The following is a 142,500-nucleotide window of genomic DNA, read 5'->3' as shown; positions in this document are numbered from 1 at the left end:
TATGACACATTTTTATAGAATTGATATCAAAGTATATTTTAGTTTACCATAAATGCTTGTCAGTAGAAGTAATTGCACTGTAAAAGTTGCTTGGATGTTTAAGTCATTTCAACTTAAATGACATTAAACTGATTTAAAAATTTGTTGAATCTTATATAACTCATAAAAAAGGTGAAGATAAATAATAAAAATATAATACTTTTTCAGTGTAAAGACGTGCTTAAGTCTAAAGTTCTAGAGTTCTAGAGTTCTAAAAGTTCAACTAATTGCATTTCATATAAATTTGAACTATAATACATTTTTATTTAAATATAATGAATACGCAATTAATTGTTCAAACGCATTACATTGAGTTTGCACTTATAAAAGTATATTTTTATAGTATATTATATATGTGATAAGAACTGTTTTTAAAATATATAACGCATACTTATTTTTCACAAGGGCACACATGCAATATCATTGCAGCAAAGAGCAATACATATCATTAAGAATTGTTTTGCAGTTGATTGGGCGCTTGACTCATACCTAATAATGTTACACTTTCATCAAACTTTTATTTCGGCCTGAGAAAATGAATTCTTCCCCGCGATGTTTTTATGAGATAATGTATACGTGACTCTTATTGACACAGTCATATTGAAACAGCCCTAACTCGTAACACGGTGGTCTCTTTCCACGCGGGGCAAGTGTTCGTATATGAAAGGGAAGGCAGAGCGAGTGTAGGGTCCTCTGATCATAATCAGGCTATATTGTGGAGGGTCGTCCTGGCAGTGATTAGATAATGAATCTCTCAGACACTTCAGGTCTGATTCAGTACAACCATCATTATGTGCAGTACGGCTGCTGTAGCCGGCACACAGACAAAAAGCTAAATTGTGATTGGTGCTGAACAAGAACCAATCACTGCCTGTGTTACAGGTCTTCTCAAGAGGTAATGAGTCACGAGTCTGACCACTCACGGCACTCGCAGGGGGTCACATGACCTGCCATGAAGTTAAAGCCTGCATGCTGTGTGAAACCCTGAACAGTAGACTCATCGTTACACACACACACACACACACACACACACACACACACACACACACACACACACACACACACACACACACGCTGAGGACATTCATTGACACAATGCAATCTCAAACAGTTTACCCTAACCTTACCCATCACAACTAAGTGCAAAACCCGAACCTATACCCTAACCCTACCCTTAACCTCATTATAACCTTATCCCTAAAACCAAGTCTTGACCCTCAAACAGGCCTTTAAATGGGTCTCAGAAAGTGAGGACCGGCCAAAATGTCCTCACTGTACTCTCTTTGTCCTCACTCCAATGGTCTAAAACTCAAACTGGTCCTCACAGAGATAGTTGTACAAGCACAAGTACACACACACAAGTTGTACACACACACACACACACACACACACACACACACACACACACACACGGCTATGTACAGTGCATGCTTACACATGCTAACTTTTACAGTCCACAAATATGTTTGCAAGCTGAAGACTGTCTATATTCATTAAGCAAGCACACTTTGCCATTCATAAATCATGATGCACAATCGTTGAGTGGGGGACATGAGTGGCTATGATCGGCATGTGTGTGTGTGTGTGTGTGTGTGTGTGTGAGGCCTGAAGGCATTTTAACTGACACCTCTCTGGAGCCGGCCGATGACAGCACAGCGTGCAAGACGTCATGACAATTATTCATTCCATATCTCACATGTCACTCTAAACATGTCAAACAAGTTTGAACATATTGATGATTCACTTACCTAAACAACGATTCAAAACTGATCTACTTTTTATATAATTATGACCCGATTCCCTCAATTTCACTGAAGTTCTGGTGAAACCTTCACTTGCAGGTCCATGACTCTAAAGGTAAAGTTGGTTCAACAAAATGATTATTGGTAACACTTTACAATAAGGTTTCATTTGTTAACATTATAGATTAGCTAACATGACCTAACAATGAATAATACTTCTATGTCAATCTCAACATTTACTAATACATTATTAAAGTAATCATTATTAACTAACATCAACAAAAGTTGCTGTAAGAGTGTGTTGCTCATTGTTATGCGTTAACAAATGAAACCTTACTGTAAAGTGTTTCCTCTTATTGTTCCACGATTACACCTGCAAAACTAAACAAGTTTCACTTCAGAATATTTAATGATTCTACAAAACAAAGCAAAACCTAAACTTTACTTCTTTAACAATTTCATGATTCAATAGGATATCAACAGTTTTATATGATTATATTATCAAACTAAACAAGAGCTTTCATTGGTTTTAGTTCTGTGATCCCACACAGGCAAAACACAACAAAAGCTTCGCTTTCAAAAATGCAGCATTATGCAGGCTAAAAACAAAACAAATCAAAATATTAATTGTCAAACGTTTTGTTATGTTATCAAACTAAACAAGAGCTTTCATTGGTTTCAGTTCTGTGATCCCATAAGCAAAACAAACTATGATTCTCGAGGTTATCAACTAAACAAATCAAAAAGAAAAGATATTAAGTGGCTTTAAGTACTATGTACTTACATTGAAAAATAAGTACAATGTACTTATTGTGTTCATGTTGTATTGTAAAACACTTCTGCTGCTATTGCGGTGTGATGCGGGTCAGGTTAGGGACAGGTGTGCTGGTGTGGGTAAGGTATAAGGGAAGGGTCAACAGTGTAATTACATACATTAATTACATGCAGGTATTTAAAAAATATAAGTACAATGTAAAAACATGTATGTACACAATAAGTCCATTGTATCAAATTATTAATTTCAATGTACATAGTACTTAAAGCCACTTAATATAAAGTGGGACTGAAAATATTATTTTTCAAAGAGTTTTATGATTCTATACTGCGTGTTATCAAAACAGGAGCTTTAATTGGTTTCAGTTCTGTGATCCCATACTGGCAAAACACAACAAAAGCTTCGCTTTCAAATAATGCATTATTATGTAGGTTAAAAACAAAACAAAATATACATTTTCTAAAGTTTTATTATTCGATATGCTATCAAACAAAACAAAAGCTTTAATTCATTGCAGGTCCATGATTGCATAGGCAAAAAAAAACCAAAAAACAAGGGCTTCACTTCTAATATTACATTATTCTATCGGTTATCAACAAAACAAAATATTTTTTTGATTGTTTTATGATTCTATATGTTAGGAAACAAATCAAAAGTTTGAATTTGTATCAGTTCCATGACAAAACAAAACAAAGTCTTCACTTATTATAATATCTATATCATTATATAACAGTAAACAGATCAGGACATTCACTTATGAACATATTAAAATATGAGTCAACGTTTTCAAATTATTTGCATGTATATTAACAAATATAGATAACGCATTACATGTAATAAAACAGTCGTGATGTTATTAATCGAAGGTTTTGTGGAGCTGCATGTTTTGTGAGTGGATCCTGACGCTGCGCTGCGGGACACATGTAACGTGTGCCGCCGTGTTCTGGCTGTCCTGCTGAAATGAAGTTATCTAATCTGCCTTCAGCGCTGCTAATGAGGCTGTTTTGGTGGCGGTGCTCTCTCCGAGGTACTCCACAGTATAAACAGTTCACTTACCCCGCACAGAAAGGGCTAATCAAGGGAATTATTGTTTTGCTGCTTCAATTTGCCGGCTCCAGTTCTGCGGTGATTGGGAAGAAAATGTGCTATTGTTCTCTGCGCTAATGCTTGAACTTTAAGAGAGAGAGAAAAAATGATACGAGTCGGTCCTGATGGACAGAAATATGTATATTAAAATGATATATATATATATATTTATTTTAAATTTTGTATTTGATATATAAAGCGTTTTTTACAGTATAGATGGTTTTAAAGCAGCTTAACAGGAAATTAACGCAACAAAGATTGGTTCGGCTGTACAGAAGATTGATGGATGATTTTTGTTGTAAAAAAAGTCATTAATTTAGTTTGTTTATATATATAGACGCTCTGGAGAACACAATGATGTCATCGTCCAGCTCAGTTCAGCTCATATAATGGTGATCAATAATATTGTTGAATATTACATATAAAATTTCTCAGTTTTCCATCATTCCAAGCAAGGATTTCATCAAAATGTGTTGAGAATACAGGATCTACTGAACGCAGAGCAATATATTGTACAATAATATACAGTTGTTTCTACAAAACTCAAGCTGAATGCATTTCATTATAAAAAGAAAAGTCCTGCATCTTGAGCACTCTTGCGTTTCCCTCATATTTACATGTCGCAGTGAGAGAAAGCGTGTGTGTTTGATGTGTGAAGAAACGCAGATAGCCGAGGACGAGCCGAGGGGAATCTCCACAATTAGTCCTTTAACAACAGGTTGGGTAAAGTTCTGCGCACTTATGAGGGCACGGCGCCACAGCCGGCAGAACAACCGTAAAGAAATGAGCTCTGGAGGAGGAGAAGAGGGAGAGAGAAGCTCAGAAGTCAAGTCTATCTGGCAATTACCATTTTACTGCGGTTCTTTAGTTGCTGTGTGTTTGGAGGGGCCATTAGCAGGTGTGCCTGCGCTGTCTGACCCAGAGGAACACAAGACATCTGTAGAGCACCAGCACACACACACACACACACACACACACACACACACACACACACACACACACACACACACACACACACACACACACACACACACACACACACACACACACACACACCCTCACACACACACACACACACACACACACACACACACACACACACACTCACTCACACACTCACACACTCACTCACACTCACACTCACACTCACTCACACACACACACACACACACACACACACTCACTCACTCACACACACACTCACACACACACACACACACACACACACACACACACACACACACACACACACACACACACACACACACACACAAACACACACACACACACACATCAACTAAACAGAAACTTAAAAAGTGTATATTTTTAAAAATGTGTTCAAGAACTAAGGAGCAGAATCGGTGCAGAAACAATAGTTTGTATGTTAAAGATACATGTGTTTTGTTTCACATATAATCTGTCATTTATGATAAATTCAGTGTATATTGAATGATTGTAGTTAGTGAAGAGGTCATTTCTCATGAGAGACGCTCAGTGCAACAGTTGTGTGTATTTTTTTAAGGTTATTGATGTCTAGGTAATATTTACAATAAGGTTTCATGATCAGTTGACATATATCCTGAACTAACATTGAAGAAAACATTTGTTACAGTCTTTATTAATCTTTCTTAATACAAATACAGTCGTTTGTTTGTTCATGTTAGTTCACAGAACTAATGTTCACAAATACAACTTTTGATTTTAATAGTGTAAATGTTGAGATTAATTTAGATTAATAAATGGTGTAGACGTATTGTTCGTTCTTTATTCGTGTTAACTAAAGTAGTTAATGAAAACGTATTGTAAAGTGTTACCGTTATTCATATCACATAATAGCTATTACAGCGATTTGCTTATTGTCATGTATACAAACGTATCTGTGATTTATGGTAAATTGTAATGCATTTATTATTTTAGATTTAAATTTATGTCCATTTTTAACAAGATGATGCACATTTGTTCCGTATAGTCCAGTGATATTACATTATTAGAGCTGTTTAATGTGATGCATGCAATATGCAAAATGCATATTTTATGATAAACTGCACAGCACAATATTTGCATGTTAAATATGTGTTTTGTTTCACATATAATCTGTCATTTATGTTAAATTCAGTGTATATTAAATGATTGTAGTTAGTGAAGCTGTCATTTGTCTTGACAGACGCTCAGTGCAACAGTTGTGTGTATATTTTTAAGGATATTGATGTCTAGGTAATATTTACAATAAGGTTTCATTAGTTGACATACAGTATATCATGAACTAACATTGAAGAAATCATTTGTTACAGTATTTGTTCATCTTTCTTAATAAAAATACAGTCGTTCATTGTTTATTCATGTTAGTTCACAAACACAACTTTTGATTTTAATAATGTATTAGTAAATGTTAACATTAATTTAGATTAATAAATGGTGTAGACTTATTCGTTCTTTATTCATGTCAACTAACTAATGTTAACTAATGAAACCGTATTGTAAAGTGTTACCGTTATTCATATCACATAATAGCTATTTACAGCTATTTGCTTATTGTCATGTAAATAATGCATTTATTATTTTAGATTTAAACTCCATTTTTAACAAGATGATGCACATTTGTTCCATATAGTCCAGTTATTTACATATTACATTATTAGAGATATATGTTTAATGTGATGCATGCAATATTTGGGATTTGTTGCACAAGCTGTATTTTATGATAAACTGCACGGCACATTATGTGCATGTTAAAGATAGGCCTACATGTGTTTTTTTTCACATATAATCTTTCATTTATGATAAATTCAGTGTATATTAAATGATAGTTTTTAGTGAAGATGTCATTTGTCATGACAGACGCTCAGTGCAACAGTTGTGTGTATTTTTATATATTGATGTCTTTATAGCTATTTACAGCTATTTGCTGTAATATCTGTGTACATATCTGTGATTTATGATGCATTTATTATTTTAGATTTAAACTCCATTTTTAACAAGAGGATGCACATTAGTTCAGTGTAGTCCAGTGATTTACATATTACATTAGAGCTATATGTTTAATGTGACGCATGCAATCTTTGTTGCACAAGTGTTTGATGATGAACTGGGTGTTTACTGCACAGCACATTATTCGGATAACGCTCGACGTCCATTATTAAGCACATGACACATCGAGGACAGATTGCGCCGCTATAACCGTGTCTTTTGTTGTCGATGGCTGCGAGATCATGTGATCGACATCATTCACTCAAATTACAGTCCTCGGCGCAGAACGCTTCCTGTGCGTGTCCTCACACGAGAGAAGGGAAGAGCACGTCTAGATCACTCGCATTCCTTGGCTCGCCGTGAAGACGTTCAACACGAACGGCATTCAAGATCGTAAAAGCTACTTTACGAGTCTGTCAGACGAAGACATTGGCCTCCGTCTGCAAAACAACTAAATAATCCGGTTACACACACACACACACACACACATGATGGACTCGCCTGTGGCCGTGAGCAAACCTGAGGCGACAAACTGCGACTTGAAAACACCTCATGTGTCGCGGGGTCGAAATGTTTTCTCTCCCTCACAAAGACACCTTTCCGAAATACTTCATTAACATAATATTACACCGGCCGAGAGCGCCGGGGAGATGAGACATTGAGAGGTTTCACTTGACAGGGAAGATAACCTTTCAAAGCGGCTCTGAGATTCATGCAGTCAAAGAATAGATATATCAGGACAGTCCCAGATTTCATTAGCTTTGAGAGACAATAATGGTTTTCATTCGTCTTTCACGGGAGCTCTCTGTCTGTCATTTCCCTTGGCCCGGCTTGATTGAAAGGAACCATCATATGCACATCCGTGTTGTCCCACACCATTCCGAGAGCAAACCGTTTTAGATCCTTAACTATAGCCGCCGCTGTGATTGCTCAGCCACCGGCAATTTCCTAACCAACCACCACCTGAACAATGATGTGTTCAGCCCTCTGCTCTCCAGGCTTTCTGAGGGGAATCATTTCACCGTTTGGAACGAGATCTCCATAGCAACTCCTCTTTGAGGGGTTTAGAATCACCATCCAGTAATTCTATGATCATCAAGCACAGCCATTCCCAACCGTTCTTTTCACAGCGGACATGGGAAGAGGGAGGGAAGGAGGGAAGAAGGGGGTGTTGGGAAAAGATTCGACAGTCTATTTCAGGCAATTCATCCAGCCAGCCTCCATTAGAATTCAAAATATTTCGACCTTCAATCACGGAGCGTGTTATGTGGAACTGCTGCGATCTCCAGTCAAGACGAGCCACCGTTTTAGTCTAATCACCCAGGACGAGGCAAGCCAGAGAGAGAGAGAGAGACTCCTCAATCCACGGCTAATCAAAACGCTCGTTTTAAACGCTGACAGTCTCTCAACACGGGCCGCAAAACACCAGCCGCCGTTGGATTGAAACCCCCTCCTCTCTCTCTCTCTCTCTCTCTCTCTCTCCGTCTGTAAATGGCGCTCAGAATACAGTAGATTTTCTCATTGACTGCAATCACATAATTCGTCGTGTTGACAGAGAGTGTAAATGTTGTAGTGTGTACTGTACATCGGGAGGATTTCTCCTTGATAAACGGTTGTTGCGAGACCTATCTGTCTAGTGCCTGGAGCCAAATGCGCCACTTGTGTGCACTTATGCGGAAAAACGCTACAAATGCTCTTGATGTTTCCTGATATGCTGTCGGAGAGAAAAAAGTGCCAAACTGTTCCTCTCAAAAATCTGATGATGAATAGCTTTTTGTGTCGTCTGCTTGTGCAAAACTGACAGTGCCATGATGCATTGAAATAATTTTGGTAACTTTTTGCAGGCAAATTTCAGAAATATTTATTAAGAAATGACACATTGAATTAAACGTACTTCAAAATATATATTTTTTACAGTATATAGTTGGTTTCATTGCGCTGTGATTGAAGGGGCTCCACTGTTGAAACACTTAAGACCAGGTTTTGAAGGTCTTGGCCTTGTCTCGGTCTCGACCGCATTTGTACTCGGTCTTGTCTTGGTCTCAAACTTAGAGGACTCAGGATTTTATCTCATGACCACAAGTGCGAGGATATCACTGAATTATTTGTTCGCATCATTAAATGAATGTGATTTGATTTAAAACTTAAAATGCAATCAATAACTTATTTCTAATGTGATTTCTTTTGCTACTGTGATGCCGGGTTCGAAATCAATGCAGGATTGTCTTAAAAATACCCCAAAACACCTACAAAATTGAAGTTATGATTGCAAAAACGTACTTGTATGAGATTTTGTTTTTTATATATCATAGGATATAATATCACAAGAGCAAGTGAGCTGTTTATGTGATATTGGTTTTATACAAATGTTCAATAAACAAGAAGTTAATATTAAATTCTATACATTTTAGACACAATTTTTTTTGTCACAAGTTTTTGCTATTTCGCCAACATGTTTTGTTACTTAACGAAACCGCTTTGAAGAGTTGAATAAATGATTCTGTGACTCACTCATTAAGTGTTTTGATTTCAGTTTCACATTTAAAAGTAGACCTATCATTTTATTTTTCCATCACATTTCTATATTCAAAATGTTATTAAAAAAACTGAACATTATTTATGCAAGTGTAACATTTCAGATGCAACTTCTGTGCCACCCCTGCAACACAAAGATGAATTTTATCGTGAGTTATTTTGATTTGACAGCTCTATAGTGTCTTTTTATTGATTAAATATAAGACATTTCTCAGACTGTCTAGATCTTTTTGATAAATTTGAGGATCTGGTCTTGACTCGGTCTCGCCCTCCCTTGGTCTTTGGTCTTGTCTTGGTCTCAACCCCACAAAGTCTTGGTCTTGTCTTGGTCTCAACACACGCTGATCTTGGTCTCTGGCCCTTAGATATGGCTCAGGATCTTCAGAAAAAAGGTAGGCTACAAAAGCTGTCACTGGGGCGGTACCCTTTCAAAAAGGTACACCTTTGTACCTAAAGAGTGCATATTATTACCTCAAAGGTACAAATTGGTATTGAAAGTATAGTACCTAAATGGTATTATAACCTTTTTAAAGGGTACCGTCCCAGTGACAGCTTTTGAACCATTTTTTTTTGTTGTTGTTGTTAAGTCTATGGGATTTTTGTTGGCTGTTTTATTGCCCACCAGACAAACATCAACAAGTCGCATGATTTGAAGTATCAACACATTCTCTATTTTTATGTTTTGCCAAATTGGCGGCAAATGTGCATGAATTCAATAGTTTTTTGGTTTTTTTTGTATTTCGTTTCACAAACACTGACTATTTTAAGTCAGCGTCGGATTTCTGTTTTCCTCGAACAGTTGCACATGTCTTGAATTGCTGAACAGTGTTTTAGATCCAAACTGACTGTTCAATCAGGCGGTCAGGAAGATGAGCGCTCAATGAAAGCCTGGATTACAGCGTGACAACACACGTTACATCACCACGTGTTACCATGCATTTGTTAACCTTCATTTCAAACCGCCCTCGGGAGATAAAAAACTACACGAATGACAGAGAAACAGAGTCTTCCCTCATCAGAGACGCCCACTGGTTATTGCATGTGGACAGATTGTTATCTTGCTCAGGATGGTGAACGTGATTTCAACAAGTGCAACATGTTCCTGGATCAATATCCGTGTTGATCCTGGAACAACAATCCAATCAACCAATCAGATTCGAGAGACAAGTTTACAGTTATGTTTAAGCTTACAATCAGGGTTAGGTGCTTCTCCATCAGTGTTATCCGCCTATCATTACCCTCTGATTTTAGGGATAAGTTATGGGTAGGGTTAGGTTAGTGTAGGGATAGGGTTAGGACTACATTTTCGGACAGGAATGATGTTCCAGGATCAACAAAATATGTGACCCTGGATCACAAAACCAGTCACATGTCACACGGGTATATTTGTGGCAATAGCCAACAATACATTGTTTGGGTAAAAATCATGAGGATATTAAGTGAAGATCATGTTCCATGAAGATATTTAGTAAATTTCCTACCGTAAATATATAAAACATGTATTTTTGTGAGTGAATGCAGCACAATCGTGAACATAATGCACAACTTTAAAGGGGTCATGACATGAGAAACCAAATTTGCCTTGATCTTTTGGTATATAAGAGGTCTTTGTACCATTAAAACGTCCTGCAAGTTTCATAGCTTAAGACGTCCTCCCCATTATAAACGAATCATTTATTTAATCAAGCTCTAAATACAGCTCGTTCTGGATCCATGGTAAGAAGTGACGTCACGGTACGAAGTGACGTACCAGCGTTTGCATAATGACCGCCTCCAGCAGAAGACAGTTACGCTTAAAGCGCAAGACAACTACGCTCACTTCGTATATCGTTGTCGCGCCCGCGCGCCGCGCGCCTCACAAGTGTTCAGTGGACGGACAGCGAGTGGGTCTGTGTACAGGGAGATTACGACGCCGCAGATGTGCTGTTCCTGGCTGTGGACAAACAACATCTTTGAATACGCTGCGAAAGATCCAGTCGTCAGGGAAAAATGGATGCACTTTATTTTTTGCGGACGTCTCAGTCACGGCAGTGTTAGTTTAAGCGTTTGTTCTGAAGGATGACTGTTTTGAGCTTTGCCAGAAAACTGTTGCTCAAAGATAAGTCCGTGCCGTCTATTCTGGGCTCAACAACGACGACGCAAACTGTAAGTAATGTATTTAAAACTTTAAACTACTTTTTAAATACGCTGAAAGATCCAGTCGTCAGGGAAAAATGGATGCACTTTATTTTTTGCGGACGTCCCAGTCACGGCAGTGTTAGTTTAAGCGTTTGTTATATACATTTAAGGATGACTGTTTTGAGGAAAAAAATCCCAATATGATGCTTGGCTTTGCCAGAAAACGGTTGCTCAAAGATAAGTCCGTGCCGACTATGGGCTCAACAACGACGACGCAAACTTACTTTTTACCATGGCTAATATAAACACATTTGTATAAGAGAATCTTGCAAATATGTCGCCTTTCTAGTAGGCCTACATGTGATAGAAAATTAAAAATGTTGCCTTTATCAATGCTGCATCTTCTAAGATGGCCTGTCTGTGCATGCATTTTTGTCCGTGGTACACCCTATCATTTCATTGGAATTAGTTAAATAATGTTAAACTGTTAGCAAATGAAGCTATTGGATAATTATGCAACAATCCGTTTTCAAGTGTCTCGGTTTATTTATTTTTTATTAATTCAAAATAGTTTCACTTTCCATGTGGACACGGGCTGATCCAGTCTTCGTTGTTGTGGTGATGGTTCATTTTCCTCTGATTCTGGCTCAAACATAATAAGGTTTTATCATTGCCAGAGCCATCGCTTCGCATGCATCACCCGCTATTAAACAGTTACGCCGAATCCGCAAACGTTCTGGCTGGGGGCGTTAATAATTGATGCATTGGCACTGACGTTAGCCAATCATAACAGTGGGCGTTAACACTGAACTCTTAAAGGGGAAACACCCCCAAAACAGACTGTTTGAATCAGAGGATGAGAAACAGGGTGGGAAAAGGTCATAAATCACTACATTTTAAAAGTTTTTGGTAAAAAAAACTATAGTAATACTATAATTGCACCTAAGGGAACATAATAATAAAATAAAAAAAACCATGTCATGACCCCTTTAAAGGAGATTTTCTCAATGTTTCGATTTTTTTGCACCCTCAGATTCCAGATTTTCTATAGTTGTATCTCGCCCAAATATTGTCATATCCTAACACACCATACATCAATGGAAAGCTTGTTTATTCAGCTTTCATGTGCTATATACATCTCAATTTTAAAAAATGACCCATGTGACTGGTTTTGTGGCCCAGGGTCACATGTCTTGGTAAAATCACGGTGACCTGCTATAAGGACAGATGTCTGATGTGATCGCTCGTACCACATCACAGAGCATCTCCCAGAGATATTTTGATGAAATATGAAATACGCTCAGCTTCCAGAGGTGCCAGATGCTGAAACTCAAGATTTTGAGGTAGCGTACCACTAAACTCAGGTCAGGGTGTGACTATAAGCCAGGAAGCAATTCAAGTGTTTCGAATCTAGCGCTTTGGCTTTCTCTTTCGTTGTTTGGCTCGATACCAGCTCTATGTAAACAAAATGGGATTTCTGCGACTCAACAGGCAAGTCTACATAACATTCATCTTCAGTAGTCTGGGTAATTTCCACAGAGCTGCATGTGATATGTAGTCGTGTGCAGGTGCGATTAGAAAAGGTGTTGGTTTAGAGAAGCCAAGCACAACAACGCCGGTCAGCCCATGTGAAAATGCGAGGCTCAGGGGAGCTTTGGGCCACTGACTGCGGGACTTGAGCAAGAATAACACAGCGGCACGGAAAGAGACTCATAATGTGTACCAGACTACGGCAAATGAGATGGGAAGATTTCTACACTCAGGGACAAACCGCAATTCTCCCGGCCGACTGGGAGAGGAACCGTGAAGCTCAAGCCGAACACGAGGCTTCAGTTTTCAGTGCTCAGATCCACAAGCTCCTCTCTAATAGTTTTTGGAAGCTCGCAGTGAAAATAAATCCACTGTTTACACAAGTCTTTTTGAAATCATTAGAGTACCAGAAAATATCTCTGCACATACTGCAGGGTATAAGGTTGAGCAACATTTCCTCGTACTTCAAAACGTCTCTGCGAGAGCCGGCAATTCCAGTCCAACCGCCGCCTGGCTCCAATCACTCGCTGATAAAACACTCTCTGTTTGGTTACAGCCAGCAGCGGTTAAACCCATGAAACAACCATGACTATCACAGCGAGACCCAGCGAATGACTGACACCCTCTTATGTCAGAAAAATGCTCTAAAAACACTTCAGATTTGTCCAGATGGTTCCTACATGATACACAGTAATATGGTTATGTTTTCGATGGTCTAATAAACCCCATTCTGATAAATTCTCATCAGATTCACATTACTGCGAGTTTCTGCGGTAGAGTTTCTGTGCGACTCCAAACAAACACAAGGCCGTGTGTCCACCAAAGCGTTTTTAGCCAGCTGAAAACAGCGAGCTATGTGCACTTGAGAGCGTTTTGGCAGCGCAGGTTTTTTTTCAGTTGAGACGCTTTGTTGCTATGATACAGAATATCCGTTGGCCAGTGTGGTATTAGGCCGTGTGTCCACCAAAGCGTTTTTTCACGCGGCTGGCGTGTGAAAACAATTTTCAATTGTTTTCAATGGGAGTGCCACATTTTTAAAACGCCATGAGCGTAACGAGGCGCTGAGCGTCTTTTTCACACTGAAGCGCTGAGCGTTCGCCGTTTTATACATGTCGCCGAGAGTTGAAGGATGTTCAACTTTGGGTAAAACGCAGCGCTCATCACTGTCACTTTTTACCCAACCGACCAATCACAGTGGAGGAGGGGCGGGACTAATACCACACCGACCAACGGATATTCTGTATCATAGCAACGAAGCGTCTCAACTGAAAAAAAACTGCGCTGCCAAAACGCTATCAAGCGCACACAGCTAGGCGTTTTCAGCTGGCTAAAAACGCTTTGGTGGACACACGGCCTTAGTGTGGTATTAGTCCCGCCCCTCGATGGCTTTGGTGGGCACACGGCCTTGGCGACCCGTGAAAAACTGCGAACGCTCAGCGCTTCAGTGTGAAAAAGACGCTTCGTTACGCTCATGGCGTTTTAAAAACACGGCGCTCCCATTATTTCTTTTTTTTAAAACACGCCAGCCGCGTGAAAAAACGCTTTGGTGGACACACACACACGGCCTAAGAAAGTGAACATGCTGTTGTTTCAGTGCCTGATTCACAAGTAAACAAGAAAAGTGTGCGGGATGCATCTGCACAGTGCAGTTCTTGCATGCCGGTTGTGAACGCTAGGTTGTGGAGGATTATTATGATCTGCCATATTTTACTGAGACTGTGCATGCAGCATCACCACACTTAAAAATGCTGGAAGTTGACTTCACCACACATCTGGATACGAGCCCAGCTATAACACTCCTCTCCATCGTTTCGTCCTCATTAAAAAAATGACTGATGCCATGATGGATCAACATGACCCACTCCTAAATACACTATAACAATAATATGATGACGCCTAGCAATTAGCGCTGACTTTTGTGAATAAGAAGCAACCTATCAGCATTATTTGCACAAAAAGGAGGCGTCTTTGTGCTTAAAAGAATAAGGATTACTCAATTTAACCCTCTGGTGCTGCTCGAGTGTCGGTCAAAAACTACTGTTTATTTTTTTATTTTTTTATAAAAGTACTATATTTTAGTTTTTTTTTGTTAATATTTTGTATTTTTAGGGGATTTCATGGTACTAAATTATATTTATGCAGTAGTTATAATCCATTTATTCACTTTTTGAGCATGGACCTGAAAATTAAATGCCCAACTTAAACTGTCATAAATGTTGAATCTCTTTTTAAAGACGACACTTGGCAGATTATTGCTGAAGTTGAAGAAGTAAACTTAAAGTTATACATTTTTACATTAATTGTTATGAAAAATGCACGAAAATATATATTTTAATTTATATGATATATACTTTCCAAAACGAAAATCAAATTCATAAATCTAAATTGTTTTTCAAATTAGAGCTTGATATTTAAAAAAATTAGCTTTCATTAAGATTTAGTTTGGGCGCAGTGGTTTCCACTAGATGAAATTCATTTTTGCAGGTGTTTTTAATCATGTCTGTAATTTGTGTGTGTTTGTGTGTGTTTTCACACGGCAAGTGCCACAAAATTTACCAAGCTCTGTACCATTCTGATAAAGAATGAAAAAAAAAAAAAAAACGTAAAATTTTTCGGTCAAAAATGCCTGAAGAGCATCAGAGGGTTAAGTATGCAAGATAAAATTGGTGGACTAGCTTATAGGGTTAAACTAGCACCTCGTTAAAATGGATTTGGGTGGTTATTGTATAAGATTTCTGCATTGAAATAACCTGCAAAAGTGTTTGAACTCAGTGTTGAATGAATCTCGCAAGACGTTTCACAAAACAATGGTAACCATCAATACACGACCTAGTAACACACACTGTAAAAAACCGTTAAAATCATTTTTTACAGTGAACTAAACTCATGATCACCAGTTTTCTAAAATCAATAGAGATGATTTTCTGGTTTTCTGTAAGGTGTGAATGTGTGTGTTCAACCTTCCATACGTGACAACCAACCCGTTCACACATTCTGGCAGATTTTTGTGTTTAAACAGCACAGTTTCATGTAGAACGCATTTGGCAAACGTTCATCTCGATGCAAGAAAAAGCGTGTTGCCACTACCATATAATCAGGAGATAAAAAGAAGAGCCCTGGATGTTGAAACATGTCCCTGCTGACACTGGATAAAACATTTCTATAATTACAAAACAAAGACAGAAATTGTTAATGGTTAAGTGGTGGAGGAACCATTTATACTCAGTGGAATCTGTTCAAGGAAAACAATGGCGAGTGAAAACAGTGAGCCATAAATTCATAAAAGAAAAGTGTCTGTTTTATGGGCTGGTTTTCCAGTTCTATTCATGAGCTTTGTTTATGACAGAGATTTTAAAAAAAGGAGCTGGATATGGTTAAACATAAAGGGAGCCGTAAAATACAGCAATATTACAATGAACTCCAGGAGCATTTATTCGTTTAAATATTCAACACAAGACGAAACAAACAGACTATAAGTGTAGATGCCTCACATTGTTTGGTGGCCATGTGTGAGTGGTGCTTGACGCCAACACCATATAAGGGCATAGTGGGCGGGGACATTACAAGGACATTGATATGCGGTTGCTAGGGTGTTCTGGGCGGTTGCTAGGCGGCTGTTTAGACGCCCAAGTCTCTGTCTCTAAATATGGCTTGATGACTAGGGTGTTTTATGGTCCACAGGCAAAAACTGTAATTAGTACTTAAGAAGTACACTTCCCACCTATACAAATCACACAAACTCCTAATCATAAGTATGAGAAATAAGAGATTAAAAGATGTTACTGTGCAGAGTTATGCAGTTATACATCACATAAGAAACTTGCTTCACTGAATTACACAAGTGGCCAGCAAACAAAACCAATATTAATGTCCAGTTCCCCTCCCGCTGGGCCCGTGTTAAACAAAACTACCGGTCACATCCACACATTAAACTGCTTCCTGTTTACCAACATTTCCACAAGTTCTTATCCGCCACCCAACAACTACACATATATTTGATTCGGCTTATTGCCTAAGTGGAAGATCAAACCGTGATTTGTGGTTTGCGAAGAGAAACCCTGTCATTAGACAATACAATACATGTGTGGAAAAACATATTAAACAAATTGATCAACCAAATTGTATCCCAATTAAATATTTCCCTGACAGCGTTTTTGAAAAAAAGTTGCCAGCCAGCACCAGCATTTTTGATCATTTTCACGAAAGTTTCATGATCCTCAGAATATTTTGTTATCTGAATATCTGAACATGCAATATTTTATAAGAAAGATAAGCCCCTCTGCTTTTAAAACAAAAACAAAACAGTTTTATTCTAGTTTCATGCACTCTTTTTTTTTTCATCAAAACTCAAATGTGGGTCAGTAATAAAATAAAAAAGCAACATTTTGAGCAAAAAGCTGAGAAAATCATGTTTTTTTCAAAGACTATGTCTGGGTCGGATATTGATGGATGATCAAAACCCAGATGGAGTAAATCGAGTCTAAGCGCCTGTAGCTGGGTCGACATTTCATTCAGTAACATTACGCAGTTTTGATTTATACGCTGTTTGATGATCACGTTATTTTACATATGCTTCTGATTACATATGCTATTGCTTGTTTCTGCTTCTTCTTCGCATGTGTTTTGATCAGGATATTCAGTACTCTTTCTGAAGATGTGTAATAGCGCCCCCTGCCGCATAACAGTGAAAACACGGAAAGCCAGAAACTGACATCAATGGCGGGGAAAGAGTTAAACTATGAGCCTTGCAACAGTAATCTGCAGTGGAGGAAATGTGGTGAGGAACAGTGATGAAAACATGGTTTGGTCATATGACCTGAAAACACTCCATCAGAAAAGCTCTTGTACACCACAAAAAATCAAACACAGTCCGTTTAATGTCACAGAGGCATCATAAATATCTCATCAGAGGAATCACAATCACAGGAAATAATGCTAGATGAACGTGACTGAGTTCTACCCATCATGCATCAATGTATCCACTTCAATGTATTCAACAAGGGCTACTAACTGCCAAATTACACTGTGGCTCCATGATATTTACTATTTATGATATTTATCACAAACTCAAACGAGCTAGGCGCTGTAAGGCTGTCCGGACCCCAAGCTTTCACAAAGCAGAGTAGCTTTTCCAGTAACACGCTTTTGATTAGCAATGTAGCACAACAAGACGCTACATCTTTTGCTAATATTGTTTTGCATGTGCAGCTTTTAAAGGTTCCAATCAAACACTTATTGTGAAGTTGATTCATTTTAGTGAATCAGTTTGTTCGGGAAAATAACACATGCACTGCATGTCTTCAAGATTATATATTTCTAATATAGATTTATATTTTAAAAAGATGCTACCCAACTAAAATAAACAGCTCTGATGTACTTACTCAGCTAATAAAAATATAGTTTTCTAATACTCCCATTAGGTTATGAAAACATTATTTTTGAATGTTTTCTGTACATTCAAAAAAACGTCCCATTTTTGTTTATTTGTTATGCGAACGTTAAAGGAACATTCCATTTTATAATTGTGCGGAATGTTACCTTTGAATGTTCTCTGAACATTCTGAAACAAGTAACGTTTAAAAGAATGTTGGACGGAGGTTCCATGATCAGTGAATAAATCATGTTTCTGTGCTAACATTTAAAGAAACATAATTAAAGACCTAATAACTTTGAATGAACATTCTATTAATGTTACTGGAAGAACATTTGCTCGTAACTTTGAGAGAAAGTTCTGAAAGCGTTCCCTGTTAACAAGGTAGATACTTTTTTTTTTTTTTTTTAGCAGGGCTTGTGATGTAGCTAACAACCTTTTGACAAGCTACAGTTTAAAGTAACTTCCTCAACACTAATTGGGGAATTTTACAGAGAATTTGGAGACACCACAGACCTGTCTTAACCTGGCAAAGTAAAGACACCTTCAGGATCACATGAGAAACTCAACAGAGAGAGAAGCCTTTCCTACACTGCAAGCCTCCCACTGCACGTGCACACGATGATACCGCTACTGCACATTTACATGCATTCAAATCAGGTTTCCTTTCAGACAGTGGTATTGTTATTTGAGTGCTTTCTTGTTGGGGTGTCAAAAGAAGAGTCGGTTAACCTCAAGAAGCAACATGCTTCACATACACACTCATTACAGCAAATAGACTCATGACTGCACATCTGCATTCCTCTCTGTTGGATATACGCGAGGAAAACATTACACACGACTCCGGAATAATAGTTTTCACTGCAGGCTGAGGCGAACACGAGACACACAACTGTGCATTGGCCATGTGAAATATATAAACCTCATACGCGACATGAGCCAGAGAGTTTCCAAAGGCAAGTCTCATCTCACAAGAGCTGTTGAGCATCTATCAGGAATAAAAAAAGGCCATGACACCTTCATTCCCGTGTCCAGCGGTAATGTCCAGCAAAGAGACCCACTAAACAATAAGGATAAATGCTCGGTATTGTAACCCTGTCCCCATTCGCCTCTCTCTCTCTCACGGCAAACGCCACATCCACTAATCTGAGCTCTTCTCCAGTAATGGGAAAGTCAATAGCTGCATACAATCAGTAAACAAATTCTGCTATTTTTAAAAAGAGCCTCCGTCTCCATTTTAGTGGCGGCAATTTAAATTATTCTACCGTGTAACACCTTAATTGTGTAAGACAAAGACGATGTCGAGAGCACAAAAGAAACATGAGAGGAGCGTAATTTCTGTGCTGCCACGCAGAGATGACATGTGATAAGCATTGAGCGTGGACCGCTCGGCGACGCCAGATGACAGTTTGTAGTTAGTCGCTATAATAAGGCAGAGACAAACAGTTTGTCTTTAAGCTCTTGTGAATGTCAGCCTCTTAATGAAGATAAAGAAATGCAGTTAAGAGCATATCAAAGGCTGAATTCTCCTCCTGGATTTCATTATTGGCAGTTAAACAACACGGTTTTCATGTTCAGCGTTTAAACATTGAGGGTTGCCTTTCAAAGATATTGATCTTTTTTTGGAGAGATGGTTTTAGTGTGGGAATCTTCTGGGAACGCTCGATGTATTACGCTGTTGTTAGTGACCAGCTCTCTGACTAGCATTCAGGATCCTATTAAACTCAAATTGAAGTTTGGTGGCTTTTAGTCCGTGTCTTTAACCACGTACATCTCCGCGATTCATCTGGAAAACATCTACAAACATCTGAGAAACATCTTTAGAATTTAGAATGCATGTAAAGAAAAGAGAAAAAAGAAGCAGTTTTACATGCATTCTAAATCATAAACGTCTTCAAGACATCTTCTAAACGTCTATATAACATCTGACAGGAAACGTCTTAGTATCTGTATCGCAGTTGAGCAAAAACGCTAAAAAATACATCTTTCAGGTGAAAACACGCACATCACATAGACGTCTCTGAGATATACCGTATTATCCGGACTAAAGTCGCACTGAACTCTAAATCGCATTTATTTAGAAATTTATTTCCCAAAATCCAAGACCATGAACAGACATTTAATCTGGAAAGGCAAGTTATTCAGCTGCACAACAGCACACAGAACAACAGCTGAAGGTGTCCGGTGTGTTAACGTAACACATTAACAGTTATTCAGCGACACAATAGCACACAGAACATATACCTGAGGCTGAATAGACTAAATTAACATTAGCCAGCGAGTCCAACAGCAAGTTACCGGTAAGCAAGTTCACCAAGCTCCCGATCTCATTCCTCATCACTACTCTTCATCCTCGGTGTCGCTTCTGAACAACTCCGCTAACTAGAGCGCCCTCTCGCGGCTGTAGACGGTAATGTTTTCTCTTGGTTCATCTCAGTCAGTATGAATTAATTTTGATATATAAGTCGCACCTGACTATAAGTCGCAGGAACAGTCAAACAATAAAAAAAAGTGTGACTTATAGTCCGGAAAATATGGTATGTGTGCTATCGACCATTTTTACTCTAAAAGCTGACAAAACTAGATTTTCCCAGAAATTTTAACTCGATCTCACGAGAAAACGCAACTATTGTATGAGGCGGCGATTTCGTATAAAATCGTACGATGTGAATCATACAAAATCGTAAGAGTATTAGAACTTCTGACTACATATAGTAAAAAAGTGTTACTGCTCAGCTGACATCAACAAAAGGTTTGGGGTCAAGAATTAAAAAAAAAAAAAAATGTATTCAGCAAGGATACATTAAGTTGATCAAAAGTGACAATAAAGGCATTTATAACGTTATGTCATTTGATAGTTCCTTTTACCTTCAATTACTTTTTGTTAGTAGCTTGTAACTGAAATACCTACTCAGAAGAAAGTTTGCTCTATGTGTTTTAAATCTGTGTCTGTCACGGTGCAAACATCTTTCTGACCAAACCTGCACTCTCTGAATCATGCCAGCCCTTGTGATTTCGTGTTAAGCAACATGTTAAGCCAGCATGTGTGTGCCGTTTCGTGGACGTATCTCTGCACACCGCTGCGATTGAGTAACTGGCTGTAAAACTTTAGGGAGTCATTGCATTGCTCATGGCTGCGGAGGTGAACGTGTGTGAGAAGAAACAGGTGCGGTCCCATCCCGACCTGGCCAGACAGACGCTAGCGCTCATGACTCAATGCCCAACATAAAACTAGTGCGTGACAAGAAGCCTTTACATACCACACACACCTCCTCGCAGAAAAAAAACATACATTATATACATCCAACACACCCCGACAGCAAAACCATCAGAGAAAACCAAGACAAGAATCTGGATCACAACATCAACCACTGCGGAGTCCGAAAAGAATAAATACAAATAAATTAAATTAAAATAAATTAAATTGGACATTTAAGGCATTTAAATGTACGAACGCCATTGCATTAAATACAAAATAGCAATAATAAATATAGTACTTAAAAGCATGCATATCAAGCAAAATATATATAAAAAATTATGTCAGGTTCCATATTATAAAAGATTTACTGTTCAAATAAAAAGTATTTGGACACTTTCTGGTTGACAAACATTAGTGGAACATGCCTGTAGTTATTATCATGAACTGTCTAAATAAGTCACTGTAAATATGATAATATATATATATATTATGTGTATAATAATAAATATATATCTGAAAGAAACCCAATGCTGGCACATAAAATCAATATAACAAAATAACTATTAGTTTAATCCTTTTTCTTTTCTTTTCACAATTAACCTAATCGTGTGTGTGTATAAATATACATACAATATGTGTACACACACACACACACACACACACACACACACACACACACACACACACACACACACACACACACACACACACACACACGCGCACACACACACACACACACACACACACACACACACACACACACACACACACACACACGCGCACACACACACACACACACACACAACTTTTATGTTAGATGCTATTAATCGCAATTAATCGATTTGACTGCACTAGTATGTGTGTGTATATATATATACACACAGTATATATATACTGTATATACATATGTATAAATATATATATTCATTCTTGCACCTTAATTGACTGTCTGGTGCAGAAAGAAAGCTTTCAGCAGACAGACAGACACACAGTGTGAGACAGACGAACCCCATACCTGGCAGGTGTGTGTGTGTGTGTGTGTGTGTGTGTGTGTGTGTGTGTGTGTGTGTGTGTGTGTGTGTGTGTGTGTGTGTGTGTGTGTGTGTGTGTGTGTGTGTTGCGAGGGCAAACGGCAGCGTCGGCGGTGCCTGAATTCAGTGTTTTTATCTGGCTCAGTGATGCGGAAGAGGAAGCCTTGAGATGCCGTGCGCGGTTGTGTCGAGCTGACTTCCTGAAAATAGACACACACACACACACACACACACACACACACACTGACATGACGGTCATGACTCGATCAGACCTGTCTAAACATTAAAGCGTGTTCTCACATCGTCTCATTTCCAAAGGAAAAATCATATATATTGGATGATCTGAATTTAAGAGATTCTCCGCTATTATTCCAACACAAAGCCTGATAACAAGGCCTTTAATCCCATAATAGATCTGTTGGGTTTGGGATTCAGGGCAGGGGTAAATAGTTTCTGCGGCCCCCTGTTGAGTGGGATGAAGAGTCCTTGGCTCTGGGACCAGTGCCTCATCTCACCTGCTGCTGGGAATGACAACGACTCAAGAACCAATAGGGCTGAAATTGCTTTAGATTGATGACATATAGGGATCGAGCGAGGTCTTTGACGGCCCAGAATAACGCACCCAATCTGACGGCAGAACATAATTCAAGGGCACTTGAAGAGTGACCTCTAAAGTACAGAAGGAGCCTCTGTAAACAGCTGGATACAACACTGGCAGAGCCGTCAGATCTGCTTAGACTTAGAGGATGAAATTATTTCTGATCATGTCAGTGCACACGCACACACACACACACACACACACACACACACACACACACACACACACACACACACACACACACACACACACACACACACACACACACACACACACACACACACACACACACACACACACACATTGTTTTCATGTCTTATGGGGACTTTCCATAGACATAATAATTTTTTATATGTACAATCTGTATGTTCTCTCTCCTTACACTAACTCGACCCCTAAAAATGCCTATCACACACAACTTTCTGCATTTTTACACTTTCACAAAACATCACTTAGTCTGATTTATAAGCTTTTCCTCATGGGGAATGTCCTCAAAAAATGTCCCACAAGGATTTCGGATATTGCCATCTTTGTGGGGACATTTTGTCCCTATAATGTAGAGTTTACCAGGACACACACACACACACACACACACACACACACACACACACACACACACACACACACACACACACACTACTTGATTTGACTCTTGATATATGTAGGCCTATGTTATGAGATAGATAGATAGATAGATAGATAGATTGATAGATCCATGTTTCACTGCCCTCTTCATGCATGGTATTTTATTTTATACTCTACTGGCTTTATAGTAGCCTATTAGCACCATGATAGTGCCATGTAGTTATGTTAATACCGTTTTTGTACAGCTACATTACATTAATATAATCAGCTTCTTTCTTTCTATTGGTGTGATTAGTCGCGCGCATCATGAGATCTCCGACGAGTCCAAACGCAATTGGACAGAGCCGTCAGTCACACGGTCACAGCAGAGACGAGCAGTGGTGGACCAGAGCTTCTTCACACACACACACCATCCCTCTGAGCCACAAATTACACACGAGAGCCTCGTCGTGTAGAGTTTGAGCCGTGGATCGAGGGATTTTTCACTAAGCACCTGTTGGCGCGAGTGTTTATCTGAGCTGGATCCTGCGCGCGCCACAGACATGACAGGGAATGAGTCTCGTGCAATGACACACACATTTGCGTCTGAGAAACACACGACCAAAACATGCTTAGAGGCTTAAACAAAAAACAATGCGTGTTTTATTTTCCAGTAAAACTGCTAATACATTTTTTTACACTTGAATAAACTAAAATAAATTAAAGTATAGTTCTTTTTAAGAATAAAACAATACATGCAATAATAATAGTATGAAATAATGATAATGTAATCGAATTTATAAATAGGCTGAAATAAAATCACGTGGAGAAAATTGCATGATAATTTTAGGCCTATTTTAAGACGATATGAAACGTTAACAAACCCCTATGAGAGAGAGAGAAAAGGCACATGACATACACATGCAAATTTAGAAGTAGTCATGCATTAATGTGCGCAGTGTCACTGTTGCTCTATTGTGACACGAGCATCGGGCACGCGGAGAATAGCTGATAACATTCACCGGCCACTTAAGCACAAACACGACATCCCTCGCCATGACCCGTCGCCACACAGATCCGCCACAGGGTCTCGTCTACACTAAATCATAATGTGCACGGATAAGATCGGCATGTTTGGATATTGAAATGGTCACAAAAGGCTGTAACCCTAATGATCTATTCCTCCTGTTTCTAAGATGAAATAACGCTGGATGATGCAGAGAGAGAGAGAGAGAGAGAGAGAGAGAGAGAGAGAGAGAGAGAGAGAGAGAGAGACCCCTAACATGCACCTGACACTGGACTTCAACTGAAGCTCTGCTATTTTTGACAATTTGACAAGTGTTTAATTCGCGACTTTTTTATTGGCTTAATTGCGCAGTTTCAGCAACTATATTCAAAGCTGTCATGTCGTGAAATTGGCGAATAGCGGGTTTACCTATAACTGAATGCTGCCACATTACGCGGCGACCTGCGCTTCCACGTCTGCGTAAAAACAATATCCAATAGCAATATAAAGACATTTATGTGTTATATGAATTAGCGAATTTATTAGGCTAGGCCATATGAATACATTTGAAAATAAAAAAATAAAATAAAAACACTATCTCATTCCCTTATTCCATCTGTCTTCATTGTTTCTAAATCTAACACACACAAAAAACTGAAATAATTGAGGAGAAACTGTTGTGCTTTATGGAAAGCACAAATAATTCTCTCCTCACTGCGCTTTGTTTTGCGCCACCAATCACACACAACCCCGTGCCCTTACGGGTTTATTAAAACATAACACAGTTATGCTTCTGTTGCGCGCGCCTTAGATGAAGACTTATTTCGTATATAACCACGGTGTGTCATTGAACATGCTTGAACCTGCCAACGGACAATACAAGCGTGTGTTTGACTGGCAAAATCCTGAAGAGAAACACAGGACATGGTGTTCTGCAGATAGCCTGTTTAATCTCACAACCGACCGGCGAGGTGCCTCGAGCACTGACACTATCTGCAAAAAGCAACTGAGATGTGAGTTAATATTTGTTTTGACTCTCTTTGAATTGTTCGAGGGGGGGAAAGCAGGCTGTTTGGGGTGATCAAGTGAAGGACCTGTAGTAGAGAGGGATTTAAAATGAGCCAGATTAGTTAATTATCCACAAATGCGCTTTTCCTCTTAAGGGTGGAGACAAATTAATCCCAGCGGCAACCGACAAAAATTCTCTCCTGTGAAAAGCCCTCTCTCTCTCTCTCCCTCTCTCTCTCTCTCTCTCTCTCTCTCTCTGTACCAATACAGGGGTTTGGAGCGGGCCAGACCCTTCTAATGAATAGGTCCGGATTAATCATTCATCTTGTGTTGTTTAACGCTTTGATGGATGCATATCGTCACTCAGGCTCAAGACAATAGATGCACGGCGTTTTGTTCTTACCAAATAAATCACTCACATTGTTTAAGGTACATTGATCAATCTAATGACTTGTAATAGGCTCATAATTACCACAGAAAAGTGCTTGCAAGGCACAAGCCGGACTGTGTTTTTTTATTCAAATAAGTCCGGTTAGTTATGGTGATCAGAATTAAAAATATAGCCTTATGATATCATGCATTATATAGGGTAGAGTGGGTTAACTTAGCTACATCTCATAATTTGTTCTTCTTCTTTTTTTTCTCTCTAAAAAATAAATGTGGGTTCAGCAAATAACAAAAAGCTATTTTAATTTTAAATATTGATGTTTATTTCCGTTCTCTCTTCATTATAAGAAGCGTCTTTATACTCTTGGCCTATTTAACAGCTGTCAGGGGTAATCAATCCTCAATTAATAGAAACTGCTCAAAGTGAATATATATTAATTGCGATAGTAATTATCTGTTTTCATCCGCGTCTCATTTTGCGCACATTTCGCCCGCACTGTTAAGAAATGTACATCAGTGTAAAGCTTCGACGCAGCAATTTTATTTCATTTTCAGCAGCAGTGCATACATACACACATCTAAAGCTGTAACCTAAACCTCTCTCTGCGCCTCAGGCCAATTTGTTTATGCTGAACAGACGTTTAATAGTGTTAATTGTTCCTCCGTCAATTTGCAGTGATTGCGGAAATCAAGCGATTTTCGAGACTCCACCACTTGGATTTGAATAAATTGTTTTATATTCCCCAGCTCTCTCCATAGGAGGGAATTTAAAGCGCAGCGCTTTGGAGTAAATTGCATCCAGCCTGACTGGCAGCGTTCAGCCGCTATAATGGAGCATTATTTGGTCATTTTGAATACAGTAATGCACAGCGTTTCGGCGGGGCCATTCTCAAGAAAATTGCTTTAACTTTTAAAAGGAGGCGATTCACTCCAAAGCAGGCCATTGTTACATTATGTCATTACCCTTAAATGTTTTAACAAGCAGCGCAACACACTGCTATAATGCATTGATCTTTATATATTAAAAAACGAATTTAGAGGGGGGGGGGGGGGGGATGCAAATTAGAATTATTAATTTTGATTATCTGGGGGAGCTTTTTGTATCCAAAATATATTATAGCCTATTTATGTTATATTAAAAGTTATAGGCTTTTTAGGCTGTCATTTGGCGCTCAAACTTTGCATTGAGCATTTCTATTTGAAGTAAATAAAAAAATAAAATTAAATGAGTCCACTTTTTAACGATTTTTGAGTCATGTGCTCGCTGAAGGTATTTAAATTAAGCGCGACGGTGAGCGCGCGCACACGCGCATTAACACCCCAAACTCTAACCTGCGCCCCCATATCCCCCCCCCCCCTCTCTCTCTCTCTCTCACACACACACACACACACACACACACACACACACAATAAAAGTCTAACACACCTGTTGTGAGATCAGTGGTGCCCCTCCGTCCTCTTCATCTAAGATGCATTCTTGCATTTCAGTGACTGGTTCTAATAAGAAAGTTTGAAATATTTTTAATATTTGGAATCACCAATAGTCTAAGTTTACAGCATAACCAACAATTGTAAAAAAAAAAAAAAAAAATTAAGTGAAATTAAAAATAAACTGACACTGACATTGCATAATATCCTACTTATTATGACTTCGCATCCACTCAAAACATGCAGCGTAATGTCACTGTATAATAACGCTAACCAGAAATATCGCCATCCCTTTAATCCGTACATCAAATCACAATGAAACGACCTACAAAATAAACACATCACTAAAATCACACATGGAAGCTGCGAACGGTTACGCGTGTGGATTTTAAGGATATCCGTTTGCACATCAACACACGAAACAGATATCATGCATAAAATCAAGATGAGACGCTTACCATCGGAGGATGCCTATTAAATACCAATATGAGCTGAGCGCTAAAGTCTGTGCAGATACTACGCCTTGATGGCCATAGTTATATATATATATACAAAATGATGAAAAATAGCTGATGGCTTATTGCTTGGCAGTGGGACCAGTACCCCAGTCATTGATTGACGTGCAGCTTTAGTATTTCTGTCATGGTCGCGTCGCTCATTGGTCGGACGCGAGTCGTCGCGCGCTAAGATTGGCTGGGTATCGCAGCCAGCTGTACTTCAAAGCACGCGCTCACTATACAACTCGAGTAGAGAGAGTAAAGCTTCAGCGCGCTGTCCCTCAGTCACACTGGAACACTCACTCATTGTTCTCTTCAACTAGCTGTCTAGGAAAGGCCCTGGATATGGCTACGTCTATACTTGGGGTAAGTAAACATTGACATGTATTTTAATTCGATGCATTTTTGCTGTTAGTTTCACCATTGGTGTTGACATTTCATTGTTGCTTGCTTGCCTTTAAAGTTTTGAACGACTTTTATTTACATTCTAAAAAAAATATAAGTATGCCTAAAAGAGAACCTTTTTACATTTCAAAACGTTTTTTTTTTTATTGTCTATTTTTTATTTACTAGTACTAGTGCTTTAAAGAAATCTGAAAATCAATGCGCTGATTTGAAGAGGCGAAAATGAAACAGTTGAAAACTCGAAAACCCTGTTCAGCGAAAGAATTCATTCAGGGGAATAATAATAACAGTGACATTTGTAAGAGTGCTTATTTTTTTAATAAAAAAAATATCAATACTGCAAAAATTTAAACGTGAGATTCTTTGTTAATGACCTTTTTAAAACATGTTTAAAACATGACAACTTATTTGATAACTTGTAGGAAATATGCACAAGGGCATCAGCGAATGTTCGTGTTTTGGTTGTATCTGGCAAATGGTTTAGACTTGTTTGCTTTTCAAAACACCCCAACTATGTTTTATAGTCTAGTAAAGAGCATCAACTTTTCATCCAAACAGGAAGAGCCGAGGTTTGGAACTACCCCTTTAGCGATGCTGGCTGCAACCTGCAACAAAATTGGCAACACCAGTCCCCTCACGACTCTCCCCGACTCCAGCGCGTTCTCCAAAGGCGGATTTCATCCCTGGAAAAGATCCTCGTCGAGCTGCAACTTGGGCTCCAGCCTGCCCGGATTCACCGTCGCCACAAGCCGAAGCAGCTCCGGACTAACGAGCAGCACCGGCACCGGCAACAGCGCTTTCTGCCTGGCCTCGACCTCGCCAACCTCCTCCGCCTTCTCCGCAGAATACAGCAGCTTGTTCTCCAACACGGCGAGCGTTTCCTCGCAGGACTCGGGACAGTCCGCCTTCATTTCCAAAGTTCACTCCTCAGCAGAGACTCTTTATCCGCGAGTCGGCATGGCGCACCCTTATGAATCGTGGTACAAGTCCGGGTTTCACTCCACCATCTCGGGTGAGGTGGCCAACGGCGCGTCCGCGTGGTGGGACGTGCACACAAACCCGGGCTCGTGGCTCGAGGTTCAAAATCCGGCCGGCACTTTGCAAAGTTCGCTGCACTCCGGAACCCCACAAGCTATTCACTCCCAACTAAGCGGCTACAATCCGGACTTCTCGAGCCTCACGCACTCCGCGTTCAGCTCCACTGGCATCAGCCCCACCGCGTCCCACCTCCTGTCGACCAGCCAACACCTGTTGACCCAGGAGGGGTTCAAAACTGTGATACCCACTTACACGGACGCGTCGGCCACTAACGCTATGATATCAGGCGCCAGCTCGGGGATAGGGACCTCGTCCCGGTCCTCACGGAGATACTCCGGACGGGCCACATGCGACTGCCCGAACTGCCAGGAGGCTGAGCGGCTCGGGCCTGCGGGCGCCAGCCTACGGAGGAAAGGACTTCATAGCTGTCACATCCCGGGCTGCGGGAAAGTCTACGGGAAAACCTCTCACCTCAAAGCGCATCTGAGGTGGCACACTGGCGAGAGGCCATTTGTGTGCAACTGGCTCTTTTGTGGGAAACGCTTCACCAGGTCCGACGAGCTCCAGAGGCACCTGCGCACTCACACGGGGGAGAAGCGGTTTGCGTGCCCGGTGTGCAACAAGCGCTTCATGAGGAGCGACCACTTGAGCAAACACATCAAAACACACACCGCTGGAGGCGGAGGCAAAAAGGGCAGCGACAGCGACACCGACACCAGCAACCTGGAGACCCCCAGGTCTGAGTCCCCAGAACTGATTTTAGACGGGGTAAACCCGCGGGTCACGGTCAAAGACCAGTCTCCGCACCACGAGTCCTGAGCGCGACTTACTGAACGCATTTTCCTCGAGAAAGGGAAACGGGTCTGGACTGGAGTATGCGACAAACTCTCCATTTCTTAGAAAAACGAGCGAGAAAGAGCAAATGAACACTGGCTGTTTCTGCCGCGCACAGACGAACGCTTCAGCTTGCAGGACGATCAAGTCTTCAAGGCTCAGTGTTTTAACGGTGGACATTTGTTGTGGAATCAGTGTTGGGCAAAAAGAGGGAACTAAAATAACCACGGCTGCCGGTTGAGCTATAAATGTGTACATATATCCACAAAAAATAACATGTTATTTTTTTTTTCCTGTAAATGTTATGATTGTTTTGTGGTGGATCCTGAAATTCAGGGAATTTTTCTTTCCTTTCGACGCACTTTGTGGATGTCAAGTATGTATGTTACACAGCTATTTAAAATTCATTTAACCTTTCCTTTACCTTGCTCAAAATATATAAATGTTTAATTGTATAAAGTCACGCTTATAAGGCTTTCATTTTGTAATTAAAGGGATTTAAAATCTAAATCTTGGGTTGTCTGATGCAAATGTTTTCATCAAAATTATTGTAATCCCAATGTGGCTTCGCTAGTCTAAATTGAAACCGTGCAGACTGCGCATAATTATTACGAATATATATTTACATTTTTCTGGGGAGGAAAATAAATATCGGTAGACCCGTTTTTTTTTTTTTTTTTTTTGTCCCATTGGGATAAATCAATAGTTAATTCCCCAGAAAGGCATTTTGTCCAAATGAATATCTTGTTAAATAGTATTAATTATGACTTGGAGCACATCGCAGCCCCATGTGTCTTGTATTGGCGATTAGGGATTCGTGTCTTATCAAATATCTAATTACTCTCCGAGACATCATTTGTTCAGCAGCTCTTTATCGCACATTTTCCGAGGGGATTCAGTGACAAAGGGCCTCTGAATATTTATTTGAATTGCTCAAATTAACTGCTTAAATTTGCATGTCAAACGGAAAATGTCCATCGAAGAGAGGGCTGAAGGCATAAAGCATCGTTTAGCTTTTATAAAACGCTACTCTTGATTTGGTGTTATGGGAACAGTTTTTTTTTCTTCCTTTCTTTTTTTCTTGCCTTTTCTGGGTGCCACTTTTGAATGGGGAAATTGGGAGAGGCCTTATGCAAATGCTGAATTTAAAATGCTCTCGCAGTCAAATGGTCCCTGGCTGTTATTTGAATATCAGTGGCCCTGTACTGAAAAGGTTCAAGGATGCTCTCTGACTTCTTTGTGTTTATCCAGTGCAGCGTCCGATCCCACAAAACCCGGCGGAATAATTACAGCTCGAGCCCTGCCTGGGAACTCGTTAGCTTTCTGTGCTACAAGGTAAATTGACCAGAAGGCAATAGACTAAAATTATTTTCATTTCCTTTTGTGCGCTGGTTGGTGGCCGCAGCCTATTCAGGAAAAAAAAAAAAAAAATACACAAACAGAAAATGGTCCATTATCATTTAACGACCTCGTGAAAACCTGATAACATTTTGCAAATAACGAATAAAAAAAAAAGCATAGTTTATAAATAATTAAACTGTAAAATGTAGTGGTCAAATAGGTTTAAAAATAGACACATACACCAAAACGCAATTTCCGTACAGGCAATGTTTTCTCCAAATAGTCTCGCAGGTGTGCCGAACACAATTCTCAGTCTTTTAAAAGTTAATGTAGGATGCAACGATTTTATTGCACACAATTCAAAATTTGTGTTACGGAAATGAGCGCTATTTGGGCGTGAAGGCATTCACGAGCACGCTTTACAATTATATGGTTCTATTAAGGTTTACAAACGGGAGCTTATACATGGACAAGATCTAAGTGCTTTTCAGTCCTTTGGAGGCGAATGATGCGCCTGGGGTTGCGGACAGTAGCGCTGTCACTCACGGCCTTTTGTTCGCGTTTTTCTGGAATGCCCTCTGACTGCGCGCGAGGCAAAAGTCAGCTTTGTTTGCGCGCGGTAATAAAAGAGTGATCAAAGAGGAGCGCCGCTCCGGCCGCAGCGCGGGAAACTCAGCCGTGACGATGTGATTTTCCCGCGCTGCCGGAGCGGTGCTACTCTTTCATCTCCCTTTTGGCCAGAAAATATCAAGCGCAGATCATGTTTACAGATTAAACGATTATCGTTATAAATAATTACATACCAATGCTAATGTTTTACTGTCATTCAGTGGGTTATTAATATGTTTTCTAGTGACACGCAGAAACTAAAGTAGTCAGTGTTTAAATTCTTAGCCTAACCAAAACAATTGGATTGCATTTGAATCGACTTTTTGTTACCTCATGACCAGCCTTGATGATGCCTTGGTTTTTTTATTTTATCTGATCGATTAATGTGATGTTGAGAGAAACACTTATATTTCAGGCATTTAAAAATCATGTTGGTCTTACGTGTATAAACCATGCGCCCTGACATATTCGTTGCCAGTTTTATCATATTACCAATATATTTTCAGTTTTTGAACACCATCACTTCTATGAGGAATAGTTGTATTCAGTTATATTTATATATCAGCTCGATTTCGCCAATTTGCCAGTTGTTGAACATTCATTTGTAGCTAAACAATAATTATAATAATAAAAGAGGTCATCCTGAATTTATAACAATCACAACTACCAAAATAGACCTCTAAAATTAGCGAAAAACTACAAATCCCATTTAACCAACTAATTTTAGTCTTCCATCAGACGGATGAGGTTGTAGAGTTGTAACTGGCATCAAGTTTTAAACCACATTTATACCTGTATTTCAGACATATTTATAAACTGACTTGAGGTAAGGATTAAGAAAGGAGCCACAAAAACCATAAATCATAGTTTAATGAACAGACTGCAAAATAAACCATTCAGGTTATTGTGTGTGGAACATATACTCTCTCAATGAGTCAAACACACATCACATTTGAGGAGGGCTAAATGCTTAAAGAAAGGAGAACATGTGTTGAACTGGGAGTGAGGCAAATGTATGGAAAACACTGAAAGAATGAGTTTAATTCCTGGTGTATAACAGGTTCAGTTTCTACATTCTCATGGCGCCCTCTCCTGGAGAAATCCCCAGAGCCGCCAGTCAACGGAAAGCCAACCACAGAAACTATTTATTACCCAAAACTTTTCAGATTCGGTCCTCATTTACTAACCCTCACGTCAGTCCAAACTCTCATGACTCAAACAGAAAAAGGAAATTAAAAATATATATAGATTTAAACATCTCATTTAACAAATCTATTACGTTCCCTTCCCTAAAGCTCCGGATACTCTCATGTGTCATTGGTTCTCAGCAGACCGACAGAACTTCCAGCAAAGGGGAATATTTACAAGAATGATGACTTGAATTTCACACAAAAGGTATCGCACACCTTTAAAACTAGATGTGTGTGTAGCACAAGAGCTATTATTCTGGGTCTGCTTTCTCCTTTTGGCGCGATTAAGCTTTAAAGCGTTTAAAAATGCTCAGAGTTTGGAATGACATGAGGGCGAGTCAATTGTGTAAGAAGTTTCCTTTGAACGAATCCTTTAATCTGAGAGAAGATCATTTCTTCCTCTCTGCATCCCTGCTATCACTTCTGCCGTGTTTTTCCGAGCCCCTCCCTCGTTCCCGACTGACGTTTCTCTCTCGTTCCCGCTTGCCCTTCTCGTGTTCTCCGCTCCGGTCTCTCTTCTCCCTGCTCGTGTGCCTGTCCCTCTCCTTACCTCTCTCTTTCTCATCTCTCCATCGCTGAGGACTCCTGCTTCTCTCTCTCCTCCTGTGTCTATCCTGTCCTCTCTCTGTGTCCTCCCTCCCTCTCTCACTGTGTTCTCTGTCAGAGCCGCCGCTGTCACTCCTCCTCTTGCTCTTCTTCTTCTTCTTCTTGTCCTTCTCGTCCTCGGAGTCGCTGCTGCTGTCGCTGCTGTCTGAGGAGCTGCTGGAGGAACTCTCACTCTTGGCCGGCTTCTTTTTCTGCTTCTTTTTGCTCTTCTTTTTCTCCTTTTTACTCTTCTTCTTCTTTTCTTTTTTCTTTTCAAGACGGTCAAGTTTTCTAACAGGAAGAAGGGGATGAGAGTTATAATTATTATTAAAAAATAAATAAATTAGTGCTTTTATTATACCCCCTTTTTTTTAATAGACATGAAAATGCACATTCCGAACTTAAATGGTTGTAATTCAGGAATGTTTTGGAATATAGATGTAAGATTGGTCTTGTTTTAAAGAAGACATTTGGCAGATTTTTGTAGAAGTGAAATTAATTAAGAAAGTTAAACAGAAAAAAGTTTTAGAAGTTTGAATTTATGAAAATGTATAATGTTAAAAATTTAATTATATATATATATATATATATATATATTCAAAACCTGGTGGATGCACCAAAAAAAAATCAAAGCCAAAAATCTGAACAAGTTGTGTTTCAAATGTTAGGTTGATATCTCAAAAAATAAGCTTTCAGTGAGATTGTGTTTGGGCGCAGTACCACACTTTTCCACTAGTTGACATTAATGCCCATATAAGGGCACCTCCATTTCCATATGTTGTTTGAGTGATCTGAACCATTATTTTTAAAATTTTCATACAATTTATGAAGTAGACATCCTATTCAGAAGTAGTGTTGGAAGTTTGGCAGATTTTGAAATTAATTCAACCTCTAAGAAACACAAAAGATCACGTATATGCATTATAGCTCGCTGCCACATCACTAATGCTGAATCTATTATTATTTTCTTTATATTTTCAGACCTTTTTTTCTAAAATAATTGAACAGATGCTATCTTTTGAACTCTTGGCATGAAAACAAACTGAGGTTTCTACCATTCTTTCATGATTTTTCATGTTCATCACGATTTCAAAATAAAGGTCTGAACACGCCTTAGGAGAATGAAAATATTCTTGTTGCAAATTGATAAATTACGACGACTCTGTAATTTATTTTGAAAATCAGTCACAAAATATGTAAATTAGAGATTGTAAGCTGTCAAATGATATATAGTTTGTAAAGATTAGTTTAGGTTTAGTATAGGATATTACTGTTTTAAATATGTAATGGCTGTGGGCAGATGCTAATATAAGGGGTTAAGCAAATAAATTGATCAAAAGTGGCAGAAAAGACAATTATAATGTTATAAAATATAAATATATACTGTTCTTTTGAACTTTTTTATTCGATGAAGAAGCCTGAAAATAGTATCACGGTTTTCATATAATCATATGATAATAATCATAAATGTTTCTTGAGCATCAAATTATCATATTATACTGATTTCTGAAGGATCATGTGACACTGAAGACTGGAGTAATGATGCTGAAAATTCAGCTTTGGTCACAGAAATAAATTACACTGTATACTCACATACAAAAAAAGAGTATATTTAAAATTGCAAAAATATATAATTTTTTCCTGTATTTTTTGATCGAATAGACAGCCTTGGTGAGCATAAGAGACGTCTTTCAAAAGCATTAAACAATCTTACCGACCCCTAACTTTCGACCGGTAGTATATAGTACAGTGTGTGTTTTACGTATATAGTATAGTGTGTGTTACGTAGTGTGTGTGTTACGTATATAGTATAGTGTGTGTTACGTAGTGTGTGTGTTACGTATATAGTATAGTGTGTGTGTTACATATGTGTATGTATATATATATAACACACAGTTTTTCATATTATTGTAACGGAAATGGCATAGGCTTATGATGTCACTACTCGCATAAACCGCTAGATAAAACTGAAATTAAACTAGTTTATAAAGTATTAAAAAGACAGATATTATCCTTATGTAGCACAAACAATTTAAATATTAATATTATAACTTTGTTATTTATAACAAATTATATGAATAGTAATTATGATCTATTAGATTATTATGAATATAGGCGGTTGAGTAATAAATAATCACACCTAAGCAGTTTCTGTTTCTGTTTGGTGGACAGAGATTTGAGGAACTCCACCTCAGGGTCGTCTTCTTCCTCGCTGGCCACAAAATCCTGAAGCACAACAACACACATTAGCAAACACAACACACACACACTCACTGACCATACATACACAAGAGGCCAATCAGAAAGGTACTTTTGTGCAGAACCACAGTGTGAAATCCAGCATCTCTACTCTCTTGTAATTGTGGTTGTTGTTCTCATCAGTTCTAGTCTAAGCCCTCAGCCGACGGGAATGGCTCGTGAGCCGCCGGTTCAATAATTGAACGTTTTTCTGCAATCACACGCTGTGCTCCAGACATGGATATCATGGGTCATATTTGGGCAGGGTCCGGGAGATTACCTGTGCTGGATCAGTCATGGTGGCGTCCCTCCCAAGGACACATTTCTTCAGCGCAAACCCACTGTTTCGCATCTCTGCCATTAACTCGGAGGGGTGCATCGACGGACCTGTTAGGACAAATCACTCTCTCAGAACAAATAATGTGTGATCATTCCCCCCCTCGGAGCCATGCTCACTGCGGGCTTTGTTAACACACAAAGACGCACCAAATCAACTCCCTTGTCTCCCAGCTGGGTGAGGCATGGTGAGGTATTATTCTGCAGAAGCAGAGGTTTCCTCCAATCAAAACAACAAATAACAACACGAGAGCAGGATCTATCTCGGCTCTGCAGAAACATGCACATTACTGTAGCGCTGCCAGCTCTCTGTGGCAAACCACAAGTAGCAAAACACACACACACACCTTTACCAACTCGACGTTTAGGGGTTACCGGCCCACAAAAGTGAACATTCGGAGATCATCATTTTCTCATGTTGTTCCAAAACTGTCTGTTCATACTACGGGCTTCAATGATTCACCTCAGCCAGTTGAAATGGCAGTTATTTATGTTATGATTATGAAGAAACATTCATTTGAAAAATGAAACAAAATGGTCACACTTTAGTTTAGGGTCCAATTCTCACTATTAACTTATTAGCATATTACTATTATATTGGCTGTTTATTAGTACTTATAAAGCACATGTTAAGTTTAGGTATTGAGTAGGATTAAAGTATCATGCAGAATAAGACATTAACATGTGCTTTATAAGTACCGTACTGATAAACAGCCAATATAATAGTAATATGCACGCTAATAAGTTAATAGTGAGAATTGGACCCTAAACTAAAGTGTTACCATTTTGTTTCATTTTTTGCAAACTGTTTCAAATCGATTCATAACACAATGTTGTTTCATTGTTTGTTAAGTTTAGGTATTGAGTAGGATTAAAGGATCATGCAGAATAAGACATTAATAACTACCTTACTAACTATTAATAAGCAGTAATTAGGAGTTTATTTGGTCAAAAGCTGTAGTTAATAGTTAACAGTGAGAGTTGGACCCTAAAGTGTGACCAAAAAGTCATACAGGTTTTGAATAACGAGGATATGTAAATGACAGCAGATTTTAATTTTGATTTCCCTTTAATGGTGATTTTAATCTGAAATCGGGTACAATATTTAGATTATTATACAAGTAGTTTGTGTATGACTTTTTCCATCATATTATTTATCCTTTAAAAGAAATGAGTTTGCTATCTGTGGAAGCTTGTTTCCACCACTGAAAAACAAAATAAGGTAATTTGTGACTTTTTATCTCACAATTTACCCTTTTTTTCCCTCACAATTGCGAGAAATAATTCAGAATTACGAGTTTAAAAAGTCACTCCGCGATTTCTGAGATGAAAAAATGTCTTACATTGGGACTTTATAACTCACAATTGTGAGAAATAAAGTCAGAATTGTGAGATCAAATGTCAAAATGACCTCTTTATCTTATTCTAGGGTGAAGACAAGCTCCCACAGCCATCACTATATGAGGCTGCGAAAGGTCTCCAGGTATTACAGAAACTCTTGGTGTATTATTGGACACTGTCGCCATCTACAGTTCTGAAAGTGTACACCATCTACAGGAAGAGAAAACCTCTGTGGTGAAAATCAGTGAAGTTTTTAATACATGTCTTTGTGGTGTTTTTAATATGCAGCATAGATATATCCTTCGCTGCCTCTGATATCCCACAATCCTGTGACCGTGACCATTAAGCTAAAAAATAAAGATGGCTTCTGAAAGTTGTGGTTTGGTTGGTGGTCAGTTTGTGTTTAAATGTACGTTTTTAACCAATGTTATCCACTTCTGACGGCATTTCTAATGTTTTTGGACGCAGCCACTGACCGGTTACACCTTGAACACCATGATTAGCGGTTTCAAATTCATAAGTCGACAGCATTGCTGAGTATTTTCTCCTTAAAACTGCAGTGTACCAAAGACAGTCTCAAAAACACGGTTTGAGGTCGCCGTCGTTTCCTACCGTCACAAACATGTGACCAATCCCGTCGACGTGTGAGGCGGGACTTTCTATCAATGATGTTCAAAGCTTCTGACTCTCAGGGGCCGTTTACACGACACCATTTTCAACTGAAAACCTTTTATGAATTTTCCTATTTACAGGAGTGTTTTAAGGACCTGAAAACGCGTTTTGAACAGGGGTTTCAGTGAACGTTTTTTAACAAGATTTGAATAGTTATCGTCTCTGTGAAAACTACAAAAATGCTAATTTGTCCAAATGGTGAGTTCATGCCCCGCCTCCACTCACTCATAAAGCCTCATCAAAAAGTCGATGTATCAAAATGGCAATGCGTTTTATGTATCGCTCTCTACAATGTCGGACACATAACTGTAATTAATATGATTAGCCTTTTGCTTGACTATGCTATCAAACAGCTAATAATGTGTTGCTAATGTTACACAAGCTATGTTCCCGTTCATCATCTCAGATTCAGACTAATACTAATGCTCGGCTAATAACAATCATCAGAAACACTTTAAACTCAGAACGTCAGTGGAGAAAGGCATTTAGTTAATCATAACATCATATATATATATATATATATATATATATTATATATAATAATAATATAATATTCACCCACTATATTGCTAAATGTACCTGATTTTTTCCTATCAACAGAAAGAGAACGTCAGAAACACCAGCGATTTCAAACCGTGTTTTTGAGACTGTCTTTGGTTCACTGCAGTTTTAAGCAGAAAATACTCAGCAATGCTGTCGACTTATGAATTTACACATGGCTTGTTTTAAAGCGTATTAAAAACACCACATAAGCCGCGTTTTCACCGAAATTACCCGGAACAATTTGTCCCAGGAACTTTTTTTTGCCCCAGACCGGTTGCTTTCTGTGTTTACACCGCGGCCTAAAGTACCGGGAAGATTATAAACTGCGCTCGACGGCTCCTCCCAGTCTGCGATGGACAGTAATCAGTTTTGATCGCCACATTTATAATAAGTATGGAGGAGATTCAAACTGTGCTGCAGTTGTTTGTGATGTATTGGTTTACTAACGGGGTAATTAACAAAACGGCAGAAAAGAGACGAGCACTGATACTAAAGCGTGTTCAGAAAGCTCGCAATGCTATAAAATTAGACGATGCGGACATTGACCGTGAGATGGCTGGGACGAGCGCGCAGAAAATTTCCTGTTACACAAATACGCTTAATAAAGCCCGAACATCGTCGTCGGTCCAGCCGGGTTTTTATTTTTATTATTAAATTCCATATTTGCAGACAGACTCTTACTGCATGAAGCCACGAACCGCAATAGATTAATTGGCAGTTAAATTAGAATGCTGCGTGGAGTCATCCAATCAAAATGCGGCGTGAACTCAACCAATCAGCATGTTCAGCGCACAAGTCCCGCCCCCGAAAGTTCCTGAACTTTGAAAAAGTACTACCTCGCCAGCAGGGACTTTCGGAGGGGGAAATATTTATCCAGAACTTCATTTAGACCCTGCGGTGTAAACACACCGAGTACCAGCCCACAGTTCCTAGTTCCTGGGGAAAGTTTCCGCAGTGGAAACACGGCTATAGACATTAAAAGCTGGATTTTCAGCACAGGACAGGAAATTGCAGCTGCCCTGAGAATTGTCTCGCCCTGATCCTTCAGTGAATAAGGAAAGAGTGGTGTACCTGCTTCATCACTGGGCATAGAGCTGGCGTTGATCCCCGACAGGCCGAAGAGGGGACACTCGCGGTCCGTGTTCACATGACCCCATTTATGACACTTGATGCAGCGCACATTACGCACCTACAACAATTCAAGAGCAAGAAAACAAGCACAGCGCCCACACGTTCACTGCATTCAGACATTTGTGGATGGGCAATAACTGGTAATCTACAATCATGAAGGTGTGTACCACAAAATGAAACATTACCTGAATGCCAAAAGGCTGATCTCGAATATTCATGTCATCCTTTGCATACCTGATGAGTAAAATATGAGTAAGAAACACAGAAAAGTGCAAATTTGAGATCAAGCATCTCTTATCAGCGAGTGAACTTACTTTTCACGAGGAGCTACTTTCTGCCACTCAAACTTGTACTCCGATTCTCCTCCCTAAAGATGAAAAACGTGAAACTATAAGATGCCACTAGAATAAGTAAGCAATAAGTAACCTGACAATGGACACCTCGAAGGGCACTTATACTATGATCACTTGCCAAATAACACATTAGTTTATATTTTTATTAGTTTTACAATCGAAATCTAACGGTTTTAGAACTCCTTTACTAGGTGTCCTACATCACTTTTTAATGGTCACCCTGCAGCCAATCAGAATCGAGTATTCAGTTTCAGTTTCCAGAAAATGTTAAATCTTGTAAGTAGGCTACATCTTAAAATATTACTAACAATATTAAAGTTATTCTTACGTTTACTTGAAATAAAGTCAGTAAGGATTTCACAGCAAAAAGGCATGTGAAGCACAACAAGCTGAAGTCGGACTTTATACAATTATGCTAAAAGTCCTTTTGCAAAGTATGACCTGTCAATCAGACGACAGAAGGCTTGTAGTGGATGAAGCGCAACAGATTTTTCAGCAAAGTTGTTCATGTTAATAATTCAGACGCCTTAGAAATATGCCCATCAAATATGATACGATATTAAGATATACTTTAAAGGGTTAAACACTCAAGTGTAATATTTGTATTCAAAAGGTTGACAGTGCAAAATAACAAACTTTAACATGGAAATTAACTTTACCTCTTTTTCCTCCTCTGCAGGAAGTCGAAGATGATAGAAGAAAAAAAAACATGATTATTTACTTTAACTTATTTTTCTCAGTTTCTAACTATTTTGATTGATTAAAATCTTGTATGTCTTTAAGTTTTGGTCATGACTTTTACAGTTACATTATTTTAATAACTCCACAACAACCGGTGGAAACGTATCTGACCTTTAGATGCTCCAGGAGGCGCTTCATACATAAAATTAAGGCCATTTTTCACACGATCGTCTCCCATCAGCAGTCTGGAACATAAAACACCCAACAGGACCATTTTAATGTCCAGGTAAAAGCCAGATATTTCCCACTACATCAGCAGCACACGTGACTGTGTGTTTGAGAGACTGAGACCCAGTCCTGTCGTCTCTGACCTGTTGTTGTACGTGTCCTGCTCCTTCAGGTAAGCCTGCATCAAGTCCTCCTGCTGCTTCTTCTCGAAGGTTAATTTTTGCTCTGCGATCCATACCTGAGGAAGAACCACAGTGATGAAGAGTTTAGCACCTCAGACACACCAGTTTGTCTCTCAACATTCAAGTAAAGGAGCCTGTCTTCCTCTGGAAACATCTGACACTAGACTCTGTTTTCTATATGATTATTAACCGAGCAAACTAACAAACACATCAAAGTTTGTGAATAAATACAAGTGCATATTCAGAAACAACCAAACAAGCCGTGACAGTAATTTAGTCAACATTTGAAGTGGATCAAAACCTTTCTTCAAAGTTATACATGAATTTTGAACAATGCCCGTTCTTGTCTTAGAACAACTTTCATTAACTTTTTTGATCCACTTCAAAAATTGACTACTGTAACGTTATATATAAACAGAAGATCTGAACCAATGATGACTCCCAGAGCAATAGCAACTTAGCTTGCTAGCGAAAACCTCCCGCTTAACGTTACCTTCTTTATGTTGGATTTTGATGCAGGATGAAAATCTTTCTTGCACATGAAATTAGCAAAAGATTTCCCCATGTTTGAACCCCAGCGTAACGACCAAAATGTTATTAAAAACCGAGGTTAGCGTTTTCCGTCGAACAACATCAAAACACCAGCAGCGGCGCTTCTTTATGACGCAATCAAACAGCACACATCCGGGATTTTCCATAATATAAGCTGCTACTTCTATTAGCTAACGTTACATTTGTGGTCAGTCCTGTGACTGTTGAAATGTGCTTTATAAATAAACAAACTCAAACTCAAACTACATTTCGTAAACATAAATTAAAGAAGCCTTCATGTTCAACAATACATAAAACAATATATAGTTTGAAAAAATAAAGCTGTAAAGTGTGTTAATATCTGTGAACAGTTTTTATTTACCTTTCTAAAATCTTATTTTATTTATTTGTATTTATTTATTGTTTATTCTAATGGACCCCTGGTTTTATTTGTAAATCATTAAAAGTTATTAAAAACATCAATTTTTTTTCTAATGGTTTTATTTTAGTTTAAATCATATAACATGTTCATCGTACTTAGCATTACTTAAATAAACAACTGTCAAATCAAAAGACAACCATGCACTTAATTTTTTTATTAATTTTTATAATATTATTGAATTTATGTAATTGTATTTAAACTCCTGTACTTTATTTTTATGACATGTTTGTTTATTTATTTATTGTGTATTAGGCCTATTTTATGATCCTGGCAAATAGCCAATCAAAAATGCCACTCCTCGACCACGTGACTTGATGCGTCCTGAAAGCGCCGCTGCCACGCCCACTTATCCGCTAAACACCAATGCGGATCGACCAGACTAACTCGTCAGATCGCTTGTGCGGATTGTTTTGGTTGATTATAAATCAGATGATACGGATTATTGTCAAAGTCTGCGTGCAGTTTTGTTTATGGAGAAAGGAAAAGGAAAGCAAACAGATGTTTAATCTCTTTGAACAGAAAAGGGATTGTCTACGTGCCTGACATATACGCTGAGTTGGAGAAGGTAAACATATTATTTAAAGCAGACTGAATGCCAGCGTTACTGCAAATATTTGGATAATCTTTATGAATATCTACGTATTAGTGGTAAAAATGTTTCATGTAAAGGCCTGTATCTTACTAAGAGTTCATTCATGCTGATGGTGTGATATAGTTTGAGTAGAAACACATTCTGATTTCCTAAGGTCAGTGTTTGTTTGTTTTTAACGAATTAATGATTGCCATGTAATCTATGCATGAATACTGAGAGATTGCCATAATTACTCCTATCTTGTGAACGCTGGATACCTACATTTACATGCAATGTTACATTTAGTTTATTTCAGGATGTACCCAACCTCCTGCGACACATTTGTGGCTTTGCCTCCATCCACCGAGGGTCAGCATCGGATCATCTTCGGGAAGAACTCGGACAGGCCCTGCGATGAAGTCCAAGAGGTCGTCTACTATCCCGCAAAGGAACATGGCCCAGAAGACAAAGTTGAGGTATCTCAAGATGTTCCCCAGTCAACAGATTTCCTTCGGCACAGATCTGGCCCAAATAAACCTCTCTAAAGTGTGACACAGATTAGAGTTTGCTGATGTTGAAGCCAGAACTGATCCAAACCAGTGATTTTAATTAGAGTTTGTTTGGACAAATTATATTGTTGTAAAGAGAGAGCAAAGAGGAAAATAGTAATGGAAATAACCTGTTTTAAAATAGTTGCCAGTCACATAATACACCAATAGGAATTCAAGGAAAGATGAAAAAGAAAGGAAAAGAAGAGCAAAGCAAACAATAGCATAGTTGAATAAGCTGAGGTCTATGGAAGTTTGTTTCAGGTGTTGTGCCGAATTTTGACCCCTGCCAAATTATTAAATTATTATTAGTAGGTTTAGGATTAGCCTAGTTGTGGGGTAGGGGTAGGGGTTAGGATTAGGGGTGGGGTTAGGATTAGGCAATCAGGTACTGACTCACAGGAGGGCGGTAACAATTTGGCAGGGGGTCGAAATTCGGCACAACACCTGTTCCAAAATTTAAAAGGTAATTGCGAATATATATATATATATATTCGCAATTACCTTTAAAACATATATATATATATATATACATTATTTCTCACAACTGCGACTTTATATCACACAATTCTGTAAATATATATATCTTTTTTTTTTTTCTCACAATTCTCAGAATTGTGTGATATAAAGTTGCAGTTGCGAGACATAATGTCAGATATGCACGATATTAACTCGCAATCCTGACATGTTCTTAGAATTACCAGTTTATATCTGACAATTCAAACTTTGTAACTTGAGAGAAAAAGTCAGAATTGTAAGTTATAAACTCATAGTTATAAGATTTAGTTATAAACTCTGAGGAAAAAAAAGTCAGAATTGCACGTTTATATATTGCAATTCTGACTTTTTAACACAATTGTGACTTTATATCAAACTATTCTGCCTTTATAACATTTGTGTATTTGTATCTTGCTATTCTGCTTTTATAACTCGCAATTGCGACTTTATATCACACAAGTCAGAGAAAAAAGGATTTAATTTCCTTTCAAATAGTTTTATTCCTTGGCGAAACAAGCTTCCATAGGGTGTGGAAGACCTGCCGCACATCACTATAGCAGGTTACATGCAATTATAAACCAAATAGTTTAAAACCATAAGTTAGCATGTATCATGGTGCGCCATAGCCAAGCCACATATGATCCTCAGTTGTGTGCTGTCATCTGGGCCATATACCTCAAAACAAATGATGATTCAAAAGAAAATTCCCTCCAAACCCATGGCGAAACATAAATGGTGAAAGTTTGGCCACGTGTGCTCAGCCATGATAAATCTAAGCCAGATGTTTGCCCCAAAGGTCTTGCTATCTGGGTCTGATTCAGCTTTATTTCCCTCAGATGTGTCCAGCTGGATTTGAGAAACATTGTCCGAGTGCTGAAATTCTGTCAGCTGTTTTTGTTATTTCTCCTTTTCATCTGATCAGTGTACATATATAGAAATAGAGCAGGTGTCTCAGACGAATGCAGTGGTGCTGAGTCGACCCGCCTGGCTGTGGGGGGCGGAGATGGGGGCGAACCAGCATCAGGTGTGTGTCGGGAATGAGGCGGTCTGGGGGAAGGAGAGTGCGGATGGGGAAGAGGCTCTTCTGGGCATGGATCTCGTCAGGTGATCCAAGAAGCAATTTTTCAATTCATATTCAGCATTGACTAATTTATTCAACTACTACAATTCAGAATAAAATGCTGCGATGTATATGTATTTATATGAGACAAACCCTTTTTGGTAACACTTTATTTTACGGTGTCCGTGATACAGAGTAATTACATAATTAATTACTTAGTAGTAGATGTTGTAATAACATGTAACTAGATGTACTTAACATGTAATTAAGTTATGGAACAGCCTGTACTTACACATTGTAATTACACACATGTAATAGGCAGCTACTGTTTCACACATTAACAAGCCGGGTCAGTTACATATGTGTTACCGACTTGGTACAATGTAATTATATAAGAAAGTACTTAGTACTACACAATGTAACAAAAACTGTATCAAGACTGTACTTCATGTGTATCTACATACCTTATCCATCTGTACTGTAGTTTGGATTAACTCACTACTTCAGAGCATAAATACATGTAGTAGCTTCCTAATTACATTGCAATTACACAGGGATAAGCTACGTAAAATAAAGTGTATCAAGACTGTCCTTAAGTGTACTTCCTGTGTACAGATGGATAAGGTATGTAGATACACATGAAGTACACTTAAGTACAGACTTGATACACTTTATTTTACGTAGCTTATCCCTGTGTAATATTATGTAATTTCAATGTAATTACTAATTAGGAAACTACTACATGTATTTATGCTCTGAAGTAGTGAGTTAATCCAAACTACAGTACAGATGGATAAGGTATGTAGATACACATGAAGTACAGTCTTGATACACTTTTTGATACATTGTGTAGTACTAAGTACTTTCTTATATAATTACATTGTACCAAGTCGGTAACACATATGTAACTGACCCGGCTTGTTAATGTGTGAAACAGTAGCTGCCTATTACATGTGTGTAATTACAATGTGTAAGTACAGGCTGTTCCATAACTTAATTACATGTTAAGTACATCTAGTTACATGTTATTACAACATCTACTACTAAGTAATTAATTATGTAATTACTCTGTATCACGGACACCGTAAAATAAAGTGTTACCATATAGGAAAAAAGATTACTCTTTATTTTAAAGGAAATAAGCTCATTTTCCAACTTCCACTAGAGTTAAACAGTTGAGTTTTACGGTTTTCGAATCCATTCAGCCGATCTCCGGGTCTGGCGGTAGCACTTTTAGCATAGCTTAGCATAGATCATTGAATCTGATTAGACCGTTAGCACCTCTCTCAAAAAATGGCCAAAGAGTTTCAATATTTTTCCTATTTAAAACTTGACTCTTCTGTAGTTACATCGTGTACTAAGACCGTCAGAAAATGAAAAGTTGTGATTTTCTAGGCCAATATGACTAGGAACTACACTCTCATTCCTGCGTAATAATCAAGGAACTGCTGCCGTACCAGCAGCGCAATGAAAATAGTCCCTAGCTAGTAGCTAGGTAAGTGACTGGAAATTACGTGCGTAATATCATTGCGCTGCTGGTACGGCAGCAGTTCCTTGATTATTACACAGGAATGAGAGTATAGTTCCTAGTCATATTGGCCTAGAAAATCACAACTTTTTATTTTCTGTACAGAAGAGTCAAGTTTGAATTAGGAAAAATATTGAAACTCTTTGGTCATTTTTTTGAGAGAGATGCTAACGGTCTAATCAGATTCAATGATCTATGCTAAGCTATGCTAAAAGTGCTACCGCCAGACCCGGAGATCGGCTGAATGGACTCGAAAAACTAAAACTCGACTGTTTAACTCTAGGGGAAGTTGGAAAATGAGCCTATTTCCAAAAGTTTTCCTTTAAGGTGATGTAGTTACATTAGACTTACTTAAATAAGTACTGAGTAATATTAATTAACTACATGTACTTGCTATGGAGTTACAGATAGGGTTTGGTTTTGGGTTAGTTGCTATTTTATTTGTGCAAGTTTCTTAATAAAGGTCTTAAATGTGATTTGAAACACTTTGTACGTAGGCTGGCTCTGGAGAGGGCCGACACTGCTGAGCGGGCTGTAGATGTGATAACAGAACTGCTGGAAAAATACGGCCAGGGCGGGAATTGTATGGAGGACGAGTGTGGATTCACATACCATAACAGCTTCCTCGTATCAGACCGCACTGAGGCCTGGGTGCTGGAGACTGCTGGGAAATACTGGGCCGCAGAGAGAGTGGAGGGTAAATACTGAGTCATGTAACATTACAGCTTAAAAATGTAAAGTTTAAAAGTCCAGCCAGGTTTATTTATATGACGCTTTATAAAGGCAGCTCTACAGAAGATAATAGTGTGATTATTCAGCTCAGGTTTTAGTTCAGTGTTGTTTCAGTTTAGCTCATTAACTATGTTTCTATGCAAAGTTGCGAATTTAACTTGTGCGCAAAATTGGAATATCGCATAAAACATTTGTGAATAAAGCTGCGTTTCCATTTCATGTGTTCAAGAGAAGAGAATCGTCACTTCCTGGGAAATTTGCGCAAAATATCTGTTATAAAGATGGAAGTTTCTGCAACCGTGGAAGCCCCTGTGGCTCTTTCATCCTTCATCAGAAATGTCTTGCTTCTCAGAGCATGTGACAAAACACAATAAACGCAGTAATGTTCTCTTGCGTTCAGATGTTGGTATTTGTGAACGCAATTGCGTAAGGCGATTCTGGGAGGGGATTGAAACAAATCTTGATGTTAGACTTTGGCTCAGGCATTTCAGAATGATCAAACCAACATCTGAGATGCTGTGATGTGATTGGTCCGCTGGTTAGTCCAGTTATCCAATCACATCTTCTGCTGAGGCAAAGTCATGTGAGTTTGTTGTTGCACATCAAGGGATTTATTCGGTAAATGTGTTTCCTTCGTAGTTCATGCGCAAGTCTTATCAGAAATGTTTTTTATCCGCCTCAGTTGAGCACATTTTTTTAATTTATGCACATCTTGTTGTTTCTATCCAGCGTTTTCTTTATGCGATGGATGGAAACATAGCTAATGTTGCATCAATTTCATCAATTATTAAACAAATTTAATTAATTTATAAGCAGCTCTACAGAAGACAATAGCATCGTTATTTAGCTCAAATCAGTTCAGTATTGGCTCAGTGCAGTGCAGATGTTGCAAAGATCAGATCAGTTCAGTTAAAATGTTCACATCCGACAGTGTCAGTGCAGTTAATATTACTGACAATATTGCTGAATATTAATTGTCTTTTAAAAGGTCTGACGCTGTTTCTCTCTCTTAAAGCGGGCTTTCGGAACATCTCCAATCAGTACTCCATTACTACTAAGATTGATAGGGAGCACCCGGAGTTGAGGACGTATGCACAAGAGCAGAGCTGGTGGGATGGAAAGGCTCAGTTCAGCTTTGCCGAGGTTTACTCCTACTCAGCCACAGCCCGAATCGAGGCGGCAGGGGGACGATACTGTGAGGGACGCAAACTTCTGCAGAAGAGTGAAGGTTAGTATTAGTTTGGTGGTGGAAAATGAAGTGCTAAATAATCACATCTACTCATATATTCATGACAGTGTAATTGGTTGATTGTAAAATACACTACCAGTTAAAAGTGTGGACACACTTAAGTGAGTCTGTGCCTTTTAGGATCGTAAAACCATTGCTTGAATTTAGTTTTGTTGCCCGATAATAATAGTGCCTTTTTTTAACAAAACGTCTCAGGTTACGGATGTAACCATGGTTCCCTTAAAAGTGGAACGAGACACTACATCCTCTAGAGCAGTTCCTGAATGACCCGCAACACTACACATTTTCTTTGTCTCCCTAATCAAACACACCTTAATCAACTCGTGGCTCATTAGAAGAAACTCCAGGAAGTGAAATGGGTGTGTCAGAAAGAGTAGACTTTCAAAATGTGCAGTGTTGGGGAACCTCCAGGACCAGGGTTGAGAAACACTGCGTCCTCAGAGGACACTATGGGGAAAAAATGCCCACTCCGCCATGCTGAGGGAACGACTGCCTAATTGGCTGTGACGGGCACAAACAAAGCCTCAACAGACTTAGATGCCAGAGTCAGATCCCCTTACTCGGGTCTGACACAGAACTGTCAGTGACACTATTCCCTACGGTCACCACCCATGGGGCCTGGTAATGCCAGCCTGTACTCCAGACATTATTATGGGGCAGCTTCAGCCTTAGTATTGACTAATGAAGGGACCGCCTGCTTAGGGACCCAACCTGTGGGGAGGTTACTTAACCTGTGCTTACTTAAGAAACCCGCCATAAGGGGAAGGCATCGAACTCAATATATATATTTTAATGACTACTATTATTTCAAATGGAAAATCATAATAATAATGACCAATTTTCATTGGTCACAGTACATCACTGTGCATTATTTATAATTGTACTTGTATATTATTTATTCACGTTATTTATTGGATTAAAAACTCACAGGCAAGTTGTTAGACAGTTATGTCATTAAAACATTGTACTTACAGGCCACATCACAGCAGAGACAATGATGGATATTTTGAGGAATAAGGAAAGCGGAATCAACATGGAGGGAATGTTCATGACCACAGGAAGTATGGTGTCAGTCGTCCCCAAAGACCCAGATTTACCTGGTGTCCACTTCTTCACGGCCACTCCAGACCCTGAACGGTACGCCAGGCTTGCTGATATTCAGAAGTCACAGCTGTAGTACAGGGCAGTTCTGACTAATGTTTTTCTTCTGCATTATTTATGCATGTCATATATACAGTAACTACAGATTAGACATGATTTTTTAATATAAATTGTGAATTATTATTATTATTATTATAATAGTATGATTTGTAATGATATTTAACCATTTGTTAATATACACTACCAGGAAATAGCTTGGAATAATTAAAGGTACACTTTGTAACTTTTGGCCCTCTAGCGGGTAAAAAAACAAAAAAGCATGCATTTTGTGGAAGAACATTGTTTTGGTTGTGCTTCTGCTCTGGGTGACTGTGCTAGTGAAAATGGTTATCTAATATAATAAATATAAATCTAATATATACTAATCATAAAACATTCACTATAGACTTAAGAGATATAAACAGTTTAGATGGAAAGATCTCAAGCTGACTAGCTGAAGACGTTACTGTAGCTTTACCCATAAATAGACAATTTAATGAAATTAAATTCCAGCACAGTGCTACAACAACAATAAAATGAGCCTTCACAATAGATAATGCTTAACAATGAACTCTGTTAGAGAGCAACATATGGCAATTTATCTGTTTAACAAAATACCCTAATCACCTGAGTAATAAAAACGGCATCATATCCGCTTCGCTTTTACAACATTTCCAATCCCTCAGTTCTCTGCATCTCTGAAAAGCCACGCTAATGTTGGTTCTTGTTTTATTACGAGCTCTGTCACGTTCTCTTTTTGCCAGCAGACTTTCCTCTGTTCAGTGTTTGATTAAAATGAATGATTTCCCGGAGGTTGGAGATTTAGCGGCTCCATGTTAACCTTTCTCACTCGTTGTGAAAACTAACCTCTGCCACTCCGCACCGAATATGCGTCAAAGAAGCCGGAGCAACTTTTCTCGATTTACGGATATGACGAGACACGCACAGGCGAGTGACGTATGTGCACTATTTCCCACGAACACCATCCCGCCTGGTCATAGAAAAATGTTCTTTACAGACAACATTGTCAAAACGATCCCCATTCAAAACATTGTGTAAATGCCCCGTCAAATATAATGAAAATGATGTGTTTTGAACCGTTAATTGAGCTACGTTTTGGCATATTGGGGGCCTGAAAATGCAAACTTTTGAAACCGGGATTCAAAGTGAAGTTTTTGAAAACAATACCATTACCATCTCCATGTAAACTACAAAAACGTGTTCAATCTGTAGGCGTGTAGTGTTTCTTTATGAAGTGACATCGCCAACTACTGGCCTGGAGGCAGAATACAGCATTTTCAGTCGTTTCATGGATCCGTGTGAATGGGGATCATTTTGACGATGTTGTCGTTTGTATTTGAAAACCGCAAAGAAAAAACTTTATAAATAATGTTATAAAAGTTCAAATATATATATCTTTTTAAATATATTCAAATAATTGTTTTAAATTGTAATAATATTTCACAATTTTACTGTTTTTTTTTTGTTTTTTTTTACTGTATTATCAATTAAATGCAGCTTTGGTGAGCAGAAGAGATTACTTTAAAAAACATGAATAAATCATAATTATTCCAAACTGTTGATCAGTAATATAGTTAATATATTATTACTAATTCTAGTGGCTTTTGCAGGCATTGCTATTATTGCCTGGTGGACAATATAACATCGCAATTGTCTCCAAAAATCAAATGATTAATAAATTACTCCTTTATCAATTTTAATGCAGCTGTAATACTGCAAATTTCATGTTTTTGTCCCCCACAGGTCTGTCTTTAAGCCGTTTATATTTGTATTGGACATAAAGCAGCTGAAGCACACATGTTCTCCATGTTTTGGAGAGGAGGATCCCGTGAAGAAGAAACCCCGTTTCCAGAGCAAACCGAACCGCAAACACGCTCTGTTCCTGAAGCACGAGGGGGTCGCCGCCATCATCGACAGCACCATGGTGAGCTGCTCAACACAAAACACGCAGTTGTCTGATGGCCTCTGTATTTATTTACACGGCCAACGTTTCCTAGCCTCGAGCAATAGCTGTTTGTCAATGTAAAAGGTCTACACAGTTTTAAAGATCTAAGCGCATGACAGATAAAGTTATTGTCTCCTAAGAGAAAGAATTGATTCTGAACTGCCGAAATGAGTCGTTAGTAATACCAGTCTCACTTCCTGGTACAAACCTATGTAACAATATAATGCCAGTCTATGGTCTTCATTGGCTGCTGGTGAACAACAAATAATTTGAGCCTCAAACACTGTAGTTGTAGTTTGATTTGTGTTATCACTGTGTATCAAGAGCTGAAATTCAGATATTATATTAGGCGTTTTGTTTCCGACACAAGCTGTAAGCTGTCGACCAATCACAACAGACTGGGCCATCTGACCAATCAGAGCCGAGTAGACTCTCAGAAAGGAGGGGTTTAGAGAGACATCAAACCGTTTCAGACTCGATGAGAAAAGAGCTGATAGTGCCATGTATGTTTTGAGAAAATTAAAGTGTTTTTTGACCTTGGCTGCATGTAAACCTGTTGAAGGAGACTTGCTAAATAAAATGAGGAACCTGTAAAATAGCATAAATTCACATGCAAAGAGGTTAGCCAATCATAACAAAGGTCATTAACATGAAATCTTAAAGGTACAGTAGCCAACACAGTTTGTTTTGGAGAGATGGTGGGAAATTGTCATGAAAAATAAATTATACATTATCCAATATATGGCATTTTTATTATAAAGATCTCATGTAAAGAGACATGATGTTTGTTTGTTTGTTTGTTCAGGAGAGAGGACAGAAGATTGAACAGAATATGAGAGATCTGGAGACGAAGAAGTTGGCAGAGATGGAGAAATATCTAACGGAGGGGATTGAGGATTCGACACTGCTGGTTCATCTCTTTACAGACACTGTAACTGAGGAGCTTGATATCTACAGTGACGCTGACACTGTTTAGAATTGATTATTATTCTTTTTTTAATAGGATTATTGGATGTTTCTTCAACTATAGGCACTTTTGGGACTTGTGTATCCTAGTAAAACACTTTTTACACTGTCATTTTCAGAACTTCAGTCATTTTGCTTCTCAAGTTAATGTATCTTGATTTAAGGATCTTTAGACTGGAAAAAAAAAGACAAAACTACTGAAAAAGAACAGCACTTTTTTTTGCAGTGTGATCAGTAAAATATATCTACAAAGATATCTTTTGTTTGGGAGCAGAGCTATTTTTATTTTTTATTTTTTCCTAAAATGAATGAAAAAGTTATGGAGATTTGTTGGAAATTATATTTTCAAACTTTGAAGTGTTGCTAATACAACTTGTGCTTCCTAGACATTTACATTTTGAGAACATATTGACGTTTTATGTTCCCTTCCATTTATTCCTTAAGTTTTCTTTAATTGGTCTTACATTTACCATCAGAAAACCTGTAAAGCCATATGGTTAAAAATAAACCCAAGACAGTTTTAATGTGACCTTAGTAACTTCATATGTTGAAATCTCAACCCCTCGGATATAAAAGTTCCCAAAGTTGAAGAAACACCCTCTTATGAAGATCGTTTGCACAATCTTTCAGGCAATTCCTGTATGTTTGGACACCATTTTAATAATATACTGGAAACCATTGACAAGTTAGTCACATTGTCATTACTGTCATGTTAAATTAGTTGTGTGTTTTTAGCATTTTAGAGTGCATGTCAAAGATATCATATGCAAACACTTAGTTCAATAATTAATTCCTAAGGATCTACTTTGTGAAATGTGTGAACTGGAAGTTGGCAGAACTTACTGTCCACTCAGTTCAAGTAAAAAACAAACAAAATAATAATACAAAGATCTACACTCATTAAAGTCCATTCCTCAATCACAGTGAGCTTGTCTTTATTGTTATTTCATGGCATTGTGAACTGGCTTCAGTGCCAGGCTGACCATAGACTGCAGTGTTCAAAGGAGAGCAGGGAAATGAGACGCATTTCAATTCCAGCCGAAAGTATTGTAGTCACGGGTCAAAAGAAAAGTAGAAATATATTGCTCAAACTGGAAAAAAATAATGCAAAATTATCAGAATAGCAAACAACGTAGTCATGAATCAAAATATAATTGGAGTGACGTCAACTCCCCTCTTCGATTGATTGGCTAAAAGAGGAGCTGTCAATCAAGTAGTAGTGGACCAATCCCTAATTTACATGAAACTCGAACTGCAACATTTGGAAAAATAAGTGCAGAATGTAGAAAAAAAAGAGCAAAGAGAAAAACAGTACAAGCTTACAAAAGAGTCAAATATGAGCAGAAAATGTAAGAGCACAAAAGTATAGAGTAATAAAACCAAGGAAAACAACTTTTAAGAAGATTTGTGCAATATAATTGTTAAAGTTCTGATTCATGCTTATATTTTGGTCCGTGACCGCGTTTTTTTGCTAATATGATCATTTTGTGTTTCTTTTTTTTTTCAGTAGCCTATGTGCTCTATATTTTTTCATGTGTTTTTAAAAAAAAAAAAAATGTATGCGTGACCGCATACTTTCAGCAGGAATTAAATCCCATAGCGCATTCACTGATATCCCAGGATTCTCCTTCATTGAATTCACGGGTTTCCTGTTTAATCCCATTTACTGTCTATGGTTTAATCAAGACAAAAGCAAAACAATGTCTGTCGCCCTCGTGTGGCTGTGAAATGAAACAACCACTTCCCATCAAGGTAATGAATCATTTGGAATTTTTTGGGAGAACAGGTTAGTTATCACATGTGCTATATCTCAATACAGGTTATATTCAACTCAAACATGCTATGGAAATAAATACATATCTGCCATCTGCCACGTACATCTGCCAAAAAAATGTCAATGAGCGCAGTATTGTAAATAAACCAACAAATGGGATACATTCTTACTTGAGATTGGTGTAAATATAACTCCACCAGGACTGCAATATTGTTATTAAACCTGATTCAATTACTGCAAAATAAATAAATTAAAATTCTGTTACGGTTTATGTGCCAGTCAGTTCAATCTGTGAAAAATAATAATAAAAAAAGACTAATATTCAAATGTCTAGGGGCAATAAAAGCAGATCAGCTAACAGTTCTGCAACAGTCCCAGTTCAGTCCTGAAATGTTTCGTTTGTTTCCAAACTCCCCTTTGCCATCCTGTATGTGCGAGGTAGGTGAAGCGTTCAGGACCTCCTTCAGGCCGACTCCTTTCACATCTGGCTATCGCTATTAGTATCAGTAGAACAAATTCACTTAAAGGGATAGTTCACCCAAAAATGAAAGTTATCCCATGATTTACTCACCCTCAAGCCATCCTAGGTGTATATGACTTTGTTCTTTCAGAGGAATACAATCTGAGTTACATAAAATGTCCTGGCTCTTCCAAGCTTAATAATGGAGCTGTGAAATTAATGTTTCTATTTCCATAAAAGTGCATCCATCCATCATAAAAGTGCTCCACACGGCTCCGGGGGTTAATAAAGGCCTTCTGAAGTGAAGCGATGAGTTTGTGTAAGAAAAATATCCATATTTCACGTTATAAAGTAAAATTCTAGCTTCCGGCCAAACGAACATATGCAGTCTACTTGCGCCTAAAGTGCAACTTACACAACTTGTGACGTCAGAAGTAGCGCTAGTGCGTCATGGCGTAGTGTAAATATCAGCAGTGCGTCGCATGACTCGCATTAGTTGCGCTGAGACTTGAGTCGAATCCGTATGTTCGTTTGGCCGGAAGCTAGTTATTTTACTTCATAAAGTTTTAAATATGGATATTTTTCTTACACAAACACATCGTTTTGCTTCAGAAGGCCTTTATTAACCCACCGGAGCCGTGTGGAGCACTTTTATCATGGATAGATGTACTTTTATCATGGAGAGATGCACTTTTATGGACTTCAAAACAGAAACATCCATTCAATGCCATTATAAAGCTTGGAAGAGCCAGGACATTTTTTTATATACAGGTGAAACTTTAAATACTGTATTAGAATATTGTGCAAAAGTTAATTTATTTCAGTAATTCAACTTAAAAGATGAAACTAATATATGATATACTTAGAATATGATTGGAATATTGTGAAATACTCATTAGAATATTGTGAAAAGGTTTTCATAAGCTGTAAGCCATAATCATCAAAATGATAACATATAAACGCTTGAAATATCTCACTTTGCATGTAATTAGTCTATATAATATATTAGTTTCTCCTTTTAAGTTGAATTACTGAAATAAATTAACTTTGAGTTTTAAATTTTTTGAGTTTCGCCTGTAACTCTGATTGCATTCATCTGAAAAAATTATGTCATATACACCAAGGATGGCTTGAGGGTGAGTAAATCATGGGCTAATTCTAATTTTTGGGTGAACTATCCCTTTAAGTGTGCCCTAAAATGAACCACTGTCCATCCATCAGCAGCCTCTGAAGCGATGCGAGTCTATGAGAAGCGGTAGTGCAAGGCCTCATCCAGGAAGCCGAACTCCAGGCTGATGTGCTGAATGACTCGGCCCTCGAGCAGACGAGAGCCGTACGCTAAAGCCTCGCCCGGGTCAGCGGCCAATCCCACGCTCTGCAGCCAGCGGACCATCTCACTGCCCAGGAACGTCTCAGCGGTGCTTTTCTCTCCACACCTGCACAGCAGCAAGAGCAAGCGTTACCCACTGCTCCCAAACCACACACACCGGCACCGAGCAAGAGCGCGGGAAGCAAGCGGCACACGGACGGGAAGTGAGAGATGATTAGAGAGCAGGAGAAGAGGGGTGAACCACAACCAAACGAGGCAGGGAAAAATCAAAGACAGATTCATGCAAATGTGCAAACATGTTTTAATGAACAAACATGCTGTAATGAGAAAACCATGGTCAAAAATGTATTTAACTATTACTAAATGTAACTTATTACTATTATAAAATAAAAGTACTTTTTGTGCATGCACTAAAAACAAATCAAACATGCGAATGAATGCATGATAAGCAAGAGAAGAGTCTCTCACCTTTTCTTCTGAACAATGTCTCTGACGCACTGCTGCTTATGATACGTGAGGAACTGAGTGCAGGTCAGTCTGATCTCCTCAGACGCCACAGAGCCGCTGACCTCCTGACCCCAACCGCGCCACAGCCTCGCTAACCTTTACCAACATACACACGACATCTAATCATTACCCTAATATTGCATCTAATATTCACATTAAACTGGACTTTTTTCCTTCCACTGTTTAAACACAAGCTCGTTCCCCCATCCAGAACATTTATTGAAGAAAAGCCAAAAAAACTGTTTGAGAGTGTTTTTGGAAGTAACCTCAACACTGTAATGACATTATACCAGTAATTGGACTATTAATGCTACAAAATGGCTAATTCATTTATTAATTTCCCCCCACTGACAACATAAATGTCAATAAAGTGTGTAATCCCATGATCATGTAAAAACGCTGTATTCTGCTGCCAGACCAGTAGATGGCGATGAAACACTATAGACATGTAATATGAATATGTGAAAACTGTGACGTCAAGCACATACATGTTTCTCTTTTCAAGCATACGTTTCGGTGTCATGCTATGGGATACGCCTCTTCCACATATTCCTCAGAAGCCAATTGGTTGGCAGACATGAGCAACACAACGTCATTACGACATTCAAAAACCTCTTCCCGCTTCACACCAGAAGCCTTCAAACTTTCCAACGAACTTCTGGACGAATTACTGTCCACCACGCCGTATTTCGCCTGGCTCCTTCGATTTGAATCCAGCCGATTGCAAGGATTGTTCAACACAACGCTGGCTGTAGCCATGCAGACTATCCCGGCTAGTGAGGGAGATTCTGTGCGACTTGTTCATGCGGGAACAAAATTTCATGCAAGGACACACACCAGGTCTGCTCCGCATGTCTTGGGCTGAAACATGCTCAATTGGCGATTGAGAATCCCAGTTCATGTGAACACTGCGCACGCTTCACCATGAAGAGCCTTCGGTGCAGACTAGCACACCAAGCTAGCCAGTCGGGCCAGGATCCCCTCATGACACCTCGCCCCGGACCAGCCCCGGACGAGGAAGAGGACGCGCTTGATTTCGAGGAAGAGGGGCAATCGGACTTTCTTCTCTCTGAGGAAGAGGAAGACTTCTAGGACTCCCCTCTGTGCACCAGGCACAACTCCTCGCTGCTTCACTAGGGCAGGATGGTGAATGGAAGATGGGGTTATTATCTGACCAATCTTCACATTAACTATCTGGAAATGCTGGCCGTGTTTCTGACGTTGGAGCATTTTCTCCCTTTTCTAAAAGGGCATCATGTTCTCATGAGAAAGGACAACGCTAGAGTGGTGGCTCTAAATCGACAGGGAGGTCTCAGATCACTTCCCTTGCACATGCTGGCACGCAAACTGATTTTGTGGAGCAATGCCAATCTTTCATCCCTGAGAGCGACGCACGTACAGGGTGTCATGAACCAGGGTGCGGATCTACTGTCCAGGGGCAATCCCCTTTACACGGAGTGGAAATTGAACAGGGAAGTGGTCGAACAGATTTGGGAAATATACGGCAGAGCGACAGTGAATCTGTTCGTGTCCTCAATGCTGTGTCCTCTGTTTTGGGGATAGATACGCTGGCACACGAATGGCCCCGCACTCTCCTTTACGCGTTCCCACTGATAGCGTTAATGTCCCCAACACTACACACAGTGAGAAAGGAGGGACTGAAGCTGATATTAATATCTCAGAGGTGGCCAGGGAAATACTGGCTGGAGGAGATCATACATATGCTGTACGAAGACCCGTGGTCTATCCCGTTACGCAAAGATCTAATCTATTGTCATGGGGAGGGGGATCTTTCATCCTCACCCAGAACATTTGGCACTATGGGCCTGGCCAGTGAGTGGTTCAATTTAAATATAGGGACGGAATAGATCTTGACGGAATAGAAAATGCTAAACCGCCGGTGATACTACAGCTCGTCGTGAAATATTCCTATCATGCCCGAGCGATGCTGTGCAGTTGGATGCGATCAGATACGTGATCATACAAAAGGAATATCTTTGTACCGTATCCCAAAAGAAATAAAACGGAGAAACAAGTGGTTGGTGGCAATAAACAGGTGATTTTGTTTTGTGTTTTCCCCTGTAAACTCAGTTTAAAAATTATTACAGCTAACGTCACTATAATTTGGTGATAAAAATACATTGACCAACTTTTGCGGTGATGATTGAAAAATCCTTCCCCGCTGGCGTCCAAATCAAAGAGTGGCTGACCCATCCGGACTTGTGATACCGATAGCCTGCTAACGTTAAGCTTTTGTATGCTTTTAATGAAGCTCCGGTGTAACGTTAGCGTGATGGGAAGTGAATAAGGTGAATAAGAGTAAGTGAATAAGATATTTTGCGCATGCAATTATATCAATACTGTAGTGCAAAGTATTGCAATATTTAGGCTAATTATAAAATAATTATAATATTAGTATAATAATAATAATATACTAATAATATATATTACACACCCCTAATAATAGATCCATTGCCACTAAGTAGCTGACGGATGTATTCCGTCAAAATGGCTGACAGGGCTAGGGGTCACGTGACTGGGAGATCCCTATAGCCGGCCTGTGTGACAGTGTTACTAGAAGCATACAGAATGCTTGAGCTTTGTCGACTAGGTCGAATGTAAATTGAGCGCTGGTGCACGGCTAAGCACGAGATTCCCGTTCAGTGGCAGTCGTTCTATCATTTCTACAGAATTTGATAGACCAAAGGAAAGTGTTCACAATTCACAATAAAAGTGTATTTGGCCACTATATCTGCTTGTCACATAGGTTTGATGATAAAACCATTGGGCAGAGCGTCACACTTTGCAGTTTCAAAACTCCTTTCCCCTTCATGAGATTTAGCACTGGTACTTGATGCTCTCTCAATGTCCCCATTTGAGCCACTGGACAACAAGATAGATTTCAAAATATTGTTGTTTAAGACAGAGCTGCGGTTAGTCTTGGCTTCGGCGAAGCGCGTAAGTGAGATTCACGCACTTTCGGTGCATTCAGCGTGTATGCGGGGGTAGATCTGAAACCTAATCCTGCAGGATCTAACTATCCCAAAATGGTGAATTCTATCATTCCTTTTGAGCGAAGAGCTTTCTATCCACCACCTTTTGCTTCATCAGAACAGCAAAAGATAAATGCGTTGTGCCCAGTGCGTGCTTTAAGCAGTGACACAGAAAGAACCAGAGGGTTCAGGGAGTGATCAGCTGTTGGCATCTTGGGCAAAACCACGTACGGGGAAGCCGACTACTAAGCAGCGTGTGTCACACTGGATAGTGGAGGCGTTTTCGTTGGCATATTCCAGTAAGGGTCATGTGTCCCCAGCTAGATTACATGCGCACTCAACAAGAGGAATGTCAATTTCGTGGGCTCTCTTTAAAGGAGTACAGGATATTTGTGAAGGTTTTATAAACTGGATGTTACAGCTCAAACTTTAGCACATGCAGTATTGAGCGTAGGAGTTTGACTCATGACTCGTCCAGCCCTGGAGGCGGTGCTTGCGGTTGGCAGGAGACTTCGAGGCAGTTTATCTGGCAATACAGGAATTAGGATATCCTATAGTGAGACACCGAAACGTATGCTTGAAAGAGAACAATAGGTTACTTGCGTAACCCTGGTTTCTCTGATAGCATTAAGTGAGGTGTCTCACCAGATCTCCCTCCTTGCTGTGTGAAGCCAATTGGGGCTGGCGTAATATAATAGGGATTCTGAGGAATACGCAGAAGGGACATATATCCCATAGTGAGACTCGTCACTTAATGCTATCAGAGAATCTGGCTTACGCAAGTAACCTATTGTTTTGTTTTTTTACATGGAGACAAGTTTTCAGAAACTTGCACTTTGAAAAAACGTAAAAATGTGTGTTTTCAGGCATCAAAACGCTGTTGTCATGTAAACGAACGGCCAAAACGCATAAAAAGTTGTACGTTTCTATTTGAAAACGGTGTTGTGTAAGCAGCCCCTTAAGAGTTCATTTTAACACTGAACCTAAAGATACAAAATAGAAATACTGATTTTATGACGTATATTTTGCGACTGAACTTACTGTGCATCCAAAACGATGCAAAAATTTAACAAGACCTTGAAGCAGATATGAGGGAGAAACACATAATATGTGCCGCTCACAAGTACAAGGGTCTTTCCTAGCCATTAATGCTTGTATAAAACGCCTACGTCTCCTTTGATTAAAAATAATGGCTAGTGCGGTGGCTGAGATACGTGTAAACCAACATCTGTTGCTATGATTTTTGTAATGACTTATCGGAAAAAAATTAAGTTTTAGTCGCATAACATCGGTTAATGGTAACGCAGTCATTTCGCAATCATTTTTTATCATAAATATCGAAAAAGTTTTACGCAAATCTGTAATGGAACAATAATTGTCCCTTTTTGGCATCAAAGAAAGTTAGAAAAATACTAAAATGTTTTTTAAATCATTAATGTGTAAATGTGGACTGTCATGATGTGTTCATCGGCCTCACTTGAGTTGTGGATATGAAAAAAAAAAAAAAAAAAAACAATTTCAGCTTAGCCTCAATAAATGCTCCTTTTGGAATGGGGAGGAAGTTTTAATTCCAGAAAATAACAATATGCTTTTATAGTGTGTCAAAGGATCAAGTACAATTTTATTCGTCATCATTTAAAGCTTAAAGAGTTTTGCAAAAAGTTGAGTTACCTTTTTTTGAACGGAGAGATAATTAAATGCTTGTCAAGGCCAAAAAATGCGAATGAAATGAGACCCTACAGAGGGAAGACAGTAAGAGATGTATGTTTCAGGAAAAGCGTTAGATAGTTTAACTCCAGCACAACACATGTGACAGGATCACACACTCACCTGCCCGTAATTGGCCACAACACAGAAGAACTGCAGCTCCACATACAGCTGTCCTGGATCTGTATTAAAGAGCCACCACAGACAGCTGGAGAGATTCTACCACACACACACACACACACACACACACACACACACACACACACACACACACACACACACACAGAATGAAGAGTTACTCCAACTGTACTGTAAATAACAGTGAAACCCCGACCAAAGAGAAGAGTGGTATCCATATGGTATCATATATGAAGTAAACAAAAAACATATTTGGTTTCAATCACAGGATATTAATTCAAGGTCTCATTCACCAACCATTCATATGCACGGATTTGTGCATGCAACCTGTGATCGAATATTTTCACAAACAAATCATGATTCATCAATAACTTTCGTTCTAAATTTTATTCAAAATTTAAGAAAAAGTTTAGGAACAACTGAAACCATATACTCGGGGTCTTATAAACGTGTTGAGTCAGTAATGCTCTGCTAAAGTGCACCCTATTATGTTTTTTCACAAATTCCCTTTCATGCAGTGTGTAATACAGCTGTGTGTCAATGTAACCTGTCTGCAAAGTTGTAAAGCCGATAGATAAAAGAAATAATTGAGTCGTCAGGAATTGCAGTCTCGCTTCCGTGACCTGCTCATGTAAAGCAGAAACACATTTGCATAATACTCGTCTTTGGTCTTCATCGGCTACCCGCGAACAATGTCTACTTCGACCCTCAAACACTGTAGCTGGTTCGTGTGGTTTACATCTGACCTGTGACAGCAAATTCATGTTATTTTCACTTCCAAAGGATGAGGATGTGACGAATCTGGGGCTAAATTAATTTCTACAACAATACCACAGCAGTATAATCCCAACCTTAGTTGTGTTCCCATCATTTCACGGACGACTGCTTCGTAAATCTCGGCAACTGCAACGCGGGATTCGCGAAACGCTTGTCAGTGAAAGACGGGTCAGTACTCAGTTTATTTGGACGAACTTACTCCTCAGAATATTACAACCTGTAAGTATGGGTAATAATTGCCTTTTATATTCTCTATCGAGTGTTCAAAATACGTAGTTTTTGTCTCACTCTGGTGAGACTTTTTTTTTTTTAAATTGAACAGATCTGAAACATTTTTGCAAAGAAGAGTGGGAAATATGTCAAGATGTGCCAAGCTGACAGAATGCTTTAATATCATCAACTAAGCATTCGATTCAGTGGTGGTGTGTGAACACCTGTGCAGTTCGTTTATGTGTTTGTGTCACTTTGGTTTTCAGTGGCATTGCATAGGTTGCATTTTTAACATTAAAGGTGCAGAAGTTCTGACATTACTTAACTTTGTTTCATTTTTTTACATCACAATACCCAGCTGTTGAATCAGGGGTGTGAGTTTTTATACTGTATTTTGTTCTGCATGTATGAATCAACCTGGAAATCCAGACCTAAATCTGAAAGATTAATGAAAATGGGCCAGCTCGAGGGGCGGCACCAAGCGTGCACTTGAAAATCGCACTGCACGCAATTGGCTAACACCATGACCAATCACAACAATACACGGGGTGACGTATCCATAGCGACAGAAAGGAACGATTCGAGCGCAGTCTTCTGTTCCTCTTTTAGAGAAAAAGGCAAGTCTAAATCTTTCATTGTAGCACCCAAAGTCGTTTCAAACGGCCATCTTGCAAAGTTTACTAATGACTTCGACGTCACTGCCCTGTCGTCATCTCGCCTCTGGCCCGCCTATACCAGATAACCTGATGTGATTGGTGCAGCTCAGATACAAGGGCATATTTAATGAGCATCATTACTCGACACCAGAGTAACTCGCTGAGCAAATTCAGCTTGTGCTCTCGCGAGCAGTCTGGATTTCCAGGGTATGTATGAATGAGTGATTCTGTACTCACAGCGAGGAGACAGACGGTCAGTAACAGACACACCAGCACGTGTCTCGTCGACTGTATGTCTGTGTTCTGTCTATCCGCTTCTTTCTGTTCCTCTTCAGCCAGCAAACAGCTTGTGGGTGAGCATTGCTGGCTACATTGACCTGAAAACAGCATTTAATATATTTAAAAGATCTCATTTTCTTCCCCTTTTGAAATGTATTCTATTCAGTTTCCATAAAACGTGTTTTATTAATGCAGAAGTCATTAAAAGAGATTCTGTCACTCTGAAAGCGTTTCTATTTCAACAGGTATTCAGAAAAGAAAAACTTCCTTATCCATACATCTAGTGTGTGTCCTCTATTGAGTTGTAGCTACAGCACCGTCTCAAACGAGGACCTCTGACCAATAAAGCAACTTCTTATCCATCTCGAGACCGATTGAGTGAACAGGAACTGAAAGAAAGAGCGAACCTGTGTGTATAGATGCTTCCTCTTTGGGGCTTGTTACATCAGGCAGGGTCTGCTCACGGTCACATGCGCAATCACACATCTGACAATCTGACAAACACATAACGATTAGTCAACAACCTCAGTCTTCATCTTTCATAGAGCCATAAATATTTCATATTCAATGCTTCTGTAGGCTCAGACTACAACAAAAAGTTGCTGCCTTACATTTTTAAAGGGATACTCTACCATTTTTTCATATTAAACTATGTTATTCCCTTAACTAAGACGAGTTAATACATACCTCTCTCGTCTCAGTGCGTGCACTTAATCGCTCAGGCGCGCCGCGACACTTTGATAACACAGTTCATTCAATAGGGGCCAAGCAGAGAAGCTACCAAACACCTCCACGTTTTCCCTATTTAAATACAGTTACTCGAGTAGTGTAATTTGACCTAGGACGGTGACGCAAAACAAAACGAGAGGTATGTATGTATCAACTCGTCTTAGTTAAGGGAATAACATAGTTTAATATGAAAAAACATTAGAGTATCCCTTTAAGTACAATCAACTTGGATATTTAAGTTATTTCAACTTAAATTACAATAAACTGACTTAAAATAATTAGTTGAATCTTGTTTAACATAAAAAAGTTGAAAATTGCTTAACTTATAGTGTTATGCAGTGTTATGAGTTAAAGCAATATAAAAACATATGTTGTCACAACTTCATGATCATATAATTTTTACAGTGTACTACAGTGTACATAGTAACACTGTTTATGGACCCACTAAAGTGTGCAGTTTACAACCAGAGCACAGTGTGTGAAATACTATATCCCACAATTCAATGTTCTTGACTTCCATTTCCAGAGTGGCAAATGCATTGGATATGAATTATGATTTTTTTTAAATCTCCTGCTTAACTCTTAGTTCATAAAACATTAGATAGAACATGCAGGATAAAGGCATTTATTTCTGAGATTATACTCAGGTGTCAATTGCTGAACTGTCATGTTTGAAACATGTATTGCTGCATAATGGCATTTCACTTTAAAATACAGTAATACACATAGTGATCATATAGCAGGGGTGCAATTTAGAAAACAGAAAGAGGGTTATGCATTGACGTCACTTTCCCGCAGGATCATGCCCCCCTCAGCCGGGCCGAGTGGCAAAAGAGCGGCTGCGTGACTGGATTTAATAGGGGACAATAAAACAAACAATTATCAGTTAAAACTACAAGTTAGACTCACTCAATATAGTGTTCCTCACAACTTATCAAAGATCCAGTGATCCATGGATATTGACATGCAGCCAGGAATCGTGTTTCCTGACATTAATATGTCCCTGATTTTGACGCCGGGGAAATACATAAAGCATATTTGCCTGTGAACGCTTTATATAAATACAATATAGGTAACGTCAGGTCTAAATCCGGGTGATCACTCATATCAATGTTATATATATCATCATATCGTACAGCCCTAAAACTTGTATAGTTTTATTGTCAGTGTTGATTGAAAAAAACATCCGATTATGCAGAATATATGATGGTAAATATTTAATTGATCAGTTGTCAATAAAATATAGGGTATGATTTTACCACTAAATTCATCATATTGACACAAAATGATAACTGCAAATCCCCCTTTCTCTGCCTGGATCCAACTATGAATTGCAGCGATCCATTTGCTTCTCTGTTCTGTAGCTCTCGGCAGTCTGTAAAAATAATACCTCAGATGTCTTGTCAAATCTAGTTGTACAGTCAAATCTCAAAGCTCTTTCCCGGTTTAGGTGTGTGTGTGTGTGTGTGTGTGTGTGTGTGTGTGTGTGTGTGTGTGTGTGTGTGTGTGTGTGTGTGTGTGTGTGTGTGTGTGTGTGTGTGTGTGTGTGTGTGTGTTTCGCGGCATTCACGCTGAAAACAAATGCTGTCGCTCAGGGTTTTTGCCACTGGTAAATGCAATCACTCTGGCCGACGGTGACGTCACACACATACCCTCTATAGAAAGTCTGTGCGCGATTAGACTCCGCCCCTTTTGGAGGCACAGCCCACTTGTGGAGCTCTCCTATCTGCAGCTATATCTACTTGCCTTTAAAAAGGATTTTCATGAATCTGGCCCCATAGTTTTATAAATACGGAGCAGTTGTCAGTGTCATACCTGTGTTGATGCTGCCTACAGCACAGGGCTGCTCAACAGAGCTCTGCGTGTGTGTGTCGTAGGGAAGCCGCACATCCTCCTCACTGCCAGAGACTGATGCGTGCTCAAGTGTGTGATAGTCTTGCGTTCGTCTGCTGAGCAGCGCGAGAGAGATCCCACACAGCATGATACTCGCGAACAACACCACAGATGAGCACAGCACCTACAACACACAAACAACCGCAAAAAGCAGATTACAGCAATGTCTCAGGACCTGTCGTGAAAATATAGTCTTTAGTCACGTCACATTTATTTATACAGCGCTTCTTACAGTACAGATTGTTTCAAAGCAGCTTTACAGAGATAACAGGAAAATAGTGCAATACAGTTTGTTTCCAGAAGAAGATAGTGTCACAGTCCAGCTTAAAAAAGTTCAGTGATGTTGAATTTTTGTAGTAAAAAAGCTATTAATTTAGTTTTTTCTTTTTTTAGTTCTATTTTAGTAATTTAGTTCAAATTTAGTAATCATTATATGATTACTTGCACATTGTGGTTTATCCATTTAGGATGAGTACATTTTCCCAGAGTTTTCATCACAAAACTTTTATGAATTAATCAATCAATCTTTGAAAGATCAACAAAATGGAGCTTCTACGAGTAAAACAATTGAATCTAGGTGGATGATGATGCCATTGCCATGTGATTGTTCTAGGACAATAATGTGCTAATAATGTGTTTAAGCCGGTAAGTATAAGATGACTATTTCAAAGTCAGTTGTAAGTAACACACTTCCTGCTGCCAGCTGGTGGCACTATGACTCACCACAGCCACATCCATGTGATCAGCCCCCATAAACAAACATTCAACACCAATTTGATCTAAATTAGCCGAACAAAACTAAGTTTTAATTGAGAAATTCTGAAAATGTAATATTCTGAGCAAGCTAAAACCTTAGTTCACACATATTTTTTGTTGGCTGAACACCCACAAAAATGTAATCCTATCTGTTTAGAAAAAGTATTTACCAACCATTGAAAGGCATATTCATGTGGACTGACATACAATCAAAATTAGACTGCATTTTAGTCAAAAGGACTGTTAAAGAGATAGTTCAAAAATGAAAATTCGGTCATCATTTACTCACCCTCAAGTTGTTTTAAACCTGTATGAGTTTCTTCCTTCTGCTGAACACAAAAGAAGATCTTTTGAAGAATGTTGGTAACCAAGAGAGTTGATTGGACTCAGTATTATTTTTCCTACTATAGAAGTCAATGGCTACCATCAACTGTTTGATTACCATCATTCTTCAAAATATCTTCTTTTGTGTTCAGCAGAAGAAAGAAACGAATACAAGTTTGGAACAACTTGAGGGTGAGTAAATGATGACAGACTTTTCATGTTCTGTCAGGGCCACTATCGTCAAATACGATTGATTATTAGCATACAGTTTGGATTGGCGGTATGGTTCTGTTCTGGGCGAGAACTCCCTGCGGATCCATGCAGCCTAGCATGTATAAGAGCAGCAATTATGTGCTGTGTGTGTACACGCGCGTGTGTGTGTGTGTGTGTGTGTGTGTGTGTGTGTGTGTGTGTGTGTGTGTGTGTGAGAGTGAGTGTGAGAAGAGCGGAGAAGAGTCTTAGTCTGGTATTTGCTTTCTTGTTCTAGCCAATATACTCTTGTAAATAGGAGCGTCCTGTGCATAGCATTTCATCTTTTGTATCATGAGATTTGAGCAAAAAATGCTTTCATTATATTTGTACCTGCGTCTTTCCATAAAAGAAAGCGGAGTCGATGGTGTCTGGCATTCTGTGCCCTGATAGGAGGAGGACACTCACAGCCAGGACAGGTAAACTGCGGGACAGCGAGAGAGAAGACAGCAGACATCAGTGCCTCTAGCTCAAAAACACTGGACTTCAGTTATTGTCAGAGAAACGGCTTTATCGGCAGTCTTGTTTTCAGAAGTATTTTCCTCATTCTTTCAGAAATTCTGCAGTGGATCATGTTAAAGTTTCTTTATTGTTAAAGTCCCCTGTAGTCAATAATGTTATCCCTTAAAACTCATCTTTGATCACCAAAATTACATATTTATGTTTTTTCCTGTAAAAAAAAAAAAAAAAAAAAAATCTAGTATAGAGCTGGTAAGTCCCGCCCCTCCGTAAAACCCCACTGGACCTCAAAGTTGAAAAAGCGTTAATGCAAGTGAATGGGAGAAAATAATTATTTTCTGGTCCCGTTTGAATTGTGCCATGAATGTGAACATATGTTGTCTGTGAATTTTTTATATAATCTTTCGTGTGAAGAATGCTACAATTTAGCGGGTAGAAGTTTGATACGGGTAGACTTTGTGTGAGAGCACTTTGTGGACGACAACTCTTCGCTGCTTTCGGCGCGTTTGAAACGTCAACACCACTAGCTCACGGCTCTAGCTCACGGATCCCGCTAGACATGGCTGTGTCTTTGGTGCACTTCACCGCCTTCTTTCAGGGAGAGGACAAAATCGTTGAGGTTGGCGAAAACCACGGGTAAGTCAACTTTATGGGGTGACGTCACATAGGCGACATGTAGTCTTTCTCGTCATGTCTTTTCCACAACTGCTAGCCGACGAATCATACCATATACTGTCAAACTTGTAACATGAAAGATTATATAAAAAATTCACAGACAACATATGTTCACATTCATGGCACAATTCAAACGGGACCAGAAAATAATTATTTTCTCCCATTCACTTGCATTGACGCTTTTTCAACTTTGAGGTCCAGCGGGGTTTTACGGAGGGGCGGGACTTACCAGCTCTATAGCCTTGCCTCATTTAGTATACGCGGTTCTATGAATCTGCAAATGAGCCCCGCCTCCACTCACTCACACAGCTCAGAGATCCACTCGGCCAACTTACTGAGGTAAACGCTGCACAATGATATCGCTCTTTACAACGTCGGACACATAACGGTAACTAATATGATTAGCCTTTTGCTAATAAAGTGTTGCTAATGTTACACCAACTACGTTCCCGTTCGTAATCTACATAATTCACTCGCTATTGCTAAATCTACCCGATAACCTGGCTTCTCTGGAGACTCCCCCTGCTAGTTCTCAGTTAATGATATGCTAAAGCCCTCCGACACGTTGATCTGATTGGTTACAAGGTAGTTTGTGACGTCAGAAACACCAGCGATTTCAAACCGTGTTTTTGAGACTGTCTTTGGTTCACTGCAGTTTTAAGCAGAAAATACTCAGCAATGCTGTCGACTTATGAATTTACACATGGTTTGTTTTAAAGCAGATTAAAAACACCACATAGACATATAAACAACATTAAAAACTGGATTTTCACCACAGGGGGGCTTTAAGTGTTGTGTAATTTAGCTCATAATAGGGTTATACTGCAGTAAATATAAGTATAAACAGGTTGTGTCTTGTCCAGTAGTGTGATACTCGACTGGTCGCTGTGTAACGGTGTTGAAAGCGCCACTCACCCCCAGCCAGCGATCACAATGAGTCCTGGCCTGAAGCTCAGCTCCTCACTTCTCCTCATGAGCAGCAGAGACAGAGCGATCAGACCTTCACACACAACAGAGCATTCAAACACGGCCAACCAAACCTCTGCCACCTTCACAAACACATCCACTCTTGATCCATTTCAGTGATTTTCTAAAGAAATAATCCATATACCTAGTTTAGCTGCTTACATTACAGTTTGTTGTACTTTTTATGAGCAGAACTACAGTAGTTGCATTATAGTTTCGCATATCCGCTGCTTTTAATAGATATTTTTCATTTAAAAACTCATTTACAAAGGGTACAATTAAAATGTTCGGTTACACTTTATTTTAAGGTGTCATTGTTACAGTGTAATTATATATAAGTACTGAGTGATATATTAATGAACTACATGTACTTACGATAGGGTTAGGGTTTGGATGAGGGTTAGTTGCATGTAATTATGCATATTTACTGTTATTACTATGGTAAGTACATGTGACATATGTAACAAGGACACTGTAAAATCAAGTGTTACCAAATGTCCTTTTAATATGCATAAAATTTGTTTTACATTTTCATGTTACAATATTGAAAACCCCATTTCCAGCAGTTACATGCTAGTTAAGCTTGTAAGTGGCAGTTTTTAATGCAGGTCTGTGGACCAGGTAGTATTTAAAGGTTTTGGGACGTGTGATGTTTAGTGAAATCTTGTTTATTTATGTTTATTTTTTAAATACATACTCTGACGACTCACCAGGCCATATATATGTGCTGTAGAGAGAAGTGTACAGTAGAGTAAAGGTCAACACCTGACCCAGGAAGTTATTCTGTGCCACCACGAAGCTCCACGCTATCATACCAACACAGGCTAATAACTGCAAACACAGGACAGGATTAGCTTGTGCAGAATGCATGGTGGGAAAAGTACAGTGTCTACTCCTCAGTAAGCTCACCTGCGCCACAAAGAGGTTTACGGTGAACACGTGAGGAACTCGGTGAAACTTTCTGCTCAGTAGCAGGACCGCAACACTCCACACCTGCAGGGACAAGAACAACACGAACCGAGCGTTTCAGACATTCTTCAAGTTTTCACAGTATTTTGGACACAACATGTTTAATCACCTCCAGGGAAATGTGTGCATGCACTTACAGCAACGACTTCTCAACAAAACCAGTTGAACTGGTTCAGAGAGTTCAAGTGCATACTTGAATATAGTCATACATAAGTTTAAACCCAACTTCAGTTTCAGTTTTTTTCCCAAGCTATACAGAGAACAGAAACGCAACAGGAAGGAAGTGTCAACAGCTGCAGCTGAGAAGATCATGACACCATCTGAGATTGGAAACACCCAACCCACAATCACACTACACACACATACCCACAAGACCCTTAATGATGATAGCAACATGAAAATGAGTGTTTACATGATTCTCACAACGATTATGCTTAATAACCCGACAACGTGTGTGATCATGCATCGATCTTTGCCCCTTAACCCAATATTTCTTTGCATGTAAAGACTGTTACTGGCATCCTGGCACTTATTCAATGTGTGCATGACTTTGCACACGTCCGCTTATGTTTTGATTGTTATTATTTTATTATCAGCATTTTGTTGTACATGTGAATAAGCTAAATTTCATTTGATTGATCAGATTTTCCTAAATATTCTTGACTTCTGATGGTTTATCTTATCTGAAATCAGGGTCAAAATGTTCAATATATATACAAATATATGTACAAATAAATGAACTCTTTGTGTTCATTTTATATGGTTATGCCATTTTAAAAATTAAGTTTAAATTGAACGACTTTATATTTGTCATGTGGTGTAACCAAGTAATAATATATTGAGTTTAGTGCACAAATCACATTTATTATTATTTATCAACTATATATTTTACAAAAAATGCTTAATTTTTGAAATAAATGTTAAAATAAATATATTACATATAAATAAATTAGATTTTACAACTAAGATTATGACACACTACTTTTCTTTTCAAGAATTTGTTTCTTTTAATGATGCATTTTTCTTCATTATGATATCAGGACAGTTGTTTTATTGTTTGCCCTTCAAAATAAATAAAAAAATTAATAAAAAAATTAATAAACAGACACAAAAAAATGTGCATCATGTTACTTTCTAATCTTTTGTCTCAACTCGTCCAAAACAAAAAAAACATTAGTCTGACAAAATTACAGATTTCCCACAGCATGTACACATTTAATTTCTGGTTTCCACGACATTATCCACAACACTGATAATAACATGGATTTACCTTCATCCCTTAATAATCATTTGCATTATATCCGAGGCAACACAAACATGTGCGCTCAGCACCAGCATGAGGGACGACGAGAACATTACCACACCGCAGCAATTTATGTTTTTAAGAGGAAGCAGAGAAATGGAGAAAGAGAAATGAAAACACACATCTGCGTGTGAGCATGTCGGCACTCACCAATGCAAAAAGGCAGATAATGCTGATGTTGAAGCTAACGTTCTGCAGCGCTGACGCCAGCCGCGCAGAGTCCATCCAGGGAATGGTCAGCAGCCAGGCAGACACGTACATGATGGGAGCCGACAGGAACGTGCCGATCACCATACCTGAGGTCACCTGAGGGAGGACACACTTCATATGTGACCCTGGACCACAAAACCAGTCACATGGGCCAATTTTTTTAAAATTGAGATTCATGCATCATCTGTGAGCTGAATAAATAAGCTTTCCATTGATGTGTGGTTTGTTAGAATATATTTGGCTGAGATACAACTATTGAAAATCTGGAATCTGAGGATGCAAAAAAAATCTAAACATTGAGAAAATCTCCTTTAAAGTTGTGCATTTATGTTCACGATTGTGCAGCATTCACTCACACAAATACACGTTTTATATATTTATATTAGGAAATTTACTAAATATCTTCATGGAACATGATCTTTACTTAATAGCCTAATTTGTTTTCTCATAAAAGAAAAATGGATAATTTTGACCCATACAATGTATTGTTGGCTTTTGCCACAGATATACCCGTGCAATTTGTGACTGGTTTTGTGATCCAGGGTCACATATATGATCACAGTTCTATGATAAACTACATGAGCCGTTTAAAATTAAACTAAACTTAATTAAATAAGGAGGAAAATTAGTGTGCTATTGTGCATAAAGCCACAAGTGGGGTAAGTGGCAAGTAATGAAACAAATGTAGAATATCATCAGACACACACAAACTAAGACGAAAAATTCACATTTACAGTAGCTTTAAAAAAAAAATATGGGAAAAGACATGTTTGAAAGAGATTCATTAGCGTACACTACAACGTTTGGGATCGGTAAGATTTGTTCATGTTTTTGAAAGAAGCCTCTTCTGCTCATCAAAGCTGCATTCATTTGATCAAAAATACAGTAAAATAAAAAAATATTATTACATTTCAAAAGAACGATTTTCTGTTTGAATGTTTTAAAATGTAATTTATTCCTGTGACCAAAGCTGAATTTTCAGCATCATTACTCCAGTCTTCAGTGTCACATGATCCTTCAGAAATCTGTATAATATGATGATCTGATGCTCAAAAAAAAGATGATACATTTTTTTCAGGATTTTTTTTATCAATAGAACGTTCAAAAGAACAGCATTTATTTAAAATAGAGGTTGCACTTCACAATAAGGTCTCATTTGTTAACATTAGTTAATAACTAACATGAAAAAACAATGAGCAATACATTTGTCACAGTATGTACTAATCTTTGTAAAAAAATACAGCTGTTCATCGTTTGTTCATGTTAGTTCATTAACTGATGTTAACAAATACAACCTTTGATTTTAATAATGTATTAGTAATGTTGAAATGCACATTAAAGGGGTCATCGGATGCCCATTTTCCACAAGCTGGTCTGATTCTTTAGGGTCTTCATGTGAAGTGTGTAACGTACTTTGGTTAATTCCTCAATGGTTGTGTAAAACAACACACTTTTACCTCCTCAAAAACAGCTCTGTTCACAGACACTTCTGTCTCTTTATGCATCATATTGCTCAGAAAATCCAAACGGCTTAATTATTGAGATTGTTTAGGCTTTTTGTGGATTAAAATAAATGGATTTTGAATGGATTTTGTTTTCATTGTATAGTGGTGGTGTCCACACACTGCAAAGACAGTGATTTTGCATCCGATGAACCCTTTAACTAAGATTAATAAATGCTGTAGAAGTATTGTTCATTCTTAGTTCATGTTAACAAAGGAAACCTTATTGTAAATGGGCAACGATTAATCGCGATTAATCGCATCCAAAATAAAAGTTTGTGTTTACATAATATATGTACAGTGCCCTCCACAATTATTGGCACCCCTGTTTAAGATGTGGTCGGGGACTTCTAAAAATTCTCCCTTTTTTTAAACAACATAGAACCCAAATACAAAAAAAGAGAAAAATCCAACCTTTTATTTAAGTACATTACTTTGGTGGTAAAAAAAAAATCAAAAATTTAGAAAAAAAAAACCTTGAAATCATGTGTCCCACAATTATTGGCACCCCTAACAATACCGCTGAAAAATGTATTTAATTTTTAAAAAAAAAATTTTTTTGTAGTTGCTAAAGTTGGTCAGGGTATCTAGGAACTTTTAATTAGTAATTCATGACTTCCTGTTTCCCTGGGGTATAAATATGACATGACACAGAGGCCTAATTCTCTTACCCATTTGTCAACATGGCAAAGACAAAAGAACACACCATTCAAATAAGGCAGATGTGTGTTGACCTTCATAAGTCAGGCAATGGCTACAAGAAAATAGCCACTCGCCTTAACTTGCCCATATCTACAGTCAGAGGAATCATTCAGAAGTTTAAAACAACTGGAACAGTGACAAACAAGGCTGGAAGAGGTCCCAAGTTTATCTTGCCACAACGCACAGTGAGGAGGATGGTAAGAGAAGTAAAAAAAAGTCCTTAACTCACTGTCACAGAATTGCATCAAAGAGTGGCATCTTGGGGTCACAAAGTCTCCAAAACAACCATCAGACGCTCTCTACATGCCAACAAGCTGTTTGGGAGGCATGCAAGGAAAAAGCCTTTTCTCACTAACACTCACAAACGTAAACGTCTGGAGTTTGCTAAGCGGCACTGGGACTTCAACTGGGATTGTGTGCTTTGGTCAGATGAGACTAAGATTGAGCTTTTTGGCAACAAACACTCTAAGTGGGTCTGGCGTAAAACAAAAGATGAGTATGCCGAAAAGCACCTCATGTCTACAGTGAAGTATGGTGGAGGATCTGTGATGCTGTTGGCCTGTTTCTCTTCCAAAGGCCCTGGGAACCTTGTCAGGGTGCATGGCATTATGAACGCTTTGAACTACCAGGACATTTTAAATAAAAACCTGATGGCCTCTGCCAGAAAGCTGAAGATGGGTCGTCAATTGGGTCTTTCAGCAGGATAATGATCCAAAACATGAGGCAAAATCTACACAAAAATGGTTCAGCAGTCACAAACTAAGGTCCTCCCATGGCCATCTCAGTCCCCAGACCTCAACACAATCGAAAACCTGTGGGGCGAGCTAAAGAGGAGAGTGCATAAGAGAAGACCCAGGACACTGGATGATCTAGAAAGATTGTGCAAAGAAGAATGGTCAAAGATCCCTCTCTCTGTGTTCTCCAATCTTGTGAAATGTTATAGGAGGAGATTAAGTGCTGTCTTGTTGGCAAAAGGGGGTTGTACAAAGTATTAACATCAGGGGTGCCAATAAATGTGGGACACATGATTTCAAGTTTTTGTTTTTCTAAATTTTAGATTTTTTTTTTACCACCAAAGTAATGTACTTAAATAAAAGGTTGGATTTTTCTCTTTTTTTGTATTTGGGTTCTATGTTGTTTAAAAAAAAAGGATAATTTTTAGAAGTCCTCGACCACATCTTAAACAGGGGTGCCAATAATTGTGGAGGGCACTGTATGTGTACTGTGTATAATTATTTTGTAAATATAAATACACACACATGCATGTAAATATTTAAAGTAAATGTGTTTTTATATATACAAAATAATTATACACAGTACACATACATATATTATTTAAACACAAACTTTTATTTTGGATGCGATTAATCGCGATTAATCGTTGCCCATCCCCATTTTACAGTGTCATTGTTACATGTAGTTCCTGTGGTAATAATTATAAATGATGCATAATTACATGCAGCTAACACTAAACCAAACCCTCATCCTAACCCTAATCGTTTAGTAAGTACATGTTGTTCATTTGTATTACTCAGTGCTTAAATGTATAAGTAAGTACAGTAACACGGACAATTTAAAATAAAGGGTTACAAAAAAAAAAAATCGTACTAATGGCAAACTTTTGAGTGGTGGAGGAGTAGAAAAGCACATCTACACGAGGTACATACCACCTCCAGCTCCATGTTGTACTGCGCTGCGTATATGGCCACACTGGGGGCAGTGGGGAAGACTCCATACAGAAAGGCGTAGTTTGACAAACTGGTGTGGTTCAGTGAGCTTCTGGTTCCACAGTCCAAAACCTCAACCATCCCTCTACAGATCAGAGGCATCATCAGCCTAAAGAGGATGAAACCGAGATCTTCAGATTACAGCAATGTTAGAATTAGACCTTTTGATCTCACTTATTGATAATACCTGAATGCATTTAAATAAAGCACACAGGTAGAGTTCAGATAAAACAGATGAGTGGTTTCAAGCAGTGTTTCTGTCCTCTAGCTAAGCTTGTGTGTTTAAAGCACATGGGTTAACTCTGTTAATGCTCTGAGAAACATTCCCATTGGAGCAACACAGTGTTGAACTGTTGCCAAGTTTCACTAGAAGCCGCTACCTGCATTTTTACAGATATTCAAAATCAAATACCCCAAGGGCATGAACATTAAATTAGTATTATTGCCTTAGTAACACATACAAAGATCAGAGTGAGAGTCTAGAAGACTGTTTAAATGCATTATGCATTACCAATGTACAGTCAAAAGTTGTCTCACTCACATCTTATTTACACTTGTGCATATTTGAATCTTGCATCTCACAACACGCTGTGAGGCTTGACGTCAATGGTTCTCGTGTGTCCCGTGAACTGTGTTGGGGGTTACACATTACAAGTAAAGATTTTTTTTAATTACACATTAATATTTGAGTTACTTAATTCATGTTACTTTAATTTGCCTAAATGAACTAAATTCTTCTCTATGATGTAGTCACTTAGACATGAGCACTCATGCGCGGGAACAGACTAAACATTAAAAAGTAACAACACGTTAATTTTTAACTTTCAATAAAAAGAGATGTATAGTAGGTAATATACTGTAAGCCGTATTTTTAAGATATCTTTTGTATGGCATGAACAGCTCTAGGGGTCAGGAAATATTCTAACGCCTTGTTGTCCACACTAATACTTTTTTTCTATGAAAACGCATCTTTTTAACATAAAGCATTGGTAACACTTGTGAAACTTGTTTCCAGGCCTGAGAGAATACACTCTGTATTGATAACGGTTTTCTTTTTTTATATATATATATATTTTTTATTATTATGATGATTATTAATACTGTTTTGGTATATATGTAATTGCATATACTTACAAGAGTCTTTGATTTACAAAATTATTAAAGGCCTGCTTTCTGTATTTTTCCTCGAAAGGGAAAATAAAAATTACAAACGCATCTTTTTCCTTTCCCTCTTCACCGTTTTTGTCCTGCGAAAACTGAGCTATTTGAAATCGCTTTCCAAAAGTGGATAAATTTCAACAGGAGAAGAAATTTCAACTTTCTAAAAAAAAGAAACACAAATGTGATGTTTATCTAAAGTCATTTTTGCTTATTTGTATGGTTGAATTAGATCATTGAAGGTCAGCAGCTGCAAAGACATTGGTTAATAAAGTGAGATTAAATACATAAAGTATATTTATGTGATCTAACATATTTAATTATTGCAGGTTTTATGAATATTCTGAGTTTGCATTTTATTGTTTTTGTTCATTTTGATGAATACTGAATCTGTTTTTGTGCAAGTGAGATAAGTAAATGCTCTCATTTAGTATAGATCTACAATAACATGTTTACACAGTGCACACAATGCCTCTGCACTTTACTCACAATTACTCTCCCCATGGGGACAGCAGGGACTGACCTAGTAAATCACTGGCAAGGAGGTGGCATGAGCAACACCAAAGCAAAGCAAGCAAGATTCAATCATCTATAATCTATACTAGAGCTGCAGGATTAATTGCTAAAAGATTGTGATCTCAATTCAAACACCTACAGAATCACAATCTTTATTTCTAAATGACAGCAATTTGGCCATGTGTCTATTAAACCTTTGCCAAGTACAATCACAGTGATCATTCAGATCTGTGTTGCAGCAGAGCCAGAGAAAGCTTGTGTCATGTACAGGTATGAAACAGTTTCACAGACAGTATTTTCAATCACACAGTATCATTATTTCTGCCTTACAATAATTCAAATTATCACAGAAGTACTGGAATAAGAGTTTATAGTTTCCCATCTGTCAGTCACTACAACGTTATGTCAACTGACAAATGGGGTCTTACTTGGGAGCCCCAATCGCCTCTGAGTTTAAGAAAAATAGCCAATGGATTTGGTGAGTGAAACTAGGCCGCATTCAAAGGGTTTTTCCATTCTCAAAGAGCAGTGCACATTTAAGAGCAGCAAAATTCCCCTTAGTGCTTAGCCTAAGTGCAAAGAGCAGATTTCTCTAAAAAAAGCAACCACGGTCAACAAGCATCTTTTTAAAGGTGCCTTTCCATCCGTGCATTTCTGAATGTGGTCATTTCCTGTCTTCATCTGATGGCCACGATCTATGTCTCTCACGTCACATGCAAGAAGGCGGCACAGCCCCTCCCTCAGGTGCGCTAAACCCTCCAAACGTCCATCGAAGTGGCCCTGATACGGGGAAGCCCAGAGGTGTGGGGATCTGCTCTTGACCACGGAGAATCCGTGTTTTCGTCTTCTTTCGGTTCCGCCGCTGGCTCAACGGACAGTGGTTCCCATATTATCAATTTGTTACAAACTAAACAAAGAGAAGTTTCCTCAATCTCTGGGGCATACATACAGTCTGGAGGGTGAGCGATGCTATGCTTCCTCATTTTCAGCCCCCACTTTCACATTTGCCACGAGGTCACAATTCGAGGAGGTGTTGCCTCCTTACACATCTCCAGTCATTCTTTTTGCGGGATCGTTTGAGCAAAATAAGCGTCACACCAAACTCACTGTCTCTATTTCATGACGTTATGCTTCCCAGGTTGGGCCCCAGTGCTCCCCCATGCCGCCCCACTGTGGGTACGCCGGTTGTCCCCTTGGTGCCACTCACACAGAGCCTGGCTAGCGTGTCACAGCATATCCTATCTTGCAGACTCTTGCGGACAATCAGACTCTGCTATGTGATTTAGTTTACCAGGTATCTCCAGAAGTTCAGTGGAGTCTTCTTTCCCTCTGTGGCAGGCAAAGTTGCCCCTGTCCTGCGCACAATATTGTGGTCCTGATGGCGAAGGACGCAATAGAGCCGGTCCCTTCAGCCGAGATGAAGATGAGGTTTTACATCATCGTACCCAAGAAAGGCGGTGGGTTACGGCCGATCATGGAACTGCGAGTTTAGAACAAGGCCCTTCACAAGTTCCCTATAAAAATGCTGACACAGAACCGCATTCTCACTTGCATCCATCCCCAAGATTGGTTTGCAGGAATCGACTTGCAGGACTTCCATGCCTCGATTCTGCATCGCCACAGACCGTTTCTTTGGTTTACCCAATTAGGGTTGGGCATATCAGTGAAATGTCCTCCCCTTTTGGCTGTCCCTGTCTCCCTGCGTCAGTACTAAGGGAAAGGGAAGTGGGCAATCACATTCCCAACTATCTCAACGCCTTGCTCATTCTAGCTCATTCTCGAGATCTGTTGTGCAAACAAAGGGACCTGGTGCTCAGGCACGTCAGCCATCTGGGACTTTGGGTCAAATGGGAAAAGAGTAAGCTCTCCCCTGTGCAGAGCATCTCTTTTCTCTGTATTGAATATTAGACTCGGTCAGAATGACGACGCATCTCACCAATAAGCGCACACAGTCAGTGCTGAACTACCTGAATGCATTCAGGAGCAAAACAGTGGTTCCACTGAAACATTTTCAGAGGCTCCTGGGGCACATGGCATTCGCAGCCGAGGTCACACCGCTCGGATTGATGCATATGAGACCGCTACAGAACTGGCTACACAGCTGAGTTCTGAGGTTATCACACCCGTCTGTCCCCTAACTTTTAGCCCTAGGTCAGATCTTGCCTTCCTACGAGCCGGGGTGCCCTTAGAACAACTATCCAGGCACGTTGTTGTGACAACAGATGCCTTTAGAATGGGCTGGGCGCTGTATGCAATGGGTACACAGCTTGGGCTCCTAGACGGGACCTTGACTGCGATAGCATATCAATTGCCTGGAGTTGATGGCAGTGCTGCTCGCCCTGCACTCAGAGTGTTGCCTCCATCTGGGCATTGGTGCGCAGTGCCTGTTATCTGCAGAGATGCGGGCTGGGCGACACCTAATACCTTCGTGAGTGGAGCCAGTTTCTTCCCATGTGTAGGGCATTAAACGATAATATGCTGGAAGGCTGCCTCTGTGTCTTACTTCCAGCACCATTTCCCTCTAAGAGGAGGGATATGAGTGCCTTCTTGGCTCTCCAGCTGAGTATCCAGCTTGGCAATCCCTGGATTGAGTTTCCTCTGAGCGTCCTTCAGCAGTCAGAGGTGGGCAGAGGAGTCTGATGCCAGGCCCAGTACTCGAGTGCATACCTGCTCGGTCAGACTCTGTGCTGGGCTAGATGCCCAATGTGTTGTGATTCCCCCTTGGTAATCCCCAATGTGTTGTGGTTCCCCCTTGGTATTCCCCAATGTGTTGTGATTCCCCCTTGGTAATCCCCAATGTGTTGTGATTCCCCCTTGGTAAATCCCATATGTGTATTCTTCCACAGTACGGTTTCCCTGTCAGTAAATCGGTGTGTTTCCCTGGGCAGATTTACTCTGCCCCGTCTCTGCGACTCTAGTAGTTCCATCCCTGTCTAGGTAGGACCTTCCTCAGAGGCCTTATAGGTTACGACTCAAAGAAAGCAGTTGCCAAAAAGGCACTGTACAGCTTGCCAGAATCTGCATCTCCATCACTTGTAAAACAGTTCAATGGTTGTGGCATTTTCCATAGGGACCCCATTTGTCAGTCGACATAACGGTGTAGTGACTGACAGATAGGGAATGTCTAGGGTACTGATGTAACCCTCGTTCTCTGATAGAGGGAACGGTGACGGTATGTGCCCCCTGCCACAACCGTGAATCACCACTGAATGGCGGGGAAGCCCACATCTCGGCTTTTCAGCATAAACCTGAATGATTTGATGCGTGCCGCCGTCTTATACACCCACAAGTTTGGGGGAGTGGCTCGGCATGCAAATTACACTCGCCAATTCCACTGGCCATTTTCTAAAACTCAGAGGTGCTTGGGTGTTCAGATATAAACACTGATGTCTACGGTAGTGATCAAAATAGCTTAAATATGTCTTAAAAACTGTTTGATTAAAAGATATAGAAAAAACTGTATAAAATATTTAGGCATAACATAAGGCAAGTTATCATAATATGTGGTGTAGGTGTAGATACAAGGGCGTAGGAACCGGGGGCTTTGTCCAATTCACAGCTTGACTGTCTAAAACACCATTTGGTTTCATTGTATGGAAAAGAGCATCATGGACATTCTGCTAAACATCTTTTGTGTTCCATAGAAGAATAAAAATCAGTTTTGGAATGACAAACGATGACAGTATATTCTATCTTTTATTACTCAAAAATTGCATGGTAGACTTACAGTTTTGCCGTGATGAGGAGAATCAGGGCTACCACAGTAGAGCGGGTAAGTTTTTTCAGCTGACCCACCATGGACAGACCCAGATAAAAGAGCGCTGCTCCTCCAAAAGAGTTTGCCAGACCATCTACAAATTCCTCCATGAAGGGAGGGATCTTCTGGCCCAGCAGAAAGTGCGAAATGAGCCCGATCACCACCATAAAGACAATGGGGTTTTTGACAACTTGAAGGACCACCAAACCCAGCACTCGCAGCTTACTCTGCTGGTGAAGTTCACCATTTCTCCACCTCTGCACCTCACAGAATGCAAAGCCCAGCGGGTTTAGGACCATGAGGGAGACTGGAGCCACCAGGTAGATGTACTGAAGGTACTCAGGGTGGGTGTTGCGATACAGAGCTTCAACTGTGGAGGACGCAAAGGAACAACATTAACAAAATGCTCACTAACACTGAAAATAATGTTATCATTTACTCAAGTAGGCTTGGCCATTCTTCAAAAAATACCCCTTGCAAGGCAGAAAGATAATATGGGTTTGGAATAGCATGTGTTGTCAATGGCTAAAATGAGAAGTTAAATTCCCTCTTCCTGTTTGGGATCTTTAGTAAATTCTTTTTTCAGTGCGATTTGACCTTTGCTTACTCAAATTTCTGGGTTAAAGGTATATTGAGCAACATTTACCTTATACAACATCAACCAATATTGTAAGTATAAAGGCCACAACACCGCTATAACGATGTCATCACACAGGAATTATATTATTGGAATCAGTTTCAGGGTGCAAAAAACAAACAAACATTGACAGCCAATCAGAATCCACTTGACTTTAAAGAGCTTGAGCATTTAAAGAGGCAGACGATAAAACTGCAACACACAGAGAACTTTATTGTGCATTGGTTCGGATGCTAATATAGCTATCATTATAGTTATTGTTAAGTATAGTTATTGTATCATAGTTATTGTTAAAGTTTTCGTTATTGGTGTGAACGTGCCTTAGGGCTTATTCTCTGTGTTTATTGCTTGCGAAGACATAATACGACAATAACTGATATATCGACATTTCTACATTCATTCCTGGGGGAATCAATGTCATGGATGAAGGCTGAATCACACTTTAGTTTAGGGTCCAATTCTCACTATTAACAAAGACTTTTGCCTCAGTTAACTCCTAATTGCTGTAAATTAATTGTTAGTAAGGTAGTTGTTAAGTTTAGGTATTGGGTGGATCAAAGGAACACGCCGACTTTTTGGGACTTTAGCTTATTCGCCGTATCCCCCAGAGTTAGATAAGTCCATACATACCCTTTTCGTCTCTGTGCGTGCCGTAACTCTGTCTGACACACCCACCGCTAGCCTAGCTTAGCATAACGACTGGAGGTAAACGGCTCCAGCTAGCATACTGCTCCCAATAAGTGACAAAATAACGCCAACATTTTCCTATTCACATGTTGTGATCTGTATAGTCACAGCGTGTACAAATAACAAGGTCACATGAGACACAGCCATCTTCTATCCGTATACAAACTGGGAACTATATTCTCAGAAGGCGGAGCACTGCTACTTCTGCGGAGTGATGTGCTCGCAGCGCCTGAGAAGCCCCGTGGTGAGCAGCAGAGTATAATTATTATAATAATAATAATTATTATTATTATTAATCACTCCGCCCAAGTAGCAGTGCTTCGCCTTCTGAGAATATAGTTCCCAGTACGGTATGTATATGATTAGAAGATGGCTGTGTCTCATGTGATCTTGTTATTTGTACACGCTGTGACTATACAAACGCTGTCTCTATAGCACGCAGTGTGTTTATCGTGTAATTTATACGCGAAAATTAGTTTTTACGTGCATAGGATACGCATGGGTTGGTTAGGGTAGGTTTAGTAGATGTGATTCGCCTTCTGAGAATATAGTTCCCAGTATGTATACGGTTAGAATATGGCTGTGTCTCATGTGACCTTGTTATTTGTACACGCTGTGAGTGTGACTATACAAATCACAACATGTAAATAGGAAAATGTTGGCGTTATTTTGTCACTTATTGGGAGCAGTATGCTAGCTGGAGCCGTTTATCTCCAGTCTTTGTGCTAAGCTAGGCTAGCGGTGGGTGCGTCAGACAGAGTTACGGCACGCACGGGGATGAAAAGGGTATGTATGGACTTATCTAACTCTGGGGGATACGGGGAATAAGCTAAAGTCCCAAAAAGTCGGTGTGTTCCTTTAAAGGATGTAGAAAATGGTCATGCAGAATAAGACATTAATGTGTGCTTTAGAAGTACTAATAAATGGCCAATATCCTAGTAATATGCACGCTAATAATGAAAATTGGACCCTAAACTAAAGTGTTACCATTTTGTTTCATTTTTGCAAATCGATTCATAAAGTAATGTTGTTTCAAGATCTTGCTTTTTTTCCACCACAGGTGATTATATAAATGTAAACATTGATTTATGGTTTTTTTGTTAACCATTTAGTTTGTAACCATTTCTAAATAAATGTTTTTTCAATGTTCAAATAACTGACATTTCAACTGGCTGAGGTGAATCATACTAGTATTATGAGCAAATGCACTCAAGACAATGAAAATGAACCTCAAACTAAACTAACAGGCTGTACAGCACCTGGATTGTGTTACGAACGTTTCATGCGTGGTTAAAACTCTGAGTAGATGAAAGTAAAAGAACAAACGTGCACACAGTCAGAAATATTACATTTTAGGGTTTGAGTTTTTTGTTTTGTTCAGTAACCGTAATGAGTTTCCTTATGGTAACATGTTTATTACACATACTGTATTTATTTAGGGCTGGTCCTTTTCTACTCACCTATAGGGAACCCCAGAGCAAAGTCATTACTCTGTGTGGCAAATATCGAGAACAGGCCCGCTTTGGAGAACCGACTCTCTCTGTTTGCCACCAAAAGTGTGAGTACACACACAAAAAAGAACACAGACACTTTTGCCACCAGAATACTAAAGAAGAATGGCCAGATTACATCCCCAAAGTCCAGCAGCACCATGTTTTTGAAAAGCAGAGCTGGAAGCGCAAACTTGGACACAAAGCTGCCCAGTCCTTTGGCTTGTGTAGATGGGATGATGTTTGTACGGCCTGCGACGTATCCGCAGAGAATGATCCCGAAACATTCGAGCAGGGCTGGGAGCAGTTTGTCAATTGACATGCTGGGGGGGACGGGGTCAGATCCATCCCCGCTGAAGATGGAAATATTAACCGGCAGATCATCCATCCTGAGTTTGGCTACAGGCCCATCATAGACGTGTCAATCGGAAAACTATTGTAAAGTAACTAAACATTCTGAAAAGTAAAGAAAAAGAGTTCATTCGTTTACTCAAAAAGACAATTTTGCATGACTTTTCATTAGAATACAAAATATAAACATGTCTAGTGAATATTTAATGTATGGATGGAATATGTGTTTCTAACTGAACGTTATACAGCACAGTGAATATTTGAATATATCCTGGTATTTGCATAAAATGGCTCTGAATGATTACCATATGTGTGTGTGCCATGGTATCATGCTACCAAATCAACTATACTTTATAATAGCATATAATAAATATAAATGGTTTGATGAATATACATATATATATAGAGAGAGAGAGCCTAAAATGAACACTCGTCAAATGCCAAATGAGAGTATATGAAAGTTGACGGGCCAGTGCTGAATCGACATGGAAGTTTAATTCTTGCAAATGTAAATACTAAAGCGCAATTCGTTACTCATGCGATGTGTGGGAAGTTTAAACATCCGAAGCGGATTACTTCTACTTTTTTCTTCTGCTATTAGTTAGGCTAGTAGTTGTAGCTGTTGTATCAAACTTGTACTAGAGTGAAATTGTGAATTTTCACTGGTATCTAAAATGTTGGTGTCATAATTGCCAGTAAAAATATTTATGGCGGTTAAATATAACAAAAATATCCTCCTTATGGTCATGATACACATGCATTTTGCTGTGAAATCTTTACTGATTTTTATATACAGCAACAATATGTTTAATATAACAATAACTTTTATATTGCTATTAACTTTTATATTGCTATTAATATTTTAAGATGAACATTTACTGGACTGAAGAAATTTAGGTTAGTTCTTTTTAAATTTTAAAATGGAAGTATTAACAAATATGATCCATTTTGAGGTACGCATATTAGTTAATCTCTCCATCATCATTTTATATTTATAAGCATTTTATGGAAGTATTGTTCCACTTAGGCCTATATAAAGATCTCATTGACTTCTATAGCAAGCATCAGAATTTAATCTTATTTTGCACCCATATAAATAACAACAACTGCAACAAATTGCCGATTTTTGCTCAGTTTGGGCCTCTGAATAAAACGTGTTTTTGTTTTGTTTTTCTTCATCGAGTATGAGTTATGAGTATGAGCTCCATATTCTCACTATGGGCTATATTACCATTTGAGTTATAAAAGTCTGGCGTATCAAATATGATACAAAACATAAAACACATATGATGCAACACAACTTTTATTTTCTTGTGCAATGTCATATTTTGTCTAAACGTAAGGTTCAATAAACTGTTCCATTGAACAAAACAAAAACGCTTTAGGGTTAAAAATGCACTGTGACCTGTTCTTTCTAATCAAACTTGTTACACAGACAGACACGTGTTTTCTTTCTAGTCAAACCCTGGAGCACTTTAGCATGATCCAGTGATGGTCTCAGATGGATTTATGTTTTCACTTCAAGATAATATTACAGTCCTGTCTGTCATGGTAACGTTACCAGTTTACTTTCTGGTACTAGTTTGAATTGTAAACAATAGCGCATGTTAGTAGGCAATATATCTAACAAGAACACCAGGATCTTTTTAGATGTACTGGGTTCTGTATGTACAGTGAGTTGTTGACAGACTCACCGGATCAGCTGAATCCTGTAAATCCGATCTAGTGTGTGAGAAACACACACACACAAACACACTTTCACTCATCATGCCGTCTCTTTCAGATGTCATTGAGCAGTGATCTCAGATCCATATGCTCTTCCGCATCGCCTCTGCTTTGTCTGTGTGGTGTAAGCATGAGTCTTGTTATCTCAGTACTAACACACACACACTCACACACACCGCTGCAGTGAAGTTATCATCACACTCGCCAATAGAAAGCAGTCAAGGGTGTGCGCATGCGCACAAGCCCACAGGGACCTTTCACGTGGTGCTTTGCTTTGCATAAGTCAGAAATAAACAACACACGTAATATGGAAACCTCCTTTATTAAAATATATATATATATGAAAACTCTCGATTCTATGGGAATAAGACTTACATTTCACACATCCAAAAATGTTATTCCATTCGGAAGAACTGAACTTCACCGTATTAACTGCTTTAAAAGACCAAGCCAGATGTTCTTGTCATGGTCGATAGAGGGAGGCATTTCTTTAAATCAAGCATTCACAATCTACAATGTTTGACTCCAGGATTATTAGTCAACTTTATTTTGTATAGTTTGCGTGCAGAAAAAGAGACAATACAAATAACCCATAAAATATACATTTACGTTGCCATGGGCTGAATTCACAATGTGAGAAACACTGCAATAATAGCCTACAAAAAATACAGCATAATCAGACAGTTTTTCTGTATATTAATTCATCCATACAGGTATGCTTTATGTTTTACTTGCTATCAAGTGTCAATACAAAACTCTGACCTATTGACAAATCTAGTCATTACTCCGTCCACCTTATTGTGACCTTTCAGCCAATCAGATTACAGCTTTACTAGACTGAGATAGTTCTTCTTCCAGTTCACTCACACACACACACACACACACACACACACACACAGACACAGGCATGTGGTTGAAGAGAAGGCAGTGTGGGGACATTCTGTGGCTTGGTTTGACAGAAGTTAGCATCGCTTCGCTATATTCACTTCCTTGTTCACAGCGGCTTTAATGTAGGCTATTCTATCTCCCTGCATTTATATGTCCTATATATTATTTGTAGGAAAGTTGATTGAAAAACAAAAAATTCAGGAGAGAATAACCATATTTAAATTGAGAGGCAAAATGCCCCTACTACTTCAAATGTGAATATTGCTGTGCGTTAAACTACGTTTCTCTCTTTCCTCTTCAGTTTTGCAACTTCACTTTTCTAGCTGCGTAAGCTTCTGGATTCCTGTTGAAGCTACTTTATGATAAATTACTCATTATTTTCCTCAACTGTTAGTCAGATAAATTTGTCTAAATAAATAAATTTCATGTTTTAAAGGGACTTTCATTAGAAATAATGATTTTTATACTGTTCAAACTGTATATTTTCTCCCATAACCCGACCCCTAAACCTACCTATCACACAAAACTTTCAGCGTTTTTACATTTTCAAATCAATCACTTTTTTGATTTATAGCTGTTTTCCTCATGAGGACCAAAAATGTCCCCGCAATGTAGGGAATACCTGAACAACACACACACACACTTACACACACACACTTGTTGGGACATTTTGACCTCACAATGCAATTTAAACCTGTACACACACACAAAAATGTCTTAATTTCAAACTGCAAACTGATTAAAACAAACTTTCACGGATAATGACAGAATGCACTTTAATTGCCCCAGATAAAAATGTTCCCCCATATTTTTTAAAATATATATATAGGCTATATATATAAAAAATGAGTTCCTGAGTCTCATTCAGCAGATAATAAAATCCATCTCATACTATGATAATGCAAAAAAGATTTCATCTGGGAATTGGTGGCAAGGGTGGCGCTCCTCTGTCTCTGATTCCTGAAAAACAAATAGATATAAACTAATTATTCTGACATTAAAATATGCAAAACTTAACATGTCAACTCTAAAAGCAGAAAAACAAAACCAATTGTGGGTGGACATTAGCATCAAACTATATTCACAACAACACACACTTTTAGTGAACTCTCATTGCAATTCTGCACAAAACCCTGCAGTGCTGACCTTTGCCCCCGGACTTGCTGGGGTAAGTCTTCGAGAAGGAGACGTACGGCTCTGGTGGAGGTAATTCAGACAGAGCATGGAAGGAGAACCTCATCCCCCACTCATCTAGAGGAAAAGAATACGATAGATTATTTACTGCCAAACAGAGTCAGTCAATAGCAATTTTTAACATTTTCATAACCATACAGTAATGCTGCATCTGCTGTCTATGGACATTAAAGGAAAAGGTCACCCACAATAAAAATTCTGTCATCATTTACTCGCCCTCATGTCGTTTCAACCCTGAATGACTTTCTACCTTCTTCAGAACACAGAAGAAGATATTTCAGTGTCTGTTCCCTTTGACTTCCATTGTATGTTCTTTTGTTGTTGTTCATCCAATGGAAGTCAAAGGGAACCGAAACAGTTTTTTCTAAACATTCTTCAAAATATTTTCTTTAACATTCCACAGAAGACAGAAAGAAAGTCATACGAGTTTGGAACGACATGATGGCGAGTAAATGAGGACAGAATTTTAATTTTTGGGTGAACTATCCCTTTAAATTCCAAATACGGTAACCCTACATTTTTTGTTAAAACTCAACTGTTTTTTTCTGTTAAAATACTTTCTCATATCCAGAAAACCTACTTATTTTCAATTCTGTTTATTTACGGCAATACAGAAATGTGTCTCTTCAGGTTTAAACTCACTACCTTTTCTATTGTTGACCTATACATGATGTTGCTATTTTCTCATAATCAGATATAAGATGTAGGTTCCAGTCTTAAAGGGATAGTTCACCCCAAAAATTGGAGGTGTTTACTGTTTTAGCCAAACCCTAAGAGATTTCTGTCCCTCCATTGACAGGCTACGCAACTACCACTTTCAAGGTTAAGAAAGGTAGTAAAGACATCATTAAAATAATCCATGAGACTCCAGTGGTTGAACCACTTTATTTACAAAATATGCACGTTCACGAGAGCACCACGATGCATGCATACATGTTGACACGAGAGCAGACGTTGTAGAGTTGGAAATTCATATTTTGTAAATTAAGTGGTAAATTGTTTTTTTTTTTGCACAAACAAAACGCTTCATAAAATTGAGGTTAAACCACTGGGGTCACATAGATTACTTTAATGATGTCTTTACTACCTTTCTTGACCTTGAAAGTGGTAGTTGCGTAGCCTGTCAAAGGAGGGACAGAAAGCTCCCAGATTTCATTCAAAAGATCTTCATTTGTGTTCTTCAAGATGAATAAATGTCTTACGAGTTTGGGACGACGGTAAGGTAAGTAATTAATGACATGATTTTTGGGGTGATCTATCCCTGATAATGTTAATTTTCAGGTGAACTGTCCCTTTAAGAGTGCAGAGGTCGTACCTGTGGCAGGTGGTGGAGGGCACTGGTAGCCGTTCATGGTTTCGGGGGGCGGTGGAGGAAAGCTGGGCACTCTGGGAGGGTCTGGGGGAAGCGCGGGTCTGCCTGATCCACCGGGACGATTAGGGGGAGGTACGGGCTGAGGCATCCCACCTCTGTTTCCTCCTCCTGTGGGTGGAGGTGGAAGAGGACCTGGAGGGGAGGTCCAGTCGCATGATGAGAAATCCACAAAATATAAAACAATGTATTGTTTCTAAATATCTGAATACATGAATCGTGTGTATGCAGGCGTCTCCAAATTCACATTTCATTTATTTGAAAAATGGGGAAGATTTAAAAGCATATTAAGCCACGTTTCCACTGCAGGAACTTTCCCCAGGACACTAGGGACATTTGGGCTGGTACTTGGTGTGTTTCCACCGCAGGAACCAAGGTCTAAATGAAGTTCCGGGTAAATATTTCTCCATCCGAAAGTCCCTGCTTGCGAGCTAGTACTTCTTCCTTTTCAGAGTTCAGAAGCTTTCAGGGGTGGGATTTTGGCGCTGAACATTTTGATTGTTTGACTCCACGCAGCATTTTATTTTAACCACCATCTGTTGGCATAGAACAAACAATACTCGACAAGGACACAGGGCACACATGAGGGCTTAAATACATACAGGACTAACGACGAGACAACCAATCAACCAATGACAACATGACAACAAACCAGAGAACAAATGGCAGGATCACATGACTAGAACAGGGGATCACATGACAGACAAGAACCAGGAACAAGAAACAAAACCCAAAACGTGGCATAGCCTGCCTCTATGGGCAGCTCCCAACGTCCATCAAAACCAAAAACAATACTTCAGGAGGGTGGTGGAGCGGAGGCGGTCTTGGGGGAGGGATGGAGGGACAAGTCCGTACAGGGGAATGGGACCAGGACATGGCAATGGTAGGCCTGGGCTGAGGAGCATGGGCAGACCTGGGCCGAGGAGCGTAGACGGACCTGGAGCGTGGGTGGCGCCGGCTGGGCAGGCAGCCAGGGCAGAGCAGGCAGTTCAGGGGGCCAGGGCGGACCAGACAGTGCAGGGGGCCAAGGCAGACCTTGCGGTTCAGGAGACCAGGGCAGATCCGACGGTTCAGGAGTAGATGCAACCATCTTGTCCGAAGTCACAGGCGTAGAGTCGGCCATCTTGTCTGAAGACACAGGCGTAGACACAGGTGTAGAGGAGACCCTTTTGTCCGGAGACACAGGCATGGTGGCGGGCGGCCATGACAGGACGAGACTTTGGCAGGGCGGCCATGACAGGACGAGAGGCCCTCTCGGGCGGAGACGAACTCTCAGGCGTGGCGGCGGCCATCTTGGCCGGAGACGGACTCTCAGGCATGGTGGCGAGCGAGAGCTTGTGCGCTGCCTGGAGCTGATGTGCTGCCCACACACATAAAAAAGCTGTGGTGGCTATCATGAGCGCTATATCATCCGGAAATGTCTCAGGTGCAGCGACCATCTTGTCAGAAGACACAAGCGTGACGTCACGTGAATAGTCTCTGGCGCGGCAGATGTGACGTGAACAGTCTCTGAAGAAGCTCAAGCTTGGCAGGACTGACATGAAGTAACTCAGGTTCGGCAGGACTGACGTGAAGAAGCTCAGGTTCGGCAGGACTGATGTGAAGAAGCTCAGGTTCGGCAGGACTGATGTGAAGAAGCTCAGGTTCGGCAGGACTGATGTGAAGAAGCTCAGGTTCGGCAGGACTGACATGAAGAAGCTCATGTTTGGCAGGACTGACGTGAAGAAGCTCAGGTTCGGCAGGACTGACATGAAGAAGCTCAGGTTCGGCAGGACTGACATGAAGAAGCTCATGTTTGGCAGGACTGACGTGAAGAAGCTCAGGTTCGGCAGGACTGACGTGAAGAAGCTCAGGTTCGGCAGGACTGATGTGAAGAAGCTCAGGTTCGGCAGACTGATGTGAAGTAGCTCAGGTTCGGCAGGACTGACATGAAGAAGCTCAGGTTCGGCAGGACTGACGTGAAGAAGCTCAGGTTCGGCAGGACTGATGTGAAGAAGCTCATGTTTTGCAGGACTGACGTGAAGAAGCTCAGGTTCGGCAGGACTGATGTGAAGAAGCTCAGGTTCGGCAGACTGACATGAAGAAGCTCAGGTTCGGCAGGACTGATGTGAAGAAGCTCAGGTTCGGCAGGACTGACGTGAAGAAGCGCATGCTCGGCAGGACTGACGTGAAGTAACTCAGGTTCGGCAGGACTGACGTGAAGAAGCTCAGGATCGTGGGACCCCTCATCCACAAAGCCCACAGTAAAGGACGAGCCGCTTATCCGAAATGCGGGGTCAATATATTGCATTAAAGTCCATTGAGGGGTGTTGTCAGGCGTGAGGTAGTCAGAAAATGTCCTTAAGCCCATAGCGAAACATGTCTTTCAAGACCTCATCATTGAACTCCACCCCACAAAACTCCTCTACATAATCTTCGACCGGACGGTCACCTTGGCTGAGACGGAAAAGACGAATTGCTGGGTCCATGTTTGGTCGAGTATTCTGTGACATATCCACTGGAGGCAAGTTGAGGTGAGAACCCAAACGCAATTTATTTAAAAAATAGTCCCTGACATTTTAATAGTTTATTAATAAACTAGTGTTTTCTGTGTCAGGTTTGTGACACACCTGTGCGGTTGTCAAGTTTACCGGCACAGCCCTACTAAAAGTAATTTAAAGATGTGGTAGCATTGGATCTGGAATAGTCCCTGACCGTGAACAGCAACAGAAGTTACACTAATTCACCTTTAGATGGTGGCAAAGACTGTCTTTATGAGTGAGTCAGTCAGTAGAGAAGACTTTTATATTAAAATGACTAGAGTGTCAGGGCACAGGAGAAACCCCAAATGTTAAAAGGACAAGATATAGCAGCGGACATTCAAACAGATTTTTTATTACGAATATAGGACTGACCTGAAGGAAAATGCCATATCTACTGTAAATGCAGATACACTCGTTTACTTGATCTCTCACAATACTACTCTATACGCTTCAATGAAAAATATCAATAAGAACATATGACTAAGTTGCTAAGAGTGGTTGCTAGGGGTGTTGTGTAGAGATACATAGAACCGTTTGGTGAAGCGGTCATAGCTGTGTTTTATTCACGATAAAACATGGCTATGACCACTTCACCAAACGGTTCTATGTATCTCTACACAACACCATTGATCAATCAGAATCAAGGACTGGAACTAACCGTTTTATAAATATAAAATACATTTGACCTGAAATTTGACTCAATATTGTGACAGTGAAATAACAGAAATGACCTTCCACATACCTGCCCGTATGGATGGGCTCCGTCCCGATGGAGGCGGCCGCTCACTGGGCGGTGGAGGCAGTGGGCTGGAGCGTCCAGGTGGAGGAGGAAGGCTGTTTCTCGGTAGACTACCTCTACTGTTGGGCTCGTCCCTCGGGGATGGTGGGATGGGTGGTGCCCCCCCTCTTCCTGGAGGTAAGGATGGAGGCGCATTACCCATAGGCCTCTGAGAACTCATTGGTTTACTCTCAGTTGATGGTGGTGGTGGTGGTAGTGGGCCATCTCGAGAAAATGACGCTTTTCTTCCTCCAGTGGGTGGTGGAGGGGGAGGGAGGTCATCTAAGGGCCTACTAGGAATCGTGGGTAATGGCGGCCGGGCAGATGCAGGCATTGGTGGTGGAGGGAAAGAAGACTGGGACTCCCTCGGGGCGGGAGGAAGGCTTGGACGTCTGCTCGGCTGGCTTGGGGGTTGTACAGAAGGTGAGGAACCTGACGGTCGGCTTCCAGGTAGAGGTGGTGGGCCGCTGGGAGAGCCGTGCTGGGATGAGCGTCCCATTGGTGGTCCAGGTGGGGGTCCGGCCCTCCCTGGGGAAGGTCGTCCGGGGACTGGGAATGGGGGTCTGCTTCCTGCTGGGCTGCTGGGCGCTGGGAATCTCCCAGCTGTGGGAGGCATTGGTCCTCTTACTGTTTTAACGGCACCAAAAAACAAAGAATATGAAGACAAGTTTTAAGTACAGCACATTTTGATTTCAGTTTTTGTCAATGGAAAAAATAAATAGGACTTAATTAGAAATATTATTATATTACACAAGTATAGTATAGTGTAGTATAGTATTGTATAGTATAGTATAGTGTAGTATAGTATAGTATAGTATAGTATAGTATAGTGTAGTATAGTGTAGTATAGTATTGTATAGTATAGTATAGTGTAGTATAGTGTAGTGTAGTATAGTGTAGTGTAGTATAGTATTGTATAGTATAGTGTAGTGTAGTATAGTGTAGTGTAGTATAGTATTGTATAGTATAGTATAGTATAGTGTAGTGTAGTGTAGTGTAGTGTAGTATTGTATAGTATAGTATAGTGTAGTGTAGTATAGTATTGTATAGTATAGTGTAGTGTAGTATAGTGTAGTGTAGTATAGTATAGTATTGTATAGTGTAGTGTAGTGTAGTATAGTGTAGTGTAGTATAGTATAGTATAGTATAGTATAGTATAGTATAGTATAGTATAAACATTTTTATTTCAGTTTATGTCAATGGAAAAAAAAATGTATTACTAAATTAGATTTATTACTATTTTATAAACAAAGAATAGTATTGTATAGTATAGTATTTTATTATACACATTTTGATTTCAGTTTATGTGAATGGAAAAAATAAAATGACTAAATTACGATTATATTATACACATATAGTATAGTATAAACATTTTAATTTTAGTTTGTCAATGGAAAAAATATAGGACTAAATTAGGATAATTATTATATTATACAGATATAGTATAGTATAGTATAGTATAGTATAGTATAGTATAGTGTAGTGTAGTATAGTGTAGTGTAGTATAGTATTGTATAGTATAGTATAGTATAGTGTAGTGTAGTGTAGTGTAGTATTGTATAGTATAGTATAGTGTAGTATAGTGTAGTGTAGTATAGTATTGTATAGTATAGTATAGTATAGTGTAGTGTAGTGTAGTGTAGTGTAGTATAGTATTGTATAGTATAGTGTAGTGTAGTATAGTGTAGTGTAGTGTAGTGTAGTATTGTATAGTATAGTGTAGTGTAGTATAGTGTAGTGTAGTGTAGTGTAGTATTGTATAGTATAGTATAGTATAGTATAGTATAGTATAGTATAGTATAGTATAGTATAGTATAGTATAGTATAGTATAGTATAAACATTTTTATTTCAGTTTATGTCAATGGAAAAAAAAATGTATTACTAAATTAGATTTATTACTATTTTATAAACAAAGAATAGTATTGTATAGTATAGTATTTTATTATACACATTTTGATTTCAGTTTATGTGAATGGAAAAAATAAAATGACTAAATTACGATTATATTATACACATATAGTATAGTATAAACATTTTAATTTTAGTTTGTCAATGGAAAAAATATAGGACTAAATTAGGATAATTATTATATTATACAGATATAGTATAGTATAGTATAGTATAGTATAGTATAGTATAGTATAGTATAAACATTTTGATTTCATTTTGTCACAATGCAAAAAATTATAGGATAAAATAATAAATATGATATTATTATTATTAAATAATTATAATTGTATTATTATTAATAATATTTTTATTAAATTAAAAATGTGATTATTATTATGTAATATTTATATTAATTTATTTTTAGATTTTTACCCCTTTAATTTAAGGCTTGAATAGTTTTAAATAATAATACAAATTATTTATTTTAGATGATTACCGTTGTTGTTTCCTGGTGATCTCAGTCTTGGCATTCCACCCTGAAACAGCCCACCCAGTCCTCCTCCTCCCCCTCCTCCTCCTCCTCCCCCTCCTCCCCCTCCTCCTCCTCCTCCCCCTCCTCCTCCTCCTCCTCCTTTGGGCTCTGTGTAAATAAAAAATATCAATTAATACTTATAATACTTGTAATACTTACAGATAAATGTATTTTTTTTATTTACTTATAAAAAAATAATATATATATATATACATTTATTAGTTAGAATGTCTTTGGCTCTACACTCTTACAGTCACCATGAAATCAAAATTCTAAATTTTTTATGAATATGAAAATTCATATTTGTTATGAAATATAGCAGTATTTGTTATAAAAGATGTTTCCGTGCACATCATTGCTGTCACCATTCTGTTCAGTTTAGTTTTAATTTTTCACGTGTCTTCTTCGTTCAGATTCCCGCCACTCGTTTGATTCATTGGTCACCGTTATCATTATTAGCTCATATGTGTCAGCAGTGTGTGATTAATTATCCTCGTTTTTGTTCCTTCTTAAAGGGATAGTTCACTTTGAAATAAAATGTTGGTATGTTTTAGCTTACCTGAAGTGCATCCAAGATGTAGGTGTCTTTGTCTCCGCAGTAGTTTCAATTTTGATATTTTTAGGTCAAACCGTTCTTGTCTGTCAGTCATAATGCAGGTATATAGGCACTGTCTCCAAAAGCATGCAGAGAAAAGTCCAAATAAAAAAATTCCCCATCGTAAGTGCACAGTGATGGCCTAAGACACGAAACAAGCGGTTTGTGTGATAAAACGAACAGTATTTATATCGTTTTTATCTCTTTTACACAACCACGTCCAAGTGATCTGTTTACACCGGATTTCTTCCCCGGAAACTAAACTAACTGCCTTCGATTGGACGTTGCATTTTTAAACTCAGCAGAAACGCGTGTGATTGGCTGTACGGCTCAACGTATGCCTTTGATTGACCTGAACAATGAAGCGAGTAGTGTGTCAAGATAGAAGGCTTACAAATTGGGAATAAGTGAAAACTCAACACTCCCGGATGAGTTCGCGCGAGCTTAGGCCATCACTGTGCACTTACGATGGGGACTTTTTTAATTTGGACTTTTCTCTGCATGCTTTTGGAGACAGTGCCTATACACCTGCATTATATGACTGACAGACAAGAACGGTTTGACCTAAAAATATCAAAATTGAAACTACTGCGGAGACAAAGACAGCTACATCTTGGATGCACTTCAGGTAAGATAAAACATACCAAAATTTTATTTCAAAGTGAACTATCCCTTTAAGTTGTTCCTTCACCTGCACTCCTGGTCCAGTATTGTCTATTAAACCTTGTGATACACTATCTTCATCTTCATTGGAAGTTAAGTGTTAGAATTGTATAATGAATAATAGATTCAATCCATTTAATTATTATTAATAATAATGAGCATTATTTTCTAACAATTCAACGGCCCGGAGTCAATTATTCAGCTTATTCTATGGTTACCACAAAACATTGTTCAGATGATGTATTTCAAGATATTTGTTTTTGTGACACAAGTTTTTGTCCTTAAAACGCTCTTGTTTGTAGGCCATTGATAGCAGACCAATGCCATTATTAATGCAGTTTAGAGAGAGAGAGAGAGAGAGAGAGAGAGAGAGAGAGAGAGAGAGAGAGAGAGAGAGAGAGAGAGAGAGAGAGAGAGAGAGAGAGAGAGAGAGAAACTGTAAGTTTATCTACTCCATGAACAGCGGCGTTATTACCTTGCTAGTGAGAAATGTCATGTAGCCTTTAAGTTGCTAAAGTATTTTACTGATAAAATGATTAGAAATGTTCGCTCCGGCAGCTAAACTCCTTCTACCTTTGGTCTGTGGCGATTACGTAATCGGTAGGTGTGCGGGAAGGCTCCGCCTTCTTTCATGTGGAAATCTCTTCTGGTTCATTTGGCCTGTTCAGTAGGTTGCGGTCAGACGTACGTGAGTAATAAGTTGAACCTGCTGGTGAATTGCTTTATAGTAGAAAATTAAGTTGTACTTCTGATTAAACAAGACACTCTTTTAATTTTTAATATGGTAAAGCTGCTTGATTTTAAAGCTGCAGTCCGAAGTTTTTCCTCTTTGTCGCCATCTCTGTTCGAAATCTGCAATTGCAGTTATTCACGGAATAATCAACTTTACATGGGTTGTGCCTCGGCACACAATGTTTTGAGGAGAATGTGCAGCTGTCAGTCGCCGCGCCGGTGTGGATACTGGCATTCGCAATTACAAATTCTACTTTTTGGAAGTATGACCAACATAAGAATTTCTCCGGAAAATGTAATCTGAACAAGTAAGTAGCATCCAAGGGGAAGGGGACCAACTTGTTCTGACCAACTAAGGGGAAAAAAAGCATTGCAGTAAATCGCGCTGATTAAATCAAACGATCGCTTGTCATATCACGTCAAACCGTGCAAATTATACTTTGTTCTCAAATTGTTAAAGGATAACTCCGGTCAATTTTAACATTGAGCTCAATTTTTAGTAAATTTGGAGTGCTGTCAATACAGAGAACAATGACAAAAATTGGTGTTGCCTACACCGTGTTATCCTCTTTTTAAAATTTGCACCCTGTTGACTTGAATGGGGTCTAATTTTAAACCTGCTTTTATTTCTCTTATCATCCTTGATGTGTCATTACAAGTGCCCAGCCATGTTGAGTGATTCCTTCAGAGAGAACACGAGTGAATCTGACTGCCGTAGATGTGAAAGATATGAATAAAAATGATGTTATTTCAGCCAGCGCACATACCTGTATTTACTTCCTGTTTTCGGTCGAAGTCCAAAGTAGTCAATTGTCGAGTTCACGCGCATAGGTTTAGTTACCTATGATCACGCGCGTGAACTCGACAATCGACTACTTTGGACTACTTGCGTGATTACATTACGCTCACGATATTTATACTTGTTTTTCATGGGCTCGGTCGCAGTCTCTTTTATCCCCGTTGCTATGACCAGATGCATTTCTCATGCTTTATTAAAATGCTTACTGTTTTTTGTTGTGTTTTTATTTTGCTACTGAGAGGAAAGCACGCAGCATGTATTTACATATTCATCTAGCCGTCGCGCTCATCAGAGTGGACGGCATCAGATGTTTGCTAACAGTATATCGCTGCTCACGGATATCAATCAGATAGTATAGTATTTTTTTTTTAAAGGCCCCCCGAAATCAAAATGATTATTTTTTAGCATTTATTATGAATATGTTAGCCTTAAGGTGGTGAATAAGCTGGTGCGTTCCAAATCAATGACAAAATTCGCATTTAGGAGATTTAAGCATTCAAAACTTACAGTCTCTCACTTCCGCTAAAATGGATCAGGGATTTTTATGACATCACTGCAGACTTCAGCTTCTTATCAGATCTTCTGTCCAATCAAATGCTCTCTAGAATCTAAAGCTCCGCCCCCTATGCTATAAATACCACCTGGTCAAAGCGATCGGTGTTGACACGTCATGGAGCAATATGGGTTTGGAGATGTGCGTTCGGTTGCTCAAACGCTCAAGATTTATTCCGTTTTCCAACTGTACGTTGGTTAAGAATGAAATGGCTAGATTTTATTCACATCTTTACTATTGAATCCAACGTATCATCAGTGCTCGGATTCGCTTTCATGGTGCTGTCAAGTACGGCTTGCAGTCTGTGAGGTAAACTAAACGCTATTGGCTATTTGAAAAGGGGGAGGAGCCATTCAATATGTCCCGCCTTAGCTTCCTGTTTCAGTGGAAATTACGTCAACGCATCATATAAAGGTGTATGTTCCAAGGCACTTCAGTGGGCCTTTAAATTAATGTGCCCTCTGTAGTGCCTGAGACAGATCAGACACATAATGGGCCCTATCTTGCACCCAGCGCAATTGACTTTGTACACCGACGCATGTATCATTCCTATTCTGCACCCGCGCACAGCGGACTTTTCCCTCCACAGACGCACGTCAGTAAATTAAGGAATGAACTTGCGCTCGCGGGGGCGGTTCAGCGCAAAGAGGAGCGTGTTCCGGCGCAAAAGTTCCCTGGCGCTATTTTCCAGTTTTAGAAAGCAATTCCGCCACTGAGCAGGAAAAACCCAGTCTAAAGACAGTGGCGCGTTGCGCGTTAGTCATATGCTATTTTAAGGGCGCATGCTTGGCTATTATGTAGCGTGACAACGCGCATAAACTTTGATTCTCTAATCTAAACAGACGCAGCAGTTTTCATTTTTGCAAATCATACATTATTACAAGGAAACATATTAACACACGAGGGAAATCATTGTTGCGTCCATTAAGATGTGAAAAAAAAGGCATAAATCTAGCTTACATTTACCCAAATTATTATATGTCTGTGTTTAACCGAAGCTAATTTGGGTGGGTTTCTCCCATCATTCCCAATGTCACTTCTCTGTGTTTTACGGCCCTGACGAGAACGTCGGTCTCCTCGGCTGTGAACTGCTCCTGGCGTGCGCTGGCAAACCCGCCGTTATAATAGCGATCCGCCATGGAACAAGCGCACCGGCTCTTAACCTGTTAGCCTTCAGCGCCACTTTTGAAAAATCCCCAGAAATAGCATACCCAACCTAAAAAAGATTCAATTAATTGACCCTTTGTCCTAAAAGCTCAAGTATGGTCTCATTTGAAAGCTGACACCTGGCACTTTATTGGAAATGTAGAATGAATTATTGTCATAATGAAAAAAAAAATATGAATAGCTTCAAAGTTGTGTAAGTTATTAGAAATTTATTTTTATGAAACATCTTCATGAAAATTAAATTGAAGTTGGCCCGTCAGCACTCTAGAAATGCACTCCAGCTAAAGACACATGTCTGACCATGTTATATTTAAAATTTGAAGGTGATAAGTCTAAAACTCTGTATTTTGTTAAATGTTTTTCAAGATCATCTCCAATGACTTTATTTTGAATTGACTCTAAAATGCAAACTTGTGTTTATTGTCATCTATTAGCATCTATTCAGTCTATTGTCTCTATTGTTTTGTGGTGCAAACGAGCCCCATTCAGTGTCACTCTCTCCTGCACACATTTACAGCTTTCCAGCCGGCTTATGGCCATAAATATTATTTTCCTTTGTCTCCATTATAATCGCTAACGACTGGCTAATCACGGTGTTTCACCCCCTAATTTCTTTCATAATCTTCACTTCACATTTGAAACTGTATCAAATGCCTTTCTTAAATAAAGAAATATTTCAGTAAGCATTCCGATTTAGAAAAAAAATCATAAAAAATAACAGCTAGATGGCAGGTGCAACTAGAGAGCTAGCTAGCATGTTAGCTTAGCACACCATCAATACACGACAATTTATGAGATTAAAACCCTGTTTGAGCTCCAAACTTACTTTATAGTGCAAGTCGAGTGTTTTAAATAATCTTCTATGAGCTTATTTGGCTTCAGAAAAGAAAATCAGACAGAAAATATATGATTTGATATTATTCTGCACTATTGTAAAGTCTATACCGATTAGCATTAGATTATACATATAATCTATTATTATAAAAATACCTGACATGGCTCGAAGAACACAGGTAAATCAAATATCATTGCAATCATGTTTATTGTCTTCAAAACATCTTTATCTGCATGTTATAGCGATCTCTGAAAGCTAACGTTAGCTGTGTTTATGCTATACTGTCTATGTGTTTATGTCAGTGACGTCCTGGAAGGTCACAGGTTATTTCTTCTTCGTGAGCTTTCATATTTGGAAAAAACTGTGCATAGAGCGCCCTCATTCTGCTGTATGGATTGAAAACACAGTACATCAGAGTATCCAGCGCTCTTTATGTATACATCGACGCATTTGGATATAAATTCAATAAATATTATTCCTGTCTATAGAAATATGATGTAAACCTATGATAATATATCAATATTTCTCCAAATCTGCACATTTTTGAGCCAAAAGCCCTGAGGAACGTTGTTTTGTCACGCGTTCTCAAGACAACAGCACCGGAGTTTTTTTCTGAATGGAGCAGCTGACGCTCATAATTCATATTAAAGGTATCGACTCATTTTTTCATTACATAAATCCTGACACAAATTAAGACATAACTGTCACTATAAGTTTCTCAGAATACAATAGTGGTCAAATACTGAAACGTGAGACTTATATATTTTTAATGATGTATAGTTTGTCAAGGTAATAACATTAAATCTGATAGTAACTTTGAACTATTTAAAAAAAAAAACGCTTCAGAGCGTCCTCGCTCTGGTGAAGGTTAACAGGTTAAAGGGAATGTGAGAGGACGCTCTGATTGGTTTATTTCACGTTACGCCCAAACCACACCTATGAATAATGAAGCTACTTCAGACCAAAACATTTTAGATTTGCGTCGGGCGCAAGAGTCGTTTATCCCACCGGTATAATAGCAACAGCGCCCGAGATCCGCCCACAAAGTTACTTGCGTTTTGCGTTTGATACGTGCGTTTTAAATCTTTAAAATAGGGCCCAGAAAGTGTTGGATCAGTATTATTGTCTATGGTCAAGATAGTAATATCTAGCTAGTCCAATGACTTTATCAATAAACATTCTGTCACGATACAGTGGTAGGAGCGAGGACTCAAATGCAGGTCAGGGTTTAATTTCTTTATTAAATAATAAAATAAAACAAACACAACAAACAAAAACTGGACTGGAAGCAGGGAAAACATGAAGGGATGCACAAGTCAATTTGGCAACATACAAAGACATATCATGACCAACAATGGTGATTCAGCACAGGACAGCAAACACAAGGAGAGGAAATAGGGAAGCAGCACGGCAGGTAACAAGGGAGAGCAGGTGGGACAAATGATTAAATCAGAAGCAAACGAGGGAGAGCAGGTGGGAAAAACTAACCAATAAACAAATAACAAGATGGATGGGGCTACACAATAGACAGCCGAGCACATGGCACAGGGAAACATGCAGGAGGCCATGTGCTTGCACCAAACAGATAAAACACACCTAAACAGAAGGGCATATGGTCACGCTCTCAACAAGACAAGACACAAGCAGTGTCAGAGCTCTGTCACCAAACCAAGAATAAACAGACCGAAGTGACAGAACCCTGACACATTCACTGGACGAGTGTTGTTGAGACGTTTAAGCCAAGGCAGGGCAACCTGACAGTCACATGAGACCTAGTCTCAGCCTCAGACGTCACGCCCACGGAGCGTTGGCTAAACGTCTGATGCATATGGTACACTTAACTGGTAACACTTCAGGAATGTTGAAGTCGTCATCTGATTGGTTGAATTTTATCGGATTTCCGGGGGGCGCGAGTGTCGCGTTTATTTTCGATCCGCCGGGAAACAAAGCACAGACGTGTGATTGCGGAAGAAAAACTGTTGTGTTTACATGAGTGACAATGAGCATTTATCAAGATCAGCTAAACGTACAGTAGGATTCTCAAAAGTATGCGAGGTTCACGGCATAGACTCTTTAAGAGATGTCCAGGAGTTTTGTTTGAGGCACTTAGTGGAGACAAAAATAGATATTTTAGCCTGTTTGCCGACGGGATTTGGGAAGAGTATTATTTTCCAAGCCTGGCCGACCCTTTGTCAGCATTTAGAAGGATTCCCAGCAGATCCAATTTTAGTAGTTGTGTGTCCCCTGCTATCTATTATGGAAGATCAAGTGAAGTACCTAACTGTGAAGGGGATATCAGCCGCGTTTGCGGGCAAACATGAAACAACAGACGCTGACATCGCAGCTTGCCGATTCAGTATTGTGTTCGGTTCTCCAGAATTGCTTGTGGGTGTTAAAAAGTGGAGAGATATGCTTCAAACAGATGTTTACCGCGAGCGTCTCATCGGTATGGCTGTTGATGAAGTGCACACCATTGTTCTATGATTTTCTATGCTGACTGACTTGCAGAGGTGGAAAGTCCAGGGGTCAGAAAGTAAAAGTCCTGCCATATGTTTATTCCACCCATGAACTCAGTCAGCTGATTTCACTAATTAGTTCTATCTCCTGGCTGAAAAACTGTGCTAATTAGCAAATCCAGGTGATTGGAACAAAATACTGAGGAGGACTTTTACTTTCTGAACCTGGACTTTCCACCTCTGCTGACTTGTTGCACGCCGGTCTGTTGTTGTGGGGACATTTCCACGCCCCGAAACGTGACGCTGAACGAAACGAACTGTAATTGGTTGTTTGACATGTCGGTCAAACGGCCTTATGGGCGGGCCTTGGCCAAAGAAAGCTGCTATGAATTCCAGACCTTCAGCCGTCAGTCTGAAGGTCAGGCTACACGAGACTACATGAGACCCCCCAATAGCAAACCACAACCATCCAATCAATTCCCCACAGACAAAATCAAGCCGCGCCCTACATTTGTTCTTGTTCGAGAAGCTGTTTCACTCAGATATATACATTAGGGAAGAAAAGACTATCTTAAATTCTGATTAAAATAAAGTATCCAAAAAGGGGTTTTCACAGAAGAACCATTTTTGGTTTCCTAAAGAACCTTTCCATTAACAGTTCTTAAAATAACAGTTTTTCTCAGTTTGAAGAACTTTTTGTGCAATGGAAGGTTCCATGGATTTTACAAGTTCTTCATGGAACCATTGATTTTTAAGAGTGTAATGTATATATATTATAAAACATATTGCAAAAAAACAAGTTTAACTCACTGTCCAGAATTGGGCAGCTCCGATCATTGGTGGTTGTTTTCTTCAGTCGAGCCCCTTTGCCGATATCTGATAGTAAAGCATTTCTCCCATGCTGCTCATTTCTGTTCAGATTCGGCTTCTCTGTGTTCGCCTAGTGACAGTTAATGTAAATTAGAGATGTTACATAAACAACACACATTGCCAACAACTCAAAATAGATATTGAGCCTTGAATACCTACAACTTTGAATAGACGGTGTATGCTGCATAATTACACGTTACATAATGCCGTATTACACGTGGGCATTTGTGATCACATGGTTAAACAGAAACAAGAAAGTACAATCTTTCATCAGTATTTAATTGCTATTACACTATTGACAACATCCGCCTCAATATTTCAACTTATTTATGGGGAAAAAAACTGGCACGAACATTTTTTTCTTGGCCTAAACAGTGTATACAATTTGTTAGCTATTAACTATAATGTTCAACGGTTGAACAATAAATTGATCACTTCAAAACTTTAGGGTTAGGTAATCCTAACCCTAAATTATATAAATCAAACTTACTTTTGGAATTGTAGTCTAATCCAGGAGGAAGAAGGTAGACGAAGTAGATCCAAATATAAACGTGATTTATTAATATAAAGTAAACTCAATGTAATATCAAAGGACACAAACAAAACAGTGTGCCATACACAAACAGTACCGGACAATGAATGGGAACTAAAGAGAGACTTAAAGGGATATAGTTTGCCCAAAAATGTCAATTCTGTCATCATTTACTTACCCTTAGGTTCTTCAAAACCTGTATAAGTTTCTTTCTTCCATTGAACACAAAAGAAGATATTTTTAAAGAAGCCATTGACTTCCATAGTAATCTATAGTGAGAAATTCATACAGGTTTGGAAGTGTGATGACAAAATTTTCATTTTTGGGTGAACTATCCCTTTAAATACACAGTGATGATCAAATAAAAACAAAGAGGTGTGCTCATTAATGAATATCCATGATAACAACTGACTAAGCCGACTAGATAGAACCAAAATAGAACAAAACGTTCATGTGACAGAAACATTGTTTTGTTTTGTTTTTTTCGATAAATAACAACTGGTACTTGGAGCAAGGCTATAGAGTGCTGCAGGGATGATTTTTGTAGGCCAAATGTAGGCCAAAACCTATTAAAAAAATCGTTTTTTTAGCACTTGCGGTTCCATCGTCCTGAAGTTAGTGGGTTTTTTGTTAAATGCCTGAAATAAGTCTGGTGAACACTAGTCTCTCAGCCTCACGGACCGTTGCCTGAAAGTATGATGCACAAGGCACACAAAATGGGAAGTTGAAGTCGTCATCTCTGATTGGTTTAATTCTACAGGGTTTCGGGGAGATGTGTGTGTCACGTTCTGCCTGGAAACAAAGCCGTCGTGATGCCAAACCCCCTCATGGAAAAAAGAAAGCTGTCATGTTTACAACTGTGACAATAGCCGCGTTTCCATTACCCTTCAAATTGAGCAAAAAATGCGAATTGAAAATACGCCCAATGGAAACACGTCAATTTAAAAAACTCCTACTTATCGCAAAAAAAAGTGTTTGTGCTCACATGAGGTGGTTTTTCAGGCAATTTACCGACGTCCGTCGCCATGATATTTGGAATGACTTGTCGCGAGAGGAAAAAATTAAGTTTGAGTCGCATAACATCAGTAAATGGAAACGGCGCCATTTCGCAATATTTTTTTGTCGACATTTAGAAAAAATGGCAAAAGTTTTGCGTAAATCTGTAATGGAAATGCGACAAATGAGTGCTTATCAGGATAGTCATGCGTCTTTCCCGCATCTCACCAGAAGATGGCGCCCGCAGCTGAATCATCCATCCATCCAACTTACGGGTTGGCCAACACAAATACGTCATCACTGCAGCGCCCAATGACCACATATTTAAGATGGGAGGGAACAGTTGAACGGTTTAAGACCTTGAAAAGCCGATTTCTGTTGACCACTGATCTCTAAACGTCCTCATACGACTGGTCCAGCTGTTGTGGTACTTTGAGTAAAATACAGTATCTTCAGCAGTAACTGATGATTTAAAAACATTCAATATTCCGGGACAAATTACACTATTCCTAGAAAATGACCCTTAATGATCAACCTGTACACCCCATATCTTCTATCTGACTCCAATATCTGATCAATTCAACATTTGGTTTATGTGACATCCTGTTTTATTTCACACAAATGAGCTATTAACATAATCATCATAATACTTGTATTTAGTCCAGTATAAATATTTTGATATTATACCCCCAGTTTCACAGACAAGGCTTAAGGCTAAAATGCATGTTTGAGCTGTTTTAACTTTTACTGAAATATCTTAAAATATGTCAGTGCCATTGTTTTGTCTCAATATGCACACCAGTATGAATTTTATTACTAGGGCACATTCATAAAAGCTGTTAACTCTCGTGTTATGTAGCGGGTCAATTTAACCATTTTAGTTTTTGAGTTATCAGATATACCGGTTAACCTGTTTTTTTCTTTTCTTGACATTCTGTGACCTTTTCTCATTCGGGGTCATGAACATGCATGCAAAGTGTCAACATGCCGATGTGTGGGGATTTTAACATTTTTAAACGATTTTAATGTTTGTGGGTCAATTTGACCCTCATAGGCAGATATTCAAAAGCAACAGTTCAGACACAAAATAACAACATTTCTTTATCGTATGTCAGAGCTCTAGTCCAAAAGTAGAAGTGTCTGAGTTTAACAACTTTTTATTTTTGAAAGTTTGTGAAAACAAAACCGTTTATCTTGTTAACTGTCAGTCCCCATTTTTGGAGCATGCACATGAAAATTACTTTTCCAATTAACAAAAAACTTATCCAACTTATAATTGGTATATTTTTAAAGGTGAAATGTCACATATTATTGTAGAAGTAAAAAAATATAATTTTTTTTATAGAAGTTTAAGTTTATGAACATGTAAAATACACAAATATTTTTTTATATATATTTTTTTTTTATATATATACAAACATCTGAACAAGTCCTGTATCAAGTTTGAGTTTGATCTCTCAATAAATGAGCTTTCAGTAAGATGTTTTTAGCACAGTACCAAACTTTTCCACTATGACTCTTCGATTTCCATATATGGTTTGAGTGATCTGAACCATATTGTCATGATTCTGCCTTAGTGTCCTTGATTTTCCCTGGTAGTAAGGCGGGATCATGACAGAATCATGTTTTGTGTACAAGCGCATGGCCAATTGTTTGGGCCATGTGCTTGTGTTGTCTTGTCACCCAACCCCGCCCCCTTGTTCTCCTCGATAGTCATTATTGTTTCATCTGTATCACCTGTCGTCATTATTTCTCCCTATTTAATCCCCTTGTGTTTGCTGTCCTGTGTCGGTTCATTGTTAATCATACTTGTGAGTACCTTGTGGAAAGTCTTGTTATTGTGAGTGTTTATTAGAAGTAGTGTCTGTTTATTGTTAAGTCATAGTTTAGTCTTGTCAGCCTACGATTCCTTGTCCCGTCTGTGTCTTGCCCCCTCGTGGGTTTTGTTTTCCTGTTTTTGTACATAATAAACCGTGTTCTGTGACTACTGTCTGCGATTGGGTTCATTCCCTTCTTCACCCTTCCAACTTCATAACACATATATTTCCATACTTTTCTAAATATTTATGAAGTAGAAATCCTATTCAGAAGTAGTTTTTAATCTTATTTGATTTTAATTACAAATAAATTGTATCACAAATAAAGAATCTATCGCTATTTATATATTGCTCTGGCAAGAGGCCAAATATGAAAACTAGAGAAAACTTGATATTTTTTAGGATTGCTTAAGATATTATTGCAATAAATGTTTAATGGCAAATGTCCCACATGTGTGGAGGCGGTTCACTCTTAAAAACAGTGGTTAAAAACATTTTTATACATCATAAATTCAGATATTTATTCTTTGTAATGTGTGAAAAATATTGATATTAAAAGTTAATTGTTTGTACCTGATTGTATTTTTTTTTATATATATATATATATATATAGAGTGATTTTTGGGGAATTGTATTGAATCCAATTAGGGTCAATATGACCCGCTCCAACAAGGCCAGAAATCGAACAGTGCACGAGGGTTAATGACCTAATTGAACTAAGGCCTAATCCTGGCTTAATCGAAGCCCTGTCTGTGAAAACAAGCCTTTAAATATTATATTAAGCTACTTATCAAAATATGTAGATCTGAACAATGGTCTCATACCACTGAAAAGGTTGGAGGGGGAGCAGGAGGGGGCGGTGGTGGAGGTCCAGGCATAGTCTCTCTTCTGTCGTGTTTTGTGTCACTTTTAACCTAAAAGACTGTGAAAACAAAAACACATTAGTTACAACTATTCAACAACAACCAAGCTGATAAGTCATTTGAGGAAGTGTCACATCTTCTGAAGACACACACCTCGTCCTCAATGGCTTTTGTTCCAACTTCCGTTAAGTCACCAAGTAACACGTATTCACACACACGCATATTGATACCTCAAACTTACCCGTTTGTAGTTTAAATATCCTTGTGAAAAAGAAGTGTTTTGAAAGTGCACTTGTAGTGTATTACAAAAAGTCTGTTTTTAAAAAGCTGTACTTGCAGATACTATATTAATGAAATGAAAGGGCCATTTAAGTGTGAGAAAAAGTAATGTCTAAAAGTTTCGCTTTAAAGTACATTTCAAATCATCGTTTTAATAATGCTTATATACGCACACTTATTTTGATGTGTTACTAACAAATGCTTGATAATAATTTTAACTGTAGTGTGTTATAAAAAAAACATTTTAAATTGACACTTCATCATTACAAATGTAATTACAAATCTATTTAAACACATGACAAGTTTCAACAGAAATATATTTTAGTTCACTGTAAACGCTTGTCAGTACATTCGACTTTAACCATATTTCAAAGATAATAGAAGTCACAAAATTATTACCATAAACAGTTTAATTTTACATTGTTACATACTAGCAAAACATCGCCATAATATATTTCATGACCTCTAATGCAAACATTAATCATTAAAGACATAATTGATAACAGCAAACAAGTGTCTCTGGATATATTTTATACTTGATCATTCATAAAGCAGTGCATAATGTATTATGAGCATGCACATTGAAAAAGCAAATGCATGACTTATAATTATAAAAATAATATAAATGTAACTATAACTGTCTTATAATGCAGTGTAGGTCCTAATGAGTCTTTTTTTATATATTTATAGAATAGTAATACTTATAGAAAGTTTTATTCCTTTAAAGTACATTATTTTCATATTTAGTGCGCTTTTTAAAAGTACTCATGCTACTTCTTTTCCACAAGGGCAGCCATTTGAAAGTAACAAAACAGCAGGTGTTCACTATCTAAGGGTCACGCATGTGAAAAACAAAAAATAAAAAAAGAGATGTTATGCTACAAAGATCATAACATGATTATCCGTTGCTCCAGTTCGACCCGTATGCATTTTCATGACATATGAGACAGAAGTGTGTTTTGACTGATGTTGTACAGCTGTGACCTGATTACTCGTGTGCATCACTGTGGATATTTCACACACGCAGTGAAATCATGACGCGTCGCTTCTGTCTCTTAAACTCAGAGTGTCTGCAGACAGATGCTGGCACGGCTTCCTTACAACAGCAGAAGTGCTACTGAACAAACACAAGAACCACACAAGAAACCAAAAACACAACCTAGAGTGACCTAACCACCCTGAACAGCCTCTCGATCCACTTCAGCATCTTATAGCAAGAGCACAGCAAACACTGGCGTGACCGTATGCGCAAACACAACTCACATGTCCATCTTCAGGAATGTAACTTGCCTTCTTAATATCTGTGTGATTTGTTTCCAGAGGCAAATACAGTTTCTGCCCTGCTTCAAGCTGTTATACTCAACTGTCAAACGCTTCTCAAGTGAGACCAATGACTTCCTGACACCAGCAGAAATAATCTCACAGATGAGGCACAAAGTATTTTTTAAGAAGGGAAAAATGCTCATTTTACAGTAACAGATCTGATCTTACATCTGCTCTACTCATATCGCAGCGTCTCTTCAGTGGCAAATATATGGCAATATTAATCAGGAGTGAGAGAAAAACGTTCAACCTTTTCATAAAATAAACACTCATATGTTCTTAATAACCGTTTAGCTTTGAATCCTTTCAGCATAACATTCAAAAATGTGGGTTGAACATTCAAAAAAAATTCAGAATTGTGAAATATTATTACTGTTTAAAAATTTTTTTTTATTGTAAAATACTTTAAAATGTAATGTATAACCTGTGAATTTTCAGCATCATTACTCCATCTTCAGTGTCACATGATCCTTCAGAAATCAGTATAATATGATGATCTGATGCTCAAGAAACATTTATGATTTTTATCAATAATTTATCAATTTATCATAAATTATTTATGATAATTTATCAATTTCTTAAAAAAAAAAATTACTTTCAATTTAAATCCCACTGACCCCAAACTTTGAGATATTTTCTACATTGCTCTGTAGAAAAAAATTCTCAAGAAACATTTATGATTTTTATCAATGTTGAAAAGTTGTGCTGCTTATATTTTTGTGAAACCACAATAAAAATAATTCAGGATATTTTAATGAACAAAAAGTTCAAAAGGAACAGCATTTATTTAAATTAGAAAAAAATATATATATGTATACTTTTTATAAATTTAATGCATTTTTGCTGAATAAAAGTGTCAATTTCTTAAAAACAATTTTTTACTTTCAATTTAAATCCCACTGACCCCAAACTTTGAGATATTTTCTACATTGCTCTGTGAGGACAAGTGTGCTACAATATTCAAAATATTTGCTTAATTAGTTGAGACTTTACTTTTATTTTAAATATTTGCATTCAAATTCAAATGTATCCCGTTTTCCAGTGTGTTAGCCGTCAAAGAAGAACAGTTATAACTGACATTACATCATTGAAAATTCAGTTTTAATGCGAAGATAACACAGTTTGTACGGTCTTGTTCACAGAAGCTGTGTGAAACCCCAGAGAGCGAGTTACATTTCCTCCGCTGAGTTTCCTCTGTGGTTGAGCAGCAGCGTGAAGAGAAACACTAACTTTCATCAGAGAGATGCTCATAGCCCTCACCAGGACACTTCATCACTCCCTCACAAGCTTCCCGTCCATCATTCCCACACTTAAAGAAACACTCACCTGCGTCTGAGCATTTGGAGCCAGCAGATCCAAGGTTTTGTTGAATGTTGCGCTGCACTTCCTATCTGCGCGTGCACAGGCCAATCAGAGAGGTCGCAGTGAGAGCTCTTCATGCAACAGAACGAGCTGAGGATCACAGCATGCAAACGAATGTGACCACATGCATTTCCTCACACAGTGTGTGTGTCAGAGTGAGATTAGTTGAGGGCTGTTATGAACTCCAATGGCTGAGAGCATTAACAGAAACAGGAACTATAAATGACTAATTTGGAGAAAGAAGATCTGACACTGTCTCTGCTGCTGCGACATGAGCTTGTGTACTTCAGACCGGCCCTCAGGCAACATCAGTGCTTTTCTCAGAGCTGACTTCACTTTTCTCTTCTGAGTTATTTTTGCTCAGTGACTTTTAGTCAGCTGGTGTCAAGTTTTTTCTATTTTTGCTACATCTTTATGATATTACGGTGAGCAGTTCTCAAGTTCACACAGGTGTCCTAGCGCAATATAACCACAGGTGTAGAGAATCACATTCATATACACTAGTACTGTTCAAAGGTTTGGGGAATTGGTGATTTGTGTGTGTGTGTGTGTGTGTGTGTGTGTGTGTGTGTGTGTGTGTGTGTGTGTGTGTGTGTGTGCGCACTGTAAAAAATGCTGGGTTGTTTCAACCCAATTTTGGGTACAATATGGACAAACCCAAACTTTGGGTTAAAAATGTAATGTAAAAATTTAACCCAAAGGCTGGGTTTGTCCATATTTTACCCAAAATTGGGTTGAAACAACCCAGCATTTTTAGTGTGTGTGTGTGTGTGTGTGTGTGTGTGTGTGTGTGTGTGTGTGTGTGTGTGTGTGTGTGTGTGTGTGTGTGTGTGTGTGTGTGTGTGTGTGTGTGTGTGTGTGTGTGTGTGTGTGTGTGTGTGTGTTTTGCCTCTTATATGCTACTCATTAATACATTTTAACATGTAATTTATTCACTCTAAAAAATGCTGGGTTGTTTCAACCCAATTTTGGCTAAAATATGGACAAACCCAGCCGTTAGGTTACATTTTTACATTACATTTTTAACCCAACATTTGGGTTTGTCCATATTTTACCCAAAATTGGGTTGAAACAACCCAGCATTTTTTAGAGTGTTCCTGTGATCAAAGCTGGATGTTCAGCATCATTACTCGTCTTCAGTGTCACATGATCCTTCAGAAATCATTCTAATATGATGATTTGATGTCAATAAACATTTCTGATTATTATCACATTTATTTAACATAGAAACTTACTATAACTTTGATCCATTTTATGCTTCTTTGCTGAATATAAGTATTAATTTAATTTCTTTTTCAAATCCGTTCTGAACCCAAGCATTTGAACAGTAGCCTAGTGTTGTGTATATGGCAAGCCGTTTTAGCTTTTATTCATTTCCAGGATATGAATTCTTGATATCAACAATTACATTTTTGATATCAACAATTACATTTTTTGATATCAAAAATGTAATTGTTGATATCAACAATTTAATTATTGATATCAACAATTGAATTCTTGATATCAAAATTGCAATTGTTGATATCAAAAATGTAATTGTTCATATCAACAATTGAATTGTTGATATCTGTAATTGTATTTTCACTAGTGAAATGTCACCATAGGCTGCCATTCAAAATCAATTGTTGATATCAAGAATTGATTTCTTACTAGTAAAAATGTAATTGTTGATATCAATAATTACATTGTTACTAGTAAAAATGCCATTACTGATATCAATAATTCAATTGTCACTAGTTGAAATGTCTATTCTTGATATCAACAATTGAATTGCTACTAGTAACATTTTTCATTTTTGATATCTGAAAATGTATTTCTGATATCAATATTATTTCAGATATCTAAAATGGCTTTCTTACCAGTAACAATCACATTCATGATATCAGAAATTAACATTGTCACTAGTGAAAATGGAATTATTGATATCAAAAATTAACATTGTTACTAGTAGCAATTCAATTGTTGATATCAAGAATAGACATCTCAACTAGTGACAACTGAATTCTTGATATCAAGAATAAAGGTTTTTACTAGTAAGAATTGTATTTCTGATATGTGAAATTGGAATTTCAACTAGTAAGAAATCAATTCTTGATATCAACAATTGATTTTGAATGGCAGCCTATGGTGACATTTCACTAGTGAAAATACAATTACAGATATCAAGAATTAAATTCTTGATATCAAAAATGTAATTCTTGATATCTAGAATTAACATTTTAACTAGTAAAAATGTAATTGTTGATATCAAGAATTAGCATTGTTACTAGTGGAAATGTAATTCCTGATATCAAAAATTGCCATTGTTACTAGTATAAATCTAATTCCTGATATCAATAACTATCATTTTAACTAGTGAAAATGTAATTGTTGATATCAAGAATTCATATCCTGGAAATGAATAAAAGCTAAAACGGCTTGCCATATTGTGTAGGCACATAGCCTATATATTGATAATTAAAGACGGGGTGGTATGTGTCGTGGCCGTACACTTCGGGTGTGCATTACTTTTCACGGTTACCACACCTCGAAACATTGTTCATATGATATATATTTCAAGACATTTGTTAGTTTTTTGTCCTTAAAACACTTGTGTGTAGAACTAATTTCTTCGTTGCTAATTCCAAAATTTATTTTTTAGGGAGACTGCCATTCATAGCAGACTAATAGGCCTACAGTTATTATAGATACTCTCTCTAATGAGAGAGAGAGAGAGAGAGAGAGAGAGAGAGAGAGAGAGAGAGAGAGAGAGAGAGAGAGAGAGAGAGAGAGAGAGATTACGCGTGAGCGAATTAGCCTACCTCAGTCTGTGTCTCTCAACAGTGTTCGGCAACAGCATCTCTAATAGTGAAATTATTACCTCATAGTGAGTGAGAAGATATAGGCCTACTGATAACATCGTCAGAGCAGTGCTGACAACACTTCTGTGCGAGAGCGGAAGAGAGTAGGCCTATGATACGCATTTTCCATTACATAATAGCCTAAAACCTATTTTTTGGGGGGGCAAAAAACATAGAAATCCTATTGATCCCTATATTTACTGGTTATTTTGCTGCTGTCGACCTTTGAAATAACTGAATCATTTGGCGAAGTGATATGGAACTGTGATGCGGCCAAGACCTGGAACTACTTTACCCGTTGCGTTCTCCTGAAAACCCCTGCGCACATTAGAACGCTCGTCAACCAATCAGAATCAAGCATTCAACAGCCCCGTAGTAGGCCTTTTCATTTCCTAGGAGACAGGCAGGTGATGTTTAATTTTATGACACATTATACAATAGGCCTAGTAATGCAATATTGTCCTTTGTATGATGTATATGGTATAGGCTATTGTATAATATTTAACCATTATACAAATACAGTGTAGCCTATAGCTGCCAGTCATCCAAATGTAGGCTGTTTCTTTTTAAACACAAACACACGTGTTTAAACTTGTTACATACTGAAATTCTCTTAAAAGAACAGTCAAATCCATTTACAGTATACGTGCATTTAGGCTATACTTACATTAGAAAAAAAAATATTGTTAGGTAAACAAGTGCAAGTGCAAAAATGAAGAATGAGTGCATTGTAAGATACATATGGAAGCTTGTTTCCCCCACAGAATAAATCAGTTTTCTTTTGAAATGTTTTATTCTGTGGCGGGAAAAAAAACTATTGCGAGTTATAAAGTCCAATTCTAAGGAAAAAAATAATGACTTTTTTTCCCCTCAGAATTGTGAATTTAGCCTATATCAAAATTCTGACTTTATAACACAATTGCGACTTTATATCATGCAATTCTGACTTTATAACACAATTGCGACTTTATATCATGCAATTCTGACTTTATAACACAATTGCGACTTTATATCATGCAATTCTGACTTTATATCATGCAATTCTGACTTCATAACACAATTGTGACTTTATATCATGCAATTGTGACTTTATATCATGCAATTGTGACTTTATATCATGCAATTCTGACTTTATATCATGCAATTGTGACTATATCATTCAATTCTGACTTTATAACACAATTGTGACTTTATATCATGCAATTCTGACTATCATGCAATTGTGACTTTATATCATTCAATTCTGACTTTATAACACAACTGTGACTTTATATCATGCAATTCTGAGAAATGCGAGATGTAAACTCGCAATTGTGAGGGGGAAAAGTCAGAATTGTGAAATATTTTTTTTTTTAGTTGTAGGCTATAATTCAACAAGCTTCCATACTAGAAAAGAAGAATGGACAGGAATGTTTACAGTCATGGTCATTATGTTTACCTGACAGTGTTACTCTTACACTTACAATCCTGGAGTATTTTTTAGGTTAAGCACTCATGGCTCAATATTATTCGTGTTGTTTACAGCAGCAACCTTCTGATCATATCCATACGCCATGCACAAAAATGTTCAGTGTTCAGACTGCAGGCGGCAGCAGTGAGTGAGATATTACCACTGGCTCGACTGGGTTGAGTATTGTTGGCAACAAAAGCATGTTACTAAAAATTGCTTAATTTACTGTGTGCAGTATGCAAATCTTCTCTGCATGTTACACCCACACTGCAATGCTCTCGGCTTTTCCTTCAAACTTGATTTTAATACTTTTTCTTGACTTGTGAAATTGGATTAAAATGCAAAATGACTAACAACACACCAGTCTTGTTATTAATATTAAACTGAATACTATTTTGCGTACTCTGTTAACTTAAAAAGCATTAGTAAAAAAGCAAAAGCACTGCATAGTGTGCAGCACACAACCTTTTCAATAAGAATAAAATGAGGAAGTGTATTGAAGAGACCGGATGAAAAGGAGAATGGAGCCAAACTGAGGAGGATGTAAACAAACACACACACACACACACACACACACACACACACACACACACACACAGACTGCTTAACACACTGCAACCCCTGCCAGCCAACCAGCCTCGCATGCACAGGACCCGTCGTCAGGGAGAAAAGCCCTGAGTGTGTGTGTGTGTGTGCATACTGATGATGGAAAGACCTCAGTTATCCTGCTGGAGTCTTCCAGTCCCACACACACACACACACACACCGAACAGAGCTGAGCGATGATCAGCAGTGCCTGTTTATGAGCCGTCGCTCAAGCTTGTTTGGCATATAATCTCTGATGTATTTACTGAACAAAATCAAGTCAGCAGACACTCCTGCACTGAAAATAATAACTTCAGGATTTATTTGATAAAATTCCTTACAACAATTTGCAATAACACATTTTTGCACATTTTATGACGGTAAGATTCAATAGATCGCTTTTGAGAAAGTGTCATTTTGAGTAGAAAATGAATTCCAGACGTGACAAATTTGCAAGTTACTAAACCCTACAGCAAAAGCAATGATAAAACAGTGTAAACTCAGCTGGAAAACAGCACAAAAATCAACCTTTTAATTATTCATGCCCCAGTGCATGATGGGAACACCAGTTTCAGAAGAGTTGAATATGTTTTACTGTAATCGGTGATATGTATGCTTTAATTTCAACACGCTTTAATTGAGAACTAATATAAAATGTACTTCTTTTTTTGTTATTCTTGTCTGAACTAACTTGTAGAAATGACATTTGTTTTTGTCTTTTTCAACATGTTTTCAGAATTTCATCCAGGATCTTTGCAGATTCTTAGAAGATCCTTTTTTGATCCTTCTGGAATCAGTTCCCGTTTGAAATTCTCCTAGAAATCCTCTACGCGTCACTTCGAAGGTTTTGACCACATACTGAGATCAAGCGTGGCTTAGAGAACAGATGCTGCATGTAGACATGATGACAGGACCAGAAATGTAGGATTTTAGACTCTTTTAGATTCTGTCTGGTAAGTTCTGCCATTATATGGTCAAATATTTTTGGTAGTCTAACACAAATCTTCAAAAAGTCACTCTGATACACTTAAAATATCAGTTACACCTAATGTCGGATTAAGATTTGTTTTCACATGCAGAAGAAATTATCAGAAGAATTAGAAAAGTGTTTGATTAGTGCTCACAGATCACAACTTACATTTACACACACATCACAGGCCTTTTTGGCATAATTTAAATAAAAGCACATAGATAGATAGATAGATGGATAGATGGATCGATGGATGGATCGATGGATCGATGAATGGATCGATGGAGTAGACAGACAGATAGATAGATAGATAGATAGATAGATAGATAGATAGATAGATAGATAGATAGATAGATAGATAGATAGATAGATAGATAGATAGATAGATAGATAGATAGATAGATGGATGGATGGATGGATGGATGGATGGATGGATGGAGTAGACAGACAGATAGATAGATAGATAGATGATAGATAGATAGATAGATAGATAGATAGATAGATAGATAGATAGATAGATAGATAGATAGATAGATAGATAGATAGATAGATAGATAGATAGATAGATCGATAGATCGATCGATCGATCGATCGATCAACGGTATGCCATTGAATCATTCACTCAACTGAAGTGTTCAAAACTGCTGATCCATTTAGGAATGAAACAAAATGATTATGTTTCTAAGTCAATAAATGATTCACTGACTGCTGTCAGTTGAACACACTGTTTAACTGACAGCAGTTAGTGTGAATGTCAGACCTGCATCTTCCCTGCTGATAACCGGAACAACACTCTTGCTCATGATGTGATATAATGAAGGTTTTGGTTGGTTGGTTGGTGTTGGTTGGTTGGTTGGTTGGTGTTGGTTGGTTGGTTTTGGTTGGTTGGTTGGTTGGTTGGTTGGTTGGTGTTGGTTGGTTTTGGTGATATAATGTTTTGGTTGGTTGGATGGTTGGTTTTGGTTGGTTGGTTGGTTGGATGATGTGATATAATGAAGGTTTTGGTTGGTTGGTTGGTGTTGGTTGGTTGGTTTTGGTTGCTGTTTTGATTGGTTGGTTTTGGTTGGTTGGTTGGTTGGTTGGTGTTTTGGTTGGTTGGTTGGTTGGTTGGTTGGTTTTGGTTGGTTGGTTGGTTGGTTGGTGGTTTGGTTGGTGTTTTGGTTGGTTGGTTTTGGTTGGTTGGTTGGTTGGTTTTGGTTGGTGTTTTGGTTGGTTGGTTTTGGTTGGTTGGTTGGTTGGTGTTTTGGTTGGTGTTTTGGTTGGTTGGTTGGTTGGTTGGTTGGTTGGTTGGTTGGTTGGTTAGTTTTGGTTGGTTGGTTGGTTGGTTGGTTGGTTGGTGTTTTGGTTGGTGTTTTGGTTGGTTGGTTTTGGTTGGTTGGTTGGTTGGTTGGTTTTGGTTGGTTGGTTGTTTGGTTGGTTGGTTGGTTGGTTGATTGGTTGGTTGGTTGGTTGGTTGGTTGGTTGGTTGGTTGGTTGGTGTTTTGGTTGGTTGGTTGGTTGGTGTTTTGGTTGGTGTTTTGGTTGGTTGGTTTTGGTTGGTTGGTTGGTGTTGGTTGGTTGGTTGGTATTTGGTTGGTTTTGGTTGGTTGGTTGGTTTTGGTTGGTTGGTTGGTGTTTTGGTTGGTTGGTTGGTTGGTTTTGGTTGGTTGGTTGGTTGGTTGGTTTTGGTTGGTTGGTTGGTTGGTTGGTGTTTTGGTTGGTTGGTTTTGGTTGGTTGGTTTTGGTTGGTTTTGGTTGGTTGGTTGGTTGGTTGGTTGGTTGGTTGGTTTTGGTTGGTTGGTTGGTTGGTTGGTGGTTTGGTTGGTGTTTTGGTTGGTTGGTTTTGGTTGGTTGGTTGGTTGGTTTTGGTTGGTGTTTTGGTTGGTTGGTTTTGGTTGGTTGGTTGGTTGGTGTTTTGGTTGGTTGGTTGGTTGGTTGGTTGGTTGGTTAGTTTTGGTTGGTTGGTTGGTTGGTTGGTTGGTTGGTGTTTTGGTTGGTGTTTTGGTTGGTTGGTTTTGGTTGGTTGGTTGGTTTTGGTTGGTTGTTTGGTTGGTTGGTTGGTTGGTTGATTGGTTGGTTGGTTGGTTGGTTGGTTGGTTGGTTGGTTGGTTGGTGTTTTGGTTGGTTGGTTGGTTGGTTGGTTGGTGTTTTGGTTGGTTGGTTGGTGTTTTGGTTGGTGTTTTGGTTGGTTGGTTTTGGTTGGTTGGTTGGTGTTGGTTGGTTGGTTGGTATTTGGTTGGTTTTGGTTGGTTGGTTGGTTTTGGTTGGTTGGTTGGTGTTTTGGTTGGTTGGTTGGTTGGTTGGTTTTGGTTGGTTGGTTGGTTGGTTGGTTGGTTTTGGTTGGTTGGTTGGTTGGTTGGTGTTTTGGTTGGTGTTTTGGTTGGTTGGTTGGTTTTGGTTGGTTGGTTGGTTGGTTTTGGTTGGTTGGTTGGTTGGTTGGTTGGTTTTGGTTGGTTGGTTGGTGTTTTGGTTGGTTGGTTTTGGTTGGTTGGTTTTGGTTGGTTTTGGTTGGTTGGTTGGTTTTGGTTGGTTGGTTGGTTGGTTGGTTTTGGTTGGTTGGTTGGTTGGTTGGTTTTGGTTGGTTGGTTGGTTGGTTGGTGTTTTGGTTGGTTGGTTTTGGTTGGTTGGTTTTGGTTGGTTTTGGTTGGTTGGTTTTGGTTGGTTGATTGGTTGATTGGTTGGTTTTGGTTGGTTGGTTGGTTTTGGTTTGGTTATCTTTCTAAGTCAATAAATTATTCACCCAAACAGTGTGTTCAACTGACAGCAGTTAGTGTGAATGTCAGACCTACATCTTCCCTGCTGATAACCGGAACAACACTCTTGCTCATGATGTGATATAATGAAGCTTTAAAAAAAAAAAAAAATTGCTGAAGTACTATATTGTTACTATCATGTTGAGTTTGGGATGCTGGAGTGCTGATCTCAACCCAGAGCTGATCCACCAGTTTAACCAGCAACACTACGTTTAGTCAACTAGCCAGACACCAATCTAACCATCATAAACTAACCTGGATTATACATATGTATAGTGTTCTGGATATTTCAACAGGGGTCACGTATAAATACTATGGCATAGGAATGATAATCATACAATACCATGATACACATTCATACCCCGGGAGGGACCACTACAGCACATTTTGTAAGGGTTTTGTCTTTGCCATTGAATGGGTTCTTTGTGTGTGAATACATTTATTTGAATGGGCGTGTTTGGCATGTAAATGCGCACACACACACACACACACACACACACACACACACACACACACACACACACACACACACACAGGCTCGCACGCACGCACACGGCTGGAAAATTGTATGTCCTTTCCCATTACCTCACAAAGCTGATTGACTGGAGTGATTTAGATTTTCGTTTCCCAGATAGCCGAGTCTGACATCCATTTCAGCGCCGCCCGCCTCCAACAGATTCAACACAACCTGCCCTTGCTCCTACACCCCCCCCCCCCCCCCCCAAACCACTACATCCCCGGCTGATGATCCCAATAAATGCACAGCCAACCACCAACAACTTAAATCTATTGCTTTTTACCTGCCAAACCCCAAATCTCCAGCGTGAAAGAACGACCCCCACCCCTGCAGTGCCTGGAATCCTCCCCCATCCCGCTGAGCTGCTGATGGGACACACACCTCCCCTTCACAGGACACACTCAACACCATCATTCATCTTACTTAGACCCACACTGTCACATTTGGCAACCTCTGAATTAAGAGAGATCAGTGGTCCACCCGCCCTTCAACGCCCTCCAGCCCCCACCCCCCACACATGTCCCGGGCACATACTAAAGCCGCTCGACCTTGACCGAGAACAGAGGAGTCAAACGCAGAGCTTTCTAAAGCACCGCACCAGAGCCCTGCGTGCGTCCCAACCTGCCCTTTTCTTAATGTGCTTTTTACATTTGATTAGCGGCCTTGTAAAGGCTCAGTCTAAACACGGGGCCCGTGCTGAACATCTGTCAGTCGTGCTGGGAGAGCCTGAACTCACCCCTGTGTCCTGTCCTGCAAGCTTCAGACTCAGGCGGGATTATACTTTGCTCTGGGAACTGGAGTTTAATTGGATATTTTTCATTATTGTTTGTTCCACTGTCAACAAAGACATGCATTTAATAGATTACAAATGCATTAGAAAGCCTGCTTGTCAACATTATATATACACACATTAATAGTTAAAGTATTTATACCTAATTTAATACCAAAGTATTTAATTGTGTACACCAGGATATATGGGCTTAGATGCAATTTATGATAAAACAAAATGTGCATTATGCATGTACTGGACAATTCTCAGAAATGCATAGCTTTTATGAAACATTTGTGTCCACGGCTTACTACAGATTTAAAACCATTAAAAATAATATAAAATTAAAATTAATATATTTTTTTTATTAAATAACGATAATTATTATTAAATTAATCAGAATATGAACTAATCTGCATGTCTCCACATAAAAAAGATTTTGTCTTAAATGTGTCTTTTATTGATTTAACACATTGTGCTTTCACTGTCAATCTTTCCCCCCAAAATTAAGCATTTTTTGAAAAAAGGTTATAGCTTAAAATTGAGGAAGTAGCATCATACGTCTTTTTTTACCACGTGATTTTTCTCTAGCAGAAGAAACGTTTTTAATTTTTTATATATTCAACATTTCAAAGGGAAAAAATATTTATATAATTGTAATATTTTATGTGAAAAACTGTAATTTACAATAATTTACTACTACAGCATTTATTCATTTTAGTTAGTTAATTTCAACATTTACTAATACATTATTAAAATCAAAAGTTGTATTTGTTAACGCGTTAATGCACTGTGAACTAATATGAACAAACCATGAACTATATATATATATATATATATATTACTAACATTAACAAAGATTAATAAACACTTTACAACATATATTGCTCATTGTCAGTTCATGTTATCTAATCCATCAATTAACTTTAACAAATGAAACCTTTTTGTAAAGTGTTACTGGAAAAACAAATACATTGACTATGATATTGATTGTGAATAAAGTGGAGTGGTGTAATGATACTGTATTTGCCAGGCAAGGCCATGATGATCTATAGCCTCACTGACCCATGAACAGGACTGTAGCAGTATTGGCAACAACGTTTTATTTTAGAGAAAGATGTCAATGTGTAATTAAGAAAGCACACAGAAACAGTGATATTACAAGACTTTACTCAGTCAAGCCTACATATCGTCACCTTCCTAAAATAATTGCCTAAGTCATTTGGAAATGAAAAGGACTTAGGCAATTATTTTAGGAAGGTGACGATATTTGAATTTGAAATATGAAACTGATGAGCAGAACATTGTGACCACCTGCCTTATATGCTGTTGATTCTCCATGTGCTGCTAAAACAGCGCCGGTTCTCAGCCAACTAACCAACCAAAATCAACCAATCAACCAACCAACCAACCAAAACCAACAAACCAAAACACCAACCAACCAACCAACCAAAACCAACCAAAACACCAACCAAAACACCAACCAACCAACCAACCAACCAAAACCAACCAACCAAAACCAACCAATAAACCAACCAACCAAAACCAACCAACCAAAACACCAACCGACCAAAACCAACCAACAACCAACCAGAACCAACCAACCAAAACCAACCAACCAAAACACCAACCAACCAAAACACCAACCAAAACAAGCTAATCAACCAACCACCCAAAACCAACCAACCAACCACCCAAAACCAACCAACCAACCAACCAAAACACCAATTAACCAACCAACCACCCAAAACCAACCAACCAACCAACCAAAACACCAACCAACCAACGAACCAACCAAAACACCAACCAAAACACCAACCAACCAACCAACCAACCAACCAACCAACCAACCAACCAACCAACCAAAACACCAACCAACCAACCAAAACCAACCAACCAACCAAAACCAACCAACCAAAACACCAACCAACCAAAACCAACCAACCAACCAACCAACCAACCAACCAACCAACCAACCAACCAGAACCAACCAACCAACCAAAACCAACCAATCAACCAACCAACCAAAACACCAACCAAAACAAGCTAATCAACCAACCACCCAAAACCAACCAACCAACCACCCAAAACCAACCAACCAACCAACCAAAACACCAATTAACCAACCAACCACCCAAAACCAACCAACCAACCAACCAAAACACCAACCAACCAACGAACCAACCAAAACACCAACCAAAACACCAACCAACCAACCAACCAACCAACCAACCAACCAACCAACCAACCAACCAACCAACCAAAACACCAACCAACCAACCAAAACCAACCAACCAACCAAAACCAACCAACCAAAACACCAACCAACCAAAACCAACCAACCAACCAACCAACCAACCAACCAACCAACCAACCAACCAGAACCAACCAACCAACCAAAACCAACCAATCAACCAACCAACCAAAACACCAACCAACCAACCAAAACCAACCAATCAACCAACCAACCAAAACACCAACCAACCAACCAAAACACCAACCAACCAACCAACCAACCAACCAACCAACCAACCAACCAACCAAAACACCAACCAACCAACCAACCAACCAACCAACCAACCAAAACACCAACCAACCAAACAACCAACCAACCAACCAAAACCAACCAACCAAAACACCAACCAACCAAAACCAACCAACCAACCAAAACACCAACCAACCAAAACCAACCAATCAACCAAAACCTGTGAGGTCACTAGAGCATGTGAGGTCACTAGAACACCTCAGGTTATTTCTATATTCAGTGTTAGCGTTTGCATATTTCAGTGAGCACATGTGTAGAGTCTGAATCGACGTCAAACGGCCCACAGAGAAAGGTTACTTACTTCATGGATCCCACAAAAACACAAATACATAAACATATTCCTTCAAATAGTAATGTATTATGGTGCTGCAGCCGTGGCAGATGTCGTTTGATGTCATGTGACGCGTGTGGAGTGTAATTCAAGCGTTATGACATTACCTCCACAGCAGCCAGGCGGAAATCTCCTTTATGCAGGAGACTGACTCTTCACTAATGGAGATGGATTACTAATTTAGACAATAATTCTCACCATACATTATACTGTTTTGGTCCATTTTATTTAAAGTCAGTGGTGCGAATCTCAACTGAAAATAATCTATTCAAACCGTAGATGGAAAATGATGTAGGCTAGTCAGTTTGTTGAAAAGCGGGACAGACCGTCCGACTGCAGGATATTTCAAGATAGGAGTGTGTGGACTCAACTTACAGAAAACATCCTACATTTGGATCTGTGATAAATATCCGTAGATGAGTCCGTAGCCATTTTTAAGAAACTGCTGAAGAAGTATCTTTTTCGGCAGCACTTGATCCAGCAATACTAACACTTTCTTCTCTATTCTAACTAAAAAAAAAAAAAATTGCATTGGATTGTACTGTGAAGGGTCATAGCACTTACATACTGTTGTCCTACTGCTAGTTTAATTGCTTCTATTGTTTCTCATTTGTAACTCGCTTTGGATAAAAGCGTCTGCTAAATGAATAAATGTAAATACTGAAATGGGAGGAAATAATTTTTTGTCAACTGATTCTGGAGTGATTTCGATTCATAACATTGAAAATGTTTGGGGTTGGGCTTCTCGAAAGAAGTCTCATGCTCAGTAAAGCAGCATTTATTTGATAAACAACAACAACAAAAACTGAAAATGATGTAGTCAGTTTGTTAAAAAGGGGAACAGACAGTCTGACTACAGGATATTTCAAGATATTTCCATACGCAACTTAGAAAACATCCTACATTTGATATAAGAAACCATCCTACATTTGGATCTGTGATAAATATTGAAATGGCAAGAAATACATTTTTTTCAACTGATTCTGGAGTGATTTGGTTATGATATATTGCATAACGTTGAAAAAATTGGGGGCTTTTTGTAAGAAGTCTCATGCTCAGCAAAGCTGCATTTACTGTATTTGATTAAAAATACAGTAAAAACGGTAATTTTGTGAAATATTATTGCAAGTTAAAATAACTGTTTTCTATGTTAATATATTGTAAAATGTCATTTATTCCTGTGATCAAAGCTGAATTTTCAGCATCATTACTCCAGTCTTCAGTGTCACATGATCCTTCAGAAATCACTCTAATATGATGGCTACTCAAGAAATATTTATGATTATTATCAATGTTGAAAACTTGAACATTTTGTGGAAACTGGGATACTTTTTTATGAGAATAGAAAGTTCAAAAGAACAGCATATATTAAAATTTCTTTCTTTCTTTTTTGCAATAATGCAAAAGTCTTTAGTCACTTTTTCCAGTTTAATGCATCCTTGCTCCATAAAAGTATTATTGTTAAATAAATAGCACTGACCCCATATCTTTGAACGGTATGCTGTCTGAAGAATTAGTTTTTTTTACATTCACTTAGATTACCACGACAACAACGAGAGATAATAAACAGCAAAAGGTCACACAATCTGAAACCCTGGCTCATCACGCTTCATGGGTTTTTATGAGCAGGGTTACCAGCGGAGAGAGCGGGAGATAATTGAATGGGATTTGATGGTATATGAAGGTCCTGCAGCGGACAGAAGGACCGTGACTCTGAAACACACAACCTGCTGATGCTAATGAACAAGGACGGGATCTGGAGACGTTCAGTGTATGTAAATCTCCTCTGGAGCGTTGTGCATGTACAGCAATTAAACCATGTCCGTAAATATGAAGAGGGGCCGCCGCGGGACCCCTGGGGTCTGCGTTCCTCTCGAAACACATCAGCGTGATTGAGATGAGCTGGAGGACTGCGGGTCTTCAAGACAACCGTCACTCCAGATATTACACACAGAAGCCCCGCTTTATCAAGGTCATGTGCTGGAGGACAAAAACACAATGCACTTCTTATAATTATTCTCAAAATACGCAGCACTAGGGGACACAATAATCATGTTCTGTTCTTTTTCAACAAAGGGTCAATAAAAGCAGGTGGTTTCAGGACATAAAATGAAATGACACATATTACTATACCTACCAAATATTACATATATAAATGTGACCCTGGATCACAACCAGTCTCGAGTCGCACGGGTATATTTGTGGCAATAGCCAACTATACATTGTATGGGTCAAAATTATCCATTTTTCTTTTATGCCAAAAATCATTAGGCTATTAAGTAAAGATCATGTTCCATGAAGATGTTGTAAATTTCCTTCCGTAAATATATTTATTTACATATTATATAAACATTTATTTTTGTGAGTGAGTGCAGCACAATCGTGAACATAAATGCACAATTTTAAAGGAGATTTTCTCAATGTCTTGATTTTTTTGCACCCTCAGATTCCAGATTTTCAAAAGTATCTCGGCTTTCAGATGATGTATAAATCTCAATTTCATAAAATTGACACATAAGACTGGTTTTGTGGTCCAAGGTCACATATAGTAATATTCGGATCAAATATATATATATATATATATATGTATATATATATATATATATATATATATATATATATATTTGGGTAACAGGGTTTAATGGTATATCTTTAATTTAGTCAACACAATTTGTGTAAAAATTTAGGAAGTGAAATGAAATTATTTACTTAAAGGGACAGTGTGTAGTTTTTTAAGTATTTAAGAAGTATTTAAGTTAATTAAGTATTTTATTAGCTAAAATCAATGTCTTTATTCATAAATATGTCCTCAATGGTGTACAATTACCTCTGCCAATGATCCGACTTATCCTCGTACGCAAATAATTTATTATCTTTATTTACATGGGACAGGTAGGTCCACGGAGGCTTCCATGTCGTCCTCCATCTTGAAAAACTATACAGCAGAGAGGGACAGAAAGCACTAGGCTACCTCAACACGTTTCCACAATGCGTTTTCGTTCAGAGCCAGCGTAACGGGACTGACGAGGAGAGAAGCGTAATGCGTGTCACTGCTTTCTTCTCGATGGGCAAGTCAATGTTACAGTCTAAATTACAAGCTTTTTTTCACTGCTTGGTTGTGTAATTCATTATATATGCAGCATAACAGTAGAACACGTAAGTTATAGTTAAACTCGATGAAGTGCTATTGTTGTCATAGCTTCTTGGTACATAACGGCTACCGTAGTTGAAACACGTATTTGAAAAAGCGCAACACTGTCCCTTTAAGAAACGCTCCATGATGATGTCACTTCCTGGAGGTCATAATATTATGGAATGTTCCATATTTTAAACTATTTTCAAATATAATGTAACAAATAAGGACTGACGTTATTTCAAGTTAAATTTAGCATCGGTACATCTCTAATTTGAATGGATCTTTGTTCTTTTTATGAATTAAATGACTCAGAACACAGTACTAAAAGTACATTTTAATAAATTAACTTATTCATGCTCAAATCCAATACAAAAAACACAGAACCAAAAACATCAACCAGTCATGTTGAGAGTGTACGAAGGTTTTCTAAAGGCAAGTCTAGATCAAGGATTATGAAATGTACATGGAATGCAAATATTCTTCCTGAACGTGTGTGTGTGTGTGTGTGTGTCTACAGTAGAAATAATCGGTTCGCCTCTCGTGTGGAGGTCTGGCATGTGAAGGCAGAACAGAGTCAGATCAACCTGACGGAAGGAATAAAAAAACAACCAAAAAATAAAAACAAATCACAGATTTTGAAAAATCACTGGTGACACTTTACCCGCCGAGCCATAAATACGTCATAGAAGATAAACATTCATAGCATACGCATACGCGAATCACAAACCTCTCTCAGTCGAGCAGAAAGAGCAGTATGAGTGATGACTCAGGATTGTCTAGAGAGTTTATGTATCAAACGAAGAGATTATTACGTCACCGTCTTTATTTACGGCTCCTCAGATAAAGTGTCTCCAAAACTGACAATATCAAATTCACAATGTTTTACAAAAACAAAACAAAAACGTCCGTTTGTGACAGAAGCGCGATCTGGCGGACGAGACGACCATCCCATAATAATGCTGAAGTAGGCCACGCCCACAGTGCTGAGCTCCGCCCCTTCAGCTTCAGCGACCCCCGACAAAAATGGGGAGGAAGACATGCAAGATACGGGAGCATCACCCATCGGACAGGGAGAAGGAGGGGAAGAATGCTCCAAAAAATACTGTAATAAAGAGTCCTTCATATTCAAGTCCAGACAGAACAGCAGCAGTGCCGTGGTTGGTCCACGCCGCGCCAGTGCTGCTAAAAGAGGATGTCTTCGTTCTTGATGAGCAACTCCACCACCTGCCTCTGGTGGCGGATGTCGTTCAGAGCCGTCATGGCGTCCAGATCGGGCGCCCGCATCAGAGTCGGCCCGAACACGATCCCGAGGTTCTCAGCGTTCATCAGGTTATCCTTCTCGTTCTGAGTTACCCTGCACACACACACACACACACAATATGAGACACAGTTAAACCCATCTTAAAATGCACATACTCTACCGGTCATGCATTCAGACCTTGTTTAAATTACAGCTGGTGTTCAGATGAGTTTTGGTCGATCGGATCACAGGTGGACGACACTAAATACAGGAGTAAACGGGTCTAAAACGTCTCAAGCTTTCAACCACTTCCATAGCTACTGTATTTTCTGGACTATAAGTCACACTTTTTTTCATAGTTTGGCTGGTCCTGCGACTTATAGTCAGGTGCGACTTATATATCAAATGAATTCATACTGACTGAGATGAACCAAGAGAAAACATTACCGTCTACAGCCGCGAGAGGGCGCTCTAGTTAGCGGAGTTGTTCAGAAGCGACACGAGGAAGAACTCAATGTATTCAGTGTTGAGGAATGAGATCGGGAGCTTGGTGAACTTGCTTACCGGTAACTTGTTTGTTGGACTCGCTGGTTAATGTTAGTTTAGTCTATTCAGCCTCAGGTATATGTTCTTTATGCTATTGTGTCGCTGAATAACTGTTAATGTGTTACGCTAACACACCGGACACCTTCAGCCTGTTGTTCTGTGTGCTATTGTGGCGCTGAATAACTTGCCTTTCCAGATTAAATGTCTGTTCTTGGTCTTGGATTTTGTTAAATAAATTTCTAAATATAGAAACTTATGCGATTTATAGTCCAGTGCGACTTATATATGTTTTTTTCCTCTTCATGGCGCATTTTTTGATCCGACTTATACTCCGGAGTGACTTATAGTCCGGAAAATACGGTAGTTAAAAACATTCGACCGGATTGCTTTCGTAGTGTAAACGCTAGACTTGTAGTCAAGACCGCCTAAACCGAGACCAAGACACTACCAAGACCAGAGGGTATCGAGACCAAGACAAGACCAAGACAAGACCAAGACCGAGACCAAGTCGAGACCAAGACCGGTCTCGAGACATACATCACTAGTAAACGCTCATGTGATCGAATGTGTTCAAACAGCCACAAAACACCGTCTACTCTCCGTCTACTGACCTCATGAGTAACATTATGAGAAGAGCGCTAGACAGAAGGGGACTTCTGTCAAGACCCAAGTTTTGTTTGAAGATGAAAAACATATCAATCACAATGTTCTCTCAGCATTCCTGATTTCTAACACACACTCACAGCGTTCGGCTGGTCTTGAGCAGAAACTAAAGCTGATGATCTCCGTGTGTTCTTCCGTCGTCTCCGGTCGTGTTCATATCTAAATTACACAAGCTTATTTTGTCCATTGGATTGAAAGATCTGAAAAGTCCACACATTTACTCTCCCATACACCCTCCCATCGAAGAAATCAGGACAGAAGTGTTTGAAAGTGGACAAAAGAGACGTATTTAAGCACCAGGTGTGAGCGAGAATGCGTCTCCCTCGTCTACTTGTGATCCGATCAACCAAAACACATCTTACACCAGCTGTAAACAGGGCCTTATTTGTGTTTCAAGGACAAAAGAAACTCATCCAGATGACAGATTTTCATTCGACTTTATTAAAGTCCCTCACCGCTTTAGATGTGCCATGAGATAGCGCAGTGTTTCGCAGTGAGCCGGAGGCAGCAGCTTCAGCGCTTCATGAAGAGCCTCCAGACGCTCGTCGGGGTCGGTCAGCTCTGACACACACACACACAAGCAAACGCGTCACACACTAGCATTACAACAAAACTCAACACGTGTGATATTATATGAACTGCTGTCTTTTCTGTTTGTTGTATTTGTGTTCTGCAATTGTTTCAATCCTGTTACCAAAATTTGGGGCGATTTTAACGTTTAAAACCCTGATGTCTGCGATTACTTTCAAGGAAAAGACATCAAATAAACATGAAAAGTGCATAAAAAAACGGTAACACTTTACAATAAGGTTCATTAGTTAACATTGATCAACTAACATGACCTAACAATGATCAATACATTTGCTACAGCGTTTATTAATGTTAGTTTGCTCATGTTCATGTTAGTTCATTAACTAATGTTAACAAATACAACCTTTGATTTGAATAATGTATTAGTAAATGTTTAAATTAATATGAACTAAGATTAGTAACTGCTGTATATTGTTTATTCTTGGTTCATGTTAACTAAGGTTACTAACTGAAGCGTATTGTAAAGTGTAAGCGTAAAGTCAGATTGGTAACGGGGTTGCAGATTTGGAGTCTGTAGGAAAGACGCGTTCAGTGATGGAGAGATCTAGCGTGCGACTCACTGGCGGCCTCGATGAAGCGCGGATACGCGTCGTACGTGATGACGGGGATCGGCAGGTCCCTGAAGTACAGTTTAAGAGCCCCTGTGATGATGTTGATGTCTTCATAGATGTTGACGGAGATGTCTGCTTTCTCTCCATCTGAACACATTGAACACAGACACATTTATGTTTATGTATTCTTGTGCATTGTGATGCCACTAAAATCATTTTCTATTTGAATATATGTAAAATTTTAATTTATTCCTGTGATCAAAGCTGAATTTTCAGCATCATTACTCCAGTCATCAGAGTCACATGATCCTTCAGAAATCAGTATAATATGATTTGATGCTCGAGAAACATTTATGATTATTATCAATGTGGAAAGCAGCTTAATATTTGTGTGAATATGAAGTATAATTCAGCTTTTTCATTAGAGTAATAAATTACATTTTAAATTATATTCAAATAGAAAATTGTGATAATATTCCACAATATCACAGTTTTACTGTATTTTTGATCAAGTGAATGCAGCTTTGGTGAGCAGAAGAGACTTTTCCAAAAACATGTTCCAAACTTTTATTTTTCTATTTTATTTAAATTTTAGATTAAGTTTTAGTAATTTTGTTATATGATGTGTCATATTTTATTATTTTTTTGTAAATATATCTATGTAGCTTTATTTTTTTATAATGTTTTTTCAGTTTTTTTAGTACTTCAACTTATTTTAAAGTCACCATGAAATCAAAATGGATAATTTTTCTACTTTTTTTTAAAATTGAGTATTGCAGTATTTATTATAAATTATTTATCCGTACACATAATTTTTTTAATTCATGTGTCCTCATAATCTTTAATCAAAATAACTTCCAATAGCAAATCACAACCATCCCATCAATTCCCCTCGGACAAAATCAAGCCCCGCCCACATTTAACAAAATAAAGGCCCGCCCACATTTGACAAAATCAAGCCCCACCCACACGTGACCAAATCAAGCCACACCCACATTTGACAAAATCAAGCCCCACCCACATTTATTCTGGTTTGAGAAGCCGTTTCGCTCAGATAAACGGCACATCTAATATTTATAGTACATTTTATTTCAGCTTTATTTCAATTAACAAAAAGGATTTTTTTATATTTTTAGTTTTAGTTAAAAGTAGCAACCCTGATGAAGATCCTACTGGATAAACTGAAATTTCCACAGGATCTTTTATAGTCCTACTGGATCTTGTGTAACTTCATCAGAACTGTACAGAAATAATAATAATGCCGCAGTAGAAACCTGCAGAGATCATATTGTTTTCTCTCTCTCTCGAGCTAGATCATATTCTCTCTCACTGTCCTTGTATCATCTAAGAGTCATTATGAAACAGTAATGCTTATGAATATGAACAGATGGGCGGAAATCCTCCCACAAATGTGCCACTTTTAACATTTAAGCAGCTCAGAGTATTTCACATTACATAAACCCACCACAGCTCTATGTGCAAGACAAAGGGTGACCTAAAAAAAGCAGCGGTGAGCATGTGTATGCCACTCATCAGGATTACACACACAGATGTGTGTGTAGGCATGTGTGTGTAGGCATGTGTGGGGGTCGTGGCGGATCAGTACTGTACACACTCACCTCTGTCGAACGATAACTTCACATCTTCGATTAGGTCACTGAATCCAGAGATTCGATAGAGACCCTCAGACTTCAAACCTGAGAGACAAGACAGTAGTATTACAATTAAAATGTGTATTACAGCACACATAATGCTTCATAAGAATACAATAATGGCTAAGGAACTATATATGTGTGTTTAATGATCAAATAATGTTTGATGTATTGTAGTCAATGGCTACAATGTGTAGCGCTTTTTCAAGAGATCTGAACATTTTGCCTGTCAAACTTAAAGATCCCTTAGTACTGTATTAGGCCTTGTCCACACTAATACATTTTCGTTTGAAAACGCATCTTTTTCTCTCCTTTCTGGCCCCCCGTCCACACTGAGACGGCGTCTTTAGCAATTAACACGAAGCTATTTGAAAAGGCGGCTTTCGTGTTGTAGTGTGAACTGTGAAAACGAAGGTATTTAAAAGTTTGATGATGTAAGTTTGGTCATGTGACGCATATTGAACCCATACATATTCATGTTTATATCGGTATTGTGCCTGTTATGAGCTATTCACTTTCACACAGTAGCTAAAAAATGTTACTTTGCACACTCTTCATATCACAGTCCTGCAAGAAATGACAGCGAAGGAATGACAGAAAATTCACTCGCTTTTGCTGTCCTGCGGCAATACACGAGAGCAGTCGCGTTTTAGACCAAACATATAATGGCGAGTGAACGTGACCCGGACGCATCAGTGAATGCCAAGATAGCTAAATAGAATGATCCTGCCAGAAGAATAGCATGATATCTTGATTATGTCTTTATCATCTCAGTGAGCTTTTGTGAGGGTTTAAGCATGCGCTGTAAAGGTGAATTTAGCGGTTTCCCAAAACGCTTGAAAACACTAGTCTGGACGGAGAGCGTTTTGAAACGAAAACACAGTTTTCAAATCTATCCAGATTAATGTAGACGTACTGTAGCCTTTCGTTTTGAAAACGTATATTTTTCTCTCCGGTTTGGCCTTCCGTCCACACTGAGACGGCGTTTTTATTAATGAAAACAAAGCTTTTTTGAAAACGCACTCCAAAGTGAATACATTTGAAAACGCCGTTTTCACGTTGTAGTGTGGACTGTGAAACCGGTGGTTATTTAAAAACGATGACGTAAATTTAGTCATGTGACGCATATTGTACCAAGATATTCATGTTTATACCAGTATTGTGCGTGTTATGTGCTATTCACTTTCACACTGTTGCTAAAAATATTCCACACTCTTCATATCACAGTCCTGCAAAGATGACAGAATTCACTCACATTTGCTGTCCTGCGGCAATACATGACAGCAGAAGCGTATTAGACCAAACACACGGTGACTGCGTGCGACCTGGACCGCATCAGTGGATGGTGAGATATTTTACTAAATCAAATTATCCTGTCAGAAGAATTACACGATAACTTTATTTATTTTTCCATCTTAATCATCTCAGTGATCTGTTGTGGGGTTTTACACATGCGCAGTAAAGGTGAATTTAGCGTTTTCAGGCGTTTTTCAAGTTTCTCATCCACACTGAAACATCCGAAAACGCTAGTGTGGACGGAGAGCGTTTATAAAAGAAAACGCTAGTGTGGACGGAGAGCGTTTATAAAAGAAAACGCTAGTGTGGACGGAGAGCGTTTATAAAAGAAAACGCCTGAAAACGCTAGTGTGGACGGAGAGCGTTTATAAAAGAAAACGCTAGTGTGGACGGAGAGCGTTTATAAAAGAAAACGCTAGTGTGGACGGAGAGCATTTATAAAAGAAAACGCTAGTGTGGACGGAGAGCGTCTATAAAAGAAAACGCTAGTGTGGACGGAGAGCGTTTATAAAAGAAAACGCCTGAAAACGCTAGTGTGGACGGAGAGCGTTTATAAAAGAAAACGCCTGAAAACGCTAGTGTGGACGGAGAGCGTTTATAAAAGAAAACGCCTGAAAACGCTAGTGTGGACGGAGAGCGTTTATAAAAGAAAACGCTAGTGTGGACGGAGAGCGTTTATAAAAGAAAACGCCTGAAAACGCTAGTGTGGACGGAGAGCGTTTATAAAAGAAAACGCTAGTGTGGACGGAGAGCGTTTATAAAAGAAAACGCTAGTGTGGACGGAGAGCGTTTATAAAAGAAAACGCCTGAAAACGCTAGTGTGTACGGAGAGCGTTTATAAAAGAAAACGCTAGTGTGGACGGAGAGCGTTTATAAAAGAAAACGCCTGAAAACGCTAGTGTGGACGGAGAGCGTTTATAAAAGAAAACGCCTGAAAACGCTAGTGTGGACGGAGAGCGTTTATAAAAGAAAACGCTAGTGTGGACGGAGAGCGTTTATAAAAGAAAACGCTAGTGTGGACGGAGAGCGTTTATAAAAGAAAACGCCTGAAAACGCTAGTGTGGACGGAGAGCGTTTATAAAAGAAAACGCTAGTGTGGACGGAGAGCGTTTATAAAAGAAAACGCTAGTGTGGACGGAGAGCGTTTATAAAAGAAAACGCCTGAAAACGCTAGTGTGGACGGAGAGCGTTTATAAAAGAAAACGCCTGAAAACGCTAGTGTGGACGGAGAGCGTTTATAAAAGAAAACGCTAGTGTGGACGGAGAGCGTTTATAAAAGAAAACGCCTGAAAACGCTAGTGTGGACGGAGAGCGTTTATAAAAGAAAACGCTAGTGTGTACGGAGAGCGTTTATAAAAGAAAACGCTAGTGTGGACGGAGAGCGTTTATAAAAGAAAACGCCTGAAAACGCTAGTGTGGACGGAGAGCGTTTATAAAAGAAAACGCTAGTGTGGACGGAGAGCGTTTATAAAAGAAAACGCTAGTGTGGACGGAGAGCGTTTATAAAAGAAAACGCTAGTGTGGACGGAGAGCGTTTATAAAAGAAAACGCCTGAAAACGCTAGTGTGGACGGAGAGCGTTTATAAAAGAAAACGCCTGAAAACGCTAGTGTGGACGGAGAGCGTTTATAAAAGAAAACGCTAGTGTGGACGGAGAGCGTTTATAAAAGAAAACGCCTGAAAACGCTAGTGTGGACGGAGAGCGTTTATAAAAGAAAACGCTAGTGTGGACGGAGAGCGTTTATAAAAGAAAACGCTAGTGTGGACGGAGAGCGTTTATAAAAGAAAACGCCTGAAAACGCTAGTGTGTACGGAGAGCGTTTATAAAAGAAAACGCTAGTGTGGACGGAGAGCGTTTATAAAAGAAAACGCCTGAAAACGCTAGTGTGGACGGAGAGCGTTTATAAAAGAAAACGCCTGAAAACGCTAGTGTGGACGGAGAGCGTTTATAAAAGAAAACGCTAGTGTGGACGGAGAGCGTTTATAAAAGAAAACGCTAGTGTGGACGGAGAGCGTTTATAAAAGAAAACGCTAGTGTGGACGGAGAGCGTTTATAAAAGAAAACGCCTGAAAACGCTAGTGTGGACGGAGAGCGTTTATAAAAGAAAACGCCTGAAAACGCTAGTGTGGACGGAGAGCGTTTATAAAAGAAAACGCTAGTGTGGACGGAGAGCGTTTATAAAAGAAAACGCCTGAAAACGCTAGTGTGGACGGAGAGCGTTTATAAAAGAAAACGCCTGAAAACGCTAGTGTGGACGGAGAGCGTTTATAAAAGAAAACGCTAGTGTGGACGGAGAGCGTTTATAAAAGAAAACGCTAGTGTGGACGGAGAGCGTTTATAAAAGAAAACGCCTGAAAACGCTAGTGTGTACGGAGAGCGTTTATAAAAGAAAACGCTAGTGTGGACGGAGAGCGTTTATAAAAGAAAACGCCTGAAAACGCTAGTGTGGACGGAGAGCGTTTATAAAAGAAAACGCCTGAAAACGCTAGTGTGGACGGAGAGCGTTTATAAAAGAAAACGCTAGTGTGGACGGAGAGCGTTTATAAAAGAAAACGCTAGTGTGGACGGAGAGCGTTTATAAAAGAAAACGCTAGTGTGGACGGAGAGCGTTTATAAAAGAAAACGCCTGAAAACGCTAGTGTGGACGGAGAGCGTTTATAAAAGAAAACGCTAGTGTGGACGGAGAGCGTTTATAAAAGAAAACGCCTGAAAACGCTAGTGTGGACGGAGAGTGTTTATAAAAGAAAACGCTAGTGTGGACGGAGAGCGTTTATAAAAGAAAACGCTAGTGTGGACGGAGAGCGTTTATAAAAGAAAACGCTAGTGTGGACGGAGAGCGTTTATAAAAGAAAACGCCTAAAAAAGCTAGTGTGGACGGAGAGCGTTTATAAAAGAAAACGCCTGAAAACGCTAGTGTGGACGGAGAGCGTTTATAAAAGAAAACGCCTGAAAACGCTAGTGTGGACGGAGAGTGTTTATAAAAGAAAACGCTAGTGTGGACGGAGAGCGTTTATAAAAGAAACGCCGTTTTCAAATGTCTCCGGATTAATGTAGACGTAGCCTTAGAGAAGCACAATCCTTAAACATGACCCGAAACAAAAAACAAACATCAAAAACCAAAACAAAAGCCAAAGCAGACCCCCCAAAAAAAACATTGATAACATTATATAAGCCACTGGCTATAAGACTGGATATCGGTATAGCAAAACGTTATTCGAGAAGCAAAATATAAAAAACAAAACCGAACCACAGAACACAAAACACTTTAGCAATCCCACTTTATATTAAGTGTCTTTAACTAATATGTAGTAACATTTAAATTAATAATTTGACAAAATGCACTGACTGATTGCATGTTTTTACATTGTACTTATATTTCAACAATACCTGTATGTAATTACATCTATAATGTTACTGTTGAGCTTCTCTTCCCTGTGAACCCTTCGAGTGTTTTACAACACAACATCAACACAAGAAGTGCATTGAACATAACAATTATTGTTTTGAATGCAAGTACACACTAGTCAAAGACACCTCGTATAAAGAGTCATAACATCGGCAATGGGAAGTGTTGTATCGCTGCATGACCGTGTGATCACCTCGTGACTCGATCTCCCGTATGCACATGTCCACCACCATGGGCCGCTTAGTGTTGTGCGCCTTGACCAGTGTGGTGAGGTCACAGCTGTACACCTTCTTCACGTGCTTCAGGTCCGGCTTGCAGTCGTTCGGCACCATCTTAGAGCACTGCTTGTGGACATTCAACCCGCAATCTGAGGAACACACACACATGCATTACACCACTCCTGCCTGAACAACACAAGGTCAATAAATCAGCAAACACAGCGATCAATCCGGCGTGCAGAAACGACTGAGTAAGTGTGTGTTGTTTCACGCCGATATTATTGATCCTGGAGTTGATACGCTGTAGTTAAATTAGAGCCCGCTCGGTTTGTACCCAGAATGCTGAGCTTTCATTCTGCCTAATCAGTGACCTCTCTTGACCCCTGATCAGTGATGTCAGCCGCTCTGATTGGCTGATGGGGATTTCAACGGTGTCACCTTGGCCGATGACAGAACATGCCAGGACTACAAACGGTGCCTTATTAAATATGCATGAGCAATTTCAGACACCTAACAGCTTCATAAGCCCCAAAAATAAATGTGTGAGAACCCGGAGGAGCGAAGTGTGTGTTATTCACATCAGCTCATGAAATAAAGAGGAGATAATTGAAGAGATAGTCAAGCCCCCCCAAAAAAGAAGCCATTATTTACTCCAAACCTTTATGACTATCTTTCTTTTGTGGAACATAAAAGAAAATATTTGAAGAATGCTGGTAACCAGACAACTTTGGTGAATATTGATTTCCACAAAAGATATTCCTCAAAATATCTTCTATATGTTCCACAAAAGACATGACAGAATTATGTCAGAATAAATTATGACAGAATACAAAATTTCCATTTAAGTAATATATACCAAATATTAAACCAAGGGTTATTTATATATTTAAGTACCGAGTAATATTAATTAACTACATGTACTTTCAATAGGATTAGGGTTTAGGGCTAGTTGCATGTAATTATGCATAATTTACTGTTATTACTATGGTACATGTCACAAGGACACCATAAAATAAAGTGTAACCAAACCAAGAAAAATAAAGCAAATGTATATTTTCTCTAAAATAATGCAATAATTACAGGAAATAGAGTACCGAAGAAACACAAACTCAGTTGTTCTACTGCAAAAATACTGCAAAAACAATTTATGCAAGAATAACTGTATGAACATTTACGTAAGAATGAGAAAATTTACATAAGAGCCAATAAAGAATAAGTTGCTCGTTTCACGAATGAGCCCGGATTACAAAAATAACATTCCCTCTGTCTTCCATTGGTGGGACAAACCGATAGCTCCGCCCCCCAACTCATGCTATTGGTTGAGCCAATGTTAGGTCAGGCCACTCAAACAAATGAACTTGAGAAATTTATAAAATCACATATCAGCGTTGACTTAGTTCTTTTAAACAGCAAACACTAACCAACCCTTCACCCATGCAACCAGTGCAGAGACTCCAGGGCTCACACGCCATATGTAAATGTAGGCAAATTAGCTGATTAATATATAATGTGGCCTCTTAAATGGGCCAGCTGCTTCAAAGCAAGTACCAGAGACACATGGATGAAGACAGAAAAAAGAGGAAGACTGAGAACGCAGGGAAATAGAGACAAGAAGCAGAGAGAGAGAGAGAGAGAGCTCAGGGCAGATGAGTTCAGTGTGAGAGACACTCAAAAGAGAGAGGGAGGGCGAGAGAGAGAGAGAGAGAGAGAGAATAACGTGACCTGGAGGAGGAGGAGGAGGAGAGAGAGAGAGATAGAGAGAGAGAGAGAGAGAGAGAGAGAGAGAGAGAGAGAGAGAGAGAGAGAGAGAGAGAGAGAGAGAGAGAGAGAGAGAGAGAGAGAGAGAGAGAGAGAGACTCCTGTGGGCGACACCAGACCTCATTTCTGCAGTAAATGGGCCGAACGCTCTGCTCTCCGACTAAAGGTTTAAACCCACCAGACTGTCATTCTGAAGTATTTCATCAGCCTTTGATTGTGTTCACTTAAAGGGATACTTCACCGATTAGCATGAAGCTTTGTATCAATACAAACCGGTAGTATTTTCGAATGACCGTGCTTCCCCCCCTCATGTCCTCCTGAGACGAGAGATTTCTGTATTGTGTGTCTGAAAAAATCCTCCGATGACGCAACAATCGTCATTTATCATCGTCATCTGAGGCTTTCTGTCCAGAGGCTCGAGACTACAGCCAGTAGCAGGCGCTCGTGCCGCATGTGTTCAACCCGCCCATAGGGGGGCGATCTCTCTCACAGAATGCACAAATAGTATTTATCAACTAAATCGTCACGGAGACTCACGATAAAACGGCGTCTTTTCAGTTTCGAGTCAACTAGTCGCCTGGCTGTATCATTTCCTCCGCTACGGCCTCTGTAACCGGTGGGCGTGGCCTCGCAGGGCAGCGAAGCAAGTGCATTCTGGGAGTTGTTGTCTTTCATCCACATGAGCCAAAACTAAATTTTCTGTCTTTTCTCAGTCTAGAAGGCTCCAACTTCTAAAATAATTCCACATTTCTACTACATACACGACCCACTTTAAATACTTAAATACACATTCATCTTTCCAGCGGTGAAATATCCCTTTAAGGATTAGGGATGCACGATATATATCGGCCACCATATCGGTATCGGCCAATATTTGTTCATTTTTAATGTTATTGTTATCGCTACAATAAGAAAATTTGGCCGATATATTAAAGCCGATAAATAATGGATTATTTCCTTCAGCCGAGACTCTTCAGATGCGCACTGTTCAACAAGATGGTTTTGAATTGCTTGAAATATGATAGGAATCACTTCAAAAAGAAAAATACAGTTCAGTGCAACAAGTCTGTCATATCGGCGACATAGTTATAATACGAACATTATAATAGTGTGCTTGTGACATGCCTTTTACTGGTGAGACTTTTGTTTTTGTAATCAGGCTCTCAAAAGTAAAAAATAATAATTTGGATTTAGATTTATCGGCTAATATATCGGTTATTGGCTTTCAAAATATAGAATTATTGGTTATCGTATCGGCCAAAATGTTCATATCGGTGCATCCCTATTAAGGATGATGAAAAGCAAAAACCTATAATACAATGCACGTGCCATCTTAGAAATATAATCTATGTATTCACGTTAATTTAATATATTTCTGAAAAAAAAAAGAAAAAAGATTTAATGACAGATGTGTACTGCACTTTTTTAAAAGGTAAAAGCTTCTCTTTTCTTTTACAAACCGGTCAGGAGTATAAAGTTATGCTGTCATAAAAGTCAATTTATGTGATATTTTCTAGAAAATTAGAAATTTCTCTCTACGGCATTGTTTCCTGTTTTATGTTCTCCTGTCACATGACAACACACGGTTCACCGCACGCTAGTTAAACCACACTGACGATTGGTGGACAATTTTATTTAAAAAAAATATTATTTTTGAACTGCTTTTTTAAGAAACATAACAAAAAACATTATGCCAAACTACTAGTCTTTTCAGCCGTCTTTCCTTATGATTACACCAAACAACTGAACACATGGAAGATGAAGAATTCAAGTCGTTGTCTGAAAGAACCACACGTTATGGTCTTTTTTAAACAAATGTAAACATATAATCCCTAAAATATATTCTATAGCTGGCGTCTGGATTCTTTCTTTTTAACCTCAAAACAACGTGGCATAGATTTCTTCTTCTTCTTTTGACTCCTGGAATTATAATGAACTCTAATCTAAATCTACATTTCTCAGCGTAAAGAGTGTATGCTGAATTATGCGCTGACACTTATTGTGCAGGTTCTGCGGCGCGTGATTAAAAACGGCCCCTCGAGCGCCTCAGTCGCCGCGAGACTTCAGCCGTGCAGAACTGTAATTATTTTTGAAAAAGAAGAGCGAGGTTTATGATAAGCGGAGAGGACAGGCGCTAATAGAGGGCACATCTCTAATGCGTTCAGTGTGTGAGCCCTTGTTCATCACACACACACACACCCCCGGCCCGTACACAACACACACACCTCTGCCTCTAAGCTGTCGGGACAGGTCAAATATAATAGATTTTCATTGTAAGCGTTATTAGATGAAAAAAACGGGGTTATTTGAAGCCAGTATATAACATGCATTATACTAATTGTTTAGCATCATAGCGTCACTGTTATAGTTTTAGTTCATATTTTGAATTCGATTTTTTTTAAAGATTTTAGATAAAAGTTTTAGTACTGTTGTTGTTTGCTTGCTTTTTGCTTGCTTGCATAAGTTTAAAAAAATATATGTTTAGTTGTTTGTTTTTGTCAAGTTGTAAAAAAAATATGTCTATATAATTTTTAGTTTTTAGTATAGTTCAGTATAGTTCTATATACGTTTTAGTTAAAAATGATACAAATATATTTTTGAGCGGGGCTCATTTGCATATTCATAGAACCGCATATACTTAATGAGGCAAAGAGTGTACGGTGGTTAAATTCAAGCTATTTTAAGGAATTAATAATTTTTTCAAGGAAATAAACCTTTAAATATGTAATTTTGGTGATCAAACGTGAGTTTTAAGGGATAAAATGGTTGACTACAGGGGGACTTTAAAGTTTTAGTAAATGATAACCTTGCGATGTCTGAGAGAATGCATAATAATCTACTGTAAATGATTCTGTTCCATCAAATTATTAGAAAATGAATGCACGCCCAAGGAGGAATTGCATCATCCGCACATTTAATTTTCAATAATTCAATGGACCAGAGTCAATTACTTTGCTTAAGCCACAGTTACAATATAGACATGCATTTTAATGCATTTATCCTCATGGCATTTTCAGGTTTTATCATGTGAAAATGCAACTGGGGTTACAATCATTTATTAAAAATATGTGTATTATGAACATAAAGCATTATGAACATGATGACTTCAAGTCAGTTGTAACCCAGAGGTGTCATAAAGCAAATATCTTGGGCTTTATTCAGGCGTCTTCTCCTTCTGTGAGAGCGTTCCAGTATCCTGAGATTCACACACTGTGTGACCCAGTGCTGCTACGAGCCCTGCATTTCAATGTGT

At 38.8% G+C, this 142,500-nt stretch overlaps 6 protein-coding genes across 13 annotated transcripts in view; 2 read left to right on the top strand and 4 right to left on the bottom strand.

Moving 5' to 3' along the window:
- Positions 1-28,125: 28,125 nt before the first annotated feature.
- Positions 28,126-30,660, top strand: sp9 (sp9 transcription factor). Its single transcript, XM_079619788.1, has 2 exons — positions 28,126-28,247; positions 28,845-30,660. The coding sequence occupies exons 1-2, from the start codon at positions 28,227-28,229 to the stop codon at positions 30,141-30,143; spliced, it is 1,320 nt and encodes a 439-aa protein (XP_079475914.1). The 5' UTR covers positions 28,126-28,226; the 3' UTR covers positions 30,144-30,660.
- Positions 30,661-32,737: 2,077 nt separating this feature from the next.
- On the bottom strand, positions 32,738-42,330 carry cirsr (corepressor of RBPJ and splicing regulator). 2 transcript variants are annotated; one of them, XM_079619789.1, is made up of 10 exons: positions 42,082-42,260; positions 41,550-41,644; positions 41,350-41,423; positions 41,157-41,170; positions 40,459-40,511; positions 40,330-40,378; positions 40,085-40,202; positions 36,402-36,508; positions 36,024-36,109; positions 32,961-34,174 (listed from the first exon to the last, which is right to left on the bottom strand). In XM_079619789.1, exons 1-10 carry the CDS (start codon positions 42,151-42,153, stop codon positions 33,688-33,690), a joined length of 1,155 nt encoding a protein of 384 aa, XP_079475915.1. In that variant the 5' UTR covers positions 42,154-42,260; the 3' UTR covers positions 32,961-33,687. The 2 variants fall into 2 exon arrangements, with proteins under 2 accessions (XP_079475916.1, XP_079475915.1); XM_079619790.1 differs by lacking the exon at positions 41,157-41,170 and having other exon boundaries at positions 32,738-34,174; positions 41,341-41,423; positions 42,082-42,330.
- A 531-nt stretch (positions 42,331-42,861) lies between these two features.
- Positions 42,862-53,744, top strand: scrn3 (secernin 3). Of its 3 annotated transcripts, XM_079619779.1 has the most exons (9): positions 43,021-43,126; positions 43,231-43,307; positions 43,439-43,608; positions 45,101-45,282; positions 47,264-47,463; positions 48,514-48,726; positions 49,722-49,884; positions 51,652-51,832; positions 52,659-53,744. In XM_079619779.1, exons 3-9 carry the CDS (start codon positions 43,450-43,452, stop codon positions 52,827-52,829), a joined length of 1,269 nt encoding a protein of 422 aa, XP_079475905.1. In that variant the 5' UTR covers positions 43,021-43,126; positions 43,231-43,307; positions 43,439-43,449; the 3' UTR covers positions 52,830-53,744. The 3 variants fall into 3 exon arrangements, with proteins under 3 accessions (XP_079475904.1, XP_079475906.1, XP_079475905.1); XM_079619778.1 differs by lacking the exon at positions 43,231-43,307 and having other exon boundaries at positions 42,862-43,126; XM_079619780.1 differs by lacking the exon at positions 43,231-43,307 and having other exon boundaries at positions 42,989-43,126; positions 45,114-45,282.
- Positions 53,745-56,118: 2,374 nt separating this feature from the next.
- On the bottom strand, positions 56,119-86,620 carry gpr155a (G protein-coupled receptor 155a). Of its 3 annotated transcripts, none has more exons than XM_079619775.1 (16): positions 86,405-86,620; positions 84,330-84,815; positions 81,516-81,915; positions 76,055-76,223; positions 72,124-72,279; positions 70,611-70,694; positions 70,412-70,532; positions 69,651-69,735; positions 67,935-68,025; positions 66,195-66,396; positions 64,058-64,144; positions 63,609-63,748; positions 61,714-61,809; positions 61,555-61,619; positions 56,852-56,986; positions 56,119-56,489 (listed from the first exon to the last, which is right to left on the bottom strand). In XM_079619775.1, exons 2-16 carry the CDS (start codon positions 84,745-84,747, stop codon positions 56,297-56,299), a joined length of 2,442 nt encoding a protein of 813 aa, XP_079475901.1. In that variant the 5' UTR covers positions 84,748-84,815; positions 86,405-86,620; the 3' UTR covers positions 56,119-56,296. The 3 variants fall into 3 exon arrangements, with proteins under 3 accessions (XP_079475901.1, XP_079475903.1, XP_079475902.1); XM_079619777.1 differs by having other exon boundaries at positions 56,387-56,519; XM_079619776.1 differs by lacking the exon at positions 56,119-56,489 and adding an exon at positions 56,550-56,700.
- A 331-nt stretch (positions 86,621-86,951) lies between these two features.
- On the bottom strand, positions 86,952-114,484 carry wipf1a (WAS/WASL interacting protein family, member 1a). 3 transcript variants are annotated; one of them, XM_079619773.1, is made up of 10 exons: positions 114,253-114,484; positions 111,416-111,541; positions 108,449-108,546; positions 104,770-104,784; positions 104,220-104,349; positions 95,574-95,717; positions 93,151-93,813; positions 89,833-90,021; positions 88,470-88,574; positions 86,952-88,283 (listed from the first exon to the last, which is right to left on the bottom strand). In XM_079619773.1, exons 3-10 carry the CDS (start codon positions 108,500-108,502, stop codon positions 88,237-88,239), a joined length of 1,347 nt encoding a protein of 448 aa, XP_079475899.1. In that variant the 5' UTR covers positions 108,503-108,546; positions 111,416-111,541; positions 114,253-114,484; the 3' UTR covers positions 86,952-88,236. The 3 variants fall into 3 exon arrangements, with proteins under 3 accessions (XP_079475899.1, XP_079475898.1, XP_079475900.1); XM_079619772.1 differs by lacking the exon at positions 114,253-114,484 and having other exon boundaries at positions 111,416-111,646; XM_079619774.1 differs by lacking the exons at positions 104,770-104,784; positions 114,253-114,484 and having other exon boundaries at positions 111,416-111,629.
- A 13,155-nt stretch (positions 114,485-127,639) lies between these two features.
- The window catches only part of chn1 (chimerin 1), a 40,136-nt gene continuing 25,275 nt past the window's right edge, over positions 127,640-142,500 (bottom strand). The window contains 6 exon segments of the mRNA XM_079619350.1: positions 127,640-128,680; positions 130,231-130,336; positions 130,927-131,064; positions 132,537-132,614; positions 137,465-137,658; positions 137,660-137,736. Of these exon segments, the coding sequence (XP_079475476.1) occupies positions 128,509-128,680; positions 130,231-130,336; positions 130,927-131,064; positions 132,537-132,614; positions 137,465-137,658; positions 137,660-137,736 (765 nt within the window). The 3' untranslated portion in view covers positions 127,640-128,508.

Source organism: Phoxinus phoxinus (genome assembly GCF_949152265.1).
Source record: "Phoxinus phoxinus genome assembly, chromosome: 7".
Classification (NCBI taxonomy): domain Eukaryota; kingdom Metazoa; phylum Chordata; class Actinopteri; order Cypriniformes; family Leuciscidae; genus Phoxinus; species Phoxinus phoxinus.
Note: the sequence above shows the minus strand (reverse complement) of the source record. Positions and strands in the feature narration are given on the sequence as shown.

What these genes read in the sequence shown, in the direction of transcription:
- wipf1a (XM_079619773.1), bottom strand. Translation starts at nt 108,502, where the DNA reads ATGCCTGGACCTCCACCACCGCCCCCTCCTGCTCCCCCTCCAACCTTT. An exon ending in GAGCTGCCCAATTCTGGACA is followed by an intron (nt 95,718 to 104,219) that starts GTGAGTTAAACT and finishes TTATTTACACAG; the next exon opens with AGCCCAAAGGAGGAGGAGGA. An exon ending in ATCACCAGGAAACAACAACG is followed by an intron (nt 93,814 to 95,573) that starts GTAATCATCTAA and finishes CCGTTAAAACAG; the next exon opens with TAAGAGGACCAATGCCTCCC.
- scrn3 (XM_079619778.1), top strand. Translation starts at nt 43,450, where the DNA reads ATGTACCCAACCTCCTGCGACACATTTGTGGCTTTGCCTCCATCCACC. An exon ending in GCCACTCCAGACCCTGAACG is followed by an intron (nt 49,885 to 51,651) that starts GTACGCCAGGCT and finishes TGTCCCCCACAG; the next exon opens with GTCTGTCTTTAAGCCGTTTA. An exon ending in CCATCATCGACAGCACCATG is followed by an intron (nt 51,833 to 52,658) that starts GTGAGCTGCTCA and finishes TTGTTTGTTCAG; the next exon opens with GAGAGAGGACAGAAGATTGA.
- cirsr (XM_079619789.1), bottom strand. Translation starts at nt 42,153, where the DNA reads ATGGGGAAATCTTTTGCTAATTTCATGTGCAAGAAAGATTTTCATCCT. An exon ending in CAAAATCCAACATAAAGAAG is followed by an intron (nt 41,645 to 42,081) that starts GTAACGTTAAGC and finishes GTTCTTCCTCAG; the next exon opens with GTATGGATCGCAGAGCAAAA. An exon ending in TATGCCCAGTGATGAAGCAG is followed by an intron (nt 36,509 to 40,084) that starts GTACACCACTCT and finishes TTGTCCTAACAG; the next exon opens with GTCCGTCGATGCACCCCTCC.
- gpr155a (XM_079619775.1), bottom strand. Translation starts at nt 84,747, where the DNA reads ATGGATGATCTGCCGGTTAATATTTCCATCTTCAGCGGGGATGGATCT. An exon ending in TTATCTGCCTTTTTGCATTG is followed by an intron (nt 70,695 to 72,123) that starts GTGAGTGCCGAC and finishes TTGTCCCTGCAG; the next exon opens with GTGTGGAGTGTTGCGGTCCT. An exon ending in ATTGTGATCGCTGGCTGGGG is followed by an intron (nt 68,026 to 69,650) that starts GTGAGTGGCGCT and finishes GCTGTCCCGCAG; the next exon opens with TTTACCTGTCCTGGCTGTGA.
- sp9 (XM_079619788.1), top strand. Translation starts at nt 28,227, where the DNA reads ATGGCTACGTCTATACTTGGG. An exon ending in TGGCTACGTCTATACTTGGG is followed by an intron (nt 28,248 to 28,844) that starts GTAAGTAAACAT and finishes TCATCCAAACAG; the next exon opens with GAAGAGCCGAGGTTTGGAAC.